Here is a 117,845-nt window from a genome sequence, read left to right on the forward strand (position 1 = left end):
GGGATGACCTGAAATTTTAAACAAACTTAAGAAGAATTATTGATACTTAAAATTTTTTTCCTCCCCAAATGAGTTCTAGTTTCACCAATACTATACAATTCCATAAGAGATTTGAAGTTTTGAGTTGTCTATAATTCACGACTTTTTGCAAATATTTAAAAAGAAGAAAAATAAAATATTTTGAAACGCAATGCAGAGCCCTTTTGTACATTGACAACATCAGTTCCAGACTCTGAGTGTGGCTCTGCTGTTGCTGACAGTGGGCTGGTGACCGAGCGCCAGCATGTCCCCCAACATGTCCTTTTCCTTGCTTCATTCCATCAGGTAGAGTCCAGGAGGCTTCAGAGGAGCAATGAGGCTCAGCCAACAGTCTCTGGGAGGAGAGACAAAGAATTAAGTGCAGACAGGGTTGAATCTGGGTTTCCTAGTGCCTAGAGAATGCAAATTGGACACTCCAAGGTAGGAGGAAAGTGTCCTCTCTTCATGAGGGGGTGTGGGCTTTATAAGAAGAGACACATACCAAACAGAATTAGGAGTCTCTAAACTTAATTAATAGTTGGTCCTTTTATAGTCCTGCTGATTAGCTGGTTCAGAAATAAAAACAAGAAGGAAGTCCTATCTTCTGTCCTCCCAACTCCAGGAATCATTGAAGGGAGGAGAGGAAGTAAGGGCTCAGGGGACCTTTCGACAGCTGAGCCTTATCTAATATTATTAATTTCAAGGAGGGCAGGAAAGGATGAGTAACGATGTTAGTCCCTTGTCTTCTCTTTTCTTTCATTATACTTTTCGTACACATAATCTTTCCCATTTATTGGAATCTTACTGATTTTATCATCAAAACTAAGTATGAGATTTGTTCTATGCACATATAATCATTTTTCTCCCCAATGACATGTCTCATTTTCATGAAGGCAGAGCCTGGATCTGCTTATCTCCCCCACCCTCATCTCCATGTATGCACAACATCAAGTGTCGTGGCTGCTGCATAAAAGGCACTCAATAAGAGTTGCAAAATGAGTAAACATGTCATTACAGGAAATTCTGAAAGCCCAGAAGAACATGAAGACTTCTCACTAACTAGAAACATGGATATTGTTGGATATGCAACTTCCTAGGTTGCGTTTCACTGTGAAAAATGTCTTTGAACGAAAACAGGGTCAAATTCTATTATACTCATTTTCCCTTAAGACATCATCTACATCTCTCCAGGCCATTAAATGCACTCCCGCAACAGGAGCATATGGCAGAGCAGAAGCCATGCTAGATCTTTCTGAACCTAGGACCTGGCTCTTCTATGCCTTGCTGCCTCCAAGGCCAGGTGGCTGGGTTTCAGGATCTGTGATGGGAACTCAGTGTCATAATCTCTACTGGAAAGGTAATCTGGTGTTTTGTAATGGGGTTTTCTGTTAGAGACAGCCATAAAAAAATGGAATGGAGCAAAGTCCGGGTTTCTATTGACAGAGGCTGAGAGAGCTGTCCGGTGGCATTCTCCCAAACTAAATCGCCCTACCTGGAATTACCATAAATCACCCCTCATGTTTTCAAGGGGTGTACAAGTCTCTAGAAAAAAACATTTGTCAAGGTACGGAGTCTGGGGGAGTAGGGTGGGGAGTAGAAAGAGCACTGTCCAAGGCATTGTGTGTGTCCTTGATTCTGGTCCTTGAGTGAGCCATTTATATTCTCTGTAACTTCTCCATCAGAAAGAGCTTTATAGATGAATGGTTTCTTAATGAATAAAGGAGAGTCATTCCTAGGAAGTTGGGGGCACATGTTAGCAAGAATGAATTGACTGTGGCTCTATGAAAGTTTAATTCATAAATAAACACCCCAGTCCCAGGGAGAAGAGTTGGATCCTCTTTCTAATAATTGGAGATCTCAAAAATGGACAGACCTGGCCTATTAGGCCTATTGCCTCCAAGGGTGAATGATGTGTGTCAGCTTGAAAAACTAACTTCTTATTTATAAATTTTTCATGTTAAACATGTGTTGAGAGTATACTGTATCTACCCTCATTAACCACTCTTTCCCCACCCTTCTTTGTCCCTCCATTCTCTCTGGAACTTCTGTTAACAGTAAACTTCAGAACATTTGGGAGGAGACCAGAAGGGCATCTCCAATGTTCATCCGTCAGTCCATTTGGACTTTGGGGAGGTAGTTCTACTGGCTCATAAGTACCAGCCTTTCACAATACAGCATCCCACACTCAGCCCCAAGCAATAAATAATCTCAGCCTGCTGTCACTAACCAGTATGCTAACCACTGTTTCTTTAACCCTGCTATCCTGTTTTGCTTTCACTTAATGTAAATGCATTTCTCTCTGGGTCAGTCTCAACACCCTCTACACTCCACCCGCCCTTCCACTACTGCCTTCCAAAGAACCGGGGGTGGGAAGGCTCTGTGGTGAATATCCTTTAACTTTGCTTATTTCCTTCCCCTGTTGTAAAAACAGAAACTTGCCTTTCCCCATGTTGATTCCACTTATTGTTGTCTTCCCCCATGAAGCACACCTCCTGCTGTTATTGAATAATAAAATGGGAAGGAGGGTCTACATCTTCTTTGTTCCCCACTACCATTTCCACATTCTTTACAGCCAATGCTCTTTGAGTGTCTTCTCCCAGGTCCCTGTCAAATTCTTTACCACCCTCTCTCCAGTCTTACCAGTGTCATCTGCACAAGTGATTTCCAAAACAGGGAGATTTTTCAAGCAGAGGCATGAAAACGAAGTCCACTCCAAATTTGCTTAATCAGAGCCTTCAAGATTCTGGCCCAGGAATCTGAACTCTTAAAACACCCCCCAGAAGCTTCTGACACAGACAATCAGATTAGTAATGTTTGGGGATAAAGTATTTCTCTACTATATTTGTTGACACATCTCCCCACTCCTCTCCCACTTCCATGAAAAATTCCCATACTTCATTTATAAACCTCATTCTAACATATTCACTGCCAACACTCTTAGTGATATTAATTATATTGTCGAACCTTACAGCATTCTAAAATCTTAACATCTTGCTTCCCTCAAAGCCCTGGTATGCAAAATATCTGGGAAAAAATGTTCCAGATGAAAAGAATAGTTAATCCAAGCCCCTGGGGTGAGATGTGTCTAGGGGTTTGAAGAACAGGGAGGAGACCAGTGTGTCTGGAGAAAAAGGAGAGGAGAGAAGTAGGCAATGAGCGGTGAGAAAAGGTAGTCATAAGCCACTGTAGGGGCTTTGGCTTCCACAATGGGGAAAACTGAGACCCTCTGGAGGGTTTTGAGCAGAGAATGACAGGATCTGTCTTGTGTCTTAAATTCTGGTTGATATTATGAGAAAACACTGATTGGGGGCAAAGGTGGGCACATGGAAGCCAGTAGGGATTCATCACAATACTCCAGATGATGGTGCATAGTAACAGTAGGAAAGTGGTAGAAGTGAGGGTAAGGATTTGCTTTCTAGATATATATTTTTTGACAATAAGTTCAACCATTCCAAGTAAGCTGGGATTTTAGTGCATATAAACAATATCCATGTTCATCTGTTCATCTTTAAATGGTTAATATTACACTAATATTACATCATTGGTTCAAAGCTTTTCTATTTTTTTAACTTCCAAACTCCACCTTCACACTACCTCTTTCAATCTATGCAGATTATTTCTTCTCCTTCATTCAGTCATTGATTCATACGATCAATAAAAATTACAAAAACCTGTTATAGGTGGGTGCTGTGCTCTGTGCTGTGCAGATGGACTGTCAATAAGCCAGACAAGGCTCCTACCCCTGGGTTTGTACACTGCACAGGGCCAAACTAAAAAATGCAGACAGGTAGAGAGTGATGCATCCCTTGATAGATGAAGGACAGGTGTTCCTGGTTTCCCTCAGTTCTCTATATTCCATCTCAAAATACATCTTCTTCATTCTCTCTCCTTTCCTTCCTTTAGAGAAAGACCTGCTCCTCCTGCTCTCCGGGCAACCTTGTCCCCAGTGGTCCTGTGGGCCCTTGGGCCTTGGAGTGTATGTTATGCCCTACTTTTATCTGCTGTCACTCTCTATTAACTTTCTCCCTGTACCCTACCCCCCCATCTTTAATCCTCCTTTGACCTTTGCGTGTATTCATTCATTCGATAATTCAACAAGCATTTATTGAACGGTGATATCCAATTCCCTACTTACTTCAAGTCTATTTGGCAGCTGAATGTGGTCAGAGAAAAATACACAACCACAGTGACTAGTCTCACTTTAAATTCGTGAGCATTAGCCTGGCGCTGCCTTGCAATCCTACTACGCTTCCCAAGGTCATGCTCTCGGCCGTTCTCCTAGATGGCCACTTTTCACTTCTCTCCCAGCATTTCCAACACCTCTTTCTCCTCTTTCCTCCTCTCGGTTGAGGACTTTGCTTCTTATTTCACAGAAAAATAGAAGCAGTTAGAAATGCACTTCCACAGGCTCCCAACAGCAAATCCACTGACTTACCTGCATTTATTCCCAGGTACTCCGCTGTCTTCTCCTGTTACTAGGGGTGACCTGTGCATATCACAACCTAAGGCCGTCCTTAGGTTTAGATCATGCTGACAACAGTGACACCTGTCGCTAAGGAGTGATCAAAACATAAACATTAATATCCATTCAAAAAGTTAACTAAAACACAGTCTCATATTATCAGGGCTTGGGTGATAGAAAGTAAAGGCAACACAAACAGATATCCATTTCACATGCGAGTGTTTCAATAACTGCCTCACCTACAGCTTCAGATCAGTGTTCTCTACCAGCTGTATACAGTTTCCAGTGCCAAGTAGGAAAAACTGTCACCCAGCTCCTTGAATCTGGGCTTACACAAATCTTAGATGTGCATTTTTTCACTTAAAATTCTGTCACCAAAATTCCTATATATTTTACCATGCAAAGATCATTTGTATTCACTATTTTTAACAATTTTCTTAATTTTTAAAATTTACGGTATATATTTGTTGCAGTGCAGAAAGAAAACAAAATTTGTGTCCAACTTTCTAGAATATTATAGAGGACTGTACACAAAATACCCCTTAGTGGGCTCATTAATTGGTAAATAATAAAGTAATTGGTATTTTAATTGTTTTATATTGTGTAGATATCTTAGATATCTTCTTGTTAAATAGGTGTTTGAGTAGTTCCAATAATACTTGTGAAAATAATTCATTATGGAAAATTTGCCCCCCTGACTCCCTCAAAACACAGTCAGGAGGGGACTCCATTTAGATAACGAGGGGTGTCACTATTTTTGTGTTATATACTCATTGACTGATCACTACAACATAAACATCACGAGGTTGGAGACTCTCATTCTAACGCATGGAAGAGTGTGGGAATGTGCAAATAGCTCAGCAAGTACCTATAGAAATGAATACAGTGATGAACGAGTGCCTGTTATATACCAGATAGGGTGATAAGCATGGTTTCTGTTGTTAATTTTAATTAATTTAAATTAAAACTGTGTTTTGGAAGAGTTAGTTTTTTAAAAAAAGTAGTCTTGTAGGACAAATGGACTTCAGAAATTGTTTGCATTTTCTGTACTTTTAATCTTAAAAAAGAAGTCAGCTTGGTTCTCTTAACTGACAATTTGTTGCCCTGGTACTAATGTTACAATGGGTGTACTTGACATCTCCCGTTCTCAAAGGGTGTAAGTACATATGAGAAATCTTTGTAATGACAAAAGAAAAGCCTGGCAGTTCTCTCTTCTCCCGTATGCTAGATTTCTTCAAACCAAGAGCTTGAGAGTGTGAGGCTCCGTATCTTAAGTGATGGTAAATAATATGGTAATAGTTGATTAAACAGGAAGGGAGTTGAGAGTCAAAAAGAGTATACTTGCTGGCTAGTCCAAAAATCCAGCAAAGGGAAGAAATAAGAATAAACTTCATTTGGTTTCAGGAAGATAAGCCTTTCTCTTCAATCTGTCTTCAGACAACTTAGAACAAAGCCAATTAAAAGGTATACTACCTTTTACACTATAGTGTTGAGAATTCTCTTTCTGGAAGGTTTTCAGTTAGGATGAGGTACAAGGTATATTTTCTCCCAAGAGTTGGAGGCTCTATTCATGTACAGTATGTGTATAGGCCTCATCTCACAGGGTTGACACTGCTGATATATTCAACTCACAGTGACAAGAAAGATGGACAGTGACACCGCAGGCCCCTGCCCCCAGGAAAATACAGAAGACTAAGAGCTCTGCCCCGCTAGTCCCCTGACTGGGAGCCTGGCACTTCCCCAGTCGGGCTGCCATTTTCCCATAACAGATGTTACCTTCCTCTGTCCTTTTGTATTAGGGAGGGGGAAATTCCCTTCCTACCCCTCTTGAGTTCTTATGGCTGAACTAATAATAAAATTGGCATAAGACCAGATGAATAGGAGAAAACCCAATTTAATGTGTGAACATGGGAGATCATAAATGATGTTCAGACAAATGATCGAACCAGCCAGCTTTTAATACTTTTTGGGCAAAGAAACAATAAATGTGTGAAGATCTGATGGGACAAAGAAGTTTAGGTGTTGGTCTTAATTAGTGAGGAATCTAAGCAAAGGTTGAGCTTGGGTAGTGATTTAGTAAAGAAGTAACAAGGTTTGTATATCCAGGCTCTCCTTAACCCCGGCGATAAGGGTGTCTCTCTCAGCTCCCCGGAGTGGGGTTGGCACCTTGCACAGGGGCAATTTATTTCCTGCATTCAGTGAGACAAGGCAGGGTTGACGTGCTCTTCTTGCACTGGCTGCTTGTCAAGTAACTTTAATTCAAAAGAATCAATACACCATTGTGGGATATTTTGGAGCAGCCTACCCTGGGCCCTTACAGTTCCTGGCACCTAAACATTTCCATTCCCATTATGAGGTGTTTCCAGGATTGGGTGAAGGGAAGCAGAGTCCCGTCCACTTGATTGCCACCAAATAAGAAGCCAGATTATTTTTATATTTTAATTAAAAATTTATTAATTAGAGTTGGTATAAAATATCATATTAGTGTCAGGTGTACAGCACAGTGACTTGACATTTGTATACCTTTTAATGCGATCACCACAGTAAGCCTAGTAACCATCTGTCACCATGTAGAGTTCTAGTAATAAAATAAAGGAGCGGGATTAGATAATACCCTTCCTCGGTGGCTGAGCCAGCTGAGCAGGCCTTCCTGTGCCTTGGACCTAGGAGCTTAGCATATGCACACAGAGTGGTGGAAGCAGCCTTTCAGGGCACCCATGAGATTTGGTGGGCTAGCCTGTCAGTTAAGAAGCTCAAGGGCTTTAGACATGAACTCAAAGGGATTTCATTTCTGACACATATGCCATCGGGCACAGCAAGGACCATCCTGAGAAAGTAACCAGGATGCTGGAGGAGATGTCCTCTAACTGCACACCTTCCAGCAGCCGGGGTGCCCCATCCTAGAGCCCACACCCTTCCTCTCCACAATCCAGGTGGCCTTGTTCAGCTCCTTCAACCGTCCCCCTGACCCATGGCTGCCTGGGCAGAGCAGGTCTACCATGTTCCTCAGGTTGCACAACAGGGAAATGACCTGTGCATGAAGACAACCATTGCCATCCAGTAAAGTGTTCCTTTGTACCTTTTTCGGAGAAATGACTGGCAGGGAATTTCCCCAGGTGCCAAGTCTGACTTTTCATCCCTCCCAATGACCCCAACAGGGAGCGCTCAGTATAAATAATTAGCAGCCAGCTGTCCCCAGCAGGCAGGGACCAGCAGCTCTCCTCCACTGGAAACCAGGTGAGAGACCACTCCAGGGAGTGATTGCTCTAAAAAACTTACTCTGTTTTCTCTTTCCAGCAAGACTGTACATTCATTTTTAAATAATTATTCTATTTGTATCTGTGCTGTGTGAGGTCTGTGCTGGCGGAGTAGCACAGGGTAAGTGCTTTTTGATTAATTACAGGCTGCTCAGGAGGGTCGGTTTGGTCCTAACTGCCCTCTTCCTGCATAATGCCACCTTGGTGACCTCCTAGACAGTCTTGGGTTCAGGGGTGATGCGTTCAGAAATGAGGGCCTTGGCTCTGAGTGAAGTCCTACTACAATGCTTCCTAGATGGACAGCAGCATCTCATGAGAACAAAAGGAAATGCACAGCCAGGCTGTCTCTGAGACATATGAACCCCAAAAGGAGGTGTGCCAGCCTTGCCCGTGTCTCCCTGACCCTCCCCTTTCATTTCAGCACCATGAAGCTTGTCACAGGCCTCGTGTTCTGCTCCTTGGTCCTGGGAGTCAGCAGCCAGGACTGGCTTTCGTTCATGCGCCAGGCTTATGATGGTAAAGTTGCTGGAGGGGGGTTGGCACCCATGGCCACTAGGATTCACCCTGAGCATCCTTCGGGGTTGGGGCTACTGTCCTAAGTTGGGTTGCCCCATGTGGTAGAATGTGCCAGGTGTTTGGGGAGCTTTTCATCAAACAGACGGAAAACCACAGGACTTATTTCAATCAGTTACCAGAGAAAGAATAGTCAGTTCCCAGCTGGAAGGTAAGTTTGACTAGAAGACAGAGTAAGTCTTGAAATGGTATAAAACTTCCCTCAGACCAACTGCCCAAAGTGTGATTAAAGCTCTCCATCTCTGCTTCTCCACCTGCTCTCTCCCTCCCTCTCGCTCGCTTCCTCCCTCCCTTCCAACCCTAATTGGACAGTTGAGAGACCTGCAGCTTAGCTCTAGCTGGGGCTTCCTGTAGTCAGAGACACTGTCCCTGCTTTAGTCTGTTTGCTACCCTTTGCCAGCCTTTGCACTGACCAAACGGGAACTAGTCGCATCCATCGAGCCTCCTCTAGGAGCTCACCACTTCCATGCAATTTAGGGCAACCAACTCTCCTGGTCTGCCCAGGTCTGAGGAGTTTCCATGACACTTCCAGTGCTAACTGGGACAGTTCTAGGCAAACGGGGACAGTTCTGGTCAAGGTGGGACAGCTGGTCACCCACTCCACGTGGAGAGTAACTTGGTAGGCGGGCTTCTTGCCCAACCTTGAAGACTAGAGCAGCTGAGTCCGTTGACCAGGGACTACGTGCAAATCAGCAGGTGGCAGAGCAGAGTTTGAACCCGGCTGTGCGTGAGCCCACAGCTCTTGCCAAGCAGATGTGTCTGAGTACCGCTTCCTGCAGCTCGGTGGTTATCAGCCTCAGCTACATTCAGAAGCATGGAGAGCACTAAGAACTGCTGAAGCTTGAGACCCACCCCTAGAGAGTCTGGGGTGATTGGCCTGAGACGTGGCATGCGACTTTCACAGTCTCCCCAGGCGATGAGAAAGTGCAGCCAGGCTGAGAAACAGGCCCGCTGCTCCAGGGCTTGCTTGCCCACAGCCTCAGTCCAGCCTGCTTAGCAACTTTCCAGGATGCCACTCATGCCCCTGCCACTCAGAGGGACTCAGGTCACAGTCACGTGCATTCCGTCTGCAAGCCTGCATTTCTTCGGCGGCAGGCAGAAGCGCTGTACGTCTGTGCCCGACTCTGAATCTGCTTTCCATGTGTCCACCTCACCCACCAAGTAAGCTGAACACCATCATACGTAGCCTCGCTCCACACCAGAGGTTCTTGATCCTGAGCAATCTGGTGGCCCGGGGCGTGGCGAGGTGAGAACCAGTGTTGGCTGTCTCACGGGGATATGCTGCCGCACCTAGCGGGCAGAGATGCAGGGATGCTGTGAACATCCTACAGTCCTCCGAAGGCCCAGGACAAGGAATTCTCTGGCACCAAATTTCAGTAGTGCTGAAGTTGAAATCCTGTTCTGTAAGACACCTCCTTGTCTCCTTTAAACTTATGTCCTAGGGGCCTAAGTGAGCTGGAGCCCACAGATAGCATGTCAGCCATTAGACCACCAGGCACAACACAGCCATGTTCCCACCTGAATGACTCTCATTAGAGTCACCTAGAGAAGACAAGTGGGCCTGGGGAATGTTCTTCTCAACCTGTGGTTTCCAGGGGGCTGTGACCACAGGCTGACACTAAGGCAGTGGTAGATTTTCCTTCCTTGATCTTCCCTAAGGGGTGTCACAGTTCTCTGATATTTCACCTGACATCTCTGTGCCATGTCCTTTCCTTCCCAGGGGCCAGAGACATGTGGAGAGCCTACTCTGACATGAGAGAAGCCAACTACAAAAACTCAGACAAATACTTCCATGCCCGGGGCAACTATGATGCTGCACAAAGGGGACCTGGGGGCGTCTGGGCTGCTGAAGTGATCAGGTAACAGGCTCCTAGGGATGCAGGCTGGTCCAGCAGAGCTTGGCTGCCTGGGGACTGGGAGGATGTGGGCCCTAGAGAAGGACCCTGTAGGCTGTGGCTCCTCATGTCCTTCCTGTGTGCCTTCTCCATCCCTGCCCAGCACAGGGCCTGGGCTGCCAACAGAGCCAGAGAATGGCTTGATGGCCTGTCCCCAGAAAGAGAACCTGAGCGTCAAGGATTGATTCCCACCCTCCCCTCTGGGTGCTGTTCTCCCAGTGGCAGGGGGTCACCCAGGGCTGAGTGGGCTGGCCCAGGCGGGCTCAGTGTTTAGCCTCTTTCCAGTCTCCTTTCAGAGCCATTAATGCCTTGGAAATGGGAGAGTTGGGAGGGTGGGGCTGTTTCTTATTAGCCCCTGATTCACCTCCAACCTGCTCTCCTCATTCCAGCGATGCCAGAGAGGGTGCTCAGAGATTCACTGACCTTTTTAAGTATGGAGACAGTGGCCATGGCCTGGAGGACTCGATGGCTGACCAGGAGGCCAACAGATGGGGACGGAGTGGCAACGACCCCAATCGCTATAGACCTGCTGGCCTGCCCAGCAAGTACTGAGCTGCTTCACTCTGCTCTCAGCAGACTGGCTGTGACCCCCATGAGATCAGGGACACCGAATCATTGAGTTCCATATCCCCTGAGAAAGAGCACATAATGGATGTGTAATAAATGCTCAAGAGTTTGAATGTTGAAAACTTTGTGTTACTTTTTGGTATTAGGGCTACTTATTTGGTGTCAAGGGGTGATGGATGGGTACCTACCTAAAAGCGGAGCCTGTGCCTTTGTGTTTAGGTGTAGAGGACAATCTCAGAGTCACACAGGGCAACAGCCTGCTAGACACCCTTTGCCGAGTCAGATCTGCTCCTCTCTAGGTTTGTTGGTTACACTGTTGCTCACACTGTTGCTCCTCCTTACTCCCTGTCAATTGTGTCTGTCACTCCCCCCCGCCCCCCGCAGGGTCTGGTCTTAGTCCCCTGACTTTTATCCTTCAGTGGTCTCTGTCTGAGGGAAGGGGGCACAGCCATGGGAGGACTGGGCCATGGGATCTTGCTCCAGCAACTGCCACCTTGACATTCTGTTCATTTCTCAGCAGCACCTGCAAATCCATTAACCAATTCGTGTCCAGCCCATCTAAGAAATACCTCAAAGCAGTTTTCCTCCACAATTTTTATTTGCACTATTTTGAGCCTAAATGCAGATGTAGTGCCCTCTCATGTGTGAATATTTCCTCACAGCTTCTGCATATTAACTAGTTCAAATTGTGGAATTGGTAGTGAAGATAAATTTTGATACAGGACCATTAATTGGTAATAGTATTAACTACTAAGGAACAAGGAATACAAGTAGGAATAAATTTGAGAAAGGTGTTCCACTAAACTGAGATATAGATCTTATTGTAAAGTCTGTAGCCCATCAGAAGGCAAATAGAGATTACAGGGTGTCAGAAGCCAGAGCTAACAAACAAGAACTTGCCCATGAGGTGCCAATGAAACTTGTCAGAAACTACCCAGGAAGTAGCTGAACTCCCTGGGAGTACCACTGGGTTCCTGCCAATGTACTTGGATGCAGCCCAAGTGGGGCAGGAGGTAGAATGCTGTTGAATTTCCTAGAAGCCAGCTGTGGAAGAGGCCGTGCTATGGACTGAATCATATCCCCCACCCTCAATTTATGTTAATGTCCTAACTTCCAATATGGCTGTATTTGCATGAAGGAAGTAATTAAAATTAAAGGAGGCCGTAAGAGTGGAGTCCTGGTTTGACAGGATTAGTATCCTTATAAGAGGAGATGAGAACAGACTGCCAAAGCACAACCGAGGTTCCTGCCAGCCAATCCATGGCCAATATGAGGGCCAGCAAGTTCAGGATCACAGTCTCCATGTCACAAACTTGAGGAAGGGTTTAGTAACTTCCATTCATTGGTATGAATTTAGTCCCCTGGGCTTTGACAGTCGTGTCTGTGCTCAGAGACTGTCCGCTGGTGTCCCTGGGAAGGTAAAGACTTGAGCACCTGTTGCACGATCAATGATTCTCTCAACTACCCTTCTACCTGGGAATTACTGCCCAGTTTCAGAAGAGTGAAATGGAGGCTTGCAGAAATGAATATACTTACTGAAGACCACACAGCCTTGGAATTCTGGAACCTGGCTCAAATCCAGTTCTCTGACTCTAAAGCCTGAGCTCTCTACTGCAACAAGGACCCTCTGCTAACATGAGAATGCTCTGTAGTCCATCTTGCACCCCTCCCCTCCACTGAAAGGAAGAATAATTTTGAGGTTCTTGTTTGGTTTTGTGTCATATTTTGTTGTCGTTATTGTTCTTATTTGCAGACTATGTCTTCTGCCAGTCATTGGGTGGCTATCCAGGGAATGCAGGTGTAGTAGCACTGGTGAGCCTTCAGCAGTTGGCTAAGAGGAGAAACATGGCCCATCTGTTCTCTTAAATGATTGTTTCTGGGTTTGATAGTTGGTCGGGTTCGACTTGTATGTGATTCTAGGAAAGTCAGTCCTCTTTCTTTATGACACTTGCAGTACAGTGGAGAGCGTTTTGCCTCAGTCCTGGATCAGGGCAGAGTGAGGAGCCAGCAGAGCATAAACCACTTCTTGCCTTGTCTCAGAATTAGGGATCTGCTGCCCTCTACAGGACAAACATATAGGTGAAGGTCCTGCACAGGAAGCTCAGAGCAGCTTTGGAAATGTTTTCTTTTCTGATGTAGGCATCCTTTCCACCCCCATGTTTGTTTTCTTGGGAAGAAAGTACAGCCATATAAACATATAATCAATAGCATACACAAGAATTTAATAACTTCTTCACCTGTTGGAATGTAATGTTCTCTTTTAATCTTTCTGGGTGAACCAGAAGATGGAGAGTGGGGAATCCACACATTCAGGTGCTGAAATTGCTCCCCAAGGATTGGTACGACTGCTTAGGTGGGACAAAGGAAAGGATTTTTGGAATTTGGAATTAGAAGTAGTAGTTCCGGGCATGTGCTGGGACATGTCTAACAGCTGGCTTTCTGGAAGAATAAATATAAACCTGTCTTAGAGTGTGTCAATTTCCACGGTGTAAATACTCCCAACATAGGTCATTTGAAATGGCCAATAATTTAACAATTGGCTTGAAAATTCTCTGAAAATTTAGCAATTGACTCCCCAGAGGTGGTATGAACCAGCTGCAGCACGCCACAGAGTAGTCCACTTCCAAAGGACAGAGCCTACCAGCTCTACAGTAGAATCTCAGTGAGAATTTCAAAGATTATACAGGAGGAGGAACTCTTCCTCCAGGGAGAACCTCCATGGCCCATGCCATTCCCTTCCTCCTCTCCTTCCCCCACAGGCACGCTGGTCCTAGGCTAACCCCCTGAAATGGTCTCCAAGGCCCCCTTTTCTCTGATTTCCCAGTAAGCCAAAGCAGCCCAGCCTAGGCTCTCCTGTTGCTTCTTTAACACCTTTCCTTGTTTCACTGTCCTAAGTGTGTTTTTGCCCTGGTCAAAAAAATCTTGCTTAAAAAAATTATCCAGGAGGGGGGAAAAAGCAAGACAAAATTTCTTATCCTTCACAGAAGTGCTAGCTTATAAAGAAAATATTCCAGTTTGAGAGAAAAATGAAAGTATAGCTCTTACAGTGTTTGCAAACATAGCTATACAATAAATTCTAGACTCTGTACTTAAAGCAAATACATTAAATAGGTTATAGAAATTGGTCATCAGAGGAAAATACCTGGACAGGACAGAGCCCAGACAGGGGCAATAGGACAGGAGTTGGGGTCACTTTCTTTTTATATTTACATCACTCTATAAATGGTACATTTCTTCCTTCCTTCCTTCCTTCCTCCCTTCCTTCCTTCCTTCCTTCCTTCCCTCCCTCCCTCCCTCCCTCCGTCAAGTTTATGGTCTAAAGGAGGCTCAAAACGGTAGGTAGTGTCAGTTGCTGGACCCTCTTTGGGCAACAGGTGGCCTGGACCACTAGGTGGGTTTTTCCACTTGATAATCTAGGCCCTTTGGGTCTCTCACTGTTGGGTAAGTGGGGACGTCCCATTCTCCCCTGTACCCCAGGATGTAGTTGGAGGGCTGCTTAGAGATTAGAGATTAAGGATCCTTCGGTATTTTCTACACCAAGTCATGAGCTAGGTTCATCTGCAAGGGGCTCAGATGTAGGATCTGCAGACACGAGAGTGGGGGAGAGTAAAGAAGTGTTTGTGTTGGGGGAGAGAAAAGTCAGCCTGCAGCAATAGCTATTAAGTACTGTTTCTTAACTTTCGGAACCTTAACCTTGGATAACAGATGAAGTCTAGGTAATAAAGCCTCAAAAAAAGTAGGAGAATCCTCTCACTTCACCATCTTCCTTCCCCCATCACCACCCAATGGTTCTTAGCCCAGGTTCCCAGCTATTTTATTTGGAAACCAACCCTGGGAGCAGGACTAGGAGACTAGGGAGTAATACAGAGCAAGAGCAAGAACAATAGAAGATATATTATAGAGTTGGTCATGAGGAAAAGTCTTGGAGCTGGAACCTTCTGAAGAACAGAGTAGAGTGACTAAGCACTACCCCCAGGAGTCAAATAAAAGCACCTATCAACTGGCTTCCATCTCTATTGTCAAGGGTGGACCCTCAAATGCTCACATTTGCTTACATTTTATTGCTGTGCACATATAAGTGCCCAGTGAGACTGACATGCCCAGTGGGGCATGATGTACAGGTCATGGAGCAGACCCAAAGCAAGGTGCTGCCAGGCTGCACCTGCACGAGAAGGATCACAGCCACAGGAAACTCCCCGCTGTAGTAGTGGCTGGAGAAAGCTGAGGGGCCAGAGGGTCTGTAGGCGTGCACAGCCTTGTCTGATACACCACACACTGTGCCTTTCTAAGCCTGCGCAATAGCACAAGCCTCTCCAAGGTGTGGACACAGTACATTCACTGAGGACTGACAAAACTGATGAAATCTGAGGCTGAGAATAAAAGAGGAAAATACACTGGTTAGCCAAGAAGGGAGATGGGCAGGTGCAACTGGGAAGGACAGAGAAATGTAAATACCATGGACTTGTGAAAGAACCAGCCATGAACCCTGTGACCCCACACAGACAGAGCCACCCCAGGCTAACATGATCTGGAGCCCTGTGCTCTGTAAGGCATAGGAAATGCTATGGGGCTATGACAGGCTTAGGGACATGGTGGCATTCCTGGCAGCAACGTTGTATCTGCTACACATCATAGTATTTTGCATAAAATAACTTGGTTTTGTTTTCTTACTTAAAAAAAAAAGTTTCTTAGAAGCCGGGGTAAAATTTGGGTACTATGATGGCATTATGGTTAAGGGATCCAAGGACAATACGAGCCACAATGTTGTCAATGAAGGTAAGTTCCGATAGCAATGACTGGCAACTTTTACTAGCTGGGGTTTGGCCCCAAACTTCAAAGTGGAACGCTGATAGCCCAGGCTACACTGCCTGGGCTGGGCTGGAACTTTGTCTTCTCCTCTAATTATAAACTCAATCTCCAATCCCCAGATCCTAAAGGCCATTCCCATCAGCACCCACTGGCCTGGGAGGTAGGAACCAGAGAACTGGAGGTGTCTGACCCAGGTGGAGCCATTATGCACATCCTGCAGAAAGCCATTTCTCCAAAATTAGTCAAGTCTAAATAAACTGAGAACTGAACAGCTGTGTAACTGCTCTATATCACTGCCTTTAGTTAATTAAGGCTAACCTGCTGGGAAAAGTACAGAGGCTTAGGAAATACAGAAATTTATGTTTCCCTTAAGTTTGTGGTGAGTAACCCCTCTGCCAGGGGTCTGGGCTCCACACTGCCTTTCAGATTCCTCCCAAGTTTCTGCTCCAGCAGACTTCACACTGAACCTTGCTGCTCAGAGGGCGATCAGGGCCCAGAAGCTTCAGTACCACCCGGGGTCCTGTCAGAAATGCAACATCTTGGGTTCCACCTCAGGTCTCCTGTGGCAGCCAGGACAAACAGTGTGTGGGCACCGATGCAAAGTAAAAACACCGAGACCTTTGTTCAGAAATCATTAAAATTCCACGATGGTGAAAGCAGGACAGTAAGCCGAGCACAGGGCTCAGCTAAGCTGGGGCTCTGCGTGCTGCACAGGCCTCACACCGTGAAACAGGCAGTTCACTAGGAAAAGCTCCACTGCCAGGGGATAACACTGAGACTGGGTCACTAAAGCCAGGCTTTACCTATATAATCAGATATAAATATGCCTAGATCGCTAGAGGATTTTAGTAACTAAATACTCAGATTGAGTTGGAGTCATCCATCTGAAATGATGTATTTCCTGGGCAAGATGGAAACCACAATCTGGGAAAACCTGTATTTAGGGCAGAGCTGTGCCGGTTAGTATTTCTCTTAGCCCTCTGGAAGAACTTACCAAGTGGGAATTTTCTGGGCCTCACTTGTGTCTGTATTTGATTCACAGGCCAGGGTTGAGTGGCAACTCCAGGCTCGTCATCTCAGCACAGCAGCTCTGTGTTTTAAGTCTGTGTTGCTACTCAGTAAGTTTGCTGAGTCCAGATTTCTTCTAAATGCAGGGGTGGGAAAAGCTGGTTATGGCTCTGACCTCACTCTAATTACTATTCCTGACAGGAGTGGAGATTTCAGCCCCTTGTACTGCCACAAAATGGTTAAGATGAGAAATTTTATGTTATATGCAGAACCTAAAGGGATAGACCCTGGTGGAATTTCAGCTGGTGGGCACTGGAGCAAAGGGCATGTCAGGGTTGAGCAGGGGCACAACTAGAGGGCCACGTGCAGAGTGGGGCCAAGACACAGAGAACCCAAGATAAGAGGCAAATTTGGGCTCTGAAATTGAGAAACTGAGTCTGGAAACAGGTCATAGAGGGCCTTAAATGCCAAGCTCAAGGATTTGGGCTTTATCCTAAAAGCAGGGGGTAGCCAACAAAAGCTTCTGATTGGGAAGAGGCATGATCAAGGCTGTGCTCAAGAGGACAAGAACTCTGACACTGGATCTCCAGTTAACTTCCCATGACACCAAGACAAGCACTCTTTCTCGGGGGCCTCGGTTATCTATAAATGAGAATAACTCTACATCTAAATCCAGGAACAATGTGGGAGTGGGAGGCAAGTTGAGGCGGATTAAATTGGTCACTAGACCTACAGGTTCCAGGTCTGGGCAGTATCTTTGGCATCCATATTTTTAACAAGCTCCTGTGGTGACTCTGATGTGTTAGTTGGTTTGTAGATCAGCTGACTGGATGATACCTAAGGTTGCTTACAGTTTCTTGTGCTGAGACTGAGAAGTAGTAGTGGGACGGCAGTGTTTAGAAGTTAGGAAAGCTGCAGCTGTCTAGCAATAAGCAATGGGAATGTGGGTGTTGGCAAGAGAATGGAAAAATGTGACCAATGGAAAACACCACCACATAGAATTGAGAATATTTACCTAGTAATTGGCAGTGTTAAAAACCAAAATTCACCTGAATATGTAGGCCAGGACACCTTTTCTAGGGGAAGAGATCAGGAAGGGTTTTTATCATGCAGATCGCCTCCTCTTTCTATGGAGTCCCAGGACAGAGAGTGCCTGCAGTAACAGGTCACCTCCTTGGTGTTAACCAGAAAGTTCCCAACTAGTTGATCAAGATTGTGTTTCTGGGAGAGGATGAAACTGCAACTGGATCAGGTATTAAACCTAGGTTTGGCATCATGTGTTTTTAGCATGAGTGAGGCCATTTTGAGCCTGTTGTTTTCTCTTTACAATTCCCCCCTTTTGATCAGACTCTCAGCTCAATTAAGAGATGTGATAAAAATAATTCAGGCATTAGTGTCACTCTCAGCTACCACTCTGCAGCTCTGCTGACCCTTGGTGTGGCATGATGTTTGCTCAATCTCTCTGACATGGGCTTGTGGTTTTCTCTTTAACAGTAGGGAGGGTTGAGAAGGGGGATGTGGCAGGAATGACTACAAGGTTTTGAGCCTTGACCAGGACAGTGATAAATTTAATATGTGCAAGGAAGTTATCAACTTCAATTTTGATCTTCCCTCTTTCTCTGAATCATGTAAAACAATTTACATGGGTCTAGATCACTACTTGGTGAAATGATGATATTCTAAACCTTTCAAAGAACAGCTAGCATTTATCACCCATACAGCTTGTTACAGGCACTATGCACTACAGTTTAGTCTCATTTAATGGTCACTAGGAGGTAGCTCTGATTTTACTCTATGTGTCAGTTACTGTGCTATGCACTTCATATTCATTATCTCATTTATTCTTCAAAGTATCCTTAGTGGGTGCTAATATTACCCCCATTTTATAGATGAGAAAACTGAAACTTAAAGAATCAAAAATAACTTCCCAAAGGTTAGACAAGAAAAGCCAGAGCAGACATTCAAAACCAGACATTCGGCCTCAGAACCCAAGCTCTGGCCCCGCAGCCCTGTTAAACAGCAGTCAAATGTATAAACAAAAGTAAAAGTTATGAATCACAGCCTGCCTAGCATTTTTAGGCAAGTCAGAGATACAAGTTGTATTTCAAAACAAAGCCTAGCCCGGCTGGCAAAGCTCAGCAGTTGAGCATCAACCTATGATCCAGAAGATCAAGCTCTGATTCCCAGTCAGCGCACATGCCCGGGTTGTGGGCTCAATCCCCAGTAGGGGGCGTGCAGGAGACAGCCGATCAATGACTCTCTCATCGTTGATGTTTCTCTCTCTACCTTTCTCTCTCTGAAATCAATAAGGACATATTAATATATATGAAGAAAACCAAGCCTCGTACCCAGGTAGACTGTTCAAATTTAAATATTCAACTGAAGGGAATTTTTTGTTTAGTTTTGTTTGCCTTGGAAAATTATTTCTGATGATGTATTCTTCTTTAATGCTAGAAATTTCCCTCTGTACCCTTCTGGTAAATGGGGATTGCTGTAATATGCTTTGGAAACTCTGTTGGGAAATGACTTGCACAATTATGCCAGGTCAGACTGTCTCCTGAGATTTCCTCTGGGCTATCTTTTGGACAGTCATGTTGTAATGACAAAAGCTGTCAGTGAAGAACAAGCTTTCACTCTTTACCTTGGTACAGACTCACATTCAAGATCACATTCAACATGATTCATACAACCCAATTCCAGCTGATGCTAGTGGGAAGGTATGATATGTGATTTATAAGGAGAAATACATATTTGGTCTTGGTTCCAGTTTCTGAAACTGAGCTCCTAAAACCCTCAAAATTTCCTAAGTGATGAGTGAGAGAGAGGTTGCTTTGGTTGTGTTAATGAGGTGACTCTGGACTGCACCTAATATTGGGGGCTGGTTGCCAGGGGAGGCAACCACCTGATTCAAGTGTTGTAAAAGCCTCCTTCCACCCCACCCCACTCAAATCAGGAGAGGGGCTGGAGACTGAATTCAACCACCAATAACCAACGATTATATCAATCACACCAATGTAATTAAGCCTTAAAAACCAGAAAGGACTGGGTTCCAAAGCTTCTGCTTTGGTGAACAAGTGGAGAATCAGGGAGAGCGGAGCTCAGAGAGGGCATGGAAGCTCCTCACCTTTCCCTCCAGCCTTGTCCTATTCATCTCCTCCATATGTCTGTTCCGCAGTTATACCCTTTCAGAATAAACTGGTAATCTAGTCACTAAAACGTTTCTCTGAGCTCTGTGAGCCACTATAGGAAATTAAACTCAAGGAAGGAATCATGGAAACCTCTGATTTGTAGCCAGTCAGTCAGAAGCATCGTTAACAACCTGGACTTGTGATTGGTGTCTGAAGTGGAGTGCAGTCTTGTGGACTGAGCCCTGACAAAAGAAAAATTCTGAGATATCTAAATTCAATTACAGCTGGCGGGAGACTGGGAGAAAGAGACAATTGGAGTTATTCAGTTAACAGCTATAATTGGAGACTAACCAAAGACTACTCACATTCCTGAATGGAATGTATACTGAATCTTTGAATCAACTTACCAGCAGCCATCTGAAAAAATATTGGATTACCCGACATCACCGCATCCTGCTTATGCATGAACTTTTTGGAATGCTGTCCACAACCAATCCAGAAGCAGTAAACAATTCTTCCCTAAAGATATGCACCTATCCTAGAACTGCCCTCACTTCACCTTTTCCCACTCCCATTTTCTAGCCAGTGTAAATTCTTTCAAAACAACCTGCACCTTCCTTCCCCAAACTATTGCATAAAAAAGCTCCAAGACTGTGGAAAAATGTTCATCTTCTCTGTCCTGCCCTGCTGCTGGTGTTTTAGACTACATGTTCCAACTTGGTCCTTTTGCTAGTGACTAGCACATGGTTCAAAAAAACCTTCCTTTCAGAAAACCTTTTGGCTGCGAAGGTTTTTGTTTCACATCCCTTAATCAGCAGAATCTGATGCTATCTCCGAGTAGATAGTGTGAGAATTGATTTGTATTGTAGGACGCCCAAGCTGGTAGAGAACTACTTATGGGGAAATACCACACACAGACACACACTCCCCCACTACCACTACCGCATCACACCCTTACTGCCACCACACATTGTTAGGTTTCTCAAAATTCTAAGCAGCTTTGTGAACCTCCTTTCTCTGACAATCTCTTTAACCCATCAGGTTACATCATACCCAAATGTCATATGAAAGTATGACAGCAATTTTGTCTATAGATCCCTGGCTGTGTTATAAACGGAAAAAAAAGTGAACCATTCAAGTACCCAACACTTTGTTTACTCCACAGTGAGTCTACCCCACACCTTCCTGCAAATTGCTCACGATAAACTTCATGTCTATATTCTATTCAAATGAAAACTTTAATCAGATTTCACATTATTAATATAACATGCTATGTAGTAAGTGTACAGGAGCTTGGCAAATGGCAATCTAGTATTTGGCTTAAATAATACAAGCACTTGTTTCAGTCTTTATTAGTACTTAGCCTTCCTTTATTTTGACTTTTAAAACATAATTTCTAAAAGTGCATGATTTCTTCGAACTACTCTCTGTTTAGGAAAGATTAGAGATAAAACATTTCCAGTAATGAATTAGTATATAGGTTCAGATTAGAAAATGTCAAATACTGGGGGGAAAAGTATTTTAAATTAGTTCGAATTAAATATGGGGGATTTCATAATATCTAATTTGACTCTTCAGTGTTTCACTTCTTTTATGTGTTAATTCCATTATACCAGGTCATATTTCAGTAATTTCTCAACTGTCCTAGACAAGATATAAAAAGAATTCAACTCCTGTCAATTATATTATCTGTCTTCATGTGACCACAATGAGAAACTTCTGCTCCCCCAATCCACAAGCAAGGAACAAATAACACTGTTGTTCAGAATAAAGACTGCATAGCTGTAAACACTCACATTCTGATTCCAGAACACTTCATATCAGCAAACAAGGACTGAGTCCTTTCAAAACTCAACTTTGGTTGAGAAACACTGAGGCCACAGATAAGCCATAAATGCAGAGGTTACAGACACTGGCCAAAGTACTCCCAATAAGATGGCAGAGCTTTCAGGTGGTGCCTTTCCTTCATCAGCAAATGCATTCAGAAGACTCAGGAGCATGACATCCGACTGAACCTTCTTCCACTAGGCCTGCTGAGACCAGAGAAACCGATCACATTTTTCAAGCATGCTTTGTATCAAGGCTCTGAAATCCCAAAGAAAAGAAACAAGTTTAGTTCTCATTGTTCATTCTTTACAAAAAAACTTTAAAAACCACAAGTAATTAGAGGATTCAAAAAGCTGACTCTATGCATCAAAAAACACAATCTACAGAGTGAAAAGGCATCTTATGAAAAAGCATCCTGTCCTATAGGAGAAAATATTTGAAAATCATGTATCTGATAAAGGATTAATACAGAAAATATACAAAGACTCATACAACAAAAAACAGATAGTGCGATTGAAAATGGGCAAAAATACCTGAATAGGAATTTCTTCAAGATGATATACAAATGGCTAACAAGCATATGAAAAAGATGCTCAACATCACTAATCATTAGAGGAATGCAAATAAGATACCACCTAACACCCATCAGGATAGCTATTATAAAAAAATTAAAATAAAATCAGAAAATAACTAGTGTTGACAAGAATGTAGAGAAATTGGAACCCTTGTGCACTGCTGATAGAAATGTAACATGGTGTAGCCTCTATGGAAAACAGTATAGCGGGTCCTCAAAAAGTTAAAAATAAAATTACCTTATGACCCAGCAATTCCACTTCTGGGTATCTATCCAAAAGAACTGAAAGCAGAGTCTCAGAGATATTTGTACAACCACATTCATAGCAGCATTAATCACAACAGACAAGAGGTAGAAGCAACCCAAGTTTCCATTGACAAATGAATGGATACACAAAATGTGGTATACACGTATTATGGAATATTATTCAGCCTAAGAAAAGGAAGGGAACTCTGACACTTGCTGCAACATAGGTGAACCTTAAAGACATTACGCTAAGTGAAATAAACCAGTCATAAAAAGATAAATACTGCATGATTCCATTTCAATGAGGTACTTAGAACAATCAAGATCACAGAGACAGAAAGTAGGAATGGAGGTTGCCAGGGGCTGAGTGGAGGGGGAAATGAGGAGTTGTTCAACGGGTAGAGTTTTGCAAGATGAAAAAGCTCTGGAATTGAGCTGCACAGTGATATGGATATACATAACACTACTGAACCAAACACTTAAAAATGGTTAGGATGGTTAATTTTATGTTACCTGTACCACAACTAAAAAAGCAAACAAAAACAAAAAACCTGAGACAATTAGGTATTTGGTACCAATAAGGTTCTTAAAGAACTGATTACACATCAGATTTGGGTATTCACTCACCTTATTCCAGTGTCTTGGTCATGACTGTGAACAAAACATTACTTTAGTCTCTTTCCTTAATCGCCTTAATCAAAAGGTGAGTCTCAGTCCCCTAATCTGTTGAGGGGTTGTGAATGGGTGATCTCTCTCATCCCATGCACCTCTGAAAATCTTGGGGTTTCACATTCCCCAGGCACCTATGCAAAGGGACATGACAGACAAGTATTACCTCTGTCTTTTCTCAGCAATCCTTAGGATATCACAGGTTCTGGTAAACCTCTCTGACAGCTCAAGTGTCAAACCACATTCCTGTAGAAGTGACCAGGCCTGATCTGGACCCATGGCCTTAGCTAACAGCAGTGCCACATTCTCCATGTTGATAGGGGAAGGCTCATCACTAAAGCTCCCATTTGGTGACTTCTGGGAGGCTGGTTTTGTGCTTTTGTTCTGTACAAGATGTAGGAGAAGCTTCCATTCCTCCATGGTCTCTGGGATCCAACCTACACAAACACACAAAAACATAGAAATGTTGGCTCTGACTGCTCTTGGCACTCTGCCTGCATACAGGAGACAGTCAAAACAGTTTGTGAAAACTGTTAATAGCAAAACATACAAATATTAGAGCACATAATCTCATCATCCTAACACAAAGTTGTTTTCTGAACATCTGTTGAATAGTTCATGATAAGGAGAAGCCACAAAATTAACTTCTATATTCTTTCACTGACTCAGTAATTACCCAGGGCATATTCTATGCTGGGCACTGGATATACAATAAGGAACTCTTGTGGGGCTTATAGTAAAAGAGACAGAACTTAGAAAAACACATAAATGTACTACACTTATAAGTGCTATAAAAGAAAAGATCAAGAAACCAACCATTAGAGAACAAAAGGATTTCTGGAGAATCTGAGAAGGGCTCTATGGGGAAGTGATGTTTAAGCAGAGAGCTGAAAGACGCAACAAACAGACAGCATGTGCATGTGGCCCACGTACGTGCAGAATTGAGGTGGGGAGCATCAGGAATGGAGGGTGAAGGAGCCTTTATTTCTGACAAAGGAAATATGAAGGACATCTTGACATAGGAAAGAACTTGAATCTAAGGAACTCCAAAAAAGGCCTATAGCACACAAAGGCAGTAGTGAGTAGTGAGAACAAGATAGCACCAGGCCTTAAGGATGTAGATTTTATTCTGAGTTCAATGTAAGAGGTTTTAAGCAGGGTGCCACATAATCCAGTTTTGGTTTAAAAGAACCACCCTGACTGCTTAAGTAAAATGGATTAAAAATGAACAAGAATGGAAGCCAGATGACCAATTATGAGGTTACTGCAGTAGTCTCAGCAAGTAGCTAGGACCAGAGTGATGGCAGTGGAGCAAAAGAAAGTAGGTAGGTAGAAGATATATATTTAGCAGTAAAATCAACACAAACTGGAGTGTTTAGTATGAGACAGAAGGAGAGAAAAGTATTAAGAAAAGACCCATTTAATACACCAAGGACAAAAATAGCTATTATTATTATTATTACATTAACAAAATATCAAAAGTACTTTTATCTGGGCAGGGAGACTATTTTCTTTATGCTTCCTAAATTCTGTACTATTTTCTATAATAAACACCATGTAACTTTAAAAATATAAACCATTTATATTTTAACTCTTCTGGATATTATTCAGAAATGTATGCATGTCTATAGTTCTAGTCCTACAGAACCACCTGGCCCTCTTTTCTCACTTCTGAAACAGTACTTTTTGCTATAGCTGTGACATCTGAAGTTAACCCTTGCCAGTCAACTGGCTTCTTTGTTCTGTTTTCATGTTCCCTTTCCCACACAGGAGGGCTGGAAAAGACTGCAGATCACACTGGATGAAGAACCCTGCTGCTTGCTGTTGGTATCTCTGCAATGAGATGAATAAAGCAGCACCATAAAAGAAACCAAAACTCTCTAAGTGCAGCATGGACCCTCAGACTTCAGATATCAGTGTGCCAAAGTCCTGGCCTTCTGACTGCCATTTTATCTGTTTTGAATTGATAAAAATTAAACTGTTTTTAAAAGGATCTAAATAGTTGTGAAAGCTTAGGGAAATCTGACTTCTACTCCATTTTAAGTTCATCTTAATGATCTCTAACTTTTGGCTATGTAAAAAATCAACACGATGCAGAGAAAAGAACCTGAGCACCAGCTTTAGATAGTCAAACAGGGGTCTGAACACCAGTTCCACCAGTTGTATGACTTTGGGAAACTTAATTGTCCTTTCTCTTGACCTTAGTTATAACTCCTGTAGAACAAAAATAATAGTAAGTACCAAGAATTTGTTACCTCATTTAAACAGTAATAGGAAAAGCACTTAACACACAGCAGGCACTCATTAAATAGTAAAGTTGCCTGCAGTTTATCCCTAATTATGATTTCTAATTACCAAATGGTACAGGTAAAAAAAATTTTTTTAATTCTGCAAATTTGACAGGTAGCTAGAATTATATACATGATCACTGAAATGTTCACCAAATTTCTTTACTGAAGGTCTGAAGTGAATTCTAAAATACTACAACCAAGAATAACCAATTGGACCTGGCCGGGCATGGCTCAGCGGTTGAGCCATGGATCCAGGTCGACCTAGGATCCAGGCATTCGGGGTTCGATTTCTGGTCAGGGCACATGCCCGGGTTGCGGGCTGCAGCCGATCAATGACTCTCTCATCATTGATGTTTCTATCTCTCTCTCTCCCTCTCACTGAAATCAATAAAGACATATTTAAAGAATAAATAAATAAATAACAACCATTGGGATTTACATACCACTATCCCCATCCATCAGGCTCATATCATTCAAATACACGATGTTGGTGAAGGCCTCTCTTCTTCTCTCCAGCTCCAAACAGAGAGTAAGATATCCAGGCCAGAAACTTTAAAGAGACCAAAGTTGAAGAAAGTAATAAAAGGCAGTGAATTTATCTGGAGCTGTGCTGTCCATTACAGTAGATACTAGATACATGTGGCTATTTAAAGTAAATAAAATTAAAAAGTCAGTTCTTTCAGATGACCAATCCATATTTCAAGTATTCAATGGCCACATGTGGCTAATGTCTATCACACTGGACAGTGCAAAATATTTCCACTAGCCCTGATCTGGAGTGTTTAAGAAGAAAGAATAAAAGCTAGTGATAAATACTTACATTTGAGGCCAAACACCAGTTATGATATATCTAAGCTTCTATACTTTATAAATGTTAAGATTCAATACAAATTAGGATATTTCTTCCCCAAATATGAAAGCTTTCCTTGACTCTTCTCCCTCCTTCATTGGCTATATCCAGTATTATAAATCCCACTGCATTTTCCTTCTAAATGTCCCTTGGATGTGGTCCTTTTGCTGCCCTACTAATCACCAATTCAGTCAAAAATGAATTACTGCAACAGCTTCCAAGTTGGTCTTCCTGTCTCCAGCTTTTCTCACATAGGACACCAAAAATGATCTCCAGAAAGCTCCATTTTTACCATGTCATTTTCATACCCAAAAGTCTAAAGGGTTTCTATTGATGAAATTCTTCTGCCCCACCACCTGGTTAGTCTCATCCCTCGTTATCAATGAATAAACGTGTATCAAGTACCTGCATTATGAGGGAAAAGGAAGAAACAGGTACCTATCTCCAAAAGATCATAATCTAAGTGCAGCCATACAGTAACATGGCCAGGCAATCAATAAATGACTAATAGGTGGTATGGATAAAAACGATGTCTGTTTTTCATGCCCTTATTCTTATTGTTTCTTAAACCTCACCAGCCCTCCTCCTGGCTTCTTTTAAATACAGATCCTATCCAGCCTATAGGGCTTACCTCCAAAGCCTCACCTCCTCCCTGAGGCCTTCACTAGCAGTTCTACTGAGACCATTCTGATCCCTCCCTATCTGGACAACCCTTTAGCAATTATAATCAAATCACAGTCTAGTGCTAAATTAAATACCACCTGCATGCCTGGGGTTACCAACTAAGCAGAAGGGGGTAGAGAAAGGAATTAGTCAGGTCCAGTAGCTTCCACCACACAGAGAAAAAATATGCACAAAAATTAAAAGGAAAAATTTGTGTACAGTGGTACCTCGGTTTTCAAACATCTCCGTTGACGAACGTTTCAATTTATGAACGCCATAAACTCGGAAGTAAATGCTTTGGTTTTCGAACATGCCTCAGAAGTCGAACATGCCACACGGCTTCCACTGAGTGCAAGATCCTGAAGCCTAGCTGTGGGCTGTGGATCCCTCAGTTTTCGAACATTTCAGAACTCAGTCTTCCAGAACAGATTACATTTGAAAATTGAGGTACCACTGTACTTTACTATCACTTAAAACAAAGATACTTTCCCACAGCAAAGAGAATTCACAAATGATAAAGTGTATCAATTCAGGCCCTTAACTACAAAGTTATTAACTGAAATGATTCTAATCCTAACTTCAGTTTCTAAGAAAATTCTCTTACCCATGAGATCTGCAGATGTCAGTCATTTTCTCTTTGGTTGTAAAATCTGCGGGTAGTTTAATTAAATGAAGGATCAGCTGACTGTAACCCCAGGAAAACAAGTGTGAATGAGGTCTGTGAAATGAAAAACTCCATAAATTAGATAGAAAATAAATTCTAAAAAATGCTTATTAGTCATCTAATAGGCAAGGGCAGAGTTTAATTAGATCTGTTCCATTATTATTATATTTTTTAAACATTTCTACTTGGCTTTTGAAAAATTAAAAACTTTTTTTTTCCTATAACAAATACCTACTTATTTTTTTTTAATTATACATTTTTAGATAATCAAAAACAAATGAAAGAAGCCTAGTAATTCCATCACTCACAGATAGCCACTGTATAACCTTCCAGACATTTTTTCTAGGCATATATAGGATAAGCATTTGGGGGGTTTTAAAGCTTCTCCTGGGGGAAAACCCAAGAATCATTTCTGATACATTAAAAGTATCAGTGTGTATTGTTTATGTATTCTAACTTTTTAAAATCCAAAATCAGGTTATGTCTAGAAATTTCTAGAAAGAAAACACACACAGATAAACACATATGCATAATTTTTTCCCTTCTGTTACAGGATAGCAAAAAGGTAGGAAAATTCCAGGGCAGGAGGAATAGGGAAACTGAGTTAAGAAAATTAAACAAGGCCAAGCAGTTTGGACAGCTTGCAGCTAGCTTGTAAATAACAAGCCCTTATCTTCCCCAGCTAGGGATCCTTGAGAGCAAATGGTTAATGTCTCTCCAAAGACAGCAGACAGGAGGGAGGAAGAGGAAGGAAGAGTGCAGTCTTATCTCATCCCACCCACTAAACAGAAAAGCCAGCAGTCTTGGGGCTTGGCAAGATAAAATTGACAGGTGCTTCTCACAAATTCTAGGAAAGCCACAACAAAGTAAAAGGGAGACCTTGAAAATTAACCTGTACCAAGATATTCAGCAGAGGAATTTTAAAATCTATAGACAAAAATGTATATAAGGCAAACCTCCCCCCACCCCACTCGCTTAGCCAAGAGAGCCCACCTGTGCATTATCCAGGATGACAGATTTGCTTGCCTTGCTCCTTAAATAAATTTGCATACTTTACTTTCTTAATAAATTGCTTTCTTAATAAATTCACTTTAACACAAAGCAATTATATGGAGTCACTAGTTAGAATTCATTCTTATGAGCATAATAAGAATCAAGGTGGGGACAGCCCTCTCCTTTCAACTCAGGGGGCTGTCCCATAACACCTCTCTGGTGTATGTGAGAGGTGCATTAACACTTCTAACACAGGTTTAGTTATCAAGGGCTCTTAAGGTGGATCCATGAAAGAGCTTAAGGGGGCAGTTTAATTTTCTGGTATCATGTGAAAAATTTTGCATGGATATGCATTTTTCTGAGAGAAATCATCAGGTTCTTATAGGATCTGTAACACAAAAAGTGTTCTGAACAACCAGGAAATGCAATCTCTTTACTACCATGACTTGGCTCAGTCTCTTCCAGAGCTGTTCCTGAAGTAAGCCCAGAATGCTGTATGTGAATAAACTAGTTCCATTCCAAAGGAACATCAGAGCTTAGAAAAAGGACTTCTATACCTGGGGTTTCCTTCATCATCCATAGTGCTTGTGCTTGGGGGAGCATCATGGGACACTGCCAAAAGCAGCCAATCCAATCTTAAAGACTCTGGTTGTAGAAGGGACTCAAGGAAGGATGGCCTAAGAGAAAGTAGGGGAGAAAAATCACCAATCTTCATGCTGAGAAGGGAAACAAAATGTGGGGATGTGAAAATGTTACTGAGAGATCAATATAGTGAATGAAATAACTTGAAAATCCTTCAGCTAAAAAATGTCTAGAAAAACTAGTGAAAATCTAATAGCCTTTTAAATGAACAGTTGAGCCCCAAGATAATAAGGAAAATACCAAAGGGCCAAAAATAAAAAGAAAGAAAAGCCAGTATGGCAAATGTGAATCAGTCAGTGGAAGAAAGAAAGGAGGAGAAGGGATTGAAAGGGGCGAAGAATAGCCAGTCTCAATAACCAGGGGCTATGTGGAGATAGGAAATGAGGCCTCAATCTAAAGAGAGTCAAAGAACTGGAACTGAGACCCACCCACAAAAAACTGGGCTGTCATCAATAAAAATGATGGCAATAAATCCACTCACTGGCTGAGAGAACAAGGAGGCTTATCTGTCTTAGCCTGGGCCCGGAAGGGGGGTTTAATTTTACACTGATGATCCAAGAATCCCTGAGAGGGAGAAAAAGAGGAAGGGAAGAGAAGTGTAATATGTGTATATTTATGGTGTGTACTGTGAACCCTGAAAGAATGTACACAACTGCCCAGATCCTCCTCTTCCACAGTAGATGCCTCAATTTCTGTGGCAGTTGATAGTAAAAATGCTACAACTGCTTACACAAGAGAAACAATGCCCTATCAGAAGGGAGAGTGCAAATAATTCTCGCCTTCTCACCGTTGATCTTCAGGCCTTGATTTCACCAGACTGTCTAAATAGACCAAAAACTGAGCAGGATGGTTATGACAAAGTTGCATGACATCCGAAGGCAAAATAGCTGGGTAAAACTTGATTAAGGATCGAAGGGCAGAGTCCCCAAACTTATCATACAATCTGCATTTAAAAACAAAACATATTAGTCTCCAACTTCAGTGAGATGATATAACTTGTTTACATTATCTAAGTACTTGTTAGAAATAAAAATAAATATCCTAATATGAAGCTGACCAATGTACAACTGAGTAAAACTTTAGAGACTAAGACCAAAAAACATTGCATGTGCTTTTAGTTCATATAAACAACATGTACAACAACTTACTGGGCAGCATAGGCAATCAACAAAGGGCTGCCAAAAGGGACCGAGTCATCCAGTAACTTTAATCTTGTTGGTAGATCTCCTTTTTCCATCTCCATAAATGTAGGACTGGAACTTGCCATTTCTAAAGGATAAAACACAACCGTTTCCCTTCATCTCAAAGCTGTAAATATTCAATTCATGAACACATTTGTTCAACAACCATTACTCATCCACCTACCATGTGCAAGGCCCAGTGCTTTGCAGGAGACAAACATTGCAGGAGAGAAAAACAAGAACAAGATACAACCTCTGCTTTTAAGAACTTTAAAATCATATTGGGAAGCAGAGCATACTGAACGTTTTAAACAAGACAAAATAGCAGATCACCAATATATAAGTCTCTATTACCCTTGAAAAAGGGATATATATATGTCTACCATCAATGCCAAATTCCTCAGTTTTTCTAGAACCAGTGTCCCTATGCCATCTTTTGGAATAAAGTAAGTTATTTAAATTTAATTAATTTAAAAATTTTTTTTTACCTATTTTTAAAAAAACATCAGTTATGGCAAATCTTCTTTCTCTGAAGGAAGACCTTTTGGGAATAGCCAGGTCATTTAAAGCGAAGTGTGGCAAATAAAGTGAATGATGATATAGTTAAAACTAAATGTAGCTAAAAAGCTGTTTTCTGTAATTACAGCTTCATTGTAAGGGTGGAGCCTTTTCAACAAACCATTTCTAAAACCTAACCTTCAATTTCTGATATATGTTTTTAAAAAAAATCATTTCTTCCCAGTTTTATTATTTCCTATTTGATTGTATCAGGCAGTAATTACTTAAGGGAATTCAGGGAGAAGGCCATCATTTAAAACTTGAGAAGTGAGGGAAATTTCTGTCTTTGATAAGGTTATTACCTTTTAATCCTTCAATAAAAGTATCCCAAACACAAGGACTGTTAGTGTAACTAAGCTTGATACTCTCCTTTGCTCTCTTCAAGTCCAGGAGAAAAAAGTACTTCTTTAGGAACTGACAAGCCAGAATTTCAGGAGAGCACTGTTGCAAAGTGTGGTCCACACATCCACTTGTGCTTTTGATCTCAGAATTCAGGACATTCAATTCCAAACACAATGTTGTCAATTCAGCCAGGCTCTTTCGGAGACCGTTTTCTATGTCGCATGGAGAACATACTTGAAAGAGGTCATCCAAGGGTTCCCTCAGATTATTTACAGATTCACATGCTGTCTGATCATCAGTTTCTTCACTGCCTAAAGAGTCCCTTTTTTCTTTTTCATTATCGTCATCTAACATTCCGTTTTTTGACTCATCAAACAATAGCACATCCTCGTTCGATGTCACAGGTGAGTTGCCAGTGTCTGAAATGCCTGAAAAGTCTTTCACGGCAAATGTTTTTTCTAACTGCGAAAGCCACTCCTGTAAAAGCATTCTCAGAGACTTGGGCTCAAATAAAACCAGTGGGTCCTGTAGTTTGGTCCTATACAAGACAGACAAGCATAAAATTTGCTTCATGTGTGTGTTTTTTAAACAAATTATTTCGTGCTAAAGAAATCTAATGAATACAATATACTCATCTGGAATGTTACTTTTCTACTCTTTAACAATTATCTCGGCAACATGACAATTCAGACAACATTAACTGTATAGTAATTCTTGAATCTGAATTCCAAATGAGACTACCTCTGCCCCACACTGTCTCAGAACCACTAGCAATGATCTCAAAAAGTCACTCCTATTCACTGTAAAGCTTCCTCATTCATAAACACTCACATTGCTTCTGCTGTTGCTATTCTCAGCTCTTGGAACTTATCTTCTTCTGGAGGTTGACTCGTTTCTTCTTTTATTCCCCTAGGAAAGTGTGAAAGGAGTTAGATGGGATTACAGCTTCCTTAGACAAATATTTCTAAGTGCTTACAAAGCTGCAGGTATTGTACTTAATGTTACATTAGCTAAACAGATGAGTATACAAAATGGTCACTGGCCTCAATATGAGTAAGCTCAAGTCAGGAAGAAAGTCATGCAAACAGCTAACTATAATATAAAGGAGAATAAAATGAATACTAAAGAGCAGCACAAACGCAGTAGTATGAAAGCACAAAAAATAGGAACAATTGTTCTGACTAGGCAATCAATGGAAGCTCTTGTGAGGAAGTGGCATTTGTGTTAGAAAAAATGGGGGAGAAGTACTGCAAGTAGAAGAAACAACACGAAAAAAGATAGTAAGGTGCACACACCCAGATCCCCGACAGGACTGGAATTTAGAGTGCTTGGAAGGACACAGTAAAAAATGAGGCTTGAAAGTGAGCTAAGGTCAGAGCGAGGGCTGCCTTAAATGCCACAGCAATATCTGTACATTTTTCCTATAAATATATGAATTCACGAAGTTATTCTGAGGATAATATACCTTCTATTTCATCTGACTGTCCAGGCACACTGGACGTATGGGTCTCTCAGTTCCTGAATAAGTGCTGAGCTTGCTTGCCTTTAATGCTCAGATCCCCTGAACTATGAGATAAAGCAGAGACCAGATAGACAAGGCACTTCATACTGTGGCAGAACAAGGACTATGCCACCAGCAGCATACCTAAGAAGGTACAAGGCAAGACATCAATACCAATGCTCTCATCTTACAGGCCAGAGGACATTAGTGACCTACCCAAAATCATACATTAGTCAGAAGCAGAGCCAGGACAAGGCCTAGATCCTTGGTCATCTTACTCTTAACTTAACACTCCTTCTCTAACACCTAAAAAGTTTGAAGAGATCTGGAAGGGAGGAGGCTGTGCAGGAGACGAATGGAAGAGATGCTAAATTAAAACTCTGTCTTAACAGATTTGCTATGGGTAAATGTAATTTTCCAACACTTAATTTGTGGTATTCACAATTTTTATGAGCTACACCAACAATCAACAATGAGCAGGGTCATACATTTGCCTTCTCCAATAGGGCATAGCCTATGGCTTTCTTCAAAGTGACAGATGACTCCTCCAGAATTCACAGATTTATATGCAAGAACTTACTCAGTGTCTTCCTCCTTTGGGCAGGTGACTGGACTCACATCTTCTTCACATAACTGTTCATCACTCCTGGGCTCTGGTTTCACTTTCAGATCAGGGCTTGTATGAAGGGTGCCAATCTTCTCAGTAGTTTTACGCACAAAGCTAGAAACACTGGAAGTCAAATACCAAAAAACTAATATGAAAAAAAACCTCATATTGACAAAAATGAAAAATTCAATACTTAGTTCTGTATTTTCCAGTTAGTTTCAGAAAGGCAACCTGGACTTAATAAAAAGAAAGACTGCTTACAGCAACTTCCCTAACTGACTACATATTTTGCATAAGGTTCACGTAAAATGTACAATATTATAAGGATTCACTTCATTTACTACACTGCCTTAAGTGCTACAGAAAAGGTCTCTAACTCCAGTTGTATCTGTGATGTTTCTGTCAACTTAAGCAAAGGAGGCCACGTGACCACCTGCCCCAATCTGGCCAGAGAATTAACAGAATATCTTCATGAAACTCAGCTGCCAACTAGTCACAACATATTCTTCTTAATAAGCAAAACTTGTATCCAGTAAGACAGATAGGCAGTTAAGTAACAGTACAGTCTTCTCTCTCAAACTTACATGCCAATCTTAGTTCCATGGAGTAGCTAGAAAGACTTCTGAAATGTCTAATTCTGAGCCCAAACTGAGAAATGATCAAAAAATGACTAATGACAGCCCTGCCCAGGTAGCTCAACTGGTTAGAGCACTGTCCCAATACCCCAAGGTTGCAGGTTTGAACCCCGGTCATGGCACATACAAGAGACAACCAATGAATGCGTAAATAAGTGGAACAACAAATCAATGTTTCTCTCTCTCTCTAAAAGTCAATAAATAAAATTTTTAAAAAATGAAATGACTAATGACATATGGAAATTATTCCAATGAGGGATGAGAAATATATCAGCTTTTTAAACTTTTGCTGTCTGTGGGTTAAAAAACCACATCTATAACAACTCAAATATCCAGCTACTCAAACAAAGAGGCAAGCTAAATTCTCCAAGATGGAAACGAGAAGTTAACAGCTCCATATAACAGGTGATATGAGAAATAACTTACTTTTTTTTTTTTTTTCATTTAAAATGTCTTTCCATTCTCAGCACAAAAGTACTTAAGGTGACAAACGAAGTAAAACCAGAATGGTATTAAATGACAGGACTAATTAGTTTACCTTTCCTTGACAGCCTGAAGAGACACAAGAGGAGATGAAGAGCGAAATGATAATGGAATGCCGAAGGGGAGAAAAGTTTCATTCTTATCTGTCTCAAGCGTCACTGGAACATGAGAAACGCTGTCTGATGAATGAAATCAGGCAAAAGAAACAATATCTAAGCACATGGGAATTTTTTTAATCTTTAAAGAAATTCTGAAATAAATAAACCAAAGGAAATGAAGGATTCAATACCAAACTCACAACTGACCCAGATACAAATGAGCAGAACACAGGCTTACAAGATGCATGGGATGGTCCACATATAAAACACTCAGGCAAGTACCTTCATTTTCCTACTAACCCTGAATCCCCATAAGTCAAAAAGGAAGTTTAGAGTCTCTATTAATCTCTTCTCAACAGTTCGGTCACAGGAATGCTCAAACATCAAAAAGTGTAGGCAATGGCCCCAAAACTGTAGTGATTTTTCACTCCTGATGAAAAATAATTTGGTTAGTCAGAATAAAATTGTCCCACTCTTTTGGTTAATGACCTCCTTTCTTAACCTGTCCAGCATTTACCAATGTCAGCCTAAACATGAGGGGTCAGGGGTGGGGGGCAAATAACTAAACACAAATCCACTGTTCTACTGGTGAGCAGATCTATAGGTCTGGATGGAAAGTCTATCAACATAATAAAAACTATGAACACCTTATAGAAAACTCTATGCATGAGATAATCCTGGCAAATAGAAGTGACAGAAAATAAGTGCTTCACATCTGCAACCAATGAAAGACAAACTCATTACCTTCATTTCCATGGGAGCTGCAACCCTGATCTGGCTGGTCCTCTTCTTGATGTGAGATGAACTCTTTAAGTCTCTCATCTTCTGAGAGGGTTTGGCTGTGAAGGGAACAAGAATCTTCATCTGACTGGCTGCCTCTTCTACTACTAATGATACGATAAATACCGGAGTCCAAGATGCTGAAACTTTCCTAAAAACAAAAAGAATTCCAAAAAAATCAAAATAAAACTTTCTTTTATAACACAATATAGCTTTTTAAGAGAAAAATCAACAGTAAAAGCAGCAAGTCAATAATAACAAGTATGGCTTATTAGGACGAGCTGGTAAGACCTAGACTCTTGGCAGCTGGGTCACAGCTGTTTCTCTAGCTGTCTCCTCGGGTGAGGGTGGGGATTGAATGAGACAATCCTGAGCTGCACTGACACTCAAATTAGCATGAAGGATCTAAAATCCCATATTAGGAACAACTTAACTTGTGCTGGAGGCTCTACGAGGTGCATTTGAGAAGAGAATATAATTTAAAATGACAAAACAAAATGCGGCTCCAAGACAAGCCTAAACAGAGGCGTCATAGGGCTGTCCAACAGCTGAAAGAAAGCCCCCTCATGACCCCCCCCAGCAAAATCTACTTTATGGAAAGGAAGATAAGTCTGGGAATCCAAAGGCGAGTATAGCCTAAGGCAGAAAATCTTACTGAACAGAAAACCCTTAGCAAGTGAGAGCACCTACATGTGATGAAATGGAGCTTCTTCGGCTGCCACAAGCTGAGTCCAAAGGTTCAAATTTTAAGATCAGTTCTTCTAGTTGAGAAGCCAAATCGCTACAGGTTGTGAGGTCCAGCTGAGATCTCAAATGCTCCAACTTATCTACGGTCAAAGACTTTCTTCCCTAATAGAAGGGTAAGCAGAAATCTGATAAAACAGCCTACTACATGTAACAAAGTCTGTATTCAAATGGCAATACACTGAAAGAGGTCTAACATAGAACATAAAACCTCAGAAGTGCTTTAAAAAGGCTTAACAAGCTACTGAAAGACTTAATGAGAATTATCTTAGGAATTAAGAATTTAATTAGGACACTTAATGTATGCATAATCATTCCCCTTAAAACAAGGTCTGAAATTCAAATAAATTTGTGGGTAAACTTGATTTTTTTTTTAATAGAAAGTATACCCTTTTTCTTACCCTCCACCCATCCCTAGATTTATTCGTCATGCTCTTCTTTTGGGAATTCATTGCTGCTTTATCTGTAGATCATATAGGGCTAGTTAAGCCAAGAAACTTTGTAGCACAATCTTGCAAGCCAGGATGGTTTTAAAAACCCAGATGAACATGTAAGCTCTCTGACTCACTCGCCCGTCAATGAGAGAATTTTGGAAAAGACAGCAAGTGCGAGCAGCCAGGTTCCACAGGCCTCTCCTTAGCAGGCGTTCCACACAGCGTTCCACAGAGAAGAGGGAAAGATGTGAGATTTTCCCATTTAGATGCAAACAGAACAGCTCATTCTTGCAGACAGCCACATCCTGAATATCTACAAAAATGACAGAGGTGAACATACAAGAGATTCAACAAATATTCCTTTTCCATTTTTGCAAGGGCTGAAATGATTCTAATAAATTCACATTTTATATATGTTTGCCTTAATTGAATTTCATCTTTTTATATTTGCATTTAAATGAAGAAATCATATTTTAGACACTATTCTAAAAAACAAGGATAAAAGATAACAGAGAAAGAAATACATCTCTCTGGTCTAAAATCCAATTTTAAAATGCTATTTTCTGTGAAAAAGAACAGGGACTTTAAAAGAGGGCACTCTACATTAGAGACCAGACTATGATACTTCTGAGAGTTACAATCTAATGTCAATGAATGGATTTTAACGTACTATGTAAATCAACAAACAGTATGCAGAAAAATAGATCATGGAAGTACTTAACAGTAGAATATCCCAAAAGGAGTTTAAAAACTAGTTTTGATATGATGACTTACATATGGAATCTAAAAATACCATTTCATAGAAAGACTAGAATGGTGGTTTCCAGGAACTGGGGTTGTGGGGGAATTGGGGTGTGTTGGTCAAAGGATACACACGTGCAGTTAGAAGGTGAATAAATTCTAGAGATCCAATGTACAGTATTGTGATTATAGTCAACAATACTGTATTATATACTTCAAAGTTGCTAAGAGACTAAAATCTTAAGTATTCTCACAAAAGATGGTAATCATATTGCAATATATAAATGTATCAAATCAACACACTGTACAACCTTAAACTTACACAATGTATGTCAATTTTTAAAAGTCCAAAAAAGAAAAACAAACTAGTTTTTATGGGAAACCCTTAAGGTACTTAATCCACAAGAAATAGATGTTGATTAGATCAGTAAGTAATGGTTTCTTTCTCTTTTTGTTTTTACAAAGCAGAAAATGACCCAAAAGTCAAATACACTCCCTGAGCAGCAATGCTAAAAAAGCTAAACTTCTCTATTTCTGGTTTTAACCAAAAGAATAGAGAGGCTGATTTTCTCTGTCTCAGCCATATACAATGGCTATTGTTCCCACAAGGACTTTTCTGAACCCCAAACTATTGAGACACAAAACAGGAGTTAAGGAAAGACTTCCAATAGGAGCCCAGATTCAGGATAAGGTAGGGGTGGGGAGAAATTCACCCATTTGATCCTTAGCAGTGTTACTAATATTTAAGAATAAATAAAAAGTTTAAAAGGCATGCAAAACTAAACAACTGAACACAAATTTACAAATGTATGCTTGTGAACTACCTTACAAAGGGAAACACCTATGATGTTAACATTTAAAAGAAATGGCACCTTGCTCTATTTTTCTACATCTTATACTACAGGAGAATCGTCCTATAATAATTCAATCTTTCACAAGCATGAGATTATAAGTTACATTAAGGAAGAAAAATATAATTACCTTTGATTTCACTCCAAAGAAGAACCTGAACATTCTGAGGAATGAAAATATAAATTCCTCTTTCTGTCCAAGTCAACACACAATGCTCACTGCAAGAGAAAAAGGAGTCAAGAGAACTCTAGTTCGCTCAGATACAGAAGTTTATGATATAATTCCCTGAATTCAGACCCTCACATTAGCTATAAAAGTCAAACCATCCTGTACAAAGAAAATATAACAGTGTATCAGCCAATCAAGTCTCAAAACCTCTTTTCTGTCTATAACAACATACTGCTTTAAAAAAGTTATATAATGCCAAACTGGGGAAAATTCAATTATATATGCTAAATATCCTCTAGGAAAAAATTTTAAAAGGCCGGTATCTTTCCTGGTGTTTGTTAAAGCTGCTAAACTTCCCAAGTGGTATAACAGAGGTACATTTAAAACAAAGACTAAACATAACACCTCCCCACCAATCACTGCTCTAGTGAGCTGTTTTTAGGGATGGTAATATCTTGACATCCTTGGTTCTGTGTAAGCAAGAAAAGGTTAAAAACTCCCAGTCAACTATGTGCGGGGAGCTTTATTAAAGACTCTACTTAAATTATCTAACCCTGTAGCAACTCAAGATAAATGTGTTATCCCTAATTTTTTTTAAATCTGAAGTGCAGATACATAAAAATATATGCCCAGGGCCATTCAGTATGAATCCATGAGTCAGAATTTATACCAAGGACCATTTGGTTCCAAAACCTAGACTTTTTCTCTACGCCTCACAAAATCTACTTCTTCCCTTTCATCCTCACTAACCCACCCACTATTATTTGGAATCCTGATTATTCCACTTAACTGCATTCTCTAAAAGACACAGATTTCCTAACTGCCAAACCCAAAGACCCTTCCTCATTTCCCTTCTTGATCCCTAAGCAGGGGCCAACCCTGCTGGCTGTTCCTTCCTTCCTAAATCTCGCCTCCCTGGACTCTGGGACACTGCACTTTCTTGGTCCACCTTCCTTCCCAGTTCCAGCCCTGGGACTATTCATCTCTGCTCATCTCTTTCTATACTCCATTGCTCATATATTCCACTTGCTCTCTCAAGGCTGCTATTTTTTATATACCACTGGTAATCTCTGCTTCTTGCCCCACACCAGGGCATTCCCCAACTTATAATGTTCTCAATCTAGCCAGCTCCCAAGGATCAGCAGAAGTTGTACTCACCTCTAAAGTCCTTCTCTGATGGCTCACAGACATCACTTTTCTTCCGTACCCAGCCTATCTCTTGTCAACCCTGCTCATATGGCATTTAATCATACACTGCACTGTCACAACTCTTATTTTGATACTGTTGTTAGATTTTTTGTAGACTTAAACCACATCTCTCCAACAAAATATAATCTTGAGAACAAGGACTTTGTTTTTTCAATGCGCCCAAGAATACTAAAAATTGTACCATGTAGCAATGAAACTAAGAGTGATATTTAACACAAATATTAAACATTTTGCCAATGTAGGACCCAAATTGTGTAACAAAGTAAACTTTGTCACAAAGATGAAAGATATGGCCAGAATCTTAGTACAAAGTAAGTAAAATCAGAAGGCTGCCTTTAGGAGCCAAAGGAGAAAAAATGAGAGGCCAGAGGATCCCTAAGTAAAGAGACACAGGATCATGATTTTGATACTGAACTTGATATTCAGCTTGGAAAGATTCCTTAGGAAAAGCAATCTAGATTAGATTGGGGGAGGGGGGGGTAAGGGAATAGATAAGAACTGATACTTTGTAATTTATATATCCCTTATCCCCTTACCCCTTCACTGATAATAAACAGACTTGAACACAAGCCTGTTAGCATTGTTTAAGAAGGGAAAGTGATATCAGTGTACCCAAAAGAAACAAAGTATGTAAGTTTGCTTTCTTGTGGGATTTGTGGGTATAATAGTAAAGGTTACCATAAGACAAGTATACAGGTAGGAAATAATAAACAGAAACAAAAGCCCTCCTAATCACGGTTTCTCAAAAATATCTTTGTTGAATTCTTTAATTTAGCTACTATTTGAGAGCCTTATATGTGCCTAGTGCTGCACCCATAGTAAAGGGGTTGACAACCTGGTGCTGGGATAGGTATTTATAGTACAATGAAATAGAGGTGATGATTTAGGGATGAACAAGCAGTGACAACAGTGCACAGGAATAAGTGCCCAGTCTAAGCCGCATTAGCAGCTAGCAAAGGCTGCAAAGTGGCATTAATTATTGCTTATGCTGAGGAGTAGGCAGAGCCAGATCATGAAGGGCTTTGTTTGCTATGGCAGAAACTGTAATGGAAGCTTTACGTAGCTTTAACTCAAAGGAATAATAGCTCTACCAGCAGAACCAAGCAGACTGTGTCCTCTTTATAAGAAATATACTTTTGGGTAAGGGACTTCCCTATACCCCACATATCACACTAAAATCCACAAACATTTATTAAGTGTCTTTAGATGCCAGGCACTATACCAAGCACTGAGAATAAAATAGTGAATAAAACATATATGGCACCTTCACAGAGTTTACTGTCTAGGAGTAAGACGGGCATAAATACTGCATGAATATGTAATTTTAAACTGCTAAGCGCCATAAAAAAAGAGTTTTTAGGATATGTTATCTAACTGTGAGCAAAAAAATAGCTGTCTTTCTCCAGTAATTTTCAAGATGCATTATGGATTTATGAAAGGGTTATGGTGCCTACAATTTAAATACTTCAGTATAGGTAGTGAGACATATACACACACTGGTTAGAGGCAATTAGTTAACATTTCAAGTGTTTAAAAAAAAATCACATTCTAAGAGCAGTTAGTTAGCCTTTGAAAAAAATCCAATCATGAGTCCACACTCCAGGGTACCTATAACCAGTTCTAAATAACATTCTCTGAATCTGCATTAGAGATATTAGGTATTAATCAAATAATTTTCCATTATTGAAATAAGTAGAGTTCCAGACACATAGATCGGCTGGAAATCATACTGGCATCCCCATGCTTGCAGAACAAGGTATAAGAAATGGCAAGCCCAGCAGCTGACAGCCTTTAGTGACACTCTGTGTTGCCACTTAATAATGGACGTTTGCATCTAATCCAACCAGAAGACTAACTGAACCCTGATATTAAAATATGACCGGCTGAATCTTTCATGCAAGGTCCTTGTCAAAGTACCTAAAGACCAAGAACTGAAGTTTCACCAAGCTTACAAGTTCTACAACTACTTTTGTCCCTGCCTACTAAGAAACATACGTATGTGCAGCAGACTTCAGACTGAGACTTGCTTTAACTGTAACATTACACCAGGTAGGGGAGGTTATGAATGAATGCATACCTGTACCTCTTAGCTCTAACTGTCAGAAGTTCCCTGGCAATGATAAACTGTCCAATTAGTTTAGGTCAGTTCAAAACAGAAAACGAAGCATAGTTCTATGATTTTTTCATTCCTCGCATACACAGAACACTTCACATAACACTGTCATTTCCTGATTTTCTAAAAATAATTTAATACAATAACAATCTTAAAAAGATAACTGTCCCTGAACAAGGAACAAAGAGAAAAAGTTGTGTGTGTGTGTGTGTGTGTGTGTGTGTGTGTGTGTATATGTTTTAAGGATCAAAGGGAGAAACTTACCTAAGATGTAAGAGTTTGGGGAAAGGCAAAGACTGGGAGGATCCAACTGTATGATCATACTGAGGTTCTGATCTAGGAAGTAAATACATCTATTAATAATTTTGTCACAACATAAAAGCATGTTATATAGGAAAATTTTTGCCTCCAAACAAACCCAAAAGCCTAACTGCATCTACCCTTATTCAATTTGCTTTAAATTATATGAAAGATAATTGATACTTTTTGGTTTCTCTCAATCTTTTTTTTTTTTTTTTTTTTTTTTTAAATATATCTTTATTGATTTCAGAGAGAGGAAAGGAGAGGGAGAGAGAGAGATAGAAACATCAACAATGAGAAAGTCGTCATTGATCGGCTGTGCACACCCCCGACTGGGGATCCAGCCTGCAACCCGGGCATGAGCCCTGACCAGGAATCGAACCCCGATCACCTGGATCCTAGGTCAACACTCAACCACTGAGCCACGCCCGGCCGGGCTCTCTCAATCTTTTGATAAAAATCCTACTTCACTCTTAAAAGGCATAATAAAATCTTTAACACATACAGAATATTAGAGATTTCAATCCAACCCCTCCATGAAAGTTCCTCAAATACCACCTACCAGCCATACAAATCATTACCTTACCTTACAGTAATCACAGGGAGAGGTGGCGATGAGAGGAGTTTCTTAAACTGATGTGTACTTAGAACTTCCCCATCAAAGTTCACTTCCCACATCCTGGAGCCAGGGCGAGCACAATATATAAGAGGTTGCTGGCCCACAGAACATCTTCCAGGGAAGAAACAAGCTCCATATTCTCCATCTCTTTCCTTGTTTCCAATTTTCCAAAATTTTTCTCTAATACCCAAAAAGGAAGAGAAAGCACATTTACCTACAAAAAACTCAAAAACAATGGGACTACAAATCAGCATGGCCGTAGTAATCCCACCCATAATGTCCTCTCATTATTCATATTAGAGATATACTACTGGACAGGACAACAGAATGGAAAGGTCAAAACAGGGCTCTAGCTCTGATATGCCATTAACTCTAACATTTCATACATCTGTAAATCCTACTGATTGCTTCCCAAATCACCTTGTTCTTTGGCCACTACATGGAACAGCTAATCTACCTCTCCAGCCATCTCCAAGCTACTCCCCTGCCACAAACACCAACAAACTCACTCTTTCCTCAAAATGCTAAGTCCTTCTGAAACTCTGTACTTTGGAAAATTCTATTCCCTTATGATCACGAGCTATATATATAAAAGAGCTTAGTACACTGCCTGGGAACATGGAAGGTGATAACAATGAGGATGTCTCTCTTCCTAAAAACTCCTTTTCTTACTCTTCATGACTTAGTTCCATCATTCTTCCTGAGACTTCCCTGACTCCCATAAACTGAATTACATGTTTCCCATGCTATGTTTTCATAGCACTTACCACATCATATATGGCAATTGTGTCTAGCAGAACAGATTATGACTTTCTCCAAAATAAAGGCCATTTCTTATTCCTCTCTGGTTGAATCCTCAGTATATAGCACAGCATCTGGCCCACCGAAAGCACTTAATACAATGTAGTGTGCTCTGTATACTCAAACCCCTTTTTTTTAGTTGCAAAGTTGTTGACTTTGTCATTAGATGAATACACTCAATCCCTTTTATTGGAGAACGATCTAATACGCTCTCTAGTGTGAATTTACTATATGACTTTAGATAATTCAATAAATAATGGTGTCCGTATTTCCTTCATGAATAAAATACAACATTAACTTTACTCTCAGAACACGAATGTGGAAGTGCTTTGAAATCTGCAATATAGGACGTTATGATTTTATCACTTATGTTCCTTACTTGAGAAATAAAATATATTTCTTGCTTATTTTATATCCCCTGTGATGCTTAATACAGTGCTAAGGATCCAGAGGAGTAGAATAAATGTTTGCTGAGTGCACAAATGCAGTCGACTCATTTATTTGCTCATTAATCTTGTTTTCTACATTTTCAAATATGTGCCAGGCACAAGGATAAGTACTTCATATACATTATCTTAGTTAATCCTGAAAACTATCTCTACATTCTAGAAGGGAAAATTGATATTTGGAAAGATTTAAAAAGTGGCAGAACCAGCCCTGGCTAGTGTGGCTCAGTTGGTTGGAGCATCACCCCGTGCACCAGAAGACTGAGGGTTCAATTCCCTGTCAGGGCACATACCCAGGTTTTGGGTTTGATCCCCAGTCAGGGTGCATACAGGAGGCAAGTGATCGACATGTCTCTCTCACATCAATGTTTCTCTCTTCACCTTCCTCTCTCTCTTTCAAATCAGTTTTTTTTATAAAAAAGTAGCAGAACCAAAATTTGAAATCATATTGTCAGGCTCCATTATCATTTTTAAAATTATGGTACTATCCACGTCCCCCAAAACTGAATTCTAGCTTACAGAAACTGGGCATTTCTAAAATGTTATTTTAGCAGTAGGTTCTACGTTATTCTCATAACCAACTCTAGCCACACCCCCGTGAAATAGCAGAATGATTAGCAACTCTATTGCAGAGGGAAAAATAAACCTCCACTTAGTTCTTAAAGTCTTTCATATATATCATTTCATCATATCCTCAAAACAACCCTAATAAGGTGTTTTCAGTCCAGTGTTCTGACCATTTATTAGAATTTCAGCCAAATTTCTGAATTGGGCCATTTGGTAACTTGAAAACCTATAGGTGAAAAATAGTTAAGAACTTTGTGAAACTAAGATATTTTACCAGAATCTCAAGGGTGGAGTTAATGGCTAAAGGTCCAATGTCAAAGGATGTATTAGAGGTAACTGAGGTAACAGGAAGGGCACAGAATCAAGACAGAAAGGTTCTAGCTTTTCTGACCTCAGCTTTCTGATCCACAAAATGAAATGGTGACACAAGGTGACCTTCAGTTCAGTAAGTCTAACATCATCAGTGAACTATAGTCTGAAATAAGTCCGAAGCGAGTGCATCATCCTTCCTACTGATTGCATGTAAACTGATCATCTGTATCTCAAAGCCTTGCCTCTCTGCTGTCCAGCTAGGTTCTCTGATACCAAACACCTGCCACCTGCTATAACTGGCCTCCTTCCCATGTGTCTTTCTCATCTCAAGAAAAAAAAAAACAAAGTTCATCTCTCCACATCGTTTCCTCTACCATCCCCGACAGCACACATTTCCTCAAACCTTTTGGAATAAATAATTTCCTGCTTTCCCAAATAGCAGTCTCTGGAGATACATGAACCCCTGGAAATAAAGACTTCCCAAGGCTGACAGTTCTAAGTGAATCAATTTCCAAACTCTGATTTTCTATATGTATACTTTCTTAAAATGACCCGAGAACCCACCTTAGTGTGGCATTTAAAGCTGTCACTCTCAATGTGGTGCCAATCTAACAACTTATTTCCCACAACTCCTCTATTTAATCCAGATTGGCAGGTTCTAGAATATGCTGATGTCTTTCTCACTTTTCCCCAAAGGGCTGTTCCTTCCTACTAGAATATTACCCCCCGCACCTCTTCCTCCAGACTTCACCTACCAAAAGTCCTCATCAAAATTACTAAAGCTGGCTAGTGCGTTCATTATACAATTCTCTCTTCTTTTGTGTACATTCAAAATTCTTCCAAAAATATTTTTAAAAGAGGGAAGGTCCTGCCCGGCCAGGTGTGGCTCAGCAGTTGAGCATCGACCTAGGATCCAGGAGATCGCAGTTCGATTCCCGGTCAGGGCACATGCCCAGGTTGTGGGCTCAATCCCCAGTCAGGGGAGTGCAGAAGGCAGCCCATCAATGATGACACTCTCTCATTATAGATGTTTCTATCTCTCTCTCTCCCTTCCTCTCTCTGAAATCAATAAAGATATATTTAAAATTTAAAAATAAAATAAAAGGGGGAAGGTCCTGAGGATATGGGGTGGGGAGGGCAGTAAGAATTTCCCTATAGTGAGAATGGCTGAGGAACTTCAGCACAGTGATACGTAATATTCATTTCAAGCTGTTTCCTATTCTGTTCTGGTATTTCACAGCTACCTCTAATATCTCCTTTTCCATTCATCGGACCTTTGACTCTACCCTTGAGATTTAGGTAGAATATTTGTCAGCTTCACAATTTCTTAATTATTCTTCACCTAATTTTACCCTTTAGTAAAATTCCATTAAATACACAACAAATTTAAACAACAACAAATTCAATTAAGGAAGACTTCCTGATTCCCCATATTAAAACAGGCCTTTATTTGGCCTTTCTTCATGGCACTTAGATCATGCTTCACATAGAGTTAATAGACTATTTGTCTTGGTCACCCACTGGACTATCTCAGTATCCTCTATTTCTTCTCTACTCTCTAACATCAGCTTGCACACAGCTGGTTCCTTATTAATATCTGTATAATTAAGCTGAGGGGTTTGGGCTAGATGACATCTAAGTGCCCTCCAGTTCTAAAATTCTGTATTTTCAATGTCCCACGGTTGGTCAATATACCTTTCAGTGTCACACAAGAAGGATCGAGTGAGTGAAGATATAAGTAGTCTTCCATCCAAATAATCTAACTGGACAACACATGAGTCAACTGTTGTTATTGTCTGAACAGGAAACATCACAAAGGTAGCAGCTGCCTAAAAGGAACATGACAAAGAAATAAAGTTTATTTATCATTACATATACACATAATCTTCTTCTCTACCTTTTAAATGAAAATACCTTGAATAGCAAAATAAAAACTTTTAATGGGCCAAAATTTAATTTGCCTGTTGGAATATCAAAGTAATGTGAAATAAATTGGTACACAACTGCAAAAGAGAATTCTTAAGGCTCTGTTTGTAATGATCTAATTTCAGAAGTTGGAATAAAAAGATAAAGCAAGTTTTCAAATTTGTAAGGGAATTTTTCACCTGTAGACAGTACTTCTACCTTTGGAAGAAAGACAAATTAGGGCTGTACTGTGTCGGGTATTTTGGATCAAAAATATAAAGAATCAAGTGGTAACTTTGATGGGTCATCATGACCAAACCGGAAGAATATTCTGTTATGTTAATTAAAATAAAGTAATTTAGCCAATGGTAGTTAGATCTCCTCTTTTCTGCCAGGACCCTACGCCGAAATAAGCCAATGAAAAGACAAGCTCTCCACTTCTTTTGGAGGAGAGAGACCGTGAGAAGCTGGCTTAATGACAGACTGGAGCATTCTGGTAGGGTAACCTGACGCTCAGCCCTTCTATTCCAATAATAACTATGACGGGAAGCTTGGGATCCTGCACAGCTGAGTACAATCCAGGAGGTGGCTTTAAGATTCCATTCACAATAAGTTACACCATCCTCAGGGAAAATATACCTAGACCTGTGAATTTCTTCTCCCCTTACAAAGGAGCCTGGGCAATTGGTGCCATTTCTATTTGGCATTTTATTCACACTATTAATAAACAGGCATCTTTTTTAATACCCTGGTATTAAAGAATGCTTTATTTAAGTTAGCCATACAGGTAAATTATGGAGTAGTGTAAGATACAAAGTGTAAATTACTGAAGTTAGCTCACAGAAGCCATTCTGCAACAGCATCAAGCTAAACTAGGCTCTCATATGTACCACATACTAACAAATCTCCTCAAAATTAATATTCTGGGCTCTAGATCAGTCCCCCAAGAAATTCAGTAGATAAAATTGTGCCCTTTATTTGAAATTCTGTGAGACAACACCTTTTATCTCACCCATATACACAAAGAACTGAACTGGTTCTCACCTTTGCTTGTTTAGAAGTATTGAGTTTGATGGCCGAAACTTTCCCCATATGATCACCTACAAAAACTCTAAGAACTGCTGTATCCCAACAGAGAGCTGTAACTTTTCGGCCCTTGTGTTCTGAAGACACATAAATTCGTTCCGGTTTCCCACGACGCTCTTGATTTAATTCCCAAACAACTACAAGACCTTGACTGCAAGAATTGAATGACAGGAACAAATTTTTGGCAATGGTGAAAAACGTACAATTTAATTGCATTGCGGTATCAACTATATTAAATATATATGTAAACTTGTTCTTCAGAAAAGAGGAAATAGAAAGTCAAGGTATTAATTTCCTTGCATTAGTCTACCAATCCAGCATAACAGAACTCAGATGACCTAAATTATGTCTGTTATCTTTCTCTTTGAAGGCCACTAAAATGCTGTTGCCTCATACTAGCATTTTCCACAAACACTAGGGCAACTGACTGTCCATCCTGGTTTGCTGGGGACTGAGAGGTTTCCCAAGACAGGACTTTCAGTGCTAAAAACTGGGACAGCGTAGGCAAATTAGGATGGCTGGTCACCCTAACAAACACACAGCTACATTTGTTCATTTAAACTGCATTTGGACAGGATCAGATAGTTTTAAAACAGTTTCTCACCTGGTAGCTACAGCAACATAATCATCATCATGTGAACAACAGGCAACCTGAGAAATTGCACCTTCCTAGAGCACAAAAAGGAAAAATTTCAGGCAGCTTCTCAAAAATGGTATTTTTTTTTTTTTTTTTTACTTTTAAATCTCAGCTTTTACATTTTTCTTTTATTCCAAATGATTATTTATAATGGAGAAATTGGCACTTATGAAAGATACTCTGAATGGAATGACAGAGTATGTTAATCTTACCCTGTGTGAAAGAAAGAGCCTGTGCTTCCAGCCTTCTTTTTGAATGAGGTTGAGACCTCCTCCTGAACTGCCCAAAGCCAACCATTTCCGAGACACAGCTATGCTCGTGCACTAAAAACATGTAAGCAGACAAGTGTAAGATGACCACAGTCATTTAATCAAATAAACTATCCACTGGAAATAAATACTGAGGATCTGTGTACCAGGTTCCTCCCCCACCCCACCCCTGGCCATTTGAACACCACATAATGGCACTCAAGTGCTCATTCTAGTATACTGAAAAATACAAAAGAAAGAACATTTTGGCTTTAAATTGTTAACTGAATCTCAAAATGGCGAGTAGGCTCCATTATATAAATGAGTAATTTTCCCTGAAAAAGCCAGTCACTAAACCATTCATCTTCTGTGTAAGTTAGCTTGGTCACTCAATGCTGACCACAATTATGGAGGATCAAGTAAGTCTCCATGGGATACAGCACCACTTTAATCATTTGCTCACTTCAATAATTTCTCGTTTGTATAATCAGCACAAAAAACACCCAAAGCTTTTAGAGCAAGTGAGACTGCAGAGGACACAGATGAAGGTCACTACACTATGTCTCCCTATACCCTCAACCTGATGATCCCTCTCCTTATCAACCAGAGAAAGCAGCGGCCATGCTGTGCCCCTGTGGTAAAAATTGTTGGTGGCTGACACACAGCCATCCTCAACCCTCTTCAACCTTGCTGCTTTCTACCATGGAAGCTAGAAAACCTAAATATTCACTTATCCAGTTTCTCTTGCAGTTATGGGGAGCCATGTGGCTCAAATCTAGCTAAGAAAACTAAGATGGTGGGGCTTCTTGGAAAGCTCTACCTTCCCAGATAAAAGGCAGAGTTTAAAAAAAAAGAAAGCCTTTCCCCTTGGCCCCCTTTTTCTTGCTTGAGATACTAATGGACACATTAAGATTAGACCCAGGATACTTATCTTGCAACTATGACTAAAATACCAACATACGGTTGATGGCAGAACAGGAAGACAGAGATCCTGGGTCCTCAAAGAAATCACTGGGCCACAACACTAAACCCAGAAACATTAACCTCCATCAAGGTTAATAACAACCTTTAATGCTTAAGCCATTATTGGTAAGGTATTCTGTAACTTGCAGCTAAAAAAATGTCTCATATTGACCCTTATAACTGCTGCTCATATTACTTTGCCTATTACTTCCTATTCTCCCTTTACTCAGAGGCTAGCGTAGTACTTTGGGTTACAGCAAAAGTTTAAAACTAAAATTATTTTAAAATTGGTTACAAGACTTGTTCTTCACCATGTCATCCCTGAGTTTAGCAAAAGAACTCAGGATTTGAGGGAAGCACACAGAGATAATAACTTTTGCCACAGAGCTAATAACTTTTGCTCTGGTTCCCTAAAATGGAGTATACATGAAATTTCTTGTTTTTGGAATGAGCTGTAGTTTAACAGCAGAGGTTCATGTTGTTCAAAACTCATTTATACTATTTTATTTTCAATCAAATACATTACTTTCTGAGAGAAGACACAAAGATTACTGGGGGGGGGGGGATTCAGCAATCAATATCATGGTTTCCAAGGCTAGGAAAGAGTTCAAACAATAGCTCAAAAAATAAATCAAGAAAGAGCTATAAACATGCTACATAGAAAGTAGCACTCAGTACTAGCACAGGTGATACATTTTCATAAAACATAAAGAACTAGAGGTCAGGGGGCACATGTAACAGAGAGCACACAAATATATGAATATGAATGTGGCTCATTCATATCAAGAAATTCACCTTTAGACGACTAGAGTCCAGCCTTAGGGCTGAAAGTAATGGATCCAGAGACTCAAACTCTGCAAGAACATGGGTGTAGGACTCCGGTATCACTGGCACAAAAGTCATTTAGCTGGCAAGTTGAAACTATGTTGAGTGATAGGCACAGTATTCCTGAATTAAACCTGCAAAAATATAATTTAAGATGCTCACCACATTCGACATGCATTGATGAGTATGTAAAGAACACAGGGAAGAAGAGGACAAGGATCCCTACTCTGGAGATGCTAGGCCTCCAGATAGAAAGAAAACACACATAGGTAACATACAAACATCGGCCTTTACTGCATCATTCCCTGACTCTAAACCTCCCAGAGAATCAAGTCCAGGTTCTCAAGGCCCTCTATAATACTATCCCACTCTATTTAGTAGGTAGAATAGACACTGAAGGATTTAAGAAAATTGGTCAAGCTCCTCTATGGTAAACAGGCAACCCCAGCTGCATTTAAGTTGTAAATCATCCTCTGTCTTTAGGTGTCTCTCATTAAAGGGAAATATTCTGTAAAGGCCTCTAACTATAAACTCTTATCAGCAAATTCAATGATTATCAGCAAACAATTCAATAGTGCTTAAAAGGAATAGAGCTCTGGATCTCTTTCTCCTGCCTATCATGAGCTCAATAAGTATTTGTTGAATGCATAAATGAGTATACCTACTAAGTAAGTGTGAAGTCAAGTGCGGGTAACTAGAGCTTGAAGAGGAACAGGGCTTTAGTAAAAGACCTGATAGGAAGGTAGCAAATGCCAAATACCCAATGAGGACTTTGTAAACTAACACAAGAGTTCTTAACTATTCAACAACTCTCAAGTATACATTTTTGTCAAACTGCATCAATTTCCAAAAAAGGAAATAAAAGTTAAGAAAATTCTACCTGCTAATTTTAACTTTTCTCAATCCTTTGTTACCTGCTAAATTAAAAATAAAAAACAAATACTTACCCTGGCCGGGTAGCTCAGCTGTTTAGAGCGTCGTCCTGATATGCCAAGGTTATGGTTTCAATCCCGTCAGGGCACATACAAGAATCAACCAATGAATGCATAAATAAGTGGAACAACAAATCAATGTTTCTCTCTCTCGCTCGCTCTCCTTTCCTCTCTCTAAAATCAAAATTTAAAAAAAAAGAAACAATTGCTAATACTTGTTTTTTAATTATTTATACTTTGTTTTTTGTTTTTTCAGAAACACATGAATTCACTCATTCATTTATTCAACAAATGTGTACCTAGTGTTCTGGCCACCATGGCCAGAAGAATATACCTAAGGAACTAACAGTAAAGGTAGAACAAGATCCCTACTGTACAGGACAAGGCCTGACAAGCTAGCCCAATAATTACACCCCCCCACCCCCAAGTTCCCATAGAAAGAACAAACCAGTCACACTCAGGGCCACGCATAACCCCATTACTCATTGTGTTTAAATCGTCCCTTTTGTGTTGCTAAAGGTCCTCCCTTGTTTCCTGTACCAAAAGCTGACAGCCTGAAAAATTATTGGAAACCCCTTTACTGCAGTGCCTTTGTGGTTACTGAGCATAAAGTGAGAGAAGAACTGAGGGTCAGGGCTACAGTTCGGCTCTTACATGGGTGAGACGCTGCAACTGTAGCCGCTGGCCAGCTAATAAAGGCTCCAAAATTCAAACACAAACTCTGGTGGTGGTCTGTCACAGGTTCCCCCAGAACACCTAGCACCAACTAAGTTCCAGGCATTGTTCTAGGTCCCAGAAACAACAACAGAGGACAAAACAAAGTCCTAATTCTCATGGAGCATACCTTCTAGTGACAAAACACATACAAGCTTAAGATATTTTTATTGCATACACATAATATAGTCTTATTTTCTAGTAATAAGTATCTAGCACCTGTTAGTCATACTGTTTTTAATACAGCTTGACCCAATATAAGTCCCACTTCCAAAAATTCTCAAGATGGAAGAAGACTCAAAGTGCATACATCCACCTAATTTAAAAACCAGTTTTACCCTGGATCTCTGAAAAATTTTCAGCAGTAGAAAGGAAATGCTTCCTCTCTTGAAGCTGCCCATTCCACTTCTCCAGCTCTCACTGTTAATAAGATCCTTTTTAAAATACTGGTTTGAAACCAGATCACTTACAGCCTTTTACTAAGTATTCCTAACTGGATTTATAGGAATAAGTTTACTCTTTCCAAAACAACCCTTTAGTATTTTAAAAGTGTTATCAAGTCTTCTAAAAATTTTAACATTCCCAGTTTTTCAATTATTCCTCACATGACAATTTCCTCTTTTCTAGTCAACCTTCTACACAGGCACTTTAGTTCACCTTAAAAATGTGTTGCCTACAACTGAGCATAATACTCCTTAAGCAGTTGGATAACACAGAATAAAGTAGAAACACTAACCTACTTGATCTGAACACCAAGTTTCTATATTACTACCTAGAATAGAATCATGTGTTTTTAAAATCATCACATTATACTTTGATTCAATAGAGCAAGTGGTCAACTACAACACAAAGAAATTTTCACATAAAACGGACACTACCTAGATACAACAGAATTAAGCTCAAATTGAAAGCTGTTATTAATCAAATATGACAATGGATATAAAAAGTACTAGATATTTAAAAGCTCTGTACAAACAAGAACAGTAGAATGCTGATAATTGTTAAAGTTGGGTTATGTGTACATGAGGGTTCATTAAATTATCCTATTTCTTTTGTTTGAAATTTTCCATAACAAGTTTTTCAATATGTACTAAAAAAACTATAATAAACCCTCGACAGCTACCCTTCTTACATAATCTATGATCTCATCCTTATTTCTCCAGCTTCATCTTCCACCTTACCTCTTCTATTCTCCAATTATATGGAACTATCTTTTGCTGCTCTTAGTTCACTCTATAAACTTTCTGTGCCTCCATGATTTTAATATATGCTGCTTCTTGAATCTCCCTCCATCTAACAAAACCCTATCTTCCTGCAAACGTGTTTAAATATCGTTTCTGTTAAGTCTGTCGCACCTCCAGCCTAGCAAAAAAAAAAACCCCCAAAAACCTAAGCAAACAGAAGGTGGTCATAAATGCTTACCAAAGTCAGTGAAAAAAATTCTTGAGGGGTTTGCTTGCCCAAAGTCACAGAGGTATTAAAAGGTAGAGCTGACACTAGAATCCACTTCTCCTGAGTCCAAAATCTAATCATCTTTCCATTTCCCCTCATTACTTGGCGGTAACAACAGAGTAGTAGGATCAAGAAAAAGTTTCCTTATTGCCCCAGTGTCGTAGCTTAAGAAAATTCCACGACAAGAGGAATAGGGATGAGACAGATTGTTAAACAGCAGTTTTCAGCCATCTAGTAAATCCTATATTCGCTAAGTGACGCACACTTAAGGGTAAATGGTTTGCATTTCTCCTCCCCAGCCAGAGGGTAGATGGCTTAAATCACCCTACTCAAGGAGACAGATAACACAAATCCAATTAGTGCCATTTGCCAACCACACCCAAGGACAAATGAAGTAAAGAGAATAAACCTCATTGTGGTACATCAGCATAGAACTGATGAATATTCTATTGATTCTCCCCCAACCGCCCAGCCTTTAAAACCCGGGAAAGCGAAAGTCCCAGCAGGCGCCCAGCGCCATTTCCTTCTCCCCTCCAAGTGGACCCCACAGAGACCTGCAACCAGGGCAGCTCTCCTGGGCTCCCCAGCCCAACCTGTCTCCAAAGGCCCCAAACCTGTTTCCCAGGCTCCCTTCTCTGACTTCCCAGTGAGCCAAAGCAGCCCAGCCTAGGCACTTGTGTTGCTTCCTCTATGCACCTTGTTGTTTCACTGTCCTAAGTATATTTTTGCTACAGCCAATAAACTCATGCTTTCTTTTCTACTTTGTCTCTTGATTGCAATCTTTCCCTCTAGAACACTCCCCGGTAACACTAGTATACTGTAATCACTTTACTAATGGACCGTGTTTGCTGCTCACACCAAATGCAAATCACAGCATTCTCTTTTCACATGGAAGGAAGACGAGGCAAAAGAGAAGGAGGCAAAAGTTCAAGTTACGTGGAGGGAAAGTAGGAGATTGGGTATTTCTTCCTAAAAAGTAATAATCAGAACTCTCCACCTCAGGCAGAAATGGCGACCGACTCACTGATGCATTCAATAGGTTTTGCACGCACGGGGGGAGACAGTCCGTGCCTGCAAGAAAATCTCCCCGCCTAGCGGAACTACTAACTTTAACAGCTAAACTTTAATTCTGTATTCATGTCTTAAGGAGAGGAGGCTCAGTAACCAACTTCCAAATCCAAGCCTCAGCCTCGCTCCACCATCTCCATGCCGGTAGCCCCCAACTTTCAGAGGTTCGCAACGCCTCTCCTGGCTACGCGCCGCGGCACTCACCGAGCACTTACAGCCTCACCGGAGCCTGTGTCTCCATTAGTTCCTCCCCTCCCTGGCTTACGTCATCCTGGAGCGCCCAGAACGCCGGGACAAAGCTGTTAACGGTACTTCCTTGTCACGTGACGGCTTACGCCCCTGCTTGCGCGTGGTCCCTCCCCCTCAGGCCGCCGTCGCAATTACGCTCTCTGCGGCCTGCAGTCAGCGGGCAGCTGCTGGTCGAAGACAAAGCACCGGCCGGGACCGGAGAAGCTCTAAGCCAAAGGGGTGAGCCAGCCAGGATCCCGGGACCCTTCACCGCTTAAAGCCGGCGAGAGAAAATGAAACAGGCGGGAACCGGCGGGGAAGGGAGGGAACAAGCGGAAGGTGTCATGGCGGCCGTGCTCAGGAGTCACGTGCTCCGGAGGCCCGCCTTGGTACTTCCGGTCACGTGCCCTCAGAGTTCTCGCAGCCAGCGATGGAGGCGAGACCACCCAGTAACAGAGGTGGTGGCGAAGGCAGCGGCGGCTACTGGTTTTCAGCCTCTTCTCCGCAGCGTCGCTAAGAAGCGCGGCGGAACTCGACTCGACCCATCCCACTTACTTACTCCCTGCCCAGGGCCGTAGCTCCCACCTGGTAAGTTCTGAAGAATGGAGATGGGTGGGTAGGTGAATTGCTGACAGGCCCCGGGGCCGCTGGACGGCGCGGATTCTGCCCTTTTTTTCTGTGTGTCTGTCGCCGTCCCCACAACTCCCACGCCTGCATTCTGGGGAGCCCGTTATTATCCTGAAGCGGGGAAGAAGCGGCCCTTAATATACTTGGTTATAGGACCCCTCTACTGAGAGCAGGGTACAGAAGATTCACCCAAAGCTGGGATCAGACTTGGCTTACGAGAATGAAGGACCTGGAGGCCTCTCCCTCGAAAAGGAACCCTTCCCGTTAGGAAATGTGCTGTTGAGTCTTTCGGCTTCTGTAAGAGAAAAAGCTTTTTCCTCAGTGTCTGCACACTTTGTGCTTCACCTGTCAGTCCTACCGCTCTTAAAACCGTAACACGTGTGCCAGTCCACAGACCACTCTACCAGTTTTGGACTGTGCCTGATTTGATCATCTTAGAAATAGACCACCAGCACATGGAAATACATGAATGTTGGCTAAGAAGGTTTATCCGGTTGACTCTTAAACGCCCGTTTTAGGGTCTGCGAAAGTGCTTTGAAATGTACCTTGCAGTAAGTATTGACTCCATAAAGGAGTGGAACAGTTCCTCCCTATGACTTCTTACCAGGAATCCTAATATATAAAGCAAAGTCAAAACGAGAACAAATGAAATGGAAATGTCACAGCAGAAGGGAAAATAACCTTTACGATCAGGCCTATGGCTTACAGAAGGACTGGGCTCTAGAGAGAACTTTGTACCTTAGCAGACCTAAATTCCTCATTTGAGAAGGAGGAAGAGAATTTGGGGCCAGTAAACCTGTTCTGCTACCCTCACTAAGCCAACATTTAGCAGTGCAACAAATTGAGGAGTGATACTGAGTCTCTCCTAGTGATATTAAATACGTATGGTAGTGCAAATGTGAAAAAAATTAATCCACACAAATGCAAAGATAGCTTTTTAAAAAATACTAGGAAGATTGGTGCAAAGAGACAGAAATCACTTAAAAGTAATGACCAAAATGATCTGCTCCAGTCAGTTATTACAACTTCCTGTATGCACTGCTGGAGGCTTATATCTTCACCCTACTGGCCTGTATTTCCACCTTTTAGCCCTGCCTTTCTGTGCTACTGGGGTTTTTCACCCACCATCAGAACGTTGCCTAGTGTACCTTCTGCTTTCCTTGCATTCAGACCACTTTCCACTTCATGGATACTGCTGCGAGAGGCGTCTTTGTGCCCTTCCTCCTTTCTCCTTCCTGCCTTCACTGTGGCAGTGTCAAACAGACAGTAGACCCTCATTTCCCCATTTTGATTACCCACTGATTGTCCTCTCGATTTTGGTATTGTACTCTTCTCAGCATGCATTATTTATAAGCGAATATGAGCATGCCTTTCCCTCTATCTTGCACTTCTCTGTCGCATTTTCCTCCTCCTCCCTCTCCCTGCACTGTTTTAAGATAAAAAAGTGCTCAGTCTTAAAATTGCTTCATTAGTTGTTCCCTCTTAAAATTTTCTTTGTGTGTAACTATCCTTAAAACAGCACATTTTGATTACTCTTTCTATACTTCCATGGTCTTATTCCCTGTAATGCTGAATGTTAAAAAAAATTGGATTGCTAATGGCAAGCAGCATTCCAAATCTCCATTTTGTATGCTGGCAGATACAGCAACTCCTCTTTAGAAGGTGATAAGGAGTTTATACTTCACTTGTTACCTTTTTTTTTGCCCCATTTACCTCTTCACATTGGAAAAGGGGATGTAGGTGATGGAAATGTAGAGATGCAGTAATATAAAGGTTTCTGCTGAATAGTTTCAATTTCTTCCTATCCCTGTTTCCTTATAAGCCAGTTACAGGAATCTATGAAGAATGATCCTCTGATCTGTGAGTAGAAAGCTATAGTGCTTCCTGGAATTTAGCTGCAGATGTATGTGCAAAGGTTTCTTGTGTCTTACCAAGATTGTATCCTTTTAATAACAGATCTCAAGTAGGTGTCATAGATATTTATTGAACTCTTCCTATAGGCCAAAATAGGCTGCTGGGTGCTTGTATTGCACTAAACACTCTACATGTAGCCTCTACGCTTCTTGAAGCTTTCAGTTTGTCGGGGGAGACGACATTAAATGAATTACTTTAAAAATTAATTACAGTTGTGATAAGTGCTATAAAGAAGAACAGAAGACCTTGCCTAGTAACTTTGAAGCTTAGAGTAGGGGGAAAATGAGTGAAAGTTAGTTAATGGGAAGGAAGGAGAAGGTGCAGAGGCTCAGAGCAAAACATGTGCATTTAGCTTCAGGCAAATATTTAACTGCAAATGAATTAATGCCTTTACTGGAGGATCTTGCTATTTAAAGAAGTCTCGTGGCAGATTGTTTCATAAAGTAAATAACCTTTTAAGTAAAGCCAGATGTTCATCAAGCCAATTTGTTTAAATGTAACTACACCAATATTTTGTCATAAATAAAATAGCCTGTGTCTCTTGCAGAGGTGTACTGGGAAGTTTTTGCTACCCAAGGAACCACCTTCAAGAAAAATCTAGAAATTAGAAGTTATTGTAGGATACCCGTATTGGTTCTATTAAACTTCCTATAACTGGTCCTAGAACAATTAACAGAGCTGCTACAGATGACCAGGGAAATTTGCCAAGCAAGGTAGCTGTGAGACAATTGACTAGTCATGCCCAATATTCAATAACTTATCTCTATTTTTAAAGTCCCCCCAAATGGATTTTCATATAAATTGTTTTACATCCTTTATATAGGGTGGGACAAAAGTAGGTTTACAGTTGTGAGTATGCAAAACAGAGTTTATTCTTGTGTTATTATTAAATAATTTACATACGAACAGCTGTAAACCTACTTTTGTCCCACTCTGTACATAAGAATGTATGTTTTTCCCATTTGATTTAAAGTAACTAATAAAGTCAGTTCTATTCATCTAATTTATTCTCCACTTTACAGTTTTTCTGTCTTCACTCATCTTTTCTTCCTTACCTTCCATCTCAGAAAAGTTTATTTTTTCCCAAAGCTAACACTCTTTATTTGTGCCTATAAGCCCAGTTAACTGGGGACTTGCTCTATCAGCTGTCCTTGCTCACTGCTTTTCCTCCATATATTAACATATTTAAAATTATCTTATAATTATCTGCTTATCCTCTCTTCCCATCTTAGATTTTAATTCATATTTTCTAAAATGTTGTTTGTGTGGTATGCAGTATAATTTTACATAGTACAGACAGGTTTATTAAAATTTTCATAGTTATGTGTTTATTAAAATGAATATTAGAAAATGAATATTAAAGTGTTTAATGGTTCCATAGATGTTATAAAATGTCCTTTATGAATTAAATTTTTTAAGCTAAATAAAAATTGATATACATATATTACAGAAATTGAAAATTGTTTTCATTCTTACCCATACTAACACCCCTAACACTTTTCCATGTTACCTTATTAACATATGGTTTGATAGAGAATAAACTTGAAAAGACAATTTTAATAACTACTTTTCTCATTATAAAATACATATTATTGTAGATAATCCAGAAAACAGAAATTCAAATCATCTGTAATCCTGTCACTGTAGGTAACCACTATTAAATTGGGTGTATATCCCTCCTCCAGTCATATATATTTGCAAAATAGCATAGTGAAACTCCAAGGTCAGGCTGACCCAGATTCAAACCCAGTTCTGCTACTCCTTGATGTATTGGGAAAGTACCTTGATTTCTCAGACCCAGTTTCTTTTATCCACAGAATGGAGCTAATAATAGAACCTACCTCAGGATTGTTAACTAGGAACTGAATGAGATAACACCTATAAAGAATTTAGTCCAATACCTGGTACATATTATTAAGAATTCAGTAATTTAGATAGAGTTTTTAAAATTTAGGACTGTGGAATCAAACTTTTTAAGGGGCAATGACCCTCTAACCAAAATCTTAGGAGGACAGCAAATAAATTGGTTAAAAGATAGTATTAAAAATTTTAACCCATTATTATATATGATCTATTGACCAGAACTGTAGTAATTGTAAAACAGTGTGGGGAAATATTTTCATTGGCAAGTGAAAAAACAAGATAATTAACTGGTTTGTACTTCAAGATTACATTTGTAAGATGGATACAGATAAAAGAAGCACAATTTAAAATTAAGAAAATTGATGTTACGATTGTGGGATTAGGGAATTTTGAAAATACCATTTTTTTAACTAAACTTATTAGGCTTCATCCCAACATTTACAAATGCCCACATCGTATAGACTTATCTCCACTTGCATGATTCAACTGCACCACACACTCACCATGTCCAGAGCTGATTTCCTTGTGTTCACTTTCGAACCTGTTCTTCCTTATTTCCTTAAATGGCACCACTATACTCATGTCAACAAGTGAGGTATAAGCAAGCTTCTGTGATACCTCCTTTAGCATTTACAGTGTCTATTCACCCTCCTTCCTCAGTACTCTTTGTCCCTTCCTCCATTCTCACTGCCACCAGCCTGGTTTAGACCCTTTCTGGTCCCGTTCTTCAGCATTTCTCATATTGCCTGCGTATTATTTTTCTAAAATACAAATCACATCCCTATTGAAAAGTCTTTTGAGATTTTGTGATTCTCCACTGTCTGCCTCTGTCTTAACCATCCAACTTTATGGCCCACAGATCTGTATGATGAACTTCATGCTATATCCAAAGCAGGCTACTTAAAATTCCTAGAGAGTCTAAAGCTTTTGCCCGCAAACCACACCCTTTGCCTATAATGCCTATTTTCCTTTCTCTAACAAAATCATCATTCAAGACCCAATTCATAACTAACATATATAAAAAAGAATAAACTACTGATACATGTAATATATGGTAAATTTCAAAAAATCAGGTTAAGCAAAAAGCCAGAGACAAAAAAGAATACATACTGCATGATTTTGTTTATATGAAACCCTAGAACAGACAAAAACTAACTTGTACTGATAGAAATCAGAAAGTAGTCACTGAATGGTGAGAGCAAGAGAACTGACTGGAAAGGAACATGAGGGAATTTTCAGGAGTAATGGAAATGTTATCTGTCTTATTTTGGGTAATGATAATATGGGTTGTATACAATGCATCAAATAGAATGCCTAAGTCCTATGCATTTTTGTTTATTGATTACATCAAAAAAATTTTAATTGCCCCCCCAAAAAATATCGATGACAAACCTTTGACAAAGCCTCCCATGTGAAGAAATAGACTGAGTCCTAATTCAGAACATTTTTTGTCTCCCTTTTGGGACTTCACACACTGCAATTTGCATACACTAACACATCTAGCTCACTAGCCTGGAAGCTCTTTGAAAGCAGAAATCAAACTGACATTCATTCACATTTGGATAACTGTAGACTCCTTGGCTAAGAATACATTTATTGAATAAGTGTATTCACACTGACCTTTTTCCTTTCCACTTTTGGGGTAGGGTGTCATAAGAGAAGGAATAGCTACTCAAAATTCAGGTAATCAGCTTCAGAGAAATTAAGATTTCACTTTTCTTTTTTTAAAATATATCTTTATTGATTTCAGAGAGAGGAAAGGAGAGGGATAGAGACATAGAAACATCAATGATGAGAGAGTCATTGATCGGCTGCAGCCCGCAACCCAGGCATGTGCCCTGACCAGGAATCGAACCCTGATCGCCTGGATCCTAGGTTGACTCTCAACCACTGAGCCATGCCCGGCCAGGCAAGATTTCACTTTTCTTTTAACTTGTATTTTTTATTTCTAAATCACTGCTTCAGTGAATAAGAAATATTAGCTTTTTAACCCAGTGGCATTTTTCATTAATCCTAAGAGGTGATGGTTTAAGAAGTTATTTGTTTTTATTTTTCAGATACCTCTATAAAAGAATTGCCAATTTCTATTATTTTTAATGCCTGCCACTCTTACTAATGTTTACTTTCCCATTATGTCCAAATACAAGTTCTCCTCAATTATTTTGAATAGCTAATGGCACACCTAATATTTCATTGATCCCATTTTATTTCACCTCCAGTTAAAATGTTTCAATAAAGCTTCTCTTGATTACTCAGGGCAAATTTAATTCTTATATGATACCTAAATGTGCCAACTTCTCTAAAATTATACTTCAAAGTATTCCTGAAGAAGTAAATGTTTTAAAATTGTATTTAAATTGTTCCTTTGGGAATGAAAACTAGTTATAACTTCAGAAATGGCATATATGTGGCATTTTTGCTATTCCATCACAGCCCATGGTAGACATCACCATCAATCATGGCATCTTTGCTCAGAGGTCTTTTCAGCCTCCTATTCCAGACATTCACACTCAATCCTCTAGCATTTGGGTTGGGCATTTAAGAGTCCCAGGATTTAGGAGAAAGGTGGGGGGTGGGGCTCTAGGCTGTTTCCTAGGTAACACATTAGCCATATATATAAATAATTCTTCAGCAAGATATGGAAAGCAGTTGAAGGCATTTGATTGTTAAAAGATTGGGGAAATGGCATCTGAAGTATTAAGTATTAAATTCTCAGTTTTGGGTTGTGGTACATAGCTGTCATGGCAGTCAAGGAAAAGAAGGACCTTTTGAGCCGTTTTGAGCCTTACAGGAGCAGCAGCTCAGGCTCCTCTGAAGAGGAGGAAAACAGCCAGCTGGAGGAGACCAGTCTCAGGGCCCCAGATCAACAGACTGGGAGAGGCAGTGGTCAAGGTGCCCAAGGAGCCTCCAAAGGAATTCAAGATGTGGAAGTCAAACTATGCACCCACCACCTCTGGAAACCTACACTACTGGGAAGAAACCTCCCACTCCAGAGCTGGATATGGTAATAAAATGGTCTGACATACATGAGGACAATGGTGATGATGTCCCAGGGAACGGTAAGATAGATAGGCTTCTCCCAAAAGGGGAGGAGCTGGTGGAATCAGATGAAAAAGACCATATTTCTAAAAAAACAGGAGAACCAACAGGGAAGAAAAAGTAGAAAACAGCAAAAGACAAGGATTTTTGCAGTGTGAAACTTAGTAAAATGTTTGTTTTTGGTTTTGGGGGGCTGGGGCAGAAAAGCTGATACTGTAAATTATTGTGAAACCACATCTATGAAAGTCCATATTAATAAGTATTATTGCAGGAACTTTCCACTGTACGATTCATTTTTTATTTACATCTCAAATGGTGACATGATTGTAAAACTGACAACACTTGGAAGCATTCTTGCTATCACAGAATTGGTAACATGCTTTGAGAGTTTTGTCACATGTTGGCATGCCGATGTTCTATGAACCTTTTATAAAGGAATATATATGTATATTTTAAATCCTCACCTGAGGATATTCTTTCCATTGTTTTTCAGAGAGTGGAAGGGGAAGAGAGAAACATCGATGTGAGAGACATGGGCCAATGCTCTAACCACTGAGCAAAGCCAGCCAGGGCAAAAGGAATATATTTTTAAAGTAAATATATTGTAATGTACTGTTAACTTGTAGGGTGCTTTTCAGCAGTGTTTGCACAGTTTAAATCATGAAAATAAAATTACTTATTCTATATTGCTATTACTGCATAACATTAACAGTTGAATATATCTGTGACAAAGTACCCTCTGTGCCATGTGATGTTTTAAAAAAAATTTTTATTGAATTTTAGACAGGAAGGGGGAGAGAAAGAAACATCAGTTTGTTGTCCCACTTATGTATTCATTGGTTGCTGCTTATATATACCCTGACCTGAGCTCAAACCCACAACCTTGGCATATCAGGACAATGCGCTAATCAACTGAGCTATGGGGCCAGGGCTGCCATGTAATGTTTTAATAGTAGGTATTACCATTTAGAGAGTGCTTCCTGTATTCCAGATTCTTGGTTCATATATTATCTCTGATCCTCAAACAACCTAGTAAAGCAGGTATTAGTAGCCTCATTTCATAAGGAGAGATTAACTTATCCAAGGTTACACAGCTAATGAGGAATGAACTTGGGATTTAACTCAAGACAATTGAACTTCAAAACCATCACATAAAATTACCTATCCACCAATCAAAATTTAGGAACTGCAATTGGCATCTTTTCCAGGTACTCCACTGTGGTACTTAGTAGAAATCTTCTCCTCACCTGATTGCTTGTATTACTGCACTTACATATGCCTTTATTGTGAAAATACATTAAGTTTCTTTAAGATTAGGATCTACAAAGAGTTGCTGAATGTAGCAAATAAAAATACATGAAACCCAGTTAAGTTTGAATTTTAGATAATAAATAAATAATGATTTAGTATATGCAATATTTGAGACATAGTTATACTAAGAATGTATTTATCTGAAATTCAAATTTACCTGAGCATCTTGTATTTTATCTGACAGTCCTACTTCTACATGTTTTCTCTACGCAGCTGCTATTTTAATGTTTTCCATATAGTAATAATCAAGAAAATCAACAGGATTGTAGTCAGGAAGATAATGTTTAATTTGACTATTACAGTCCCAAATGCAGTGCCGTTATATGTAACATTTTGAAAAATTAAAAAAAAATTTTTTTGATTCAATTTTATTTTCAAGCGTACTGGAAGAAACCTAGACCAGGAATTAAGAAATGTGGGTGTGGTTTCAGCTCTGGGAATGGTTCTGGAATGGTCACACAAACCCTGTGGCCCTTAGTTATTTCAGCTGAAACAATTTGAACTAAATATTTATTAGGCTCCTGTGTAATTCTGAAATTCTACAATTCTAAATATAGATTATATAAAAGATAACATTTGTAGGCAAATCATGCATTTAAGATTTAAGAATATAACGGGAAAATAAATTGAAAATACTCTGATTATCATATGTGGGAATGGTTTAAAAACTGCCAAGTGTTACAAACTGTGATGTAAATTCACACCTATGGCATGAGAAAAATGAAATTTTATTTTTTTAAGGAATAATGCTATACAACTATATCTTCAACTTTGAACGAGGGAAGAGATTTTTTCCCTCCTCATTAGTTTAAGTTTTACATTTGGAAGGGACTCTAGAAGTCAGTAAATCAGACCCTAACTGAGATGTGAAATCTTTTTGTCTCTATTAGCACCTAGCCATCATGGCAACTTCATCTGAAGAAGTTTTACTAATTGTAAAGAAAGTGCGTCAAAAGAAGCAGGATGGAGCTCTATACCTCATGGCAGAAAGAATTGCTTGGGCACCTGAAGGCAAAGATAGATTTACAATCAGCCATATGTATGGAGATATTAAATGTAAGTCATATTTGTTAGTAATTTTAGAAGATTGCTTGTAAAAATCATTGTGGGTTTTTTATTGTAATGTCCAAAAAAAATCAACCATATAAAAATGATTACAACGTGGGATTACTGAACATATATTATTCTGTAAACTGCCTTTTCCACTTTATAATAGAGTGTGTACATATGTAAATCTTTACATTTGTAAACCTACCTCATGTAAAGATCTCTGTATACCTTCTTTTAAGAGTTACATAATAATCCACCAAATGGATGTACAATTATGTATTTAACCAGTCCTCTGTTGAAGGACATTGAGGAAGTTTCCAGAATTTCATTATTGCAAACAGTGTTGCGGTATACATCTATGTACTTTACTTTGTGAGGTTGTATGTATGAGATACATCCCTGCATTGGGTTTATTCATTCAAATGGTTCATACATTTAAAATGTTGATAGATGATGCCAGATTGCCCTTTAATAAAATTGTATCATTTAAGCAAAGTGTCTAATTAATTTTTAGTTATGTGGCCTTCATCTGTTGAGAAGATACTCAGTTTTATACTGAATGTAGTTGAGAGATATACAGAGCATAATATTTTTATATCCTTTTCCTTTTTATGATATTCAAGTATAAATGCAAAAATAAAAACAACTTCTCTTTCCAAATTTGCAAGATTAACTTTGAAATATTACCCAAAGTGTTTGGTACTCTGTGGCTCAATAATAATTGGGTTTAAAAGCACCAAGTGAATCCTAAGATTTAGAACCTTTACTCTGAAAGGATTCACCTTGATCTTGAACAAGAGAGACTCTAAAGAAGTCTGGGTAACAAAGTCCTTGACAAATTGTGGTTATTTTAATTGCGACCAATAATATGAATTGATTTATTTTACTGGATATAAGATTCTTCTCCTGGATAAAATTGTGTGTAGATTTCAAGGAACATGGCACTTCAAAAAATAGACAGCCCTCAACTTGCAAGTGTGCAGTTTACAAATGTCCTTTGTGTTTAAACAGTTGCCCAAGGATTTACCTCTCCTTGCTTTTGGAAATGGCCAAGATCCTCATCTTTCTCCAATGAAATAATTTAGAAGCTTAATTTTCAAAAGGAAATACTATTTAAAATATACCATAATTAAGTACTGCCTAAGCTATCTGGTCTTTTTTCCACTATCCTGGTAACATTACCTCCTTTTAAAACTTTGTGGAAAAATGCCTCACCAATTTCCTGATAATAGTCTCACCAAACTAACATTTGTACTACAATAAACTCATAAATTAGGAACTTCCTGTATTAGCATGCTAGCCCTATAGATTTGCGAAATACACTCATTGCGATACCCCCACCATGCAATAAAGAATATGCCTACCTCCTGTCTCTCCACAATTCTAGGCTTTTGGGGAGGGGAGCATTCACCAAAATCTAGTTCTGTACCAGATCAGGTTTTTTGTTTTGTGTTTGTTGCCAATCTTCATCCGAGGATATTTTTCCATTAATTTTTAGAGAAAAAAATTCTCTATTGGTAGGAGAGAGGGAGGGAAGGAGAGAGAGAGACACACACATCAGTTGATTGCCTCACATACACACCCCGACTGGGGCCTGGGATCGAGCCTGCAACCCAGGTACATGCCCTTGATTGGTAATTGAACCTGCAGCCCTTTGGTGCTCAGGCTGGCGCTCTTAATCACTGAGCCACACCCAGCCAGGGCTGCACCAGATCAGTTTTCATTTTAAGTTGAATTTTTGATAGAATGGCCATTTCTGAAAGGAACCATTGAAAGTCATCAATAATAGATTACTAAGGTGAAAATCAGCCGTTATCTTGTTAAAAAACAGAAGTAGGCCTCTCAGAGACGAGAGCTAAACTAGAGCAAGGATAAAGCAGTGACTGAGGAAAGAAGCCTAGGAATGATTGTTTTGGAGGAATTGGACAATGGAACAGGCTGGCTAACAGTGTAAATTGTTTTATATTGCTGCTCTGGCAGTGAGATTGTTCATCTAAACTGTTGGTCTGGAAGCAGTGTCTCCACTAAAAAAGGTTCGTTTGAGCTGAGGGTTCTAGGCAGTGTGTTCACACTACCATGAGTCACCCATTTAATGGGACAGAGCCCCTGTGATCTCTGTTTCCTTTATAACGATAAGCACTATTCTTTGAGAATACAAATTCTCCATTTTGTAGGTATATTTTGACATTCCCAGTCCCAATTTATTACGAAGGTCTTCAAAGTTACAGAAAATTTTAAAGAGTGGTACAATGTGTACTATATAACATCCCACCTAAATAGTACAGTTATTATTTTGCCATATTTGCTTTATTGTGTGTGTACACTTTGCTTATATTATCGCACCATGAAAATTTTAATACTCAGGCCATTTTATGTTTATTTCCCCAGTTGTCCCAGTAATGGTTTTTTTCCCAGTAATGTTTTTTAGAGTTGAGATTTTTTTAAACCACTCTCCAGCCTAGATTCATTATGTAATTATAGTTCTTTAGTCTCTTTGAGTATAGGCTTGTAGACTATCACACATTCCGATTATGCCTGATTCTCTCTTAACACATAGGTGGTGGTGATTACTTCCTATTCTGTCACCTCAGAAAGCCAGTCCTGTCGGGTTATTCTGGTTTGATCACTTGGTTAAAGTGATCTCTCAAATGTAAAATTACATATTGTCCTTTGCAACTAGTAAGCAAGCCATGAGTTGTGTTTCATAGTTTTTTGAATCCTGTCAATGGTTTTTTTACAATGTTGATTGGAGGCAGCTGTTCAGGGTGGATTCAGGGTGACTAGTTGACTGTTTAGAAAGCTTTAAAGATATCTGCCCCAGTTGAATGGAAACAAAAGCTCTTTAGTATCTGGAGGTGGAAGCCATGGGTGAGAAGTGCCACACAAAAAGAATACTAAAGAAGGAAGCAAAGTGTTAGTGAATTTGTTGAAACATGCTCTGGATTATTTGAGAAGAGTGCGTTTTGCAAAGTGAGTAACCTGTTGTATGGCAGTTTCTACAATGTGTGTATCCTTATCTAATTAATCTCATGTTTCTTTTCAGGCCAGAAAATCAGTCCAGAAGGAAAAGCTAAAATTCAGCTTCAGCTGGTCCTGCACGCAGGGGACACAACTAACTTCCATTTTTCCAATGAAAGCACAGCAGTCAAAGAGCGAGATGCAGTGAAAGACCTTCTTCAGCAGCTACTGCCCAAATTCAAGAGGAAAGCAAATAAAGAACTTGAAGAGAAAAACAGGTGAAGGAGGAAAAGAGTAGCCTTTTGAAGAGATACTGTGTTCTCTCCAGCATTATAGAGTAATAGCTTGCTGTTTCTCACCTCTTACACTTTAATAGTATAATATAGGAAAGTAAGGGCTGTGGTATCTTTACCTCTTTGTGTGTTTGTTTTTTCAACTTTAGCATCTTACTAGCTCTTCAGATTTGGGCGAATGAGAATGTATAAACTCAGAAGTTAACTGCCTGAAGCCTAATATCTGATTAGGAACAGAACTGAGATTTGAAGGTTCTAAGGTCCCTTAATTCCTTTTCCCAGTTCTCTGTCACAAAAAAGATACTAAACCATTACAAGTATGTTTGTGAATAAGAAACCTGAAAGAAATTTTACTGTTACAAAGTTGAGAAAGCTTGTAAAATGATGAGAATTTCTGATAAGATGAATTCCATGACCAGTATCTTTCAAGCCATCTGTGCTATGGCTCCAAGTGCTTATTACCATTAAAAATTAGTTGCTGAAAAATCTCAAGCATGCCTCCTCTCTTCTCCATTCACCTTTATTTATTTGTGAAAAAATAATATAGTGCAGTACAAAAACAGATACAATGACCTTTGAATCACTGAAATATAGAGATGAATAAGACCAAGTCAGTGTCCTCAAAGAGTTTTAGACTCTGCTTCTTCAGACTTCCGTTTATCTCCACTTTATTTGTTCCTCCAAAAATGTGGGGTTGTTTTGGTTTTTTTGTTTGGTTTTGTTTTTGCTTTTAATTACTAACAAATGAACTAAATGATCTTCTGTTCAATCATCACAAAATGAAAATTGTATGTTTTAGTATTTTGTATTGTTAAAATTTTACCTAAATGGTGTTTTGTTCTAGAAAGTTCAATATATTCAGTATGTTCTATCCCCAGAATGCTGCAAGAAGATCCTGTTTTATTTCAGCTTTATAAAGACCTTGTTGTGAGTCAAGTCATCAGTGCTGAGGAATTCTGGGCCAATCGTTTAAATGTGAACTCAACAGAGAGTTCCTCCTCCTCCAATCATAAGCAGGATGTTGGCATTTCAGCAGCATTTCTGGTATGTGACCCTTCTTGGTTTTTGAAAGGGAGGGTGGGGGTGAAGAAAACCCTGATTATGTGTTAACAATGCCATTTTATAAAATTTAGTGTTTCCTTAAAGTAAATTAATGGATACTTCAGTATTCATTGTATTCTAAAATATTTTTAAATACATACAGTATTTTTTAAATTTATATTTTTGCTAGTTATTTTTCTTGGTTTCTGGACCTGACCCTAGCATGCTGGAAATCAAATGGATTTTTGAAAGAGAATCTTTTAGCAATTGGACTAATTCTTCTTTCCCCAAGTACTTTAAAATTTAGGGCTTTCTAATACCTTTTTTATGGTTGCAATACAATACAAAGTTAAATGTATGATGACTGTCACAGTATAGAAAAAGTAAGGTTTGTAAAATATATCTTAGAGAAAAATTAGGAGTATCTTACCTGTGAATTTAAAAAATAGGATTTAGTTAGTCTTATCTCTGGTAGAACCAAAGTAGTATTTATACATTTAACAAAAATTTAAGTACCAATTTTGTGTTTAGCATCTTTCTGTGTGCTTAGTATTTAGTAATAAGGCCTTTCTTAAACCTGTCAGATAATATTTGTTTATTTAGTAAGCATTGTGCGTTATAGTTTTGGTAACTGTACAAGTTTATGTTAAAGCTCCCCTAGCTATCTGTTTTTGGCCAAACATAAACATGCCTTTTTGGAGATGTAGGATTTTCGAGGAAGTAGATTTTATAGGTCACTAAGATTATGTGAAACCAGGCCAGGATTCTTTGTCTCTCTGCACATGTAACGGTGAGAGACTTACCTCTGTCTCTGTAATTCATTCAGAAAATCTATTTTTCTACCTTTGTCCAGTGTCTGTTGTGTGCTTAACACCTTCCCCTGGTATTTTTGCGGAGAAAAAAAAAATTATTTTTATATATATATGTATGTGGTCTTTCTTTTAGGCTGATGTCCGGCCCCAAACAGATGGATGTAATGGTCTAAGATACAATTTAACCTCTGATATCATTGAGTCCATATTTAGAACCTATCCAGCAGGTAAGATGAATCAGTTTTTTCAGATAGTTAAAATATTTGTTTGGATGAATTCAATAATATATCAGTGAAAAACAAAAAGTTTAATTTTTATTCCTGATCAAGTGCAACAAAACATGTGAAGTACTTTACCGAGTTCCTGACATATGGTAGATATTAAGAATTAGTGCCCGGCTGGGTGTGGCTCAGCGCTTGAGCTTCGACCTAGGAACCAGGCGATCGGGGTTCGATTCCCGGTCAGGGCACATGCCTGGGTTGCGGGCTCGATCCCCAGTCAGGGGCGTGCAGGAGGCAGCCGATCAATGACTCTCATCATTGATGTTTGTATCTCTCTCCTTTCTTCCTCTCTCTGAAATCAATAAAGATATATTTTTTTTAAAAAAAGAATTAGTATATAATGTACTATCATAAATTCATTGGTATAATGACTTTCGCATTCTTTCTATCAGTGGTTAACACTTGATTTACCCTTAACCAAACCTGAGCAAGATGGTATCCTCCGGAGGCATCAGTAAATGAGTCTCTCTGGAGCACTAACTCAAAACATCCTTCATGCTGCCTCCACTGTGACCTTTCTAACTCACAAATTTTTTCGCTTGCAGAAACCATCCTAAAAGTATAAATGTCTTGACTCCAACCCTAATTTATGATGTGCAGCCAAAGTTGAGAGCCACTGCTTTAATCATTCTTTTAACCAACCAGTGCTCACTTAAACCATATGCTGTTCTTTTTTCCCCACTTCCTCACTTCTGCCCCTTTAGTCCTTAGGAAACATACCTCTCCCACAGAACTCAGCTCAAGCATCACCTCATTGCCACTTCTATAAAATCCTGATTTCTTCTGACAGATAAGAGCCTCCTCCCCTTTCCTTCTGCAGCGCCTTGTGTCTGCCTCAAAGAGTTATCACGTTATATGTAATGATTTGCATATCTTTCTGATAACATAATTGTATAGTGCTTACTATGTGCCAGACACCATCTAAAGCCTTTAAGTATATTAACTCATTTAGTCATCACAAATACCCTATGAAGTAGGTATGATTGTTATCCCCATATTAGAGTAAGTGGTAGACCTAGAATTTAAACTCAGGCTCTCTGGCTCATGCTCTTAATTAACCTTTTTGCTTATTGGACTATGAGCTTCTGGAGTGCTGAACTGATGTCCAGAGGATATTGAGATCTTTACTTTACCAGCACCTAACACAGTGCCTTGGATTGAAAATGCACATATATAATGATCAGACGAGCAAACTCAGGTTTGACTCCAAGATTCTTGGTGTTTCTACTAAAACTCCAAGACTTGTTAATTCTCTTGGTACCAAATAAGGTTTTGTTTGTAATTGGTAAAGATTTATAAAGGTAACACCTCACGTAATCGCTCAAGTTATATTTCACATTTATTATTATATTTTTATATACAGAATATAAAGTCGAGCAGTTTTATAATCTAGTTTTTGCTATTAAGACTAGTCTATATTTCAAGTAACTTTGAGGTTTTAAGAAGTGAAAATGCAGTATATAACTATTATGGTTTTTTTTCCACAGTAAAAATGAAATACGCAGAAAATGTTCCCCACAGCATGACAGAAAAGGAATTCTGGACACGTTTTTTTCAGTCCCATTATTTTCACAGGGATCGGCTGAATACAGGGTCAAAGGACCTCTTTGCAGAATGTGCCAAAATAGATGAAAAAGGTAACTAACTGTTTATCTCTTACACACTACCATTTAATTTGCTGTTCTCCACTCATTAGTGCTGTTAGTGAATTTTTTAATTTCTGAGAAAGGAAAGACTTGATCGACATTTTATTTCTTTTCTAGGATTAAAAACAATGGTTTCATTGGGAGTGAAAAACCCACTACTTGATTTGACAGCTTTGGAAGATAAAACATTAGATGAGGTAAGTAACAGTAAAAGGATTTATGAGAGAAAACAGTCTTTTCCTAGTCTTCAACATTTTTATAGTTCTAAAAGTGCCGTAAGCGAGGATGTAGTACTTGTGAGAATATAAATCAATAGAAATACTGTTATTTGGAGTGATTTATCAGCAGTGCTTTTCAGTAGTACTGTTCACTATTAAAATTGCCTTGGAAAACCAATTCCTGTATGAGTTGCTAAAACTTTTTTTTTAAGGATTTCCTAGCTCTGCCATCAACAGTTCTCCAGGTAATAATGAAGGCTTAACATGTTGATGAGTCTGGCTTTATGCTCTAGCTGACATTAATCTCTAGAAATGTGGATAAATATTTGTAGATAAGCAAAAGATAAACTTTTGTTGATTTCTCATTATTTACCCACCATGAACTCACACACGATCCTTACTCCACACTAGTCCTAATATGTTTCATCAGCCAAACAGACCAAGTATGAGCTACCTCCCTTAGCATCATGACTCTAGACTTTTATATTTATCCAGTCATGGAAAAAGAGGTAATATCTTCTAATCAAAGCAAATTCCACCCCTGCCTCTATCTTCAGGGCTAAAAGGAAACTGCCCTCCTCAGTAATTCTTCTCACACTCTTATATCTTAATTTTCTTACCCCTTTTTTGGCTCCATTTCTGCTGGCTGTATACACATGCCCATACCTTCCTATCTTTTTCCCCCCACTAACTTTTCCTCTAATTTTAGTGTATTTACTCACGGGGAGAGAAAACCAATATTAAAATTTTGTCCTACAGTCTAAATTATATATTAATAGAAAATAATTTTTGGTACCCAAGTGAGTCATTTGCATAATGAAATTCAGTTTTTTCTTGGTGATTCTCAGCAGTCAGTCACTTCCTTGGTGATTCTCAACATATTACAAATAGGGCCCTCTTAATCATCCTGAGAAAATGAAGTTTAGGGAAGCTTAAAGAGTACAGTTTATTTAATGTGATGAGAAAAAACATTTTAGTGCTTTTTTTTTTTTTTTTAATAAAAAGATGATATTTTATTACATGCATGTGTGTAACTTTCTTCTTCACTTAGCCTATTACCAATATCAATCCAAGCTAAATATGCCATAATTAAGTTCTTAGACTTTAAAACCAAATTACCTGACTTAGATTCTGTCATATTTTAAACATTTCTAAGTCCAGTCTTCTTATCAAATAAGGTTAATAATACTGACCGTAGAAAGGTATAGAAAAATTGGGGAGATGTTGTTTAAGGATACAAACTTGAAACTAGTAGATAAGTTCTGGAGCTCTAATGCACAGCATGGTCAACAATACTGTAGTATAAATTTTAAAGTTGCTAAGAGACTAGATCTTAAATGTCCTTACCACAAACAGTGAAATGATAATTATGTGACAATGATAGAGGTGTTAGTCTCAGTGGCAATCATACTGCAATATTTAAATGAAATCAATACATTGTACTCCTTAAACCTGCACAGCAATTGTCTCAGTATTTAAAATGCAGGGGAAAAATAGTGCTGACCTGGTGGGATTGCTACAAGAGTTAAAAGAGTCTGGTGCATAGTAAGTGTTCAGTAAGTAATAGGTGTTATTATTATTATCTACATTTTTATTGCCTGCATAGTATTTCATTGTAAGGATGTATAAGTAATCCCCTTCATAGAAATGTTGGTTGATTCACTTTTTCCTTTGGTACCTCTTCTTCCCCTGTCAACCTCTAGTTGTAACTGTCCCAGGATATTGTCTTGGGCCTCCTTCTGAATATATTCTCTACATTCCATTGCTTTAAATACTAAATATGTAATGATGACTCCCAAATAGCTCTGGTCTGTCTAATCCCAGAACTCCAAAATCATATATGCATATAGCCATGTAATAAAGTCCTCATTCATAAATCTGTCGCTTTATCTCCACAGATACTTACACCCTCTTGCTTTTAGACTGCTACCATCTTTGGCTTAGTTGCTTGCATTAGCCTCCTAACTGATCTTCCTATTTCCACTTTTGTTCTCTATAGGTCATTCTCTCCTACCAGTAAGAGTTGTAAATTAGATCATAATATTCCCCTATGTAAAATTCTTCAGTGGCTTCACATTGAACTTAGGATAAAATCAAAACTCCTACAAGGACCTTCTTTTTTTTCTTTTTTTTTTTTTTAAATCCTCACCCAAGGATATATTTTTCCATTGCTTTTCAAAGAGAGAGTGGAAGACGGAGAGAGAGACATAGATTGATGGCCTCCCACACGTGCCCCGATCGAGCCCCAGGCCCTTAAGTTCACAGGCCAAAGTTCTAACCACTGAGCCAAAGTGGCTAGGGCTACAAGGACCTTGATTTGGCCTCTGCCTACTTCTATCTCAGTTTGGGCTACTTCCGCTCATTCATGTTCCAGACACAATGACCTTCACATCTATCCCAATCTTTTTCTACTTCAGGGTCTTTACACTTGCTGTTCCTTCTTCCTGCTTTTCTACCTGACTAGCTTCTACCAGTCTTTTAGATATCTGTTCTAATGTCACTTTTCCTCTTCATAATATTTGTCACTTTCAGAAGTGATATTGTTTCACTTGTCAGTTGTCAGCCTTCTATCTCACCTATCTCTGGCCCACCTTTCATTGCAGTTATACTGAACTACATACAAACTCAGTACCATGTGTATTACATTGTTTCTATACCTTTGTTTAAGTAGTTTGTTCATCATGGAGTGTTGTCTCCATGTCTGCCTTGCAAGATGGCACTCCATGAAACTTTTCAAACCTACCCCTCCTCTCCTCCTGTGGGATGTACCAGTTTCTTGTAGCACCTGTAAGTCTTAACTATCTATGTGTACTAGCTTACAGCCTAGCATCCCACTAACTAGTATTTTGTCTCCTTTGGCACAAGGTCTCGTCAACTTTCTAACTACAGAGCCTAACACATAGCATGTACTCAGTACATGTTTAAAAATATTATCCCATTTAATTCTCCAAATACTCCATTTTATAGAGCTTGCTAGACTAACATTAGAAAAGTGATAAAGCCAGAGTTTTATTTCATATCTATCTGACTTCACAAGTCCGTGCTTTTTTTTTTCCCACTGTGTACTGTTCCTTCATTAATATTTTGCTAACTAGATCCAAAATTGCTCTTTAAAAAATGCAGCGTTGCCCGGCCGGGCATGGCTCGGCGGTTGAGTGTCGACCTAGGATACAGGAGATCACGGTTCAATTCCTGGTCAGGGTACATGCCCAGGTTGCCGGCTCGATCCCTAGTAGGGGGCATGTAGGAGGCAGCTGATCAATGACTCATTATTGATGTTTCTATCTCCCTCTCCCTTCCTCTCTCTGAAATCAATAAAAACATATTTTTTTTAAAAAAGCAGAGTTCAAGTTAAGATTCTTTTGGTGATGGTAAAAGGAGTTAGTGGTATTTCTTAATTTTTTTATGTGTATAATGTCACTTTTATATGTTTACCTATAAATATTTAGTAGTGCTCAGAATTAATAAAGTCCCATCATCCAGAAAATTTTTTCAGCTAAACATGTCTCATAACATATAAGAAAATTAAGAACTTTATTTGATTTTTAATCTGCTAAATTGCTTCTTACAGGGCTATGGCATTTCCTCTGTGCCATCTACTTCTAATTCTAAATCCATAAAGGAGAATAGTAATGCTGCCATCATCAAGAGGTTTAACCATCACAGTGCCATGGTCCTGGCAGCAGGTCTCAGGAAACAGTTAAGTATACATGCAAGGTGCAGTGACTGGGCTTTCCAAGATAGCCAGAAAGAGTTGTGTTGTCGTTCTGCCTGTGGTTTTTAACATTAATTTATTTTCTTTTGTTTTTAGAGAAACACAAAATGAACAAAATGGTGAGCCCAGCAGCATTGATGGAAATTCCAGAGATGCGGACTGCTTTCAGCCAGCAGTCAAAAGGGTATGGGTAAAAAGTTGGGAATATTGAGGGCTCAGGTTTCTCCAGATACCTTATGTAACTGCTAGTACCTTATGTTGACCCATGATTGTTTCAAATGTCTTAGTTCTTCTGACCAACACGCTAAGCATTTGGCTTAAACTGTAGAACATTTTGAAAAGCACTTCCTTAGTATTGGCTCGCCAGCCAACTTTCCGTGGACTCAAGTCTGTTAACTATTTTTTTTTTTTTTTTTTAATATATCTTTATTGATTTCAGAGAGAGGATGGGAGAAAGAGAAATAGAAACATCAATGATGAGAGAGTCATCATTGATCGGCTGCCTCCTGCATGTCCCCCGACTGGGGACCAAGCCCGCAACCCGGGCATGTCCCCTGCCCGGGAATCAGAGCTCGATCTCCTGGATCCTAGGTCGATGCTCAGCCGCTGAGCCATGCCTGGCTGGGCTGTTTTTTATTTTTATTTTTTAATATGTCTTTACTGATTTCAGACAGAGAAAGGAAGAGAGAGAGAGAGATAGAAACATCAATGATGAGAGTCATTAATCGGCTTACTGCCTCCTGCACAACCCCTTCGGGGGATCGAGCCCACAACCCAGGCATGTGCCCTGACCGGGAATCAAACTGTGATTGCCTGATTCATAAGTTAGCTACTTTTATTGTTTGTGTTTTTCCCCCTTCACATGTACAAATACACACATACTAACATATAGTTCTGTTTTCTGGGAAAAAGAGTTTAACAAAGGCAATGTGAGAGAAAGAAAAACTTAAGGTTTGTGTATAATGATTTTAAAAGATAGGATTTGGCCCTCATATTAAACCTGGCATTTCAAGGCTAGACATGTCTTTTCATTAAATACTGAAGTAATCACTTGGGTGGGTGTGGACAGAGTTATCTACTTGCATATTCCTTTCCATGCAACTTTGCCAAGCTATTCTATCCGTTTTTCTGTTTGCTTGTTTTGTTTTGTTTTTTTAATCCTCACCGGAGGACATATTTATTGATTTTAGGGAGAGAGAGAAACATCGAATTGTTGCCTCCTGTACTCACTTAGGTAAGGCAACAGCAGAAGTCGATGTGAGCTTGACATATGTGAAAAGTAATGACTTTAGTATGCCTTGAAGTTGGCTGAAAGGTATAGAGTTGAGATTATAAAAATCGGCTGACTCTAGTTCAGGTGGGACTGATGCATGTGGTATTCTGAATATCATGCTGAATTCAGATTTGTTCCTGTACTATAAGAGAACTATTCAGACTCTTAAAATATGGACAATTTAAAATACTAAGTTTTCAAGTTGATCTTTTTGTGATATATTTAATAACCTAAATTATTTTTTATTTTTTATTCTTATTCGAGGATATGTTTGTATTGATTTTTAGAGAGAAAGGAAGGGAGGGAAAGAGAGAGAAGCATCGATGTGAGAGATACATCAATCGATTGCCTCTCGTAAGGGGCCCCAACTAGGGACTGAGCCTGCAACTTTTTGGTGCACAGGACGATGCTCCAACCAACTAAGCCACCCAACCAAGGCATAATCTAAATGTTTTGATCCCAGTCTTGTTAGCTGCAGATGAGAGTTGACCAAATGAATTTCATAGCTATATAGAGAATGAAGTATAGAATCACTTTCACAAATGTTTTACATAAATTGTCTTCAGGTGTCTTTTGTAACTGATGTTTTATACGGCTATAGAAATTTAGCTGTTTGTTACTAGCATAGGAGAAAACATCAGTAAAACCAAAATAAAGTATTCAGAAGTGCCTGGCCAGGCAACTCAGTTGGTTAGAGTGTCATCCTGATACATCAAGGTTACAGGTTTGATCCCCAGTCAGGGCACATACAAGAATCAACCAATGAGGCTGGCTGGTGTGACCCAGTGGTTGAACATCGACCCATGAACCAGGAGATCTTGGTTCGATTCCCGGTCAGGGCACATGCCAGGGTTGCGGGATCCATCTCCAATAGGGGATGCGCAGGAAGCAGCCAATCAATGACTTTCATCATTGGTGTTTCTATCCCTCTCTCCCTCTCTCTGAAATTAATAAAAACTTTTTTTAAAACAGTGAATACTTAAATAAGTGGAACAACAAATTGATGTTTCTCTTTCCCTTCCTCTCTCTCAAAATCAATAAATAATAAAAAAGAATAAACCAATGAATGCATAAATAAGTGGCACAACAAATTGATGTTTCTCTCTTTTTCTCTCTCAAAAAATAAAAATAAATAATAAAAAGAATAAGATAGCATTAATATTTAAAAGAATTCAGGCCCTGGCCGGGTAGCTTGGTTGGAGCATCATCCTGATATGCCAAGGTTTTGGGTGCAATCCCCAGTAAGGGCATATACAAGGGTCAACCAATGAATCTCTCTCAAATCAATCAATAAATTTTAAAAAAAGTTTAGAGGTATACCCAAATACATGGAGGAATTACAATGTATGATAAACATGGCATTTCAGAATCAGTGGGAAAAAGATTATTCTATAAATGGTATTAGGAGGCCTGATTAATAATTTAGTAAAAAGAAACTCAGATTCCCTACTTTACTTCTTATTCTAAAATAAATTCCAAGTGGATCAAAGATTTAAGCAAAAATTAATCCACAGAAGAATAAGCAAAAAAGGAATAATTTTTTTTAAAAAACCACAAACACCAAATTGGAGAAAATGTATTTGCAACACATATAATAAAATTAGTCTTTTATTTATTTGGGAGGAAAATAGCAAAATGCACATTTTTACCTACCAGACTGTCAAAAATTAGAAGTTTAATAGTAATTTGTATGGTCAGAGTGTAAGAAAGGTGTTCTCTGTAAGTGGTTGGTGAGAAAATGGGTTTAACCATCTGTAGAGCAGTCATCTCTAGGAAGTGAAGGTTATGGTGGGAAGACTTAATACAGTTTTACTTTTTCAGTCATGTTTATTACTTTGCTAAGGGAAATTTTTTTTAAAATGCTGTGTTAATAATTATAGGCAAAGTTACAAGAATCCATTGAATATGAAGACTTGGGAAAAAATAATTCCATAAAAACGATTGCACTAAACCTCAAGAAGTCAGATAGGTAAGTTTGGTCGATATTAAATTAACTTGGGCCAGAATAGTTACATAACACAAGTTATTGCAGAATATATTCTACAAACATAGCATTCAAGTTTAATTAGTTTGTTACCATTGAAGTACAGTAATTTTTTTCCTTAAAAATGTACTTTGTGCATTTCAGGAAAGGATCCTAAATGATCAAAGCCAAGAAAATAAATATTGGCTCTCTGTGCTATTTTCATCTTTCTGCCCTTTTTTGAAGTAAATTATTTTATTGAAATCTCTAGCTATATTATATTTTGCTTTGGAGAAAATGTATTGAGACTGCTAAAATGTTTAAAAGACAAATGTTGAGCACCTCTATTCTGTGTAATTTCTTCTTTGCTAACCTTCAGGTATTATCATGGTCCAACTCCAATCCAATCACTGCAGTATGCAACAAGTCAGGACATTATTAATTCTTTTCAAAGTATTAGACAAGAAATGGAAGCTTATACACCCAAATTAACTCAGGTAGGTAATTTGTACTGTTTGAAAACCAGAATTCCCATACACAATTACGTCCTTATTTTATGCACACAACCAAATTGAACTATATAATATTTTAATTGGGTTTAAAAACATTTCTGCTAAATAAATTGAAAAAATTAAGAGGTAGGGAGAAAGGGTATTTGGCGTATTCAAGAAGAATCTGAAGATGACAGTGAAAAATAATGAGTTTTGTAATTGCTAATTTTTCCTTCAGTATACACAGTTTTGTTGGTAAAATCTCTCTAAAAAACTTCTGGTCATCGCTCTAGATATTCTGCATGACCTCAATATATAAAATATTTATGTAAAACAGAGCTCATTATCTATTCTCCATTTTTCCTCACCCTTATTTATACTTCAGTTGATCATAAATTTCTGTCAGTTCTTCTTGATTTCATCACCTTGGTTTAGGCCAGGGGTAGGGAACCTTTTTCTGCCAAGTGCATTTAGATATTTATAACATCATTTATGGGCCATACAAAATTATCAACTTAAAAATTACCTATGAAAAAAGCTCCCAGATTTATTGAATTTCGAATCCCGCCTGCAGTTGCCTTGGCAGGGCCAGACCAAATGATACAACCCTCAAGCCAGAGGTTCCCCACCCCTGCTTTAGGCAAACCTGATCAATTTTCCACACTGCCACTGCAAGTTATCTTTTTAAAAACATAAATCTGATCTGTCACTCTGCAGCTTAAAAAGCTTTACTGCCACCCTTTGTTGCCACAGTAATTATCTGAATGCCTTTGACATGCCAACCCTTTACAGTCTGGCCCAGCCCACATCTCCAGTTCCAACTCCAGCCATATGTCTCCACCATTCCCTTCCACACATAACGAAGAGTCCTGTACTCCAGTGTAACACAGTAAATTAACCGGAGATGTTTAATCGTATTATCTTCATGTTTCCTGTTCTTCTGCCCATGCTTTCCCTCTTCTTAGAATGCCCTTAGCCTGTTCTGCCAATGGGGAACTAATAATTATTTAAGACTCAGCTCAGATTTCATTGCCTCTGTAAAGCAATTCTCAACATGCCCAGTGATGAGTTTTTTCCATTTCTCTGTTTTTATAAGTACTGAGGCACTGAGTTCGCACCTGTATTGTAGTGCTTATCACATATTGTGACATATTTACTTTTTATTTTGAAGTAATCTCATATTTACAGAAAATTATAAAAAAAAATATTTTCTGACCAGTTTTAAGAGTAAGATCCCTTTACTCCTAAATATTTCAGTGCGTATTTCCTAAAACAAGACATTCTCATAAGTAATACAGTAAAGTTATAGAAACAGTAAGTTAGCATTAATAAGGTATTATCTAACCTAAAGGTCTTACAAAAATTTCACCAGTTATACCATTAAGGTCCCTTATAGCAAAAGAAAACTTGGTCCAGCATCCTCAGGTTCATGAGTTGCATTTAGTTCTCATGTTTCTTTAGTTTCCTTTAAAATGGAATCGTTTTTCAATCTTTCTTTGCCTTCATGACCTTGATATTTGAAGAGTACAAGTTTCTTGTAGAATGCCTTCAATTTGAGCTTCTCTAATGTTTCCTTAAGGTTGGATTCACATTGTGTATTTTTGGCAGAAACACCAAAGGACTAATGTGTAAGTGATGTGTCCTCACATCAGCAGGCACATACTTACTTATCCTAACTTGTGGTATTAACTTTGATCACATGGTTAGGGTAGTATCTGCCTGGTTTCAAACTTTTACCCACTAGTTTTTTAGAATCCATTGATGGTGCTTGCTGAAAAAATTAATACCGTCGTGGTAGTTAAATGGTGATTTTCTAATTCCATCATCCATTCTACATTTATCTATCAGCCTGGATCCATGGATCTTGTTATTCTATGGATTATAAACTGTTGCTATTTTTTTCTTTTGTTAAACTAAGGTATAACTTACATACAGTAAAATTTACCTTTTTTAGTCTATTGTTCTGTGGGTTTTAATAAACATACACAGTTGTGTAACCACCAACACAATCAAGATTAAAAAAAAGCTTTGTTGCCCCCCAAAATTACCCAGGCCCATTGGTAGTCAGACCCTTCCCAAGCCCTACACACTTGCTTCTGTATCTTTCTGTTAATGTCCTTATCAGTTTTTTAACACCTTCTTTATGTTTGTGGAACAATGAAATAGATGTTCCTGGTTCGTCTTATATTTTCCCTGCCCAAGCCACAGAGTCTTCCTTTTAGTACTGAGTAGATTTAGAAACCAAGATCCCCAGTATTGAGTGTACTCATTGCTGTTGGGATGTCATTTGCTACTGGTGTTACCATCTCCTCAGCGGATAGAGCTAAGAAATACATGCACACATAAATTTGGGTTTATTTTACCACTTCTTTCCTTCTAGACTCTTAATTGTCCAACCTTTGGCCCTTGGGCCTAAGTAGACCTACCCAACTTTTTAAAGCTGTGATCAGTCTTAAATGTTTAGATTTCTTCCCCACATCCACCATCTCCCACCACCACCACCCGTGCCGCCAAAATGTGGTTTTATTATCTCAGACACATGACTTGAGTCATGAAGACCCGAGAGATGATCTGTCCTCTGGTATGTATACCTGAGTGCAGCCAGGAACTAGGCAGCAAGCTCAGCAGTCACAGAAGTTTTTGGTTATAATGCATTCTAACAAATAGGAAATAAAAATTCTAACAAAAGGAAATAGGAGCAAAGTGAGCTCCCATGTCCCCTTGACTCATGGTTGTCATGTACTGTACTCAACACCAAGCTTTTATTTATTTTTTTTAATCCAGCCCATACACACATGGGTTTATACTTCTAAAAACTCCATTGAAAAACTTTGGACACACTAACCCTACACTTGAGCTATTGGACAAATGATTTGTTCCTCTCTGTAGCCACAGGGCCTGGCACTTGAAGGCTTTCATTGAACAGATGGGTCAATTATGTCCCTAAATGTAGATACTGACATAGTGGGAAATACATTTTTTCCTCTTGTAGCTAAGTGTATTCACTTCTTTGAAAAATGACAAATGATGTATTTCTGCTCTGTTGGATTTTTTCCCCCCCAGCTGCCAGCAAGGATACAGGTTAACATTTTATTTTACTTGATTTGTTTTCTTTCCTTAAACTCAATTTTACCTTCAATGGTAAGAGTTAAGTTGAATTGGTGCTTAAGAAAAGGCTTGACAAGGTAAAAGCGTGTGAGTTTTGAGGTACCTGTGGACTTGCCTAGTATTCCTGGAAGATTGGTAGAGATTCTCCTTTTACACAGACCATATTTCTGTGTAACAAGTAGTTCACTCTGGTTGCTATAAATTATATATTTATACAATAATAAAGACTTAGTGGACATTTTACTATAAAATGTTAAGAAAGATGGCAAAAAAACAAACACGGAAAAACCACTTCCTGTGGGTTTTTTGTTTTTTCAGGTTCTCTCAAGTAGTGCCGCCAGTAGCACCATCACAGCACTGTCACCTGGAGGAGCACTTATGCAGGGAGGAACACAGCAAGCCATAAACCGTATGTGCTGGCCACCTTCTGTTGCTGTCCCTTTACTTAAACTCTAAGGAGCAAGTTGAGAGGGGGGCTATAGTTTTATTGATTTTTCTTTGGAACATTTCTGGGAGTTTTGTTTTTATGCATCCAGATCCTGAATCATATCTAGACAATAACTTAGGTTTCAGAATTATCTTGATTTTACAAAAATTGGCCTTCCTGTATCATTCTGAAAGTTTTCTTTCTTTTCTCACCTACCTCTTAGAATAAAGGGAAACCTAAAAGTTTTTTCAGAATTCCAAAGGAATTGAAATTCTGTGATCGCCCAGACGGGCGTGGCTCAGAGGTTGAGCGTCAACCTGGGATCCAGGCGATCGGGGTTCGATTCCTGGTCAGGGCACATGCCCATGTTGCGGGCTTGATCAATGACTTTCTCATCATTGATGTTTCTATCTCTCTCTCTCCCTCTCCTTTCCTCTCTGAAATCAATAAAGGTATATTTAAAAAAAGAAAGAAAGAAATTCTGTGATCTATCAGCCACAAAATGAGTAACATCTCAGAATAGCACATCCTGGTTTGACATTGGCAAAGAGTGAATGTTCATATTTCTTCTCTGAGAGGTCCTCCTTTCAGAGATTGAACATACGGGAAAATAGCTTTTATCCTATGGACCTTTCTTTTGCAGAGATGGTGCCAAATGATATTCAGTCTGAATTGAAACACCTGTATGTGGCTGTTGGGGAACTTCTTCGGCACTTCTGGTCCTGCTTTCCTGTTAATACGCCATTCCTAGAAGAAAAGGTCAGAACTAGTTCCAAACACAGCCAGCAATTATAGTAGTGTGACTTAGTGAAGTATTATTTTGAAATTGGAAAGTTGTTTTAAGTGTTTATGTGCTAGACAGTGGGATGACTACTTTGCATACATCATTTAAGCCTCAAAGCATCCTGATGGAGTAGGTATTGATAACAATTGTAAAGATTAAGAAACTTGGGTCCAGACCAGTTCCACAACATATGGTCACACATCTTAAAACTTGTATTTACCTCTAAGCCTCTGGGAGTGATTGAAGAACAGAGACCCAAAACAAGTCACATCAGTAAAATTATTTATTTGGTACATTTTTTAGGGGTAATGAAATCTAAACTGAGATTGATAACAAATATAGCACTAGTTAACACTAAAATCCTTTTAACCAATTAAAGGAAAATTAACAAATAAAAAAGTATTTATAGTATTAATAGTAATAGCTTTACTATATAGAGTGCTCTTATAGTTTTTAAGAGATAGATAAATGTCCCATTAAAAATAATAATAGGCAAGATAATGTTAACAGGCAACTCACTAAATGCAAGTAGCCCAATAAACCTGAGGAAATTTTCATACTCACTAATATTCAAATAAATGATCTTTATGCCCGGCCGGGCGTGGCTCAGCGGTTGAGCGGCGACCTAGGATCCAGGCGATCAGGGTTCAATTCCCGATCAGGGCACATGCCCGGTTGCGGGCTCGATCAATGACTCTGTCATCATTGATGTTTCTATCTCTCTACCCCTCTCCCTTCCTCTCTCTGAAATCAATAAAGATATATTTAAAAAAAAAAAAATCCAACAAATAAATGATCTTTAAAGCTACAGTGAAAGAGCATTTTTATGTATAATCTGTAAAAGAACAAAAAAGTTAAAATGATCCATGTTGGCTGAGTTGCTAAATTCGTTCTTCCACCCTAGTGCTGCCTTTTTTTAAAAATGCCTTGACCCAGAAATTCGATATTTAGAAATTTAATCTAAGTAAATAATTAAGATTGTATGTAAATATTTAGCCATAGAGATGTTCCTCTACTATTGTCTATGAAAGAAAATGTGAAAATAGCCTAAATGTCTACCAGATTGGTTAAAGAAGCTTTTGTTATGCTCATACATTGAAATACTATACAGCTATATTAACTGATGATTTGGATGTGTATTTAATAACTGAAAGATGTTCATGTTAAACCTAGTGAAATTTTAAGACAGTATGTATTGTGTATTTTCTTCATATATAGATTTATACACATGCATAAAAAATGGTGAGAAGGATATGAGTTATGGACCAAAGTGTTCATGATCTATGAATGGTGGGATATAATAAGTATGTTTTTATTTTCTACCTTTTGTGTTTTTAAAATTTTTCTACAGCACCCATTATTTTGGGTGTAGATTTATTTTTATTTTTAAAAATCTAATTATATTAGATATTGCTTCTCTGTCTAGTGGAGCCAATTAATCTTTAAAAAAGAATAATAAAGTGACTTTGTTGTGTGTATTTTTCTCTTGATCTCTATAGGTGCTTTGAGATTTCTCTGTAATTCATTATTTCTCTCACCTTTTTTAGGTAGTGAAAATGAAAAGTAATTTGGAACGATTCCAAGTTACAAAGCTCTGTCCATTCCAAGAAAAAATTCGAAGACAGTATTTAAGCACAAACGTAAGGCAACAATCTGATTTTACCTGATTTTCTTTTCCTATGTAACAAAATAATGAGATTAACTTTGTTTTCATGTAAATGGGTAGATATGTTGTTTTTTTTCCTCATTTCCAGTACCCATAGGTATTCCCTGAGGACCCCTGTCCAGTTACCTACACCTCCCTTACACTCTCCCAAGGCTATGACTAAATGAGGCATTTCTAATAATCATCTCCATGCATTTCTTTATAGATCTACAACCTGTGTATGTGCTCCTAATAAATATTTATTTTGAAAACTTAAGTAGTAACCACAAACCTAGCAATGTAAAGAAAGGCAGAATTGCCGCTCTGTAATGGTAAATTGAATAGTTCCTGTGTTGTGTGGTCTGTCTCAAGCCTCCTTGATTGTTTATATCAGGGTGGGGCACTGGATGAGATACTGAGTGAAAAGTGTTACTTTTCGCCCCGGGTTTTTAACTTTATCATTTTAGTTTCAGACAGAACTAAATAACATAGCATACACACACACCCATAATAATAACAGATGTAAATATGAGGGTTTTTTGTTTTGTTTTTTAACTCTACCTCATATTTGACATGCTACCTCAGGAGTCTTTATCAGCTTAGACTAATGTGGTCCTGTTGACTTCTAGTTATATCCATAATGAGGGCAAATTTTTTTGTACTCAAGATATATAGTGCTTACCTAAAGTATGACATAGTACTTGTGTGAAGCATTGAAACCATGTAGGTTTTCTGTAATGTACTGAGTTATGTTGGAATCCTAAAATGTTGGAGCTGGAAAGGCCCTAAAGATCATAGAAAGGTGCTTCACAAGATTCGCTATGCAGCAGAATTAACTGCAGGCGCTTTTGAAAATCAAAGATTCCTGGGTCTCATCTCAGACCTGCTACATCAGAATCTTAGGGGAGTGAGGCATTTTTCAGATGTTCTGTAAGGTAATGCAGATGCCACCATCCTGGCCTTAGTCAACAGACTAGTGTTCAGATCTGGAAATTATCAGTTTAACTGTTCATATCCCTCATTTGACAGAAGAAACTGAGGCCTGGAGCACAGTTACAACTTTCATGTTGTCCTGTAACTGGTTAATGACAGGGCAGACATTACAACCCAGAAAGAGCAGTTGAATTTCCAGCCTCTGCTGTACCCCATCATCTCTCACCTTCCTTTACAAAATGTGTCTGATAACACCTTCACAGAGGGCTTGCATTGACTTCCCCAGCCTTTGCCCGGTTGTTTATAAAATGTCCTGCTATGTTTTTCAGTTGGTAAGTCACATAGAAGAGATGCTCCAGACAGCCTACAACAAGCTGCACACTTGGCAGTCACGGCGTCTGCTGAAGAAAACGTGAGGTGTTTGTGGCTCACAGGTTTTGTGAGATTGAGAGAACTGTGTCCTGCAGTGACTCTGGAAACCTGGCCTGACACATGCAGACGATCACACAGAGTGACAAGAATGTCTGCACCACGCCAACTCTCAGAGCTGATGCTATTATACTTGCACATTGTGAACTGAAAGGAAAGAAACTGATTAAACTAAAAGCTAGGGAGGTAAATTAAGGCAGAACCAAAATGAGCTAAGTTGCAAAAATATATATATATATATTTTAAAAAAGACACTGTTTACTGCAGTTACTCAGGAACTGCTTTTGATTCATATTAAGCTGCTTTCAGAAATTAAAAAAAAAACAACACTTTTTAAAAGGGTGCATTGATAAAATCTAAGGTTCTTGTTTTCTGTGTGAATTTGTCCAAGTTTATGGCACAGGGTACACCTTAAGTATTTCTCCTCCATCCTCCTCCACTGGGATCCTCGAGTTTTGCTGAATTCTAGCTGTACCTTACATCAGCCAGCTAAAGAGAGTCCTTTGAAACAGGCAGAGGGAGACTGTTTGCTCACCAGCAGGAAAGTTGTGCTCAGAAGACATCATTGGTCCTGTGTTTCCTACGGAAATAAGAAACAAATATTGCACTGAATGTTTGTGGTTTGGAGTCCCTAAATGATAAAGAGGGAACATAATTTGCAGAAAGTCATGTGGGGTTTTATGCAGAATTTTGTCAGAAGACAATGGTGCTGCATGTTTTTCTTTGAGTGCAAATGTACATTGCTAAGATTTTTTTTAAGATGGCATGTGCTTTGAAAAAATTGCATTTTTAAGAGTTTAAAAATCTTACGAGAAATATAAGAGATCTTACTTATTTTCACCTCTTTAGAAAAAAATAAAAGATGTTTCTCATATCTCCTTTTCTCCAGTATCTGACTGTTATTGTCTTTGGCGAATTGATAATCACTGCATAGTGAATGAAAAGCCTAAATGCAAAAAAAAAAAAAGATCTTACATTCTTGTTTCTGGAATCCATGCTGTTCCCTATTTTGTTCCTTATGCGATCAACTGTTTAAGACTTTAGATGTCTTGTATTAAAAGTTACAGGAAAAAGTAAAACTTTTTATAGATGCTCTTTTAACTGTAACACGTCTTGTGGTTTCTCCTTATGTTTGGTATTTACTTGACTGAACTGCTGGAGGCTACACATTCCTTTTTAAAATCATTATACAAGCTGGTTATCTTTCATGTAATGTCTACAGTAGGTCAAACCCTGTTCAGACTTTGAACTAGTAAAAGGAAAGAGGCAATGTTACTTTCTGCTTTAGTCCTTCCATTTCTCTTTCAGATTTATATAATAATGATATAATCCCTTACACCTTACAGTTTTACAAGGTGTTTTTAAAATGTATTATCACCACAACTAATCTAAGTAATAGCAATGGAGCAGATAGAAAAATGTTTGAAATAGAAGAGTATGGGCCAGGTAGCTAAATTGGTTAGAGCATCACCCCATATGCCAAGGTTGCAGTTTGATCCCCAGTCAGGGCACATACAAGAATCAACCAATGAATGCAGAAATGAGTGGAACAACAAATTGATATTTCTCTGTCTCCCCTCCCCCCCCCGTTTCTAAAAATAAATTAAAAAAAAAAATTTTTAAAGAAATAGAAGAGTATCTGTTGGGAAAGGTAGATGTAAAGAAATAAAATGTCCTTTTGAGTGCTCTGTTAAAGATTAAGTGGTGTCCAGCCAGGCGTGGCTCAGAGGTTGAGCATCTACCTAGGATCCAGGAGATTGAGGTTTGATTCCCCATCAGGGCACATGCCCGGGTTGTGGGCTCGATCCTAAGCAGAGGGCTTGCAGGAGGCAGCTGATCAGTGATGGCTCTCTCATCATTGATGATTCTCTCTCCCTCTCCCTTTCTCTCTGTGAAATCAATAAAGATATTTTTTAAAAAAGATTAAGTGATAAATATAATGGAGCCTGAAAAAATAAACTGTTGAGGGGAACTGGATAGGCTTCACTGAAGAGGTAACATTTTCGTTATGCCTGGCAGATTGAATAGGGAAAAGAATGATGAAGGTATGAAGGCTTTGAAAGACCCAGTGTGTTAGGGGAACTGTGTGTGTGTTAGGTAGGTTGGAGGGTTGGTGGTGACAAGAGGCTGGGAAAATCAGTTTAAACTAATGGCTTTGTATGTGAAGGTCAGAATTTCAGACCTTACCCATTAGGCATAAGGGATCTCCTTGGAGAAAATTTTGGGCAAATAAGTTTTTTTCTGAAGGTCTTTTGGGGTTTTTTTTGCTTTTTTGTTGTTGTTTAAAAAAGTCTGGCAGTTAGGAAGGCCAAAACCTAGAAGGCTTTTGCAATAATCCAGACTAGAAACGGTACAAATTAGAGTTCTGGCAAATAGAAGGGAACTGAGTAAAGGCATTCCTAAGGTATGTGACTAAGTCTCATAGAGCAGGAAAGACTTAAGGGAGATTTTACCAGAGATAGCTCAATTTTTTTGTCTAGCTTGCATTTGAAATATTTGATCCTCGGAGTGCTTTAAAAATGAACTTTAGCCGCCCTTTAGGCCTGCTGTGCATAGCCCTTTACCTTCCACGCTGTGGAAAATGATAGCCACTGGTGATCGAGGGCTGCTCTAAATCAGCTCTGTATCACGCACCTTTCCTGCTGTATCACTTCATTCTCAGAACAACCAATGCGTCAGGTAGGTGCTACAGATTATTAGTGGTGTAGACATTAAGTAATTTATCCGAATTCACACAGCCAGTAAGTGGCAGAGCTGGAATTGACCCTAAACAGCTAAGCTTCTGTAGCCACTTAAGGATAAGATACTTGTGAGGTCGGAAGCTTTGATTCCCCAGCCTGTGCTCCCATTGCCTAGTTTTATTTCTGATGGTCCTGTCAGTCATTCCTACCTCTGTTTCTATTCTGTGCTTTTATGGCAAAGCACATTTTGAGATTAGTCTGCCTAGAGGATCCCATTAAACTCAGAATGCTGTGAAATGTAATATAGTGAAACTATGTCCTGCCTTAGGAAAGTGTGCATCTCCTGGAAAGCATAAAGTCAGTAGTGCTAGTCCGCTTTAGACTTACACTGCAAGATGAGTAAGGATACCTTGTGATAACCGCAACAGTCTGGAAAACCCAAACAAGGAAAAAAACTTCCAACATGTGTACCTAGAAAGGTAACCTGAAAGTGATTTCCTGTTGCATATACCATCTGGAGCCAACAGGGGCCCTGAGATGGAAAGCTGCTGTCTCCAATGTCATGACTTGCATGGGATTCCTCAGTGCATTACCTCTGCCCTTTCCCAGTTTAGCTTCTTCAAGACTCAGCTGTTCTCCCAGTTCTCACAGCCAGGAGAATCTTAGTTACTTTCAGCTCAAATTGTCCAAAGCTGGAGCATTGCCTAGAACATGGTTCAGGGGTGATCACCCTTAGTTTGTAGTTTCTGTATACTTGCTTGACTGTGTATTGACAGAAAAGACTAGAATTCAAACTTGGTAACCACAGAACCCCAGTTTCACAGTCTTTCACAGAACCAATCCCTAATATATTGGACAAACATGGAATTGCACCTGTTGAGGTGCAGCCAGAGACCCAGCTCCTCCTACCCCTCTAACAATACAGGATAAAAAACTAATACCCTCTCGCCCGGCCGGGCGTGGCTCAGCGGTTGAGCACCGACCTGGGATCCAGGCGATCGGGGTTTGATTCCGGGTCAGGGCACATGCCCCGGTTGTGGGCTCGATCAATGAATCATCATTGATGTTTCTATCTCTGTCGCTCCCTCTCCTTTCCTCTCTCTGAAATCAATAAAGATATATTTTTAAAAAAAAAAAACAACTAATACCCTCTCTGGCCACCTGGCAACCTGCTATGTTTGTTGGGATGGCTGATAACAAGCAGGCTGAAGCTGAAGTATAAGGTAAATTCTGGTTTAATTTTTTTTTTAATTTTAGAGAGAAGAAGAGAGAAACATCAATTGGTTGCCCTGCATATACGCCCTGACCAGGGACTGAATCCACAACCTGGGTATGTGCCCTGACCAGGAATTGAACCCACCACCTTTTGGTGTACAGGACGATGCTCCAATCAACTGAGCCACACTGGCCAGGGCAATTCTGGCTTAAATTTAAAATTTTACTTAACCTGTAGTCATAGAAATAAATAGCAAAATGGTAGATTTAAAGCCAACTTATTAGCAAATACGTTAAATGTAAACAGACTGAACACTAAAAGATTGTCAGATTAGATTAAAAAACAAGATTCAGCTAAATGCGAGTTATAGTCACAAAAATGTCTACACTTACCTCACTGGACCTGCCCTCCCATCAGGTGTCAAATTGAGGTTCACTAGGTGTTAGTGGTCAAAGGCCTTTATTACTCAAATTTATTTCAGGTTCTGGTAGCTAAATGGTGAACAGAGCAGTAAAAAGGGAATGACAAAGATCATTGATCATTAATGTCCATTTTAAAAATTATAGAAGTAGCCCCATCCAGGTGGCTTGGTTGGTTGGAACATCGTCCCGTACACCAAAAGGTTGCAGGTTCCATTCCCGGTCAGGTGCATACCCAGGTTGCAGGTTCGATTCCTGGTCGGGGTGTGTATGGGAGACAACCGATTGATGTTTCTCTCACATTGATGTTTTACTCTCCCTCCCTCTAAAATCAAACATATCCTCGGGTGAGGATTTTAAAAAATTATAAAAGTATATATTTTTTAAGTTTAAGTAGTACTGAAGTATATAAAATAGAAAATGTCTCTGTACCCTTACCCCCAATCTCTATCAAGGTAAAGTTCAGTGCATTTTCTTCTGGACATTTTCTATGCACTTTATTTTTCTAAACAACAACCTGAGATTTTTCTGGCAAAGAGACAACTGTGCACACATCCATGGCCTTTAAGATAAACCTTGACAATGGGGCTCATCTCCATTTGTGGCCCTATCCAATTTTTTGTGAATTTTGCTCCTAGCCATTAGTGTGCTATTTCTGGCACTTGGTGATCCATAGGAACAGGCTATGTTTGGCCTGAATCAATTCCTTGGAAGTTTACCTATACAATCAGATCCTTATCACCCAAGACTCTTTAGACCCACAGATACAAGGAGTAGAGAAAAAATAGAGTGTTCCAATAGGCCTTCCCAGGAAAGCAGATAAAGAATATAAGGCCCTTAATCACCTGTCTCAGAACTGCCCCGGGCACAGCTCCAGCCCAGCCAAGGGACAGCAGGTTGGGAAGCAGGTGGCATCAAGGTCTCTCCTGGCTCATGGGGGCTGTCCCTCTTCTTAGACTGGATTCTTGAGAGCTTCCCAGGAACTAATATTTATTGAGCACCTGCCTGGTGAGGAGCTTTACATTGAAACCTCACATCAACCTAATATAACGGTATTACCCCTGTATCCCTATGATCATGGTAATATCCCTATTAACTCCATGAGGTCAAGTAACTTGCCCAAGTTCTCATAGTGAATAGCAGAGGCAGTAGTCAGGTCCCGGGTGGCGTGAGACCAAGCAGGGAGCCGTAGTAGACCAAGCAGGCCTTCCCCTGAAGACACGTGCCTTGCTCTGCTGCTGTCTGGACGTCTCATAGCTGCCTTTCTTTTCAACCTTTGAAGAGAAGAAGCCACACAAGGGGCAAAAACCAGCCAGTGTGTGGTAATGGCCAGGCAGTGTGGCCCATTTAGGGTAGCCAGAAACATCCATGCACCTTACGTCGTAGATTAGAGACACCATGGAAAACTAGGAAACTGGTAGCCCCTCCCTGACCAGCCCAGCCATGTGTACAACTGACTGTAGAAATAAGTAATAAGGCATTTCCTCTTTAAAAAAAGAAAAAAGTGGACAAAGCAGGTATTATGTGCAGATTTTGGAACAACCCTCACCTAAGGAAGGAGTCAGGCTAGGCCTGGGTGCAAGGCCGAGAATTCCTCAAACCAGTTACCGTCTGAAATAGATGAAACAAGCTGTCAGAACAGTGACCGCAACTTGCCTCTCTCCTCAGCTCATTTCCTGAGAGGAATATGGTTTGTTGAGCAATTCCCCTGTGCCAAGTCATGTTGGCATTAAACCTATTAAGTGGGCACTATTATTTTTTCTATTTCACAGATGCATAAGGCTTAGAAAGTGACTTGCCCACAAACATACAGGCAGTAGGAGCAGAGTCGGGGTTGGAAGCCAAGTCTGTCTGGCTCCCAAACCTGAGTTCCCACTGAGGCCTCTTTCTGAGCGACTAAGTTTGGTGCAGCATAGAGGACTGCAGTGCAGATACAGCCCTGCTGGCTATCCCTCCTTGTCCCTTAGATGTGAAGAGCATCTCTCCAAGTGGCGGCAGCTGAAAGGGGAGGTCTATATTCTGAAAGGCCTGGACAGAAAGATGGAAAGATGGGGTCTCCTTAGAGGGCGTCACTCTGGGCTTTGTGTTCCTCACTCCCTCCACCCCCAAGACTTAACAAAATGTCCCAGAAAGAGGCTAGCAGGAGCTGCCCCAAATGGCTATGCCCCAGGCACATTCCTGCTACTCAGATCAGTGAGAGAGCAGCCTCCATGCAGATGCCTTGTGTAAACTTCATTGATTGTTTTGCTTCATTAGGGTAGTGAGAGTCAGTGAGAGTCTGAGGCTCTGGCAGAGAGCCCTCTTCAGCAAGGTCTAGCAATTTCCTGGAGAATCTACTGAGAGGAACTCCCCCTTGTCCCTGCTATCAGGGGCAGTAGCTACTCCTGGTCTCCAAGCAGGGAGCCTGCCCAGATGCCACCTGGATTTCAGGAAGCCTGGCTACATCTGGCTGTGTGACTCTGGGCAAGTGCCTTTATCTCCCTAAGACTCAGTTCCTGTTCCTGTAAAATGGGGATAATGATGGGTAGTTGTGAGAATTAAATCAGATAGTGCAGGAGTGCTGGGTACATATTAACTATTCAGTAAACATGGGAGTGATGATTATTGCACTTCGCACGAAGTCTGGACCCACAAAGTTTGGTGTCCCAGCACTGACTGAGAAGCACCCTTCAGCAATCACTAATCATTTCAAAATAGCTCAAATCTTTGGTTTGCCCTTTGGCCAAGTGAGAGTGGTGATTACAGAGATGTCCACAGCATTGATTACCAAAACTCCTTTCCTCTCTAATCCACTTCCATCAGTCTACAGAAGTTGGGGGCATCTCTTTTCAAATTTCCCACCCCCACTACCTCCACAATTACCTTGAGATGTTTTCTCTTCCTCTTTATTATGTAGATTAACAGCGTGTAGACCAAAATCCTCCCCACCGACCATCCCACTTAGTCTTCCCCCACCAGGTATTCTTTTTTTTTTTTTTTGAGAGAGAGAAACATCGACCTGTTCATCCACTTATTTATGCATTCATTGGTTGCTTCCTGTATGTGCCCTGTCTGGGATCAAACCTGTGACCTTGGTGTATTGAACGATGCTCTAACCAAATGAGCTACCTGGCCAGGGCCCCACCAGGTATTCTTGATTCTGCATTGCAAAAGCTCAAAGAACAAACTTGAGCAAAGACCAAACTCCCCATAGAGATTGGGAAAGAAGTCAAACGGTGGGGGGAAATACCCTAGGAAATAGAAAAGGCTGTGACCCCTGACCTGGTGCAATATTTTTACAATTGATTTCAGGCTCACTCCTGTTCTCTTCTGCCAAGGCCAGATGCTGTTGTTGGAAGCAGAGCTGTGCACAGAGAGCTGAGAAGGCGGGAGGATCCAGGAGCAGTTCCACTTTGCATTCTGATTTGCATTTCTCCTGGAAACAGAGTCTCCCTGAAGAGACCTCCCAGTTCTTGAGATTGTGACAGTGAGGTCAGCTCCATCCCTGTTCCTGGGGTGCCCTGGCAGCCCCCTGCCTCCCTCAGGAGAACCCACAAGAGTGCAGGTCTGTCTACCCTGTGGCTCTGGAGTCCTTGACTCCACATTGATAAACACCCCCACCCTGGCTGAGAGCATGTCAGCTCCTCAACTGCCCCAGGGGTTATTTTATGGGCTGGGGGGTGGTGAGGAACTGAGATTATTGCATAATCCATTGCAATCGATCTCCCAAACAACCCTTCCACCCCCCACCCCCACCAGGGAGAGCAAAGTCTAAAGCCAACTAACATACTGGAATTTTCAACTTTCACCTATTGCCCTGAGGAGGGTTTAGCACTGGAGCCCCACAAACCTGTCCCCACAATCAACTCCATGTGGGAGGGAGGGGACAGCCTCCAAAGGAAGGCCTTCCCAGCCTGCCCCATTTCAGGACCTTTCTCAAAGCACTGCTGGGTCTGAAGTCTTCTTCCCTGGGCCATTCCCAAGCTTCAGGGATGACAGTGGAGTGTGATGGGCCTGCAGCCCTCCTTGAGTCTGCAAGGGAGCCCTGCCAAGGGTACTGGCTCTGGATCATTGCCCAAGGCAGGAAGTTTTGGCCCCTGGTTACCATGGAGATGCTGGCACAGCCTGTGCCCATCTGTGGTTGACAGGCAGCCTCCTTTAGGAAAGAAGGAGAATGCTGGTTGCTTGAGAACCAGTTGAGCTTGGGGGTGAGGGGTAATCTGTGACATCATGAGCCTGTCCCTGAAGGGGCTGGAGGGAGGGAGAGGCTGGGAGCTCTGGGAGAACAGCACTCCGCTGAGGTGGCCTCCTGCCAATCCTGTAGCTTTAATGGCCGGGGTATGGCCTCTGGCAGGGTGAGGCCTCACTGCCAAGCTGCCAACCCCAGCAAGGCTGTTAGAAGAGGCTCTGACACAGTGGAAAAACCCCAGGAGTCAGGGCCAGAAGTGAGAGCCACGCCCAGAGGAAACAGTCCAGGCTGGTCGAGAAGGCATCTGGTGCAGAGGAGAAAGCACTAGACTGATTGGGAGGTTCCAGTCCCTTAGTCACCAGCTCTGAAACATTAAGGTAGTCAAGAGCACTCTCCTTCTCCGAGCCCTAGTTCCCCACTGTGAGAATAATTGCCCTGTGGACTGAGTTGCTGAGAGCCGCCCCCAAGCCCCCCTCTGGGAGTGTTAGCAGGTGTGAGGGGCAGGTGGTCCCCCTCTGAGTCAGTGGGTAAAGAAGGGCCAAGGCTGTGAGGGCCTCCCCTAGGCTTTCACCCCTCCTGTGGCTGAAACTGGAGGATGAGCTAAGTTAAAGTGTCCTTTGAGAGGGCCTGACGCTGCAAGTGTGTTTGTGCAAAGGGCAGAGCTTGGCCCTACATACGCATGGCTGTGCAAGGCTGGTGGAGTGAGTGCCAGCAACAGAGAGGCTGACCCAATAGGGCCCTGGAGCAGCCCCGTGGGCAGATGAGCTGCCCAGACTTTCCTGCAGCCCTGGGCTCGGGGTTAGGGGATATCCAGCACTTTTGCCCTTTGATATCCAGGGAGCAAAGGGCTACCTGCTTTCCAAGCTATGAAGCACCTCGGGAAGGACAGACAGGCAGAGTGGTGTAGGGGAAGGAAACTAGTCTGGGGGTTTGAAAGCCACCTGGCTACTTTCCAGCTGTGTGGCCTGAGGCAATCACACTTTCCGAGGTTTGGTAGTCTTGTCAGTAAAAGGAGGTAAAAATTCCTGCTCTGCTTTCCTCTCCTGGTTGAAGTGGAAATGCCATGAAAGAGTGGAAATGGTACTTGCTTCGGCAGCACATACACTAAAATTGGAATGATGCTGAGATTAGCATAGCCCCTGCACAAGGATGACTTGCAAATTCTTGAGGTGTTCCATATTTTTTAAAGGGGGTCAAATATATAATGACAAAAGATTTTACTTTGGCCCTGGCTGGTGTGGCTCAGTCGGCTGTGTGCCATCCAGTGCACCAAAAGGTTGCTGGCTTGATTTCTGATCAAGACACATGCTGGGGTTGCAGGCTCAGTCCCTGGTGGGGGGCGTGCAGGAGCCGATCAATGCTTCTCTCTCTCCCATTCTCTGCTTCTCTCTCTCTCTAGAAATCAATAAAAAGCTCTGGCCAGTTTGGCTCAGTGGTTAGAGCATCAGCCCATGGACTGAAGGGAGTTGGGTTCAATTCCGTACCTCTGTTGCAGACTCAATCCCTGGCCCTAGTCAGGGCCTGTGCAGGAGGCAGCCAATCGGTGTGTCTCCCTCACATCAATGTTTCTCTCTCTCCCTCTCTCTCTCTCTCCCTTCCACTCTCTCTGAAAAGCAATGGAAAAAAATATCCTCGGGTGAGGATTTAAAAAAAAAAAATCAATAAAAAAACAACAAAAAAACAAAAAACGATTTGACTTTGGGTGGTGGGCAAATAATGCAATATACAGGTGATGTATCATAGAATTGTACACTTGAAACCTATGTAATTTTATTAACCAATGTCACCCTAATAAAAAATGAATAGATATGAAAGCCACCCTAAGCTATGCACAAATGAAGAACCCAGTGAGCTTTATCTAACTGCAGGGGGAGCCTTCTCCATGTCTGCACCTGCCCCACCACAGCCTGAGATTCTGCTTGGGTTACAGGGGACCCTTCCTTTGCTCCTCTTAACAGAATCCCAGGCTCCCCTTCTGGTGCCCTAGAAAATCAGGTGGGGCCACCTTGTCACTTGTGCTTTGTGAGGAGTGACTCTGTACAGCAGTTTAAACAAAAACCCAGGGCCCATCCGCCCTCATTTCTGAGAGTGCTCTGCAGTCAGCAGCGGCACAGCTAAGACCTCCATTCCTTTCCCCACCCAGCCCCAGGAAATGACAGTCTCCTCTGGCTGTATTCCCACTATAATAGCTTTGATCCTCTTGGAATTTTATAGGAAATTACCCTTTTTTTTTTTTTTTTGAGCTAGACTTAGAATGTAAGTCCCCGTTTTTTAAGGTTTAAAGGTTTAAAACTATCTACACAGGAATGAGAGAGATGGGTTTCTGTTATCAGTAATCTGTTTTCAAAGCCTCAAGAGAGTGTTTTTATAAATAAATTCAACACCCACCAGGGCCTTGAGAATTTGGGATCCAGTTTGGAACTAACCTAGGAGAATGCTAGGGATTTCCTGTTACCATGGGCGGGGCTGGTTCCCTCCTTGACTGTTTGTCTGGACCCCAGGAGCAGCCCTAATCATTTTCCAAAATGGGGGCAGCGCCAGTTTTGCCTGGAGTCCCCCGAGCTATTGTAAAAACTGAAGGGGGGTGTGTGTAGGCTTGACTCACTCAGAGCCTCTCTGATGGTAGAACTCAAAGACAGAGACCCTCTGATGTTTGCAGTTGAGGATGCTGAGGCTACAGAGGGAATGTGACCTCCACAATGTCACCTAGAGGTCTGTGACAAAGCCAGAGCAAGAACCCAGGTTTCCTGACCCTCAGGTCAGTGTCTCTGCTCCCCTAGGCTGCTCACTCATCTTTGCTAAGCTACTATGCTTGTTGCTGTCCTTGTCACCTAAGGTGTCAGAGGGAAAGGCTGTCACAGCTCCTACAGTCCTCTTCTGTTGTGACTAGGTAAGGGACACTTTCTGTTATACTGCGGATTGTCTGTCTTGGAGGGGCATTGGGACTCCCTCTGCAGCACTGATTTTGGGCACCCTCTGTTTGCAAGCGACTTATGTTCTGGTGACAGTCTTTGCCTTGGAACCTGTCAATGTGATGAAAAGCTTGAGGCCTAACTCCCTGGTAGAGAAGTATGGAGCCAAAGGGGCACAGCTCTTCTTCCTTTCCTGGGGTAGGAAGTGGCTAGAAGAGTACCTTCGTGCGTTTGGATTGCTCTAACAAAATGCCACAGGCTGGATAGCTAATAAACAATGGGAACTCACTTCTCATAGTTCTGGCGGCTGGGAAGTCCAAGACCAAGGCGCAGGCAGGTGTCCGGTGAGGGCCCACTTCCAAGTTCATAGGTGGTGATCTTTCTGTTGTGTCTTCACATGGCAGAAGAGGTGAGGAATCTCTCTGGGGCCTCTTTGATAAGGTCCCTAACCCCATTCATTGAAGTTCCACCCTCATGACCTGATCACCTCCTAAAATGGCCTCACCTCTGAAACCATCAAACTGGGAATTAGGTTTCATCATATGAATTTGAGGGGATACAAACATTTAGTCTATAGCAAAGGGAATCTAGAGTTTCTGAGGTGGATTCTGTTAGGGGGTCAGGTGAGGAATGAACTCTGGAGGCAGCGACAATCCAAGACAAAAAGGGAAACAGAGGCAGTATCTAGTACCTGAGGGTAAGCCCAGCCTGGAGGAGGGGTGGGGGAAGGGGAGCAGATGGGGAAGGCACCCAGGAGAACTTGAGGAGTGGGGTGGAGTCTTTGGCTTCCACTTGAATCATGTGAGAGATGGATGGGGTTGGGAGGATGACAGTGCCACCTCTAATACCCAGGGGAGGCGCCTGCTCTCTCGCCAGAGAGAGGAACCTCTGCTTTGGCACGTACACACAGGCCCTGCTGGTCAGGGAAGGAAACCATGAGGCCATCTGCATCCTGGGCCATGCAACTCAGGAAAGCCATCAGCTTTGCAACCAGGAAAAAGGTGAAAACATGAGGCTGGCAGTGAGTGTTCAAAGGGGCTGCGGAACTGGTGGGTTGTGCAGAGAGGTGTATGTGCTATGCCCATGTGGTCGGAGCTGTGTACGTTCTGAGCTTCTTGTCGTGTATTATTAAAAACAAGGTGACCTCTTCTCCCACGACCTCTCAACCACCTTGCTTTCACCCTATCTCTCCCCACTCTCCAAAAACATCAGTGACTTCCACTGCCACCAAAAACCAAAACCTCCGAATTTCTTATCCTGGCATTTAAAGCTAAAGACTCACCAGACACATCTTAAATTTCCTGCCTCCGTGCGTTTCCTCACGCTGTGCTCTCCGCTTTCTCAACATCTGATCTTCATTAATGAAAATCTTTTTCTAGGCTGAGCTCAGATGCTACGTCTTCCAAGAAGCCTCCTCTGGTATTCCCAGCCAAGGACCTCTCTCTCCTCTGAATACTAGAGCAATTTTTCTACCTCTTTTGTGGCAGTGTCACATTCTGTCTTGCATTTTAACTATCGAGGGGGATGCTGTTGGTGTCCCCAAGATTAAATGGCAAGTCTTTGAAGGCTTATTAATTTGTCTTACTCATTTTTTTATCTCCGGCGCCTAGCACAGTGCTATTCACATAGCAGGCACATAACTCTAAATACATTTATTAAACAAATAAATGTATATGCTGTGGATATGGAGACAAATGAGAAAGTTTCTGTCTATTAGCAGCTTACAGTCTCATGTGAGAAAGATATGCCTAGCAATAAGAATTAATTTAGCCCTAGCCAGTTTGGCTCAGTAGCTACAGCGCTGGCCCTCGGACTGAAGGGTCCGGAGTTCAATTCCGGCCAAAGGCACGGACCTCGGTTGCAGGCTCAATCCCTGGTCCGGGTGTGTGTGGGAGGCAACCAATCGATGTGTTTCTCTCACAACAATGTCTCTCTCCCCCGCCCCGGGAAAAAATATCCTCGAGTGAGGATTAAAAAAAAGAATTAATTTAATATAAAGCCCAAGGAATAGTACTTGACCTATGAAGATATAGGGTTTGGGTGGGCGGAGGGGGAAAACATTCAGGTTGAAGGAACTGCCTACGTGGACATACATGGCACATTTTGGCAACCTGGTAAGTAGCATTGAGACTGGCATATAGGAAGCATAAAGCAAACAGGAGATGAGGCCAGAAAGGGCATTTGGGCACTGGATCATGGAGGGCCTTGTGGGCCTGTCCAAGGAATTTGGATTTTATTCTGTAATAAAATGGAATGAGGAGCCATTGAATGTTCTTGAGGGGGAGTGTGACATACACTTAGTGAGTGGAGAAATGAGTCAGCGCTGTGTTTTGGGTGGACAGCATTCTTTGGCCAGATCCATTTTAGGAAAATCTTGTGTTGAGTGCTGAGTAGGACCTATTCTCTGAGGCGAGGGATACCCTGGTCAAACCACCTCTTTGTGAGATTTTCTCTTTTAAAGAGGCCACCCCCAAAGAACACTTAGGTTGAGAAGTCTGTTTTGCCCTCTGAAACAGTGTTTCCTGACCAGTTTTCCATGGGTCCCTCCCTCTGCTTTGGCTTTAGTACAGAAATTTTTCTGTTTGGATTGTATTAGTCAGAGTTCTTCAGAGAAACTGTGTGTGTGTGTGTGTGTGTAATGACATTAATGTCAAGAATTGGCTCATGCGATGATTATGGAGGCTGAGAAGTCCCATGATCTATCGTCTGTAATCTGGAGACTAAGGAAAGCAGGTAGTATAAATTCCCACCTGGTGATGGGAAAAGATCAATTTCTTAGTTCAAGAAGATAGGCCGAGATACCTACCGATACCTATTGCTTCTCATTGAAAACTGAACTTTTGAACCTGGGACTGGCTTGAGCCCCTCTACATAATTTCACCTTTGTGGAGTGGGGGTTAAGGAATGGGGGAGGGACAACATCCTATACAGAAAAAATCATAGGCTTTGGAGTGAAGTCAGTCTGGGGTTAAAGTACCCGCTGAAATCACTTATTAGTTGTATGACCTTGGCAAAGTCATTAATCTCTCTTAGCTTCAGTTTCCTTATCTGAAAAAAAGGGGGGAATAATTATGCCTATTACAAACAATTAAAGTGAAGATGAGCATCGAGATTGCCTAGCTTGCTGCCTGACACATAGGAAGAGGTGCTCAGTAAGTGGTACTTATTTTATTCATATTTGCAGAGTTAAATAGAGGCTATTGTTCTGCATAAGAAAAGGGAAGCTGTACTTGGAGTAAGCTGTTGTTTTGTGCCTTAATTTAGGGGACAGGAAACTCCTTGCCTAGATTATCTTCAGAGGTCATCCCAGAGCCCTTCTGGTGAGGGTTCCTATCTGTTTCCTTAGCCTAACTTCCACCCTCGGAGCTCTGCCCTCCTCTTCTCAGCAGCTGTGGTCATCTTTGGTAGACAGGCAGGCAGGGGCCCAGCCCTAACCGATTGAGGGTACTGTTGCAAACACTAGGGAACCAGAGACACTGTTGCAATCTGCCCTGACCTGAGGAACCCTGTGGAGAACCTGGGGTGACCCTCAGCCCTGACAGCTGCGTGTTTTAGGGGCGAGCCTAGGTTTCTGGGTCTTCTAGAGTGATGGGAAAATTGTTAGGACGTGCTAGAGAGGTGCCCTGCTTTTCTAGAGCTGAGGTTAGAGTTTTCCCTTCAAAACCAAGAAACCCACAGTTATGGGTCTTTCTTGGAGCTGAGTGCTAAAGTGATGCCCCAGGTGCAGTGAAGAAGCACACTCATTTATGCCCTTGAGACTCGCTGTCAGATAGGAGAGCAGAGCACACACCTCTAAGGCAAGAGGGTTTGACGCATGCGCAGACCAGAGAGGTGGAAGCTGCTAGGAGGGAGGTACCAACGCTCTGGGCGTGTGGGGTGCGGAGGTTAGGGGGAGTACCCGGAGACTGGTGGTTCAAAGAAGAGATGAAGGAGCAAGGCAGGCCAGGCAAAAGGAACCAGCCTGAGCAAAGGCTTGGAGTGGAGGTAAAAATAACATAGGTTTATAAAAACCAAAAACAACCCTGACTGTTCTTGGGTGTGGCTGGAATGCTAGGTGCTTGGAAGGTTTAGCAGAAGGGGAAAAGTAGCGTCAAGTTTTGGAGACCGTTCCACTTAGGTGAGGACAGACTGACCCTGTGCTAGGAATTTTTTTTCAACAAATAGTTGTTGGGTAACTATTTCGTGCCAGATGTTCTGGGCATTGGGAAATAGCGGTGAACATTCAAATCAAGCCTTCTCTGAGGGTAATCTCCACATTTTACAAAAGAAGAAATTGAGGGCCAGCTGGTGGCTCCTCAGGGGCCTTTGTGGACCGAGGGCAGAGTGGCTCTGGGCCGGTCCTCATAGGTGCCAGCGCACGTGGGTGGGCCCCCTTGTCCCCAGTCTAGCTGCGCGCGCCACCCGGGCCTCTCCACTGCCCCGCCCATCTGGGAGCCAGCCCTCAGCTCGACCCACACGTGGGATCCCGCACGTCCGCCCCGCTTCCCCCTGACGTCAGCCCCACTGTTCCATTTAAGGCCCCTCCCGTGCGAGGCTCCAAGTATCGGAGCCGCTGCCACCGAGTCCGCATCCTCGCCGCGCGCCACCGACGCCCGCCTGCCGCACACTCCCGGTACTGTAGGGCCCGGCGCGCTCTGCGCCGCATGGGGCGGGCGAGCGAGCTGTCCCGGGCCTCTTTGGCCCGGCGCTACCTGTTACTCCCTGGGGATTTAGGTGCTACTTCCCGGGAGCATAGTCGGGAGACCTGTCGGTGGCCCCCGCCCGGCATGGGCGTGGATCCCGCCGCGCTCTGCTTTTGCTCTAAGTGAGCACTGTGGCCTCTGGGCTGCCTGGGAACCGAGGAGGTGGCCGCACCTAACCTCGGGCGGAAACTCCAAGTTGATGCAGGACAAGGAGATGACGGGTCTAAAAGGTGGGGGCATACCTCTGGGCTGGAACTTGGCAAACGGCGCTGAACTCGAGGTCCGATTCTCGGACCCCATGGAACCGGAAAAGACTTAGCAGCCTGGGCGGGTTCCTGGAAGCCGGAAAGCCGCTGAGCACCACCTTCCCAGGTGGCATTTTAGCCCTAGGGCTCTCGAGAGGTGGGCTCTCTGGGAGCCGCCGCTGCCTGTAGATTATAGGGCGCTCTTTGCGCCAATTACATTTATTAAGTAGCTACTGATGTATCTGTCGGGCGCTATGCTAAGCACGGTGCATACAAAGATGAGCTGGAAGGGTGTCTCAGCCCTTCCGCCTTTCAGACGGTCTATTGAGAGGAGAATCATCCGGAACCGTCCCCTTCTTTTGACAAATGGGGGAACCTAAAGCTGAGAGAGAGTTGGGGCATCTCTAAGGTCACAGTGGGTGACAGAGTTGGGGAGTAGACCCTCTTTCTGCAGAGCTCCTCTCCCACACGTGTCCCCCCATTGAAGGGAGCGCTGGAGTCCAGGGCTTGGTTTGGTGAAGCCAGGAGGTCTCTGCTGGAAGAATTCCTCCCTTCTCCCTGCCAGGCAGCAGAAATCTTACTAAGCTGTCTAGAAATAGCAGTGATTTGTAAGGAGAGACCCGATCCCAGCTTGGCGACCCTGGGCTGCTTGCCTGTAAGCCCTCTCGGATATTTTTGCACTTTGGGACGCTGTCAAAACTAGATCCAGTGAATGCAGTGCTGGGTCGGATTAACAGAGTCCAAGGTGCGTTCCCTCTCCAGCTCTGGATATGGGGGTTCCATCAAGTATTAACCCTAGGATTCCTGGCCTCAGGCCTCTTAACGCTATTTCTGCACTTCCTGTACTGACAAAATTTCCTCATACCGGGCCCCTCGCCTTTGCAACAAAGATCACAGCAGAAGCCACACCAGGCACCTCCGTCCGGGTTGGTTTAGAGTCTCTGGTATTGGGATTTAAAGTCTGGCTCTGGCCGTGCGCCAGGCCCAGGAGGCTGCCAGCCGGGCTTCACGCGCTTCTCGCGTGCTCCCGAGCACTAGCTAAGTCTAAAGCCTGACTCCGAGCTGGCGCCCTCTGACCCCAAGGGCAGGATAGTTCCTAATCTTTTCTGATCGCGGGCGGGGCCGGTGCCCACCTCTCAACAGGCAGCAGCCCCTAGACCACGCCGGTCCCCTCCCAGCAGCTCTGAAATGCGGGGCGCCCCGGAGTAGCGGGAGGGTGGTGGGGGAGGGGGCAGCCGCTAACCTTCCGGGTTTGGGCGGGTGATAGAGCCCGAGGGCTCCGCGGGACCCAGAGGTTGGTCTGGTCCCCTCCCCTTCGGGGGCGGGGAAAGGAGCGCGCATGAGCAGAGCCCGCGGCCGCCGCGCCGCGCCGCTTGGGGGAGGCAGTTAGTGGCACTTTTCGCAGCACCTCCGGCCTTGACTCGAGGGCCTTGGCAGGAGCCGGGTGACTGCAGTAGACGGCGCGTAGTGATCTTGTTTAAGGAAAGGCCTGCCCAGCTTGGGGTCAATAAAGCAAGATGAGTGAGCAGGCAGGAGGCTATACTTACACCCAGACGTCGATATTATTTTTCCATGCGAAGGTGAGGGTCCTCACACCAAGGTCCTAGCCAGACCCGACTCTGGCCTTAGGCCTTTCAACTCCCCTTTGACTATCTTTAGGGTTTTTCCCCCTTCCCCTTTTTAGGCATCCCTGTGATTTTTAGGGGCAAGTACCTCAAACAGAAGTGCAATAAGCTTTTCCAGAACGTGTTTTGGTTAGTAAGTGTTAAAGAGGGTGCAATGACAGCGCATGTTTTCCCCCCCCATAGATTCCTTTTGGTTCTAAGTCCGGTATGGCAACTCTCAAGGACCAGCTGATTGTGAATCTCCTTAAGGAAGAGCAAAGCCCCCAAAATAAGATTACAGTCGTTGGGGTTGGTGCTGTTGGCATGGCTTGTGCCATCAGTATCTTAATGAAGGTAAGTGAGAGTCTATCACTCTGAAAGCCAAGGATACCAACCCCACCCATCCCTTCACTCCCTCCCTAATAATTGCATTATAACAACGTATATACAAATATTGAGGTTCATACACCCTTTCAAAGAACTTATGCTGTACCAAAAGGGTATTGGAACTAAAAACCAAAAAACCAAAGGTTATTAGGCTGGCAACGCAGTTTCTTAAATTCATTGTGCTGTATTAACATGCATACGTTGCCTACAAATGAAAGAGTCCCTGCCTTTAAATAAGCTAAAGTTATTTTAAAGTAATTTTTGAAGGGAAATGGTATATATACTATGGTAAAATGAAAATCACACTGATGTGGGAAATCTATTTTGTCAGCAAAGGGGATGGATGCTTTAAAATTTTTTACTATTTACTATTTTAATATTTTATTTAAAAATTTTTTAATTTAATTTTTTATTTTTATTCTTTTGAAAAGTCTTGCTCCCATGCAAATCCCCATTGGCCCCCTCCCTGGATAGCAATTTTGGGACCTGTTATGGAGGCTAAACTTTAATTAGAAAAAAACTTGTGAATGAATAAAGAACACTTTTTACAGTAGTCAAGCCTGGTTTATATAAAACAGAAATTGAGGCAGCTTACAATATTAAAATATTTTTAAGTTCAGATTTGGAGTTCCTAGTAAGAGTGATTGAGTGGCAGACACACAATGCAATATACAGATCATGAATCATAGAAATGTACACTTGAGACCTATATGATCTTATTAACCAATGTCACCCCAATAAATTTAATATAAATAAATACAGAGTGAAATGATGAATTCTGGGTTCTGAACAGAAAAGGATTGAAGTGAGAAGGGACTGAAAGCAGAAATGAGCTATCCAGAGGTTGCAGAGCAACACAGTTGCTTTGTGTTCTTAGGAAAGGCCAGTTTACCAACTCTTATTCCTTCCCCCACTGAATCAGAAATTGATACCATCGGTTTTTCCTACACCACCTGTGGTCTTTTTCAGTGATGCTCTCTATTTAGGTGTGGGTAAGAGTATCTGCTAGGCCACTCATTACACTATAGATGATTTGGGGGTAGATCTGCAGCTCAGCCAGTACAACCTCTTTGGTTATGACAGTCCACATCTCATTTGTATTAAAACTATTGTTGGTGCTCCTGGTCTGAGATGCACCTAACAACTTTTATAGGTTGAACTGAAAGGATATTTTTCACTAATATTTTGAAATGCACAAATCTATGTGTGTAAAATTGTTATAGTTCATTAATATATGGAAACATATAACCAGGGAATGATCTGGAATATCACTTTTTAATTTCAAGTCTTAATACTGGTCAATATGACCTATTTAGTGAATAACAACCTAAAATCAGTATGTAAAACTGAATTTGAAAGAGTAACTGGATCACTTTTACATAATTGGAGATTATTCTAACTACTACTAATCCAGTGTTCTGTTTTCATGTATGGGTGGTGGAGCCCTTGCAGAGATTACTCCAGTGAGGAGAGAGGGTTGGAGAGAGGGTCAGTGCTTCTTCCTATGTATGGGACATCTGTGAGTCAGCTTCTAAGTGGGGGCCTGCTCCTGTGTGAGAAATATGGAAATTTTGCAGGCCCAACTAAAAATTTGGAAGTTTGAATTTTTTTAAATTTTTTTTGTAGTTGAAAATGTTTTATTTTTAAGATGTTACCTTTGGAAGCAATTTTGACTTAACTAAAAATTTTGTCTTTTAGGACTTGGCAGATGAACTTGCTCTTGTTGATGTCATGGAAGACAAATTAAAGGGCGAGATGATGGATCTCCAACATGGCAGCCTTTTCCTTAGAACACCAAAAATTGTCTCTGGCAAAGGTTAATTTCAACAAGTTTATATTGTAGTCCCTGCTAGACTTAATTCCTTATCAGGCTCAAAATCCTATCTCTTCCAACACTTCTTTTTTATACAGGATAAGAGAGCCTTGGAACAATTTTGCCTCCTTACCTACTAATATAGAAATTTCAATTTCAAATGGTTTAAATGGAAATTCAACTTGTCAATAATATAGAAAGTATCTGAATTAGAATGTAATTTGTAAAGCTCCATAGGTCCATGTTTAACCACACTGCTTCAAATATTTAAATTAAATATATTTCCTTTCCCTACTTCCTTTTGCACACTAACATAATGTTGAGAATAGGGTAATAGAACCTGTTCAGCCTGCTCTTGGCTTGACCCTTTTTCACTTAATGAGCACCCACTAGCAGACCTGGTCATGGACTCAAATAGTATCTGCCTTGTCACTTGAAAATCATTGACCACTTATCTGATAGGTGACTCTCTTCATTATCTTCATCCCTGGCTTAACTGTCCTGTGCCACAGGGATCAAGAAGCAAGGTGTACTTGACAAGTGTAAAGCTGCTTCTGCTTTATTTATTAATTTAATTTTTTATTTTTGTTTTAAAATATTACAGATGTCCCTTTTTCTCCTCATTGACCCATTCCTCCCTTCCCACGTCCCTCCACAGTCTGTCTCCACACCATTGTCTGTGTCCTTGGGTTGTGCATGTATGCATATAAGTTCTTTGGTTAATCTCTCCCCCTCCACTCACCTGCCCTCCTCCATCCCTTTGAGATTTGTCAGTCTGATCCATACTTCCAAGTCACTGAATCTATTCTGTTCATCAGTTTATTAACATAACTTGGAGTGGTTCTGTTTCCCTGATCATTGACAATTATTTCCACTTTTCCATGCTGGAAGACACCCACACAAGAGTAGGTGGTGCCAAGATCAATGCCAATTGCAGGTCCCTTAGACATGGTTGCTTGAGTGTATGCCCAGCTTGTACAGACCCGACCAGAACAGAAACCCTCGCATTCAATGAGCTGTCTCTGCTTTTTTTTTTTTTTTTTTTTTAAAAAGGCTTGTTCCTGGGCTGATATGACCACAATTAAGTTTAAATTTAAGTAGAAACAGGAGTGTGGAAGATCATGCACTTTGAGCTCAGGTGGACAAAAATTTGGCAATGTACGTCATTTGATATGAGAATCAAATAAGTTTTATTCCTTCCAGCTCTCCCCAGTAGTAGTTGTATAAAGTCACAATGTGACTAAAACCAAAATACAAAGGAGGCATTGATGTACTCTTCCTCCATGTACAGGGCACAGTGATAAAACTCCAAAAACTAAAGGAGAGGAGTCTGGGGGTATTAGACACATTTTTCTGCCACATACACAAACCATATAGGACTATCCCCCAAAAAAAGTTTATGGAAAAAACTGTTGCTGGCTAGGTAATGGAGGTCTCTTAAAGGCCTTAACCTGATTATTGTTTTCCTTTGTCTAGACTACAGTGTGACTGCAAACTCCAAGCTGGTTATTATCACAGCTGGCGCCCGTCAACAAGAGGGAGAAAGCCGTCTTAATTTGGTCCAGCGTAACGTGAACATCTTTAAATTCATCATTCCTAATGTTGTAAAATACAGTCCCAACTGCAAATTGCTTGTTGTTTCCAATCCAGGTGAGGTTTTTAATTGTATAAAAATAGATGAGCTAGAGTAAAACTGAGAGTATGTATTATATTCTGTATACACATATTTATTTCTCATCTTTCACTTTCCTCCTGGGAGTGGATTTGTGTTTTTTGTAAAATAGTTAAGTTTAAAACATGAAAGGTAATAGGATACACCTTTCTGAATGTAGTTGGAACTTTAAAATTAGTTACTTGTGCAAGAAGATCTCGGATAAGGGGTAAGTTTGTGGATAATGTGTATTCTCTTGAGGCAGTTTATTTTCATTAAACTACATTTCTTGAATACTTAATAGTTTTGCTATATTATACATATTACAAAGGTTTAAAAATATTAACAAAGCCCTGGCCAGTTTTTGTGTGTTTTTTTTTAAATATGTCTTTATTGATTTCAGAGAGAGGAAGGGGGAGAGAGGGATAGAAACACTGACGATGAGAGAGCCATTGATCGGCTGCTTCCTGCATACCCCCTACTGGGGATCGAGCCCATAACCTGGGTATGTGCCCTGACCCGGAATCAAACTGAGATCTCCTGGATCATAAGTTGATGCTCAATAGCTGAGCCATGCTGGCTGGGCAGCCCTGACTAATTTTGCTCAGTGGCTAGAGTATTAGCTTTTAGACCAAAGGGTCATGGGTTCAATTCCTGGTCAAGGGCATGTACCTCTGTTGCATGCTCTTTCCCCAGCCTGGGTCAGGGCACGTGCAAGAGGCAACCAATCAATGTGTCTTCCTCACATTGATGTTTCTCTCTCTCTCCCTCCTCCCTCCACGCTCTCTAAAACATACACACACACACACACACACACACACACACACACACACACACACACACACATTGGCCATGATCATTATCAAGATCCATATAGAGCCATGTATCTTTTTTCTCTCTCTCTTGAAAATTTTATTTGTCCTTAGGAAAGGGAGGCAGGCAGTCTCTGCCACCTGCTGAGGGTGTCACAACCCTCACTTTCCCATGGCCATTGGTGGGGAGGTTCATGTGCTGGGGCGAGGCCAGGAAGGCCTTGAGCTTGGGCTAGGCACTGAGGTGAGCCAGGAAGGCCAAGAGCAGGGGGAAGGAGTCCAGGCAGCGGGTGGCCAGGACCTACTGAAGCAGCAGCAAGTCTGGCAGGTTGTTGTCTGCAAAGATCATCATGTTACACACAGTGAAGGCCTGGCCCCCTGGTTCTGGGACAGGTCTCAAAAGACTTCAGGTGCCTAGGCAGCTCCTTCACATAGTCCTCCTTGCCTGCACCAAAGTTGGTGTAGATGAGGGTGATGTATTTGCAGTAAGATCCTCCATGCTGTCATTCACCGTACCTACCAGGGTTGCAACCCAAAAGCCCTTCCCATACAGCCCAAGGGGAGCAGCTCAGGTGTTGCAGGATGTCATTGGACTGGTACAGAGTTCCGACCTAGAACTTGGGAGCTGCCCCTACAGAGAGGAGGCCTTGAGCGAGCCCTGTAGCAGGTCCCCTTGGTCACCACCTCCACTTTCCAGCTCTGGTGCTGGTCAGTCAGCAGCATGCGGTGGCCTTGCAGCACCCTTCAACAGAGAAGTAGATGATGGTGGAGGTATAGACAAAGGTGGTGGCGGCGGTGGGTGTGGTGGCGGCACCGGCAGCAGCAGACTGCAGGCGAGCCTCCACCATGTATCTTGAATAGCCAATCATCTAATGATTCACCCAGTATCTTTGCCTAAATGTTTTCTTCATAGTGGACATCTTGACCTATGTGGCTTGGAAGATAAGCGGCTTTCCCAAAAACCGTGTTATTGGAAGTGGTTGCAATCTGGATTCAGCCCGGTTCCGTTACCTAATGGGGGAGAGGCTGGGAGTTCACCCATTAAGTTGTCATGGGTGGGTCCTTGGGGAACATGGAGACTCTAGTGGTAAGTATAACTTATTTTCTATTTTTGTTTTCAAAAAGATGTGTAAAAAATTGGCAGTTTTATTAAATCAGAGCCTAAATCAGATATCCCTCCAAGGTAGAATGATTTCCAGAAATCTACTTTTGGTATAATTATATGCTAAGAATTGTTAAGATTTTAGCCATCCTCTGTGACATTTATCTGGCATACAGGATGGGGAATGAAATTTTACTTCTTACCATGGACACATTAAATAAGATAGTAGTTCTTAGGATGAGCTCAATCTTTTAATATCATAGCTGTTTATGCTTGACTTGCACTGTTTGGCCCTGAACAGGTCAGCCAAGTCAAATGGAGAGGATGAAAAAATTCTATTATCACAGTTGAAAGGTATAATTTTTGCAGAGTTCTCAGTTCCTTAGGCCAAGATAATCCCCTTATGATTTTATACTATCTTTATATTTCAAATATATATGGATTAAGCATCCCAATAGGTTAGGAAAGTAGATTAGAATATTGCAGAAATTCTTAGTTTTATACAATCTAAACAAAGGAAAATCTAAAAGTAAGGGCATTGGTAGTCGAGTATCTACCAAAAAGGGGTACTCCTCCCCAGATAAAAGAGAATAAGGGTCAGAACTACTAGTCTGCTGGCTGGTGCATGGAAATAAATGTATTTTGTACTATTTCTTTTAGTGCCTGTATGGAGTGGAGTGAATGTTGCAGGTGTCTCCCTAAAGAATCTGCACCCTGATTTGGGCACTGATGCAGATAAGGAACAGTGGAAGCAAGTTCACAAACAGGTGGTTGACAGGTAATATGTCTCATAATTTGGCCACAGAGAAGGTTAAATTTGATTATTTTTATTTAAAAGATTAAAAGTTTAATAGCATTTGTATTTGAGTACTTTTTGTTAGACAGAGAACTTATTTTCTAAAGCCTTGCTAGAGATCATACTATAAAAAGAGGTAAAGATATTAAAAACTATAGACATTAATGCTACAGTCTATCTTTTGCCATAATTCCCAATTTATATTATGATAAATCTTTCTGGGCTTATATTATAAACTACTGAGATACAACAAGTTAGATTAAGTCTACCCTATTTGAGATTCAGTCTTTACTTCAACAGCATATATGGTTCATTCATTTCGGAATAAGACATTTTAAATCCAGGTTCCTTTTATAGTCTTCATGAGTAGAAGCACAGCTAGTTTTTTATTCAAATGATTATACAGTTTTAAGTAATGCCTAGATTCATAATGGTATTAAAAGTGTAAATACTTATTAACTATTTGTAAAATAGGGAAGTTTTCAACTTGGTGACATTATTTAACCTAAAAAATCATGGGATCATGTGTGGACCTCAAGTCTATAGAACTGAATAATGAATCATGATTAGTCTAGGCAAGGCGCTCTTATTTGTATTCATTTAGTTAAATAAAACCTGTGAACACACTACCCAACCCAAGAAACATTGACAGTAGCTATCAACTATTTGTAGTGTTTGTTGGGTCAGAATTACTAGTCTGTTGGTGCAAGTTTGTGGCATTACTCACTATGAAGCACATGTTCAGTGAAAGCTTTGTATTTTTTTTGTTTGTTTCTCCTACCTTACTTTTTCCTGACCTTCCCTGTCATTCCCTACCCTTCCCTACCCTACAGTGCTTATGAGGTGATCAAACTTAAAGGCTACACATCCTGGGCCATTGGCCTATCTGTGGCAGATTTAGCAGAAAGTATGATGAAGAATCTTAGGCGGGTGCATCCAATTTCCACCATGATTAAGGTAGGTCTATGTAGTGATATGTTGTCCTTAACTGCCATTATTTCCTGTTTTTTTAAAAAGATTTCTTCTAAGAAAGCAATTAGATTAATGCAATTCCTCAGTCATTGACTTAAGAAATTAATGTGCCTGCAACTTTCTTTTTTGAAAAACATGGTTGAGCCTTAGGATTAATGTCCACTAGCACTGTGTTCAGCACATAGATACTTTATAACTTGTTGACTAAAAAACTATTCAATTATGTTGAGATGGGTGGAAAACTATAAAAGAAACAGATTTTCTTCCTTTGGGAAAAATGGAAATCACACTCAAGGTAGAGTTACCAAAGTGTTACACAATAAAAATTGGAAAGTACTGTGGATAATAGCAATAGTTTAGATTTTTTTAGAATGGAAATCTTTTTTAAAACATTTTTTAATTTAAATCTTGGGAGACCCCAGAATGCATAGAAAAAACATAAAATATTTTTCATTTTGTATTCAGGGTCTCTATGGAATAAAAGAAGACGTCTTCCTTAGTGTTCCTTGCATCTTGGGACAGAATGGAATCTCAGATGTTGTGAAGGTGACTCTGACACCTGAGGAAGAGGCCCGTTTGAAGAAGAGTGCAGATACACTTTGGGGGATCCAGAAAGAGCTGCAGTTTTAAAGTCTTCTAATGTCATACACCCTCACTGTCTAGGCTACAGCAGGATTTTAGCTGGAGATGTGCATATTGTCCTTTTTATCCGATCTGTGACTAAAACATCAGTTTCCTAAAGATAGAAATAGTAATGGCTCATAAAACCCTGCATTTGCATCCTGATGCCGGATGGTATTTACCTTGTGTGGTCCTAAACTGGTTAGTATGAAATAGTTCCACCTCCTGAAAGGCACCACTGCCAATGTTGCGCACATTACAGTTGCCCTTCAAACTAGATGTGTATTCACTGTGTTATATAACTGTGGTTTCTTCATTGAACATGCTGAGTCCAACTTTTTTTCTCTAATCAGTCACATCCTGGGATCCAGTGTAAATGCAATATTGAATGTCTTGTGCATAACTGTTCCAAGAGATCTTATTCTGTGTAACATATGTATCAGATTAGTGTACACTGCCATATAATGTAAAGAGAAAAGTCTACATATAAATAATACAGCCAACTATCCAAGTGTCATACCAACTAAAATGCCAAATAAACCTTGAACAGTGACTACTCTGTTAATTTATTGAGATATAAAGTCATAAAGCTACTATTTATTACATTATTGGGAGCTATTAGGTTATTCTTGGGTAACTCTGCAATGATTTTATTTATTTATTGGTTAACTTTAGAGACAGAGAAAGGGAGAGAGAAACATCAATTTTTCCACTTATTTATGCATTTGTTGGTTGATTCTTATAGATACCCTGACCCCCACAACCTTGGCAGAGAAGGACAACGCTCTAACCAACTGAACTGCAATGATTTTTTTAAGGAATATTATTTACTATTGATCAGACTTTAACATGAATTAATATATTAAGGCTGGCCAGTGTGACTCAAATTGATTAGGTTAATTTTTTAAAATAGATGTTTTGATTTTTAGAGAGAGAAACATCATCGCTTAGCTGCCTCCTGCATACCCCCTACGGGGGTCAGGGGGCAACCCTTGGCATGTGCCCTGACTGGGAATCAAACCGATAACCTCTTGGTTCTTGGGTCAACGCTCAACCGCTGAGTCACACTGGCCAGGCTGATTAAGTTATTTTGGTACCATTAGCATTTTAATCAATTGTTTTAATATACTATGCCCCAAGGTATTAAGGAACTTGATAATAGTGCTAATCATAATTGTACCCTACAATTCATGTAGATAACACACTACACAGTAATGTAAAAACACTTTTGCCAACTGAACATAATCAATGGTAGTTTGCCACTACAGGGGAACACAGATATTTAATAATCTTTGCTTTCTGGAGGCCAGTAACATAATGGCACAGTAGTTCCCCCTTATCCATGGGAGATACATTCCAAGACCCTGAATGGATGCTTGAAACCACATATAGTACCAAACCCTATGTATACTGTGTTTTTTATCATACATATGGGATATGATAAAGTTTAATTTATAAATTAGGAGCAGTAAGAGATTAAGAAAATAGAACAATTATAACAAAGACTAAAAAGATGAATGTGGCATTAAGTCACGTAAGGGTTACTTGAACACAAGCACTGAGATATAGTTGATCTGATAACTGAGATGGCTTCTAAGTGACTAATGGGCGGGTAGTGTGCACAGCTTGATAATGACAAAGGGATGATTCATGCTCAGGCGGGAGGGAGGGGATGGGGATGATGCAAGATTTTATCATGCTACTTAGAATGCTGTACAATTTAAAACTTATGAATCATTTATTTCTGGAATATTCCATTTAATATTTTCAGACTGCAGTTGACCATGGGTAGCTCTGGAAAGTGAAACCATGGATGGCGGTGGGGTGAGGTGCTGTACTTACTAATTTTAAACCAAATAGTCCTGATGGTTGTCTACTCAAAATTTTTCTTTAGATGTCTCTCAAAATATTTCCATAACTGACCCATATCCAGGCCTAAAATCTACACTTCCAGAGGTTAACTAGAAAAACTTTATTGTCATCACTTCTCTAGGATCTTTTCCCAAAATTTCCTTCCTGAGAACTAGTTAAGTGAAAGAATTAGACTTTTTTTAATGTGTCCTAAATGTGAAAGGACAAGACTGACTTATATAGTCTCCACAATTAACAATTACAGGATTTGCTTTCCTATAGGCTCTAAAAAGACAGCTTTAAGATATAACTTACCATAAAATTTACTCTTGAAGTATATGGTTCTGTGGATCCACATAATTGTGCATTATCACCACTATCTAATCTTAGGACTTTTTAATTTCCCAATAAAGAAATGCGTACTTATTCCTACAGCCTTTTAAGTTAAGCACCTTCAGTCTTTTTTTAAAAAAATGTATTTACCTTTTTAAAAATATATATATTTTTATTGATTTCAGAGAGAGGAAGGGAGAGGGAGAGAGAGAGAAACATTAATGATGAGACAGCCCAGCCACGCGTGGCTCAGCGGTTGAGCATCAACCTAAGATCCAGGAGATAGCAGTTCGATTCCTGGTCAGGGCACAAGCCTGGGCTGCAGGCTCGCAGCCGATCAATGACAACTCTCTCACCATTGATGTCCCAACTCTCTCTCTCCCTTCCTCTGAAGTCAATAAAGATATATTTAAAAAAATAAAAATGATGAGACAGAGTTGTTGATGGGCTGCCTCCTGAATGCCCCCTACTGGGGATTGAGTCTGCAACCTGGGAATGTGCCCTGACTGGGAATCAACTGCGATCTCCTGGGTCCTAGGTCAGTGCTCAACCACTGAGTCACACTGGCCAGGCTGTATTTGCATTTCTTAATTTCATATTACTTAATACAATAAATTAGTCAATACCAACATGACTGAAAAGTAATGCTTAAGAGAAAGAAACTTGTTAAACTTTTATAAATTTTCAGCTTTAATCTTGTTAAGCTTCCTTGCTTTCTGACACAATAAGTGTTCCAGGTACACCTTGTATCTTTCTGCCCCAGGCAAGGAATAAGCCAACTCTGCAAGGAGCCCGGAGTGTTTTTAATGGAATATGATCTCATTTTAGTCTTAATACCTTGGGAAGTGGATTAAGCAGGCTTTAGTCCCCATCTCACGTTGCAAGTTAGTGGGGGAAGCAAATGGAATGTTCAGAACATGGTCCTTCCGTATAGATAGGCCTCTACCTCGTGTGTGCGTGTGTGCGTGTGTGTGTGTGTGTGTGTGTAGAGATATAGATATTTCTTTCCCACTACAGCCTATGTTGAGAAAGTAAAACCACCAGGACTTCAAAGCCATCTTCTTTCAAATTCTTTGCTGAGTGCCTACCATACTTCAGTAGATGTTGGAATATGCAAGACAAATCTTGGCTCTCTTGTATTTACATTGCTGCAATATAAGAAAATGGTAAATTAGCTTGGATTGCAGCCACAAGAGAACCCACTCAGGCAGAGAGGATGTCAAGCTCCTGCCAATGCCCTTGGGCCTTGGGCAGGTATGAATGAAGAGCCTTTCTTCAGGTATAGCAGGAGTTTGGTCACTACCAGATAACTCCCTAGGCCAACAGGGGCATGAAGCAGATGTAGAGCTTGAATTTGGAGGTCATCCAGGCCAGCAGTGCCTCCCTCTCAGCCCAGTGGTAAATGAGGTACAAGGGCAGGGAGTTGCTGTCGAAGGAAGCACGCAAGTAAGTGGTACTACAAGACCAACAGTGGCTGCCACTCCTGTCTACTATGGAACCTCTTGCTTGGGGCTGGCAGTAGGTTGTTAAAGTGCCATAAGGAAAACAGGAGATTTGTAGGGAGGTGGTAGTTGATACATTAGTCCAGGAAAGCTAGAGAAGTGACATTTATGCTCAAAACTGAAAATGAGCAATCAACTTTGAGAAGGGCTAGGGGAGAAGTTTCCAGATACAGGGAACAGCAAAAAGTCCTGAGCCTAGAAGAGCTGTCAAAAGCTGGGGAGAATGTGACGAGAGAGTTTTAAGATGAAGTTGCAGAGTAGGAGGCCAACTTTTGAATGTCTCTTAGGTTGTAAAAATTGGTTATTTTTTCCTTTTTTAAAACTGATTTTTAGAGAGAGAGGAAAGGAGGGAGAGAAACATCAGTGGGCTGCCTCCTGCACACCCCCTACCAGGGAATAGAGCCCGAACACAGGCATGTGCCCTGACCAGGAATCAAAACCACAACCTTGCAGTGCACAGGATGATGCCCACCAAGACATCAACCAGGGCAAAACTGCAAATACAGCCTGGCCAGTGTGGGTCAGTGGTTATTTTAAGTGTAACAGAAAGCTATTCAAAGATTCTAAGCAGGGTTATTGCATGATCTGAACTACATCAGAAACCAATCATAGGCTTTGATACAGAAAATGAATTACCCTTTAATTTTGAAAAGGATTCAAATGCAAATAACAAAAAAATAACAGAGGAAGCTGTGTCCCCTTGTGTGAGTTATAAATTCTTGGTATAAATTAAAATCACCCTAAGAAAACTAGACATGGCCTTTCCTTTTCATTATTACCCTCTGTTCTCGTAAGGGGAATTCCAACATTATTTCTGCACTCCATCCTGAAGTTACCGAGCTTCATAATAATTTTTAAAATTCCTGTAAATGAATACTTGGACAAAGGTGTGATAAGAGCATAAAAATGTATGTTCCCCAAAGTCAGGGTGGTCACTCGCAAGCCCACACTTTACTTAAATCTCTTTTCACCCTCGGGGCCCAGGTCCCCTTAGCATGCCCCTGGGCTCCACTGACGCGCTTCCCAAACTAGTTGCCCATTTTTTATCTCACTTCAACCAACCACTGTCACCTCCGGAACTGGAAGCAGTTTCCGCAGGATGCAGTTTTAAGCGGGCACCACCCTAAGAACAGGAGGCGCTCCTAGGAGGGTTCTTCTCCATGGGGGCCTGGAGCCTGGCCCTGTGGTTGCGGGGTCTCCAAAGAAGTCATGGCCCTAAAATCAGTCCCAGGCCTAGGCCGGCGGAAGGAAACGAAAGAACACTGCAATAACCTTTCTCGCACACTCTTCAAGACCGCCTCTAATTCTTCACCCGGACGGCACGAGGATGTAACCTCACGTACCCAGAGAACCCGCTCACACCGCCAGGATGTCGAACTTCTGCCAATGCGCCTGCGCTGGGGCGGCTGGGGGCGGAGCTCGCGTGCTGACGTAAGCGGGAGCGTGCTTGCGTGAGGGTCCCGAGAATAACCGTTGCTGGGCTTCGCACCTCAACTGCTGTTGCTGGTTTTCCTCTGGGGTTATTATTTAAAAAAAAAAAAATTAAAGACGGTGTGTTATGCTTCTGGGGGT

At 40.7% G+C, this 117,845-nt stretch overlaps 4 protein-coding genes, 1 non-coding gene and 1 pseudogene across 14 annotated transcripts; 4 read left to right on the forward strand and 2 right to left on the reverse strand.

Annotated features, from left to right (window-relative positions):
• The first annotated feature begins 8,162 nt into the window (after positions 1-8,162).
• LOC107542204 (serum amyloid A-2 protein-like) lies at positions 8,163-10,865 on the forward strand. 2 transcript variants are annotated; one of them, XM_087822331.1, is made up of 3 exons: positions 8,163-8,253; positions 10,031-10,169; positions 10,808-10,865. In XM_087822331.1, exons 1-3 carry the CDS (start codon positions 8,163-8,165, stop codon positions 10,863-10,865), a joined length of 288 nt encoding a protein of 95 aa, XP_087678457.1. The 2 variants fall into 2 exon arrangements, with proteins under 2 accessions (XP_087678457.1, XP_087678456.1); XM_087822330.1 differs by lacking the exon at positions 10,808-10,865 and adding an exon at positions 10,595-10,757.
• Positions 10,866-20,930: 10,065 nt separating this feature from the next.
• HPS5 (HPS5 biogenesis of lysosomal organelles complex 2 subunit 2) lies at positions 20,931-54,703 on the reverse strand. Of its 8 annotated transcripts, none has more exons than XM_087821762.1 (24): positions 54,662-54,703; positions 51,239-51,397; positions 50,262-50,425; positions 48,468-48,578; positions 48,223-48,287; positions 47,577-47,769; positions 46,323-46,456; positions 42,469-42,681; positions 41,847-41,918; positions 38,222-38,310; positions 36,634-36,812; positions 36,012-36,170; positions 35,286-35,472; positions 34,499-34,622; positions 33,299-33,448; positions 32,049-32,126; positions 31,178-31,755; positions 30,285-30,405; positions 29,924-30,079; positions 29,052-29,210; positions 27,442-27,555; positions 25,768-25,874; positions 23,200-23,470; positions 20,931-21,802 (listed from the first exon to the last, which is right to left on the reverse strand). In XM_087821762.1, exons 3-24 carry the CDS (start codon positions 50,367-50,369, stop codon positions 21,742-21,744), a joined length of 3,429 nt encoding a protein of 1,142 aa, XP_087677888.1. In that variant the 5' UTR covers positions 50,370-50,425; positions 51,239-51,397; positions 54,662-54,703; the 3' UTR covers positions 20,931-21,741. The 8 variants fall into 8 exon arrangements, with proteins under 8 accessions (XP_087677888.1, XP_087677891.1, XP_016074931.2 ...); XM_087821765.1 differs by having other exon boundaries at positions 29,052-29,171; positions 54,662-54,702; XM_016219445.2 differs by having other exon boundaries at positions 51,239-51,273; positions 54,662-54,680.
• A 424-nt stretch (positions 54,704-55,127) lies between these two features.
• GTF2H1 (general transcription factor IIH subunit 1) lies at positions 55,128-87,613 on the forward strand. 2 transcript variants are annotated; one of them, XM_016219443.2, is made up of 15 exons: positions 55,128-55,273; positions 64,330-64,495; positions 67,533-67,725; positions 68,619-68,784; positions 69,727-69,820; positions 71,362-71,511; positions 71,638-71,717; positions 75,310-75,437; positions 75,550-75,637; positions 78,607-78,695; positions 79,069-79,186; positions 82,607-82,697; positions 83,359-83,474; positions 85,047-85,139; positions 86,407-87,613. In XM_016219443.2, exons 2-15 carry the CDS (start codon positions 64,342-64,344, stop codon positions 86,491-86,493), a joined length of 1,647 nt encoding a protein of 548 aa, XP_016074929.1. In that variant the 5' UTR covers positions 55,128-55,273; positions 64,330-64,341; the 3' UTR covers positions 86,494-87,613. The 2 variants fall into 2 exon arrangements, with proteins under 2 accessions (XP_016074929.1, XP_016074930.1); XM_016219444.2 differs by lacking the exon at positions 55,128-55,273 and adding an exon at positions 62,134-62,721.
• An 8,457-nt stretch (positions 87,614-96,070) lies between these two features.
• Positions 96,071-96,174, forward strand: LOC148092024 (U6 spliceosomal RNA). Its single transcript, XR_015715358.1, has one exon. It is a non-coding gene; the product is annotated as a U6 spliceosomal RNA (small nuclear RNA).
• An 8,137-nt stretch (positions 96,175-104,311) lies between these two features.
• LDHA (lactate dehydrogenase A) lies at positions 104,312-113,140 on the forward strand. Its single transcript, XM_016219453.2, has 8 exons — positions 104,312-104,409; positions 104,638-104,787; positions 106,519-106,636; positions 108,110-108,283; positions 110,010-110,183; positions 110,859-110,976; positions 111,828-111,951; positions 112,432-113,140. Exons 1-8 carry the CDS (start codon positions 104,347-104,349, stop codon positions 112,594-112,596), a joined length of 1,086 nt encoding a protein of 361 aa, XP_016074939.1. The 5' UTR covers positions 104,312-104,346; the 3' UTR covers positions 112,597-113,140.
• Positions 109,197-109,944, reverse strand: LOC107542202 (glutathione S-transferase P pseudogene; annotated as a pseudogene).
• Positions 113,141-117,845: the final 4,705 nt, after the last annotated feature.

The sequence above is a fragment of the Miniopterus natalensis genome, chromosome 11 (assembly GCF_054644295.1).
Source record: "Miniopterus natalensis isolate mMinNat1 chromosome 11, mMinNat1.hap1, whole genome shotgun sequence".
NCBI lineage: Eukaryota > Metazoa > Chordata > Mammalia > Chiroptera > Miniopteridae > Miniopterus > Miniopterus natalensis.

Excerpts from the sequence above, each read along its gene's own strand:
- HPS5 (XM_087821762.1), bottom strand. The coding sequence starts at position 50,369 with ATGACTTTTGTGCCAGTGATACCGGAGTCCTACACCCATGTTCTTGCA. Across the intron at positions 48,579-50,261 it reads TGGACTCTAGTCGTCTAAAG|TGCACGAGCATAGCTGTGTC; the intron begins GTGAATTTCTTG and ends ACATGTTTTTAG. Across the intron at positions 41,919-42,468 it reads CTCCCTGTGATTACTGTAAG|ATCAGAACCTCAGTATGATC; the intron begins GTAAGGTAATGA and ends TTTACTTCCTAG.
- LDHA (XM_016219453.2), top strand. The coding sequence starts at position 104,347 with ATGAGTGAGCAGGCAGGAGGCTATACTTACACCCAGACGTCGATATTA. Across the intron at positions 104,410-104,637 it reads TATTATTTTTCCATGCGAAG|ATTCCTTTTGGTTCTAAGTC; the intron begins GTGAGGGTCCTC and ends CCCCCCCCATAG. Across the intron at positions 106,637-108,109 it reads AAAAATTGTCTCTGGCAAAG|ACTACAGTGTGACTGCAAAC; the intron begins GTTAATTTCAAC and ends TCCTTTGTCTAG.
- LOC107542204 (XM_087822330.1), top strand. The coding sequence starts at position 8,163 with ATGAAGCTTGTCACAGGCCTCGTGTTCTGCTCCTTGGTCCTGGGAGTC. Across the intron at positions 8,254-10,030 it reads CATGCGCCAGGCTTATGATG|GGGCCAGAGACATGTGGAGA; the intron begins GTAAAGTTGCTG and ends TTTCCTTCCCAG. Across the intron at positions 10,170-10,594 it reads TGGGCTGCTGAAGTGATCAG|CGATGCCAGAGAGGGTGCTC; the intron begins GTAACAGGCTCC and ends TCCTCATTCCAG.
- GTF2H1 (XM_016219443.2), top strand. The coding sequence starts at position 64,342 with ATGGCAACTTCATCTGAAGAAGTTTTACTAATTGTAAAGAAAGTGCGT. Across the intron at positions 67,726-68,618 it reads GAACTTGAAGAGAAAAACAG|AATGCTGCAAGAAGATCCTG; the intron begins GTGAAGGAGGAA and ends TTCTATCCCCAG. Across the intron at positions 75,638-78,606 it reads TTCAGCCAGCAGTCAAAAGG|GCAAAGTTACAAGAATCCAT; the intron begins GTATGGGTAAAA and ends TAATAATTATAG.